Source organism: Anabrus simplex, chromosome 1 (assembly GCF_040414725.1).
Source record: "Anabrus simplex isolate iqAnaSimp1 chromosome 1, ASM4041472v1, whole genome shotgun sequence".
Taxonomy (NCBI): domain Eukaryota; kingdom Metazoa; phylum Arthropoda; class Insecta; order Orthoptera; family Tettigoniidae; genus Anabrus; species Anabrus simplex.
This window is the reverse complement of record NC_090265.1, coordinates 1,110,752,206-1,110,896,384: the sequence shown is the minus strand read 5'-3', so window position 1 is coordinate 1,110,896,384 and position 144,179 is coordinate 1,110,752,206.

The window sequence follows — 144,179 nt, the reverse complement described above, 5'->3', positions numbered from 1 at the left end:
ACAGACAGACAGACAGACAGACAGACAGACAGGTAGATAGATAGATAGATAGATAGATAGATAGATAGATAGATAGATAGATAGATAGATAGATAGATAGATAGATAGATAGATAGATAGATAGATAGACGTTGGATTTTATATATGTAGATATTGCATTGACTAATTTACTTCTGGAATAAAAGTATTTTATCGTTTTCCTAAACGTTTTCTCCTTCCGAGTTATGCCCTTTTAACCAATCACGATTCACTTGGTAAAATTAAGTGATTCCTGAAGATATGATATCTAAGAAGAGAAATTCCTTTGTGAAAGCACTGAAGTCATGAGGAACTAGAATTTCTGAATCCTTTAGCTAGAATATTTTGTTCTCTTTTCCACTACTACACATTCCTTATCTTAAACGTATTTCTTACTCACAAAGCAATGTTCACTATTTTCCTATCACACTTCACAATCTATCGATACTTATCTCGCTTTCCTGGCAGATGTTCATTTTCTCACCAAAGCTATTAACTGTCTGGATGTTTACTCCTCGATCTTCTGTCAACATGTTTTCATATCAGACCGAGGAATTGTTGAGTCTCACGGTTGAACTAGCTGTAAATGTGGGTAATTTATAAACAATAGGTTGCCCATTGAACTGGAGAATGGACTGAACTCAGGACGATATCCAGTCATTGTCGACAATCGCTGTAGAGAGGTTCAAATTTCCAACAATGGTTGTGGGAGTTTCGAAATGTAAAGTGGTGTCCCTGTGGTTTGGATTCCACGAAAACTGGACGAACCGTGGCTATGGTCACAACATCAACAATCATGTAATACCACAAAAGTGATTGTTCAACTATAACGAGGTAAAGGATATCACGACGTCAGAATTTACTCCCGCAAGCATTCCTTAATGTGTCGTAAATCACGACAAACACTTGTCCATTAACGTCATCAAATGTACCGACTCAACTGCGATCGAAAACGCTATCTTCGGAAAGGAACAGACTACATTACTGATTTCAACCTTTTAACAAGAAGACAGCGATAAGTTGTCATCCTATAAAATTCTGAAGTTCGAGGAAAAGAAAGTACAAAATGTAGGCATGAATACATGGAAGTACTAAAAATTAATTTGGTGTGCTTATAGAAGTCCTTTCCTGAGCAGACAATGAATGACATAGCCGAAATATAAAAACAAATTCGCTTCTAATGGATACATCCGTGTACCATTTACTTATCTTACTTAGAATCGAAAATGAATTAAATTCCCTGAAAGAGCGTAACTATCGTCCAGTAGCACTAGCAGACAGTTAATTTACTTTTGCTTAACTTCGAAGGTCTACTCCTTCTCCACGTTTGTTTCTTAGTCTGGCCATGTACAACTATGCCGTTCAAATCTACGTATTAATTACAACGAATGCTCTAGTTCTTCCATTCTGTATCCAAGGCTAGTGAGTCAGGCACGGCAGTACCGAACTTGTATTTTTTTAGAAACGACATACAAAGTACCTTATAACAAATTTCTGATTTCCGTTATCTTAGTAGGAGAAAAGTGGTGGCTTTCGACATTTTCTATTCACATCAAATAAGAACATTATTTTCTAGAAAAGTATTACGGTACAGTTAGAAAAATGAATCTGAACTTTATTGTTTTAAACTGAATTATAAGTACACTTGATGAGTTCCGTTCTTATTAAGACTAATCGTTTCGATAGCGTATACAATTCTGTGAGTCCGAGACGCACATTTTCCTCAGAATTGCTACTGATCTGCTGCACGTTATCTTTCTGAGTGGGTCTGAGTAGCTCAAATGACAGAGCGCTGGCCTTCTGAGCTCAAGTTGGTGGGTTCGACCACAGCTTAGTCCATAAAGTGCTCAAATACGTCAGTCTTGTGTCGTCGAATTTACTAACATGTTAAATTCCTGGGAGACAAAATTCCGGCATATTGGTGTCTACAAGAACCGTAAAAATAGCAGACTTCCACCAATAATTTTAAAATTATGACAACTACATGAAATATAATAACCGAGTTAGGTCCAAAGAGGCTACCCAAATATCTTTGATGATCAAATGTAACAGCAGTGAGCGGTACGTGTATCCACCATTTTGTGACGAAATCGGACCCCTGCGCGTACGGTAAATCATTATAACTTGTGACTGAGACATAATAACGCGTGAGAACACGTAACTACGTGTGGGAGAAATTGTGAAATAATTAAGAGTTTTGACTTATACCATTCATAAAGAAGATCCAAGCTTACTAACTATTTAAACGAGTAGAATGAATGAGTCAAAAAGAATTCAGCTAGTCCAATATACATGAGGAAGGGTGTAGGAATGTACAACGGAACAAAGACGAGGCACGCCGTAATGTATTTTTTGCTTTTCTCGTCCATGTCGATGAATCAGGTTATCCGTAGATAGCATGCAATATTCTACCAGCTTTTTCAGAAATCATTATTAGGAGATTTCAGATTCTTTTAAGTTTCAATTAATTTCAACGGCAAAAATGACCACCAACATACTGTAGTTCGTAGAATCGATAAATTGGTCCGTCATTGAGATCGATATAAGCCGATCGGTATATCACAGCAGTCAAATAATCCTGAATGAATTAATAGATATGTTAAAAACATTAATAAAACAGTAGTTAATTTTTGGAAGGGTGTTACTAATACTTTGTCCCTCTAGGTGATGAAATGTTATTTAAAATAATTTTATAACTGTGGGTAAATTATGTTTGAATTTCGTTAATTTTAATAAACATGACTATGTATATAATTTACAGGCTTTTTCAGAATCTAGGTACCTTCATGTGTCAGATTTAAAAATCATGAATCCTTACTGCAAAGTACAGCGAGTACGTTTCACAATTCGTGTCTCGTAGCTATGAACTTGGATTCAGGTGATGATGGGTGAATGTAATTTCCTGTAGTTCCCAATTTCCACATCATATAAATTTCAAGACTGTACAGACGATGTTTTCCCAGTTGAAGCCATTGTATATCCTGGTCTCAAGAGCCTATCTGTGTTAGTACAACGAAACAAAACTAGCAAACTAGCAATATCGAATTCTAATGTTTTGACGGAGACCTCATTATTTTCTTCTTTGTCGAAGTACTCTTGTCTACGTTTTCCAGTTTCAGATTTATAATCTCAAGGGGTCTTTGAATGTACTTTGATTTCTAGGGACCCGTTGAGAACCACTGCTGTAATCAGCCAAACAGAAATAACACAGCACTTTTAAAGTATCGATCAGTGAGATAAATAATCATGGATTTTAGAACGAATTAAATCGAATCCCATTGCCGTATTCCTTGAGTTGATTTTTCGAAGCTCTTTCGCTTCAGCCTGTGGGAGCAATCTAGATACCACCTTCCAAAATACCACGGTCGATCCGCTCCTAATTTTACCTGCCGTCAATCTCCAAACACCAGGACAAACATGTCGATGACACGGGTCATCAGATATAATGTACTGACACCTTATGTATTGTGAATCACCACGAAGCATTAAGCCCTCAAAATGAACAAACATAATTAACAATGTCCTTCTCGCCAGTTAAACAGTCTGCTCTCTCCTTCATTGCAGTAGAGGTAGCGCAGGCTGTTAGGGAATGATTTATGTTATGAGTTATGTGCCCTGTAACACGTAGTACTGCATTGCGTTCTACAGTCACCTGGGACCATTGATCTTATCACAGATTTCATGCTATGTGGCGTACAGAAAGCTGAAGGTTTAGAGAGTCATCCAAAGTTTTAGACATAAAAATTTATCTAAAATGTCATCAAACTGAAAATTCATTAGGTACTAAACCTTCTTCAGATTATTCCAGTTATTTTTAAGATTGTTGGTACGAATCTGCCTCATCCCTAGGTTTGTCCATGTATTTAGTAGATGCCCTTCTCGCCGTCAGATGACTTTTCAAGGAAAAATCTAAATCTACTTCTACCGGGATTCGAAACAAAGCCCTCCAGGTGGAAACCCAGCAGTTAGACCACTACGTTATTCACGTCCTCTGATTTCCACTGTGCAGTGGTGATAAAAGTTAACAATGAATTATGCAACTATAATGAACTCGGTACCAGTCTTTGTTTTCATCTTCCTGGTCTTTTACCAATTAATTAGAGTTGGAACTTTATATGGAATGTTCCCGGTTTTACGGCTGGATGCCCTTCTTGACGCTAATCCTGTGTAGAGGGATGTATTTACTATTACGTTCTTCTGTGAGCATTAATAGTGTGGGTAATCAAATTCCAGTAATACATTAGTAACAGGCCTAGGTAATTACTTACAAATTTTCAATTAAACCACAAACGTTCAGCAATGTTCTCAAATTTGATACGGCAATATCAAAGATATGTATATGGTCGCTGCCGGGACAAAACCTCCTATGTGAAATATTTTAGCTTAGAACTTTGGCTGGTAAGGTTCTGACATCTAAGGTGCAATATTGTGTGTATATTGTCAAGGTATTCTCGCTCTTCATAATGTATGTGCTGCGGGTCAGCATATCTCCAAAAATTTTATCACATACGAGGTTTTGTCCCGGCAACGACGATATACCAGGCGGCTTGGGATGCCTATTCACTTGTTTTCGAAGGAGTGCTACAATGTGCTGTTTTTTGGATGTTGTGAAACAAATAGCAGTCATTTTACTGCACACGTTCCATAACAGGGGTGCCAAAGGTGCAGAAAAAATATTCAATAAGTTCTTAATTTATATATACGTGTAAGCATTCCACTCTATAAAAGAGTTGTTTGTATGAAACAAAAACTAATACTCTTCGGCGAAATACGTGTGCAGAAGGCAGACGTCTGTTTAGAGCTTTGGCTGCATTCTCACCAGATTCTCCACAGATTAAAATGATGTCTGTGTATTCGTCGTTGATGAACACACTAGCCCCTCCCGTTATGCAGACAGCAAATGTAGTGGTGACGTACACTTGTACGTACAACAGCCTAGTAATATGCGGTCGTAAATGAGGTTTACTAACCCAGGGGGTTGTATCAGACGGGTAGTACCGAGGAACATGCTGCGAGTGACCATCCGGTTGTTATCTCTTCATATTCTGACCTAATCTGCCTACTGGTAGTAGTGCTCCTGTGAAAATCAGTTAGTATATATCCCATTCATCACTTGTGCACGGGACATTCATAAGTAGAAAGTACAGCAGTCACGAGCCGCCTTGTACAATTTATATAGCATATTGTATATTGTATGGTGGCGGAAATAACCACAACCCATCATGTTATTTATGTCGGCATGTAAAAGAACCTTAGCAAACATATTAATAGTACATTATGCTAAATTCTCTTGGCATTCATCTCAGCTTACATAGATTACTGTTTCGTCCAGCTGCCTTCAACTCAGAAGGTTTGCATTTCGGCTGACAAGGCTATTTTTGTTATTATTATACCTCCCGGTCCGTGTTTTCTATACGGGGTCAGCCCTCCTAATTATCTAAGAAGTTCTGTCCTGCGTCATGAGAGGGGTTAGACAGCTCGAGTTCATATCTTTCTTGATCATCCTCCTCCTCCACCTTGTTCGGGGGCACCTCCGTGTCCTCAGGATTTGTTTGAGGCTTCCTTTTCATAATGAGTCCGTACCACCAAAATCGATTTTCTCGGACTTTTCCATGGATTGGTCGTACTTTAAAACTACCGTGCACATGTTCATTCTTCATTCATATGTTTTCTCTCTTTTTTTTTTTTTTTTTTTTTTTTTGCTATTTGCTTAACGTCGCCCGACACAGATAGGTCATATGGCGATGACGGGATAGGGAAGAGCTAGGAATGGGAAGTAAGTGGCCGTGGCGTTAATTAAGGTGCAGACCCAGCATTTTCCTGGTATGCAAATGGGAAACCACGAAGAACCATCTTCAGGGCTGCCGGCAGTGAGATTCGAACCCACTATCTTCCGGATGCAAGCTCACAGCTGCGCAACTCTAACCTCACGGCCAATTCGCCCGATAATATGGTTTTACCTAATGAAACCTTCACTTCTTCAGTGGCCAGCATTCCAAGCCGTGTGTTATTGCTGGTCAAACTACATTTCTGTGTACTTCTCTTTAAATTTAATTTAATGGGTATTACTATTATTATTATTATTATTATTGTTATCATCATTAATACATGATAAATTAATTTCATAGAATATGTTACGGGGTTACCCGTGGAGCAGAAAGAGGTTAAAGAAGGTGCTGGGGTGAATGGGTCTAAGTACAGTGTCAAAGTTAATTAAAAACTTAAACTGAAGTTTATCTTTTCAGAACTCAAAATTTAACCATTTTTACAGGTAGAAGTAGCCAACATTAAACAAGATTGGGAAAAATCCAAGATTCAGAACCTTAACACCTTGGGCTTTAAGCACCTAGCTTTACATTTCCTGAGCTACAAGCTCAAATTTACAAAGAGCACCAATTTGCTCAAGGGCAGAAATCCCCTAATTCCTGGAGCACTTGCCCCCAAAATACAATGTCTAGCCTTTCAGAGGCAATCGTTGCAATCACAAAATTGAAGAAGGGCTAACAGTCTCTCAGTTTCTCCTAGCCTACTCAAGGGAATATCAGAAAATTACCATCACTCGCCATCAAGGCACAACTTACAAATTGAAAGGTAATGTTATACAGGGGTATCTAGTACCCAAAATACAGAGCCTTTGCGGAAAAGAACAGGTTAAGTAAATGGCCTGAAACACAAATTGAATGGAGGCGTACAGTGCCCCAAGATAGTGGAAACTTAAAAACCTTTAGGGCACTAGGCCGGTGAAACAGGGGTATTCCCAAACTACTGAGGTGACTCGTATAGGAAGTAATTTACCACATTACAGAATGAAAAACAGTTATAAACGTAGTCACCTCAAACCGAGATGAAGGGGAGCTCAAGAGGGTAATTCACTCTCTATCCCCGATTTACAGTTAAAGAGTTTACGAAGTTTTTACATTAGCCGAAAAAAGATTTACATTTTAGAAAATCTGGTTACATAGTTAAAGATACGGACCTTTCCCTCGGGTTAAACTGCGGAGGTAGCAAGGAAGAAAGATATTATGTGTATTACCTTGTAGATGTACTGCTGACCGTTGAAAGAGGTCGCTCGCCTCCTGCTTTGACACACACACTCAATAAGATGACGATCAAATCGCCAAGAGATGTGCAAAGCCGCAGTTTATAAACCCTTAGGGAAGGTTCGAAATCTTTCACGAATAAACCAGCCACACCATCAAAATTTTATTGGTCAATTTAAAAGTTACACTCAAAAGAAGAATAAGAATAAGAAGAAGACTGTGATAGGTTAAAAATAATTACAGAAATTTGGGATTAACTAGATTCAAACCTGGCGGAAAAAAAAAAGGGAATATTGCCAACCCAAAAATGAATGAACATCAATCAGAAAAAAACTCATGAACACAAAACTTCTTTGAATTATAACTTCTTATACCTCGCACCAGAGTACATGAGCATAGTTTTTAGTGGTGTCCTCTGTGGTAGATTGCCCAAACTTTTTGATGAATGTCCAACGAAACAAGTAGAAATTCACTCAGGTTGGGAAACAGTACAATAACAAAATAACTCAATATTTTAGTGGTGACCTCTTCTGATTAAAGTTCAAAGTTGGTGTAGTGTCAGTTTCACTGTTTTACCAATAGAGGAGTTCATTTAGGCGCTAGATTTGAATGCGCGGCGTTGAGGTGTACCTCCCGGTACGGAATATAATATCGATACTAAGGTTTCTAAATAGGACCAAAATATTCATTTTTGAAATGTAAGCGCCGTTTGCAATTATCATGGTGTCAGACTTTTCGCATGTCAGTCATCTTTACCGCGTCAATTCTGGGGAACGGAGGGGGGCATGAAAATCGTTAAGAACCAAATCTCACCCTAACGATTTTTGCTGCTACAACCTTGCAGCCCTGTATTGTAGTGATGGCAGTTATTCACCTTAGCAGAAGAAACCATGTTATATCCATCCTGTACTTTCTATTTATCTACAAATTGTTGGTTGGAGATAAGTGTGAACTACTTATGATAATCTTCACAAACACTTTCGAAAGTACTTGATATGGGAATAAAATAATATTCTTCTCAATTTTATATGATCTTCCTTTACTCTAGTGTTTACCACAGGAATGTATGTCAATGTGTTCTATGTAATGATTTATCCTGAATGATGCCTAGTTGAAGACTTAGAAGTTAGCTTTGGTTCGTTGGTAGAACGTAGCTTCGATTTTCAATCATCAGGATGTAAAGAAAATGTTAAAGAAACACGGTTTCTGGAGAAGTATGCAACCCCGGTGCTCTACCAATTTACACCGGAAATTAGTACCATATTAATATTTTAATCTTAGAACTAGCTGCATTAACAGGTTTCATTCCACCTTATCGATAGTGTGCCTAATATTCAAAGCTTCCTCTAGATAATACATTAATTTGCTGTAAGGTTTTTATATTATGCGGATGAATGGTGGAGTGTCGGCCTCTGGATTTTAGGATCATTGGTTTAAAATCTCGTAGAGGAAGATGGATTTTTGAAGGACGAAAAACAGGCTATTCATTATCTGTACGTCAGTGAGTAGAAGATTTCTAATGGATGCATTGGATGTTTACCCAACAATAAACACTGAGAATTTGATTGCCCAGTAGTTGAATGAAATTTCTGAATGTCGAAATTGGCACATGGGCAAACTAAATGAAGTCAAATGGAAATGCCTCCCCACAGTAGCTGACGTAATAAGATTATTTGTAAATATTAAGATTATTACTTTTTCCGGCTGTTGGAAACTGACACTCGTATAGTTTATTACCCAAGATATTTTAATCTCAACTCGAAACATGTAATGCTCTGTTCATAATTCGAATGGATTTACTTCGATGTTAAATTCTGAAGTACCAAGTGAAGCTATAGCTGGGTAAGGTAATGTTGTTACAGAAGTTTTAAAGTGCAATAATTTTCTGCACATGGCCGAAGTTTCCGCAGTTAAAGTTCTTTATCTGCAGCAGGCAGTAGCACAAGGCCTAACCTACCCGTGGCTTGTTGCAAGAGAACCTCTCAACAGTTTTACCAACTAATCCCAAAAGTTAAAAATAGAAGACTTGCACTAACTCACCCCTACATTTCTGTTGACTGTTGTGATATTTACATATCGCAATACAGATTGTTCTTTCGGTACATTCATTCGCAATTTGAAAGGTATATATACGAGGAAATAAATTTCTGCACATGTGAATAGTGGCCTCGTTTGAACACGTCATTTCTTATTTTCTCTTGTCAGTCCTATATGGTAGAAATGACCGTTTAAATGAACTTAATTAGGTGTTTTATTTACTACAACATTTATGTAGGATAACGTACTTAGAACATGTTCTTGAGAATTTTATTCACTTTGAAGATAATACAATTATATGGAAATCAAAATGTTTTAGAGTCGACCAATTAACAGTCGTTCAAGTATAATTTATTCAACAAAGGCAAGTTAAGACATAAGAAATCATAATATTTTAGAGTCAAGATTATCATGTTTTATCCAATACAATGAACATTTTCAGGTTTTACTGATTACATTACATTAATATCGTCCAAAATATATACTATAAAGGCAATTAATTAATATTGTAAAGGTGGAAAATAGTGACTGATGGAATTTATTTCAAGTGAGATTATTGATTTTCTGCTGCTGCTAGTTTCTTTACGTCGCACCGACACAGATTAGTCTTATGGCGACGATGGGATACGAAAGACCTAGGAATTGGAAGGAAGCGGCCGTGGCCTTACTTAAGGTACAGCCCCAGCATTTGCCTGATGTGAAAGTGGGAAACCACGGAAAACCATCTTCAGGGCTGCCGACGGTGGGATTCGAACCCACTATCTCCCGGATGCAAGCTCACAGCCGCGTGCCCTTGACCGTACGGCCGCCTCGCCCGGTGATTATCGATTTTAAAATGAAATACATTCTAAGGTCATTTAGGGGACACGAGCATTAATTCACCAATGTTAAAGTTGGCAGCTGCGACTGGAAGTACATAACGATAAAGTATCATCTTTACTCCTTCAGGTGTAACCTTATATCTTAGATTTAAATATTACAGCCTTGATGGGTCTTGGTTTACTAAGCGACCACTGCTCATCCCGAAGACCTACAAATTATGAGGGGATCTCTTCGATAAAAGAGAGTTAAATATGTCTCTCAGTCATGGCCATCCATCAATACTTCACATCACAGCCTGCACGGTTGCTATGTAACATCCCGTCACACGTTTTGTATCGTGACGCAAATTTTCGGATGGCCCCCAACATGAGGCTATTTATGTCAATCGAAGGGTATAGCTGCTAAAGGTACTTCCTCACTTGCACTTATCATGGCCCTTTTTCATTTCACTGGGTCCTCTATCTCCTTCAAATTGATGACTGTCTGGTTTCTGTTGGACATCCTCAGTATTTAGCCTGTCCTTTATCTCTGCATTTAAGAAGGCGCATATTTTATGTGTATTTCTCTTCAGTGAATAGTGATCGTTTTCAATTTAATTTAGGATAACATTTTTTTGTAAATCACTACCTGGTCAGAATGCTCATTCCTGTATACTCCGTACATGGCGGGGATATTAACGTGGTAGGGAAGGAATTGTATAGTTATTTGTGATCTGCACTAGTGCTATTTGTATTTCAGGGAATTATTTGATTCACTAATTTAAAAATTTTAGTCTCACTCAGCTTGCTTACAATTGTGTATTCTCCTCTGTTATCTTGTATTTTCCGTAACTTACTGGAATTATTTAGGTAGCCATCAGTCCTACGTCCTTAAATTCTGAGAATTTTTGTGTAAAACATTGTTTATACACCTAGACTTCCCTTATCGTGTATATTCATATACTGTGATATTTACCTTTCTTCTACCCTTCGTTCTCTTCCTCTTTATTTCAGTAACTTTCACTTCACTTGAAATAAACAGGTCTTTTGATTTATAGGATGGCAATTTCTAAAACCTTACAATTGGATACCCTGCCTAGATCAAATTATTAAGCAGCAATATCAACACGACCTCTCTAATAATTATTTAAACGTATTTCCCGGCAGAACGAGAATAGAGCACTTAGCCGGTTGATGCAAAATCAAGGCTGGTGTTTACAAAGAATTGTGCCCATCAAAATTTTACAGGCAACCTAAATGTCCAACGTAAGAGTCCGAACATCGAATCGTGTAGGATGTTCAATATTGCCAGTACGAGGGTAGGAATGATATCCAGTCAGTCAATTCACTGCCGAGGCAATGCAATGAAACTGAGAACATGGGAATGTGAGGTTGGAAATAAATAAATAAATAAATAAATAAATAAATAAATAAATAAATAAATAAATAAATAAATAAAGAATTGTTGGAGAAGTCTTCCTCGTGATAAGTCGAGATATTCTTCTGAAGAAGTGGAGCGGAGCAAAGTTCTCTGAGAAACGTAAAGGATTACTTGACCCGGCATAATCCCAAAGAGCCTATATCATGTCTACAACAAAGAATATAGATTGGACAAACCTATTTATTTTTGGTGGTTTTGGGGACTTGATATTTGTGCTTGTCTCATTACACCGCTCTTCATACACACACATCACACCTCACTGCCAACCGCTAGAGAAACATGCGATAGTGAATACGACCCTTAACACTGGGTTGGCGTCAGGAGTATAAAACCACGATAAATTTCTATGTGCGACAAAGTTCGGACCCGCGACCAAACCAAGATGTGGGGAAAATGTGGCCTTTGCAATGAAAACGAAAGTCTTACCCAAAGTGTTTTTATTTCAAATTTGATTTTATCATGTAGACTGATTCATGTATTAAAACTTTGTGGTGCAGTGCCATGGCGCCGAATGTAATGATATATGAGACAGATACAAATAACGTGAATTTATTATAGTGAGGCAGGATTTCTCTAAATGAAACTTACAGAACTTCTATCTTTTTTTAAAGCTTTCAGCATATGTGGCCATTTCTATTACTGATACCATCTTCACATGTGTAGGACATGGCAGTGCATTTGCAGTAATGAACCGCTTTCAGAATGTGAGCATTAATCACAGCACATTGGTAGGAAACATCGCACATGAAACCGTCATAATCTGTCCTAACTTGGGTTTCTGCTACCATCCGCTGTGGGCACAAATCATCAGAGAAACCTATTACATATAATCCTTTTTAGAGGCCAATACCATGCATTAAGGTAGAAAGACAGATATACAATCTTGGCCGGTACTCAGTCCTCTGCCTAACTACCCCGACAGGCAGGAATGTGTGAGAGTATAGTATTGCCCTAACAGACGATGAATAACTTTACAAAACTTCTGTTATGTAGCGTAATGTAATGTTTTTATAGTTTCTATTTTATAACCTGTTTCCACTTTTCGATAAGGATAATTTTAAAATAATAAGGAGATATATTTCATATCAACAAATTATGACATTTCTTTATACATATGTTGGTTGGAAATTAGAATTACGTACCTGGCATCCTTTTGTGTGTCTAGTATGATATTTAATACCACATATATTGAATTTTGTAACAGTTCTGGTGCTACGATTAAAATGTGCAATAACTTTCTTATTAAGAGCTCCCTTGAAGTACGGATATGAATTTTCCCCAAAATTAAAATTTTTGAAAAATAATATTACAAACCACTCCCACATTCATCACTTCGTTGTTGTGTTTATTAACAGTACTGTCCACAAAAAGGGTGTCTTCTTTCTTATTTCATGAAAAATTCCGAATAATAGCACAGTTCGAAAAACCTGGATGCAATTACAACCACAAACCTCTTCGCAGCGTTGATACGTAATCGGACACTCCCGACACTAAAAAAGAATAAAAAGTCAATGAATAATATCTTACAGCACGAGTATGTAATAAATGGTTGGAATTTGTGAACGTTTGATTTAGTGGAGTCATTTCAACTTCATCCTGAGTGCAAACTTAGAATCGAATGACGTAAGTCATGGACGTCGTGATGAAGCTGAGAGTCGTATTTATTGAACGATGTACAGAGTAACGTTTCTGGAAATAATGCCGTATACGTCTGCTCAGTCGTACGAGCATTGATAATAGAGTGATAAATAACAAAATAGATGTCTACATATAACATTAGTTGAATGTTAACTTCGTGTACAAAGTAACATATAAGGGGCAGTCAAATAAAGACCGAATACTACAACGAGACCATGGAATGGTTTTACTCAAAAGTGATTACCAAAAGCATTAATACATTTTCCCCACTGGGAGACGAGATGAGCAATTCCAGTTTTGTAGAAAGAGGTGGGTCACTGACGGATCAACAACCGCATTCACTCTTGCACTTCCTCGTCCGAATGAAACCGACCTCCGAGAAAGTTTTTCTTCCTCCGACATTCGTCGATTTTCCCGGATAGGCCATCTATTCGCCGTATCACATCAGGTGTAATGGCTCGATGGCCCTTTTCTGGGCGCGCATCCTTTTGCAGTGATGTGCACCCTTCTCGGAGTCTCCTATGCCACTCGTACACACTCGTCATGGACATTCAGTGTTCGCCATACACAGCAGACATGTGACGATGAGTTTCGCGTACTCCAGCCCACTCAGCCACCAGAAAACTAACCACACTTCTTCGCTTACCTATATTTCTACAGCTGGGCGAACACAGTAGACCAGTCTGCGCACCAACAAAGAAATAACCCAACAAGTCGTGAACCTGTGAGTTGTCACTATGCAGTTCTTCTACCACAGCGATGGGAGTATCGATGCAGTACGTAACAGAATCTTTCGCGCGAAATGTGTATTATGGCCGGTGTTCGGTTTTCATTTGACTGAACCTTCTATAACAATAAGAAAAATGGAAACAAACAGAACTGTTTTAGTGAAAGTTGTAAGCGCATAATATAATAATTAAATTCGATATATGTATGTAGACATTTTTTGTTTCTAAAATACTTTTGTTTATAATAATTGTATATACATACACACATACATTATCATTATAGACTGTTATGCCTTTCAGAGTTCAGTCTGCAAGCCTCTGAGAATTTACTAAACGTCGCCACAATCCTCGATTTGCAACTAGTGTTGTGGCCTCATTTAATTCTATACCTCTTATCTTTAAATCGTTAGAAACAGAGTCTAACCATCATCGTCTTGGTCTCCCTCTACTTCTCTTACCCTCCATAACAGAGTCCATTATTCTCCTAGGTAACCTATCTTCCTCCATTCGCCCCACATGACCCCACCACCGAAGCCGGTTTATGCGTACAGCTTCATCCATCGAGTTCATTCCTAAATTAGCCTTTATCTCCTCATTCCGAGTTCCCTCCTGCCATTTTCCCCACCTGTTTGTACCAGCAATCATTCTTGCTACATTCATGTCTGTTACTTCTGACTTATGAATAAGATATCCTGAGTCCACCCAGCTTTCGCTCCCGTAAAGCAAAGTTGGTCTGAAAACAGACCGATGTAAAGATAGTTTCCTCTGGGAGCTGACTTCCTTCTTACAGAATACTGCTGATCGCAACTGCGAGTTCACTGCATTAGCTTTACTACACCTTGATTCAATCTCACTTACTATATTACCATCCTGGGAAAACACACAACCTAAATACTTGAAATTATCGACCTGATCTAGCTTTGTATCACCAATCTGATATTCAATTCTGTTGAATTTCTTACCTACTGACATCAATTTAGTCTTCGAGAGGCTAATTTTCATACCATACTCATTGCACCTATTTTCAAGTTCCAAGATGTTAGACTGCAGGCTTTCGGCACAGTCTGTCATTAAGACCAAGTCGTCAGCATAGGCCAAACTGCTTACTACATTTCCACCTAACTGAATCCCTCCCTGCCATTTTATACCTTTCAGCAGATGATCCATGTAAACTACGAACAGCAAAGGTGAAATATTACAACCTTGTCTAACTCCTGTAAGTACCCTGAACCAAGAACTCATTCTACCATCAATTCTCACTGAAGCCCAATTGTCAACGTAAATGCCTTTGATTGATTTTAATAATCTACCTTTAATTCCATAGTCCCCCAGTATGGCGAACATCTTTTCCCTCGGTACCCTGTCATATGCTTTCTTTAGATCCACGAAACATAAACACAACTGCCTATTCCTCTCGTAGCATTTTTCAATTACCTGGCGCATACTGAAAATCTGATCCTGACAGCCTCTCTGTGGTCTGAAACCACACTGGTTTTCATCCAACTTCCTCTCAACGACTGATCGCACCCTCCCTTCCAAGATGCCAGTGAATACTTTGCCTGGTATACTAATCAATGAGATACCTCGATAGTTGTTGCAATCCTTCCTGTTCCCTTGCTTATAGATAGGTGCAATTACTGCTTTTGTCCAATCTGAAGGTACCTTACCAACACTCCACGCTAATTTTACTACTCTATGAAGCCATTTCATCCCTGCCTTCTCACTATACTTAACCATTTCAGGTCTAATTTCATCTATTCCCGCTGCCTTATGACAATGGAGTTTATTTACTATCCTTTCCACTTCCTCAAGCATAATTTCACCAACATCATTTTCCTCCTCCCCATGAGCTTGGCTGTTTGCAACACCACCAGGATGATTTCCTTTTACATTGAGAAGATGTTTAAAATATTCCCTCCACCTCTCCAGTGATTCCCTGGGATCTATTATGAGTTCACCTGAATTACTCAAAACACTGTTCATTTCCTTTTTCCCTCCCTTCCTAAGATTATTTATTATTGTCCAGACAGGTTTCCCTGCTGCTTGACCTAGCCTTTCCAGGTTATTACCAAAATCTTCCCATGACTTCTTTTTGGATTCAACAACTATTTGTTTTGCTCTGTTTCTTTCATCTACGTACCAATCCCTGTCTGCCTCGGCCCATGTTTGGAGCCATTTCTGATAAGCCTTCTTTTTACGTTTACAAGCTGCTCTCACTTCATCATTCCACCAAGATGTTCGCCTTTTCCCATCTTTACACACAGTTGTTCCTAGGCATTCCCTTGCTGTTTCTACTACAGCATCCCTGTATGCCACCCATTCACTTTCTATATCCTGAACCTGCTTACTGTCTACTGTTCGAAACTTCTCACTAATCATATCCATGTACTTCTGTCCAATTTCCTCGTCCTGGAGATTTTCTACTCTTATTCGTTTGCAGACAGATTTCACTTTCTCTACCCTAGGCCTAGAGATACTTAGTTCACTACAGATCAGGTAGTGGTCTGTATCATCGAAAACTCCGCGAAAAACTCGTACATTCCTAACAGATTTCCTGAATTCAAAGTCCGTTAAGATATAGTCTATTATGGATCTGGTGCCCCTAGCCTCCCATGTGTAGCGGTGAATAGCCTTATGCTTGAAGAATGTATTCGTAACAGCTAAACCCATACTAGCACAGAAGTCCAGCAAACGCTTCCCATTCCCATTAGGTTCCATATCTTCCCCACATTTACCAATCACCCTTTCGTATCCTTCAGTTCTATTCCCAACTCTCGCATTGAAATCGCCCATTAGCACTATTCTATCCTTGCTGTTGACCCTGACCACGATGTCACTCAATGCTTCATAAAACGTGTCAACTTCATCCTCATCTGCACCCTCACATGGTGAATACACGGACACAATTCTTGTCCTAATTCCTCCCACTGACAAATCTACCCACATCATTCGCTCATTTACGTGCCTAACCGAAACTATGTTGCGTGCAATGGTATTCCTGATAAAGAGCCCTACCCCAGACTCTGCCCTTCCCTTTCTAACACCCGTCAAGTACACTTTATAATCTCCTATCTCTTCCTCCTTATCTCCCCTTACCCGAATATCACTTACTCCTAGCACATCCAGATGCAGCCTCTTTGCTGACTCAGCCAGTTCTACTTTCTTTCTTCCATAAGCCCCATTAATATTGATAGCTCCCCATAGAATTCCATTTCGTTCGCCAAGTTGTTTCCAAGGAGTCCCTGGCCTGTCAAATGGGAGTGGGACTCCATTACTCCCATAGGTCCGAGGCTTGCTTAAAGTGTTCTGAGCTCGGTAAATTCATGAAGCAGGATGCTGCCCTACTTGCACATAGTCCAAGTGAGGATCTCTCCTCTAACGGGTTATGGACCACCGGTGAATTGTATAGTCCTAGCCGCCTAAGCACAAGGAGGGCCATGACTCAGAATATGTCCGAGATGCCCACTCCCATTCCATAGCAACTGGTATCCCGACTCTTAGGACCACTTACTAGGCCACTCAGCCGTTGCCAATGGTTCACGAACTAGGACGTGACTACACTAACCCACAAACATGAACCATTAATTGTATATATTTTATATAATTTAATGTCACATTTAGAAATTAACAGACCTTCTCTAACTCTTCAATCCAGCGAAATACTGTGAATAGTTGCAGTTATGTTTCAATAATTCCTTTACCATATTATTTACAATATTAAATGGCATTTTTCCAACATTCAAGGCAAGTAATCAAACACTTTTGTTTACTATTATCAGAATGTGCCCGACGTAGACGGGCCGATAATTGGTGATGTCACCAACTCCCGTTTGTATCATTCAGTGACGAGTAATTTTGAAGCAACAACCTTCCCGCACTCTGGTATTCAGCCTGAATGAGCAGGACACACCTACAACCGGCCATATACCCAGCCGAACAGCTCTGCGGACGAGTGCTCTGGAACTCATGCTTAATACATAGAAGGCAAACTTCCTCACGAACCATGAGAGCTACAAATACATTTTATGGCATCTGTATAAAAATGAAAGTAAATCCACAGGCTAGGCTTTATTGGGTGATAGAAATATTTCCTTTTCTCTTTGTTTTCAATGGATAAAACAGGTGCATGTTCAGTAAATATGTACATATTAATAGTCTTCACTTAGAAAAAAAAAATATTGCTGAAAAATTAGAATAAACTTGTATTTGAACTATATACGTGAGGTATATCCATATCGAGTTTCAGATCAATTGTTCCATTAGTTAAGGGCGTGATTGAACGAGAAATGAAGTGGCAATATCTCATTCTAAACTATCACGCGATGTTCCCAAATATGGTATTTTCAACAAATCGAAGGGTTTTTATTGGGTGAAATACATGTATGCTGCTGGTAGAGGTCGAATGAACCAGAAACGTAAATCAGTACAGGATATACATCCATAATGGGAAATCGCCCAGGGCTCTCTTTATTCTTGGCTAATGGATGTAACTTCATCCGACCCCGTGGTTTAGGGGTAGTGTGCATGCCTCTGCCTGGAGATCTCGGTTTCGATTCCCGGTCAGGTAAGAGATTTTTGCCTGGTTCTGAGGGCTGGTTCGAGATTCCACTGATTCTACGTGATTACAGTTGAGGAGCTCTATAGCGGTAAGGTAGCATCCTCAATTCAACAAATTTTACAAAATCGTTATTTTAAATGGAAATACAATTTATTCATGGTAAGGGAAAGGAGAAGTATCGCAACCCCTTGAGGAATGAGAGTATTGGTTAAGGCCATGAGAAATGTGAAAGCTAAATACTATTGGGATCGGAGAGAATAGGAGTTGGTTAAGAGAAAACGGAAGGGAAGATGAATTACAGGAACGTGCCACACTTAAGTGTAATCAGTCTCAGGCTCAGCCGGTCCCGCGTTGTTTACTTCAGGTATAACTAGTCTTGAGCACTTGGTATGAGTTATTTTTCCATCTGTTTCAGTAAAAAGGGAATAGGCTGAACACGCAACTTCCTTTCGGAAGGAGAGTCCTCTTTCTGCGAAGTCTGTCCTCCCGAAATTCATGAATACGCAGAACGTCCAAATGTCCTTATTTACAGTCTGTAAACGTTTAACGGTCGGCCTTTTCATAGATTGGCAAAAGAATGACAGCCTGTTCCGTAGATTCTCTTCTAGTCAGTACAAACGCTGCCCTCTAACAACTTTATGTAGACCTACGTGGTCTTTGGTCATAGAGACTAAGAATTTTAACTAACTCGGGTTGGCAACATGACCGCATATCTCGAATTCTTTGGTTTTGTTTCCGAAATTTATTAACATCTCAGTTAGCTTCCATGGCATGCTCATTACATGTAATCCGCAACAATTAACAGTAATAAAATGACTGCGCTAAACAACAAGGAACAAATTCTAAATGGAAAACGTACAAACGTGATTTGTAGGAAAAATATATTTTAATTAAAAATACAAATTCGGACAGTGACGTCTTGTGAGAAACATGTGGGGGAACTTTCGGTATTGCAAATGGTGGGGCTGACATCATAATAAAACATTCATCCCATGCACACCATAAATCTGCTGAAATAAATGCAAGTTCTTCGAATGTAACGACCAATTACTTTTAAAATATTGCTCCAAAATCCATAGATCATGATATAAAGTCTTTCATATCACACTATTAAATAAAACCAAAGTTTCCATGAAAATTACTGTTTGTTGAAATTCATTCAAGCGTGTTTTGTGAAAAACATTCATATGGCCGCACTGAATATAAGGCAAAATTTCCTATGCAGGCACTAAAGGAGCAATTGGGAGAGACATATTGCTCTTCCATGCTCATAGGCGCTTCAAACACATCATTTTCTAGTTTTGTTCGATTTCATTGGTTATACAGTGGCGTGGAAATGAAACTATTATACCTACAATCAGCTAGAAAAATCGTCAGACATGGTAGTTAAATTCTTAAGTGAAGTGCTGGTTGGAAACGATCTCTCAAATAAGGTTATTGCATTCTGTGCTGATAACACAAACAGCAATTTTGGTGGAGCTGATAGAAAGGGACCAAATAACACATTCAAAAAAATTAAACACATTTCTGTTGAGAGAACTGCTAGGCATAGGACGTTGTGTACATATTGCGGTATTATCTATTCATTACGCCAGCCAGTGACTGCTTGTCTATTAATTAGGAGAGTGAAGGTTTACTAGTTCATTCAGTTGGAGTATACACAGTGGTGAGAGTGGAGGAGCTAAACAAATTCTTTGCATTTGTGGATATTGAACATAAATGAAACCTAGGTTGTAGCATAACAAGGTGGTATTCTGTCATGCCTGCAGTACACAGAATCTTCGATATATATCCAGGCGTAAAATATTAATATTTCGGTTAAGAAAGAGCCTTTCCTTACTGAAAACTCTTAGGTTATCCTGTCTCTGAACGAAAGTTGAGTGTAATTTAATAACGTCAATTGAATGGATTGATGCAGCGAGTGACTTGAGAATAAATTTTCTTGAAAGAAAATCCCTATGGTGTATTGCAAGCAATCCTTCACTGGAAGGAGAAAGTTTTGTTAAGAAACAAAGTGTACAGGAAATTGCTGTAATATTTTATGAAAAATGTGTTGAACATTTAGAACTGTGGATTAGACACTTCACAAACATAGAATATTTCCACTTAGATTCGTTGAAACAAGATTCTGTGTGATCGGAGGTAAAAGTGTTTAATTCATACCTAGGCAAGGGTTCTGTGATATGAATAAACATAATTAACTATCTGATGAATTTAAATGCTTAACAAGGTTCGATACGTAACACCAGAAAAAAGCTGTGGAATAGCTCGGACGATCCTGTATGTGTAGATAGACGGTCGACTAAAATCTTTGTTCACGTTAAGGAACCTTTGTCAGACACCGTCATATTTCATCAGTTATTCAGTTTATCCTTTCCCTACCTGGTCAAGTGTATCTGTAGAAAGGTTGTTCTCCCAAGTAAACAGAATTTCAAAAATAGACAGATCGCATTTGCAAGTGGAAACTCTAAATGCTTGTATGATGACCAAGTATAATTTCCAGCAAATTTTTAACGAGTTCTTCAATTCTTTGAAGTATTCTCCCCATTTTAGTAAGAAAGATTGCATTGTCTAAAAAGTACAACACATTGTAACATGACTTTATCCTCAGTACAGAGTCCTAATAGCTTATGTAATACAATAAAACACCGCCATCTATTTTATAAGTAAAAATTATAACAACCAGTATAATGAATAAGCATAATTTCCAGCAAATTCGTAATTTATTTAATACCTTGAAGTATTCCCTCCCATTTCAGGAATATGAGTATGTGTCTTGCTTTGAGTGAAAATAAATCTAGTAAGCCTAAAATATTTTATGGCAGTTAATATTTAAGTATACACTGAAGAAACCAGGCGAGTTGGCGGTGTGGTTAGGGGTACGTAGCTGTGAGCTTGCATTCGGGAGATAATGGGTTCAAACACTACTGCCGGCAACCCGGAGGATAATTTTGCGTGGTTTCCCATTTATACACCAGGAAAGTGCTAGGACTGTAAATTAATTAAGGCCAAGGCAATTCATTCCCACTCCTAGCTCTTTCCTATCTCATCGTCACCACAAGACTTACCTGTGACGGTGCGACGTGAAGCCAATTTTACAAACAAATACACTGGAACGACGCAACAAATTGTTTCCTTGATGACATGGAGAATGAAGGCGTCGAACAAGTGTTAACTTGTATTTTGATAACTTTCCAACGAATAATTTAATTGATGAAGTGTACAAGAAATTAATTGCACACTATCTTTGATTTTATATTGACTTTAACTCTCTTCAGAGTTCCGAGGAAATGAACCAATGAATCTTCGGAGTGCGGAGAGAAGAAAGTGACCTAGTTCAGTCCCCAAGAAGACAATAGACGGGGAGCGATTATATGAGAGGGAGAGAGGAACTATTTTCTCTTCCTTTCACTTTCTTTGCTGAGTCATTCTCATCCCCGAGCTACTTCCGTTCACAATCCGGCAAGAACTGTCAGCGATATTGTCGCCGAGTAGCTGACCAGGCTTGTCTAGCTATTGACTGCTAACGTTACTGGAAAACGCGTTTCTAATATAATGCCCTCGTTCGCAAGTTCACAGCTGTATTGCATGATATATAGTACAATTTAAAATATCATTTCGATTTACATTCGTAAATTATCCAGCCCGGACGATACCTATAGCGTGTCCGGAAAGTGGAAATCATTGGTCCAAATCGTAAATTTTTGTTCAATATGATCTCCCAGTTTCAGCCATACACAGGCGGAATTTTATACTATTTACAACTCGGCACAGTATGCTAGCCTCAATGAAACTTTTTCCGGATCAGCCTTCGTTAATATCACGGTTACGACTATTCCTTTGATACATCTGAGACAAGCCTGTAATACCCTGCTAGACTTTATCTGTCACACAGGTTATTGAACCTGAAAATTTACTGCATGCTAAAGTCCTGACCTCTTCTCTTAAAATCACCTGTGAAAAAGTGGCTGCAGAATCTTATGCATTTCTAGGTGCAACCTTTCGAAATGGCTCTCTTAATTTCTACAGTGTTATTGTAATGTGTGGTTACTTTCCTCGGTATTACTTTCTTATTACAAACAAGGGAAAATATTAACCGTAAACAGATATCCTTTGTGGCGTCTTTCAACCCTGTTATTACAAAAATTAATATTCTCTGAAGCACTACCCATGAAGAATATGAAGAGTCAATGGCGTACACTGATGAACAACATGTTCAGAAAATAACTAAATCTAATGAACATTTATGTAATCTATACTTGATAGAGTGAAGAAGTATAAAATCTGTAAAGGGACTGATGTAAAATGTGTGATTTGTAAGAGAAACTGCCATTTAAAAATTCTAAAGTGTTCATTTGTTTGCTGTTAATAGTCTAATTAAATTATGCAAGAAACCTACGTCGATAACACAATTTTGTTTTACTTTCATATCCATTATGTACACCAAAACATATTTGAGGTACATGGATAGACCTATATAGGGATTGGTGAAGGGTTATCCTGTAGATTAATGCGGGAAGTGAAAAGGCAATGCGCTAAGTACTCCTGAAGATATAAAAAGTGATGAAAGAGAATATATGTTCAAATAAAATATCACATCACTTTAAGTAGGCTCAAAGGGTTGATGTTACCTGATTTTGTCCATAAAATGTTCCTGTTTTATAACAATAAACTGAAATTATTTTAGAATGTTTTTCATATGTGACTACTTTACGTACACAAATGAGAAGGTTCAAGACAGACTGTCGCATGTTGCAACCTAAGGACGTAATGCCGATATTCATGATATTTTTATCTCAGTGATTCTTTTGTAAACATACAATAATTAGCTTAAGCTAATTTTTCAACAATTTCTGATAAGTTATGGATGTTAATATTGAATACTTTTATTGTTTCTTGTCATATCTGTTGCCCTAAGTTACAAGTGTTAAGAGTGAAATGATTAAATCAGTGGAAAGCATAATATTTAATATACGACATTAAGTAATAGTTTTAAATAAAATTTAATTTTATAACATAATTAGTACAAATTTAAAATGGACATATATTACCTTAAAAAAACCAAACCCCTTTGCCTACCAAGCGACCGCTGCTCAGTCCGAAGGCCTGCAGATTACGAGGTGTCTTGTGGTCAGCACGACGAATCCTCTCGGCCGTTATTCTTGGCTTTCTAGACCGGGGCCGCCATCTCACCGTCAGATGGCTCCTCAATTCTAATCACGTAGGCTGAGTGGACCTCGAACCAGCCCTCAGGTCTAGGTAAAAATCCCTGACCTGGCCGGGAATCGAACCCGGGGCCTCCGGGTAAGAGGCAGGCACGCTACCCTTACACCACGGGGCCGGCATATATTACCTAAAGTGACATAAAATAGTAAAATATCGTTGGTGAAAATGTCCTAAAAAGGATATAAGGGAATGGCATTACTAATTCTTTTTTAACTTTACTGCATTTAAGAAACAACAGTACACCTACCTAATTGCATTCAATATGTCGTTGTGTTTAAAGGTTAGATTCCGCCTCTTTGAATGTGGATTATCCTTGTAGAAGAAAAACGACTGCTTAACATCAACAGAAACCGGAGGTGAATACTTGGTTCGAACTTTGAATTAGAAATCATTGCACTTTACTAATATATCGATAACTGGAGCTTTTGTTAAGCCTGGCCTAAGTTTAACTTCAAGAAATCCCCCAAGCATGCTATCAGATGTTTACAACACCTCAATACACTTACATCGATAAACTATCCTTCTGGAATAAACTTGAACGTAAACACTGCGTAGATATCTCCAAATTAGGGTCACTCAGCAAATCCTTTACTGACACTATATCTCCATTTTCATCGTATCCTTATTAAACACCATAGGAGATCCAAATTCCCCACCTAGTTATAATGGAATATAGATAATGGCAAGCTTGCCATTTACATGTAATGCCATTCTCTAATAGGAGTTTTAGTCAGCGTCTTCTTAAATTGGGAAATCAAGGTATTCAAATCGTATCGCTTCGTATACTCTATAAAAGCATGAGGAATACAGATTGTATGAAGTGAACTGACAAATATAGTCTACAGCTTTGCAAATAGCCCTATTGATGCCATATTTCTTGCCTAGTCAATAGGAACTTGCCGGATTTCACAATACTGTGTCCCGCATCATCAGAGTTTACAATATTAATTGAAACTATGTAAAAAAAGGTAGTTAGTTTGAATCTTTGGAATACATACTGTACACAACAAACAGTATCAATGTGGTTTGATCTCCCTTCAGTAATATCACTAGAATATTTAGAACAGCTTAATAATTTGTTTGACCTAAGATGAAACAAATTGGATGATCTCAAAATCTCTATCTCTCTTTATTTTTTTTAATATCTGAAGCAATCACTTTTCAATTTCGGTTCAGTTAATTTTTATCTGTTGGTTCTTGAGTCTGTTGAAACTAATTTTGAGTACTGCATTTATAAAGTACCTGAAAAGAAAACATTATTGTAACAATGATATACTTGAAAAAGATTCATTAATATAATCACCTTCTTTATTTTTCAGTATAATTTTTTATAATGTTATACTTGAAAAAGATTAATTAATTTATTTAAGTTCTTTCTTTTTCAAGTAAAATTCTGTTACCATAGATTTTATTTTTCAGGTACTTTATAAATTGATTACTCAAAATTAGTTTCGGCAAACTGAAGAAACTAAGTTTAAGGAACCACACAGTCTCCCTAACCTTATCTGTATTATCTTCATAAACCGGCTATAGGCAATTATTTGTCAGAATTCTCTCATCAGGGGTAAAGTGTCGTTCGTATTTCTCCATGATACTTTTCATTGGATAATGATTTACCCCGTTAAGTGGAGATCACTGAAAAATGCATTCTGTTCCTTCCGTTGAGGTTCCTGAATGAAAGACGGTTTCGTAGCCTTCCCACGAATCTAATTGTTTTTCTCATTATTAAAATGCTAGAGTAACTGAAATTTCATAACATTTATATATTTCCCATCTACTTCGATACTAATACCATGAATTAAACATCAGAAAACAATACTATTAGCTTCGATGACATGATACTTGTCCGCATCTGCTGTGCAGTGGTTAGTGTGATTAGCTGCCAACCTCGGAGGCCCGGGTTTGATTCTCTGCTCTGCAAGTAAATTTGGAAAGTGATACGAAGGCTGGAACGGGGTCCCCTCAGCCTCGGGAGGTCAACTGAGTAGAGGGGGATTCGATTCCTACCTCAGTCATTCTCGAAGTGGTTCTACGTGGTTTCCCACTTCTTCTCCAGGCAAATGGCGGGACGGTACCTAACTTAAGGCCACGGTCGATTACTTCCCCCTTCCTTGTCTATCCATTTCGATCGTCACTTCCCCCCAAAATTCTCCTGTTCAGCATGAAATGTAAGATCGCTTGTGTGATGTACTGGTCCTTGCTCCGGTTGTATCCCCCAACCCACAGAATCACGCTCCACGACACTGCCCTTGAGGCGGTAGAGGTGAGATCCCTCGCTGAGTCCGAGGAAAAGAACCAACCCTGGAGGGTAAACGGATTAAGAAAATAAAGAAAGAAGACATCGTCCTTGAAAATTCTAACCGCATTTCATAATCCGCTCCTGCTGATGATTGAATTTCCTATTTCATTACAGCTATAACATGCACGACAGGATGCAATGGGCGAGTTCGGTATTGAACGCGTTTTTATTCTTTCTTCCTCAGTCTGCACCATTATAAGCGTTCTTAATGCATTCTCTCGCAATATAAAATAAATGAGATTAAATCACCTAAAACTACCACCGAAAATATTTCTGACATGACATATGCAGCCGCCTCCGTGGTGTAGTGGTTAGCGTGATTAGCTGCCACCCCCGGAGGCCCGAGTTCGATTCCCGGCTCTGCCACGAAATTTGAAAAGTGGTACGAGGGCTGGAACGGGGTCCACTCAGCCTCGGGAGGTCAACTGAGTAGAGGTGGGTTCGATTCCCACCTCAGCCATCCTCGAAGTGGTTTTCCGTGGTTTCCCACTTCTCCTCCAGGCGAATGCCGGGATGGTACCTAACTTAAGGCCACGGCCGCTTCCTTCCCTCTTCCTTGCCTATCACTTCCAATCTTCCCATCCCTCCACAAGGCCCCTGTTCAGCATAGCAGGTGAGGCCGCCTGGGCGAGGTACTGGTCATCCTCCCCAGTTGTATCCCCCGACCCAGAGTCTGAAGCTCCAGGACACTGTCCTTGAGGCGGTAGAGGTGGGATCCCTTGCTAAGTCCGAGGGAAAAACCGAACCTGGAGGGTAAACAGATGATGATGATGATGATGACATATGCAAATGATGCACTGTTTCCACAGAATTGAAGTACGTTCAGCGATTCCTGCAATTCTGGGAAAGTGGTTTCAGAGCACTGAGGTGATTCCTTTCTTAAATGGAACAATGCCTATGAACACTTTCTTTCTTTCTTAATCTCTTTACCCTCCAGGGTTGGCTTTTCCCTCAGATTCAGCGATGAATCCCACCTCTACCGCCTCAAGGGCAGTGTCCTGGAGCGTGAGACATAGGGTCGGGGATACAACTGGGGAGGATGACCAGTACCTCGCCCAGGCGACCTCACCTGCTATGCTGAACAGGGGCCTCTGTGGGGGATGCGAAGATTAGAGGGGATGGGCAAGAAAGAGTAAAAGAAGCGGCCGTGGCCTTGAGTTAGGTACCATCCAGGCATTTGCCTGGAGGAGAAGTGGGAAACCACGGAAAACCACTTCCAGGATGGCTAAGGTGGGAATCGAACCCACCTCTACTCAGTTAACCTCCCGAGGCTGAGTGGACCCCGTTCCAGCTCTCATACAACTTTTCAAATTTCGTGGCAGAGCCGGGAAACGAACCAGGGCCTCCGAGGGTGGCAGCTAATCACACTAACCACTACACCACAGAGGCGGACCCTATGAACACTACGGAAGTATAATACAGACTATTGAAATCAAAATAGCTTTTGTTTCATGGTCCTTGTGGAAATATTGAATTGAATTAAAAGTCGTTATTTCCAACTGGGAGTGCTGTGTGTTCCAGTTGACCGGCCACTAACAGCTTTTGTGTCTTTAATACGGATTACATTGCGACTTCTTAGTCAGTAAGGTACTTTGCGATGTTGCAAACAAGGAAGTCGTACGAGATAGACTACAGACGGAAGTATTTACAGATGCGTAAAAAACTGATATCACCCTAGTATATAGTGAATGTGGAATGAATTTCCGTGCCTAGTTCAATGTGTAAGCTAAGAGATATCCTGATAGACTTAACTCACCTTGACCTCTATTTAGGAGTCTCCTGAATCAACTACGTGACACTGGAATTGTAACACCTCGAAAACAAATGAGTGACTGGAGAAAATGGTGAAAGTAATATTCCAGGAGATGCTGCAGTGGATTCTCCCCATTAGATTGCGGTCTCTACCGCGAGGGGAAGTGGCAAGTTTACTACGTATCCTGTACAGGTACGGGTTCAATTCTTGTCGTGTTTTACTTCATTAACAGCTACGCGGGAATTATTTTCAGAATCGTGTGGATTTTTTTATAAAATGCATTAAAACATGATACATCGGAGTTTTCATATTTCATGCTTTACGGAAGAACCAACATTTACAAATCATTTCCAAATAAAACTTAGAAACATGTACGATTGGTCACTGAAAATCCTCATTGGCTTCAGTAAGTGGAACTTCAACCTCCATGGAATGTAAACACGCTGATGTGCAATAGTGCACCATGATCTCATAGGACCATTTTTCATAGATGAATCACCGAATTGCAACAAGTACTTGATGTCGCCTTCCTAAGACGTCAACTTCCACCGATGTCAGAGAACCTTCCGTTGCAGGCGAGGAGTAACACGTGGTATCAGTATGATGGTGCTCAGCTCATAGTGCTAGGGGCTTTATGTCGCACCGATACAGATAGGTCTTATGGCGACGATGGGATAGGAAAGGCCTAGGAGTTGGAAGGAAGCGGCCGTAGCCTTAATTAACCACGGAAAACCATCTTCAGGGCTGCCGATAGTGGGATTCGAACCTACTATCTCCCGGATGCAAGCTCACAGCCGCGCGCCTCTACGCGCACGGCCAACTCGCCCGGTAGCTCAGTGCAAGAAGGAGCGCAGCCTGTCTTGAACAAAACTTTCCTGATCATTGGATTTTTTGAAGAGGACCTGTAAGCTTATCGTGGGAAAACATGAAGGAGTTGTCTACAAGAAGTTACCGACTACACGGGACAGCATGGAAAGCCATATTGGATCATCCATTGAACACATTTATTCTGAAATAATAATTGCCATAATTTCGAACACAGCAGGTAAACATTCACAAACGGGAGAAGTGGCCACATACTCCAGTGGTGACCACTGGAGCTGACAGCACTCCAAGGTCGAAATAACAATATCCCATGAATTATTTCGTCGCTGCCGGGACCAAACTTACTATGTAATAATATTTAAGGAGATATACTGTGTCGCAGCACATACATTATGAAGAGCGAGAATACCTTGACAATATTCACACAATATTGCACCTTAGATGATAAAACCTTACAGGTCAGAGTTCTAAGCTAAAATATTTCATATAGGAGGTTCCTTCGCGGCAGCAATGATTTGCACTACGACGATGCAATAATAAACCGTTGTAATTCAACAGTTTTCTTCGTGTAAATAGGAATTGCTCCGTCTAAAATAAACTCAGTGCTCGAAGATAATTTCTGAACATTGTTGGAATCACTGTATGAGCTACGTATGTGAGCCCCTGTATTTACTTCCATTCAATGAAATACCACGAATTTGTACACCTCGTTTCGGAAATATTCGCACTGGTAGTTTTTGTTGATTCACGCTGTATTTTCAAAAGAGGGACAATACGGAGAGATGTTGCTGAAAAAGGGAACGCAGACTAAGAAGAAGAAGACAGATGTTCAAACCATGCAATGTTAAGTGTTTACAACACTTATCAACGCAGTTACCAAGGCTTTTTGTGTTTCGTATTAAAATAAAACATTTTCCATTTAATATATGTTTCCCGGTAATCAATAACTTGTTAACATAACCCTAGAAAGTAAAGTAAAGAAGATTCTGAAGGTCCACTGCCTGGCTCATCTTCACCAATGCACCGATCTGAGAATCAATTCAATATTGTAAAGCACCGTAATACATACATCACTCTGGTATTTGACCCATCAGATCCAATTCAGTTTTATAACTGATCTCCCTATATCGAGATATATGTTTCTTAAGTTATATTTTTTGCGGAAGAATAATGAACCAATGATATCACCATTGAAGATTCCCCGGAATACTACGATTGGTTGTGCTCCTTATTTATATTTGTAAAGTATAATTGTAGATTAGTGGGTGTCCGGAACCGGAGATTCTTACTCTTTCACTTCTCGAATGAAAGAAAGTTTTCTGCGAGAAACTTCTGCAAGAAACTTCTCTACTTCATCATGGACCCACCGACTCATCTGGCAGTCATATTTTATTGACAGATGATGTAGGGCCTTCACCTTAAATGTTTGAAAGTTCTCTTACTAGAGGTAATCATTGGTAGTGTTATTTAGAACGCATGTAAGAACCATCTGCACCCTATTCGATTTACTTCTGTGGAATAGCGTAGAAGGTATTGTGACCGTACCGGCACAATTAGTATTTATTTCAAGTGATATGCTTGGTAAGGAGGCTGGCAGCAAGCTTTCTTTGTGTGGATGCTGGGGGTATCGTCAGGTTGTGCAATACGAAGCCCGCCAGAGAGGCGCCTTCACCCGCCCACTGGGTGGCTTAAGGAATCCCCGAGCTAGGCACACGTCATAGAAGAAGCAGGAGAAGAACACTATTTAGCGACTCCATATTGGAAAACATCTGCAAGCGTACAGCGATGCCAGAGCGATCGGGCTAAATTTAATGCATTTTTGGCGTAAATAAGGCTTGATTAACAAAACTGCACCTGTTAGAGGAGTGTGCTGAATTTTGGTGGAATTATAAAGTCAAGAGTTCTGATAGAAAATACTCTCCAAGCGAAAGGCGTTGGTAAACAAGTTATATAAGACCCGTAGCGTACGGACGCCATGGCTGAAACCAGATGCTTTTGGGGATTCCCTATTTCCCCTCCAAGATGATAAATTAATTACGGCAGATCCGCCGAACATATCAAATTCCGCATGGCATAGCGTACTTGTGCATATCCGAGTCACACAGTCTAGCGTATTGCTAATTTCGACAGGCTGGTTTATCCAGGAGCAGTCAAAATAAGAGTGGGGATGAAGTCACTAAACCGCCCCTACCACCGGGGCTAGTATAAGTTTTTTGCAGTTCCAGGGAACTGGAGTAGTCGTTGAGGAGCTTTCGACGAGAAACGACGGTCGCTTCGCTATCGGATTACCGCTCCTTGGTATACTCTGTGAACAAAGCGGCAGGGAAAATCTTTCAGTTTTTTTTTCTTTTTGTGATTATAATTTGTGATAGGCAACAGACGAGTACGGTAATGAGATATACTTAAGATATCGGTTGCAAAGTAGACTAAGACTTCGTGAAAGATGAAGTAGGATTTTGCATAACAACTACTTGATAGTACGTAGAATTTCTCGAGCAGAACAAAGAACTGTATAAAATCACGCTGTTTCTGAACAGAGCGTAGGTCAGATTATTAACTGATTAACAATCTAGTGAGGAGTGTTCCTTAACTATTAGACCATACAGAAGATAGGGATAGAAAATTCTGCATCATACGAATGCAGGGAACGCCCGGTTTAACAGTGTAATAGACTAGCTGAAAGTAGCCGATATATTCATCTCCTTGTAACTGGCAGTGGGTAGACAAAGAAGTAATAGGAGTGAACGGTAACACGTGTGCAAGAAATTGATAAATTGTGTGAATTACAATCTAGTTTCAGTGATCCGTGTGTTACTAAAACGGATTACGCAAGACAAGATATGGAACTTCTGAACTCCAGGACTACAGGATCCAGCGCCATGGAGTAATCCAACATGGGCAGGCCTCCGGATCCTCCGGGCAGGGCCGAAGACGTCAACTGTTGAGTACCAAGTTATGTTTCTTTCCAATGCTAGTATTTCCCTTTGTAAATAATAGTCATGAAGTATAGGGTTAAAATAACATATAAATAGGTTTAATCCGCCCAAGAATGGTCGGGAATCCTTTTATTCATTTTTGTTTCAATTAATTAATTAGATATGGGAAGGGAGTGATCCTGTGTTAGTGTATGGAATAGGGGACCCCTTTTAGTGGATATATTTGCATGTTATTATAATTTGTTTATTTAGTGCTGAGAAGGAATTGAGGGGGGAAAAGGAGTAGAATGATATGTAGATTAATAATGTAGATCTCATCTGAGCAAGTGCCTAAGTTACGTAGGGATTAGCGAGGTGACAGAGTCATCGACAAGTGCCCGTATGAAAGGAAAAACTTGGGCTAGAATCAGCACTATGTTCGTAAAGTCAGAAATAGCATGTAGTTGCATGGTAATATAAGTTTTGGCTGTAACTGGTGATGTTCAAGGAATGACGTGCCGAGGTTTGAACCCCTGTCCTCCACTACACTATTGAAGTTAGATGTAGAAGGTCTGTTAGTGGTTTGGAAGGATTTAATAATTTAAATTAATTTGAATTTTATTATTATTATTATTATTATTATTATTATTATTATTATTATTATTATTAGTATTGTTATTATTTTACCTAAGGTGCTTTGATTGATGATTTATACCGATAGATAGGGTAGTATCTGATAGGTACACACACTCGCCTCAGAGGCGGAGAAATAGGAGTATTGCTATGGTCAGGGGCTAACGGATGGTGCACTTTGGAAGGAGAGAAGATACGAGTCGAACTCCAGACCTCCAGAGATATGAGAGAATGAAATGTGAATTAACGGTCGAATTTGAGAAATGATTCTCGTGTACTGAATGTATGTGGGCTGGTCCGAGCATTGAATAAAATGTGCCAGTTTTCTAATGAATTAATTTGATGGACACAGAGAGAGAAAAAGGCCTAGCGGGAAGCAGGCTGAATGGTGTTTTTTTTGTCTCCGGACCGTGGGACAAGTGTCAGCTGAATTTATGGCTGAGAGGGGAGAATCTGGAACAGGGAGGAAGATATACAAGCAGAAAGGTTGGCCGAACCAACATTCTGGTTTCTTTGAGAATAAAGACAGCAAGTGCTTTAATTGCCACCCCGTAGACCATGACCTACAAAGCAATGTAGATGTTTATTTTTGTTATGACAGTTCGATACACGAGTAGATTAATTAGGGCTTGATTACAGTACCCTGGATGGAGACGACCAGAGTCTCAGGTTCGAACCTCATGTGGGCACAGCAGCGATCAACAGCTCGCTAAGACAGCGGGTTACAACGGTTAAATTACAGCCATCGTCTTTATTGATACATGTGTTTGATATATTTTCTTTTTCAGGATGAGTTTTTGTTGGTTACTTTTAATCGATGTCGATTTGAATCTAGACTTCGTGAAAGTCCACTGGTAGTGATTGCAAATGATAGTTCGTTGTTCAAGTCTGTGTTTATTTTATATGGAAGACTTGAGTCCTTTTCTTTCCTTCTCCGTGTTTTAGTGACGGATTTCTGATATGGTCGGAATGTTCGGATTATTATTTTTTTTTTTTTTAATCTTTACTTCATTGATTCCTAGCGTTAGCCGACCATTCAAAGGCGGACATTTTTCTTTTGTGTAAATAGAGTCTAATGTGTAATACGGGATTCAGTCCCATGGAATACTCGCATTGGGGGAACATGGCTTGTTTTGTTTGTTTTTGTGAATATGATAGGGTACTCAGTGGTTTATGCTAAACCGGGTGATGACGCGCACAAAACAATTGCGATAATACACAAAACAATTTGTGTAGCATACATCCAAACTAATGTAATAATTATGTAAGCAATATATGACACAGGCAATTCAAAGTGATAGTATGTGAAAAAGTGAAATCATATTACAACCTCTCGGTTATTCTCTGTTTTGGTAGAGAGGGATATGGATATCTACGTCTGTGTCAAAAAGGAAAATTTATTGGAGTAGAGAAAATAACAGCTAACGTTGCCTTTCACATAGATTTTGTCTGTGGAATGTGGAGGTAACAACCGATGTCAATGGCAGCCCGGATTTTTCCGCTGCTAAAATAAGTGATTTGCTCAGATTAGTTGTGTAACAAGTATCAAGAGTGTATGTAAATTTGTATATTTCACCGAGTGAGTAGTAAATTGTTCCAAACGATTTCATGCCTATCTATACCGAAAAACATGCATCCAGAATCCTCTTCCGTTCATTGTAGGCCTTTAAGGTAGTTTATGTTTTATAGCCTTCATTTGCCGCGAACGTTCTTCGGCCCTGAGGAGTCCGTGTTCAGACCTCAGGAACGGGAGAGTAGCTCTGATCTAGCTGAGTCGAATGGTCGATAACTCTTCATGTGAGTGGATTAAGTATACAATCCCAATGAGGAGAAATCGGCACAGACCAAAAAAGATCCCTTGACTATCGACTTCCATGGAGCATGGTCCCATGTGTTCGTGACCCGAAAGGGTTGGTGTGTTGTCACATGGTCCCATGAGTCATGGGGGACGGTGGGAAAGGTTCCATATGGCGCCCTCCGTGTTGGCATTTTCGGCACTTTCGGCATTTGCGTGTAGGCATTTTCGGCATTTTTCGGTAGGTATTTTCGGATTTGAATTTTTTTCTTTATTGGGCGCATGGCACATATGCCTAAGTTAAAATGGATAGGAATGGCCAATTATGACAAGGAACTGATTTAGTTCATACTTGGATGCACGTAATTGGACCAGTAGGTAAATCTGAATGACTAAGTAAATAATAAATGTTAATTTGAGGAATTTTTCGGTATGTCGTGGTTATTATTATTATTATTATCATGGCAATAACCATGACGGTCATTCAAAGCAATGGACGTACCCGGAAGGTAAATAAGGAGTCAATCGAGTCCAGGAAACAATGAAATGATTTTCCAGAATCTGGGGAAAAATGAATATCGATACCCTTCAGGTAATCGTATTCGCGGGTATGAGTCGGAAGGTACTGTTTGAGGTAGGCCTCATTGCTAGTAGTGAATGTTATTTACATATTAAGGTAGATTTCTCGTGATTTAGCAAGGGTAACCTCAGGCCCTTGAGCTGATTATGAAATGGCAATAAATTAGGTTTCAGACGGAAAGTCTTGGGACGGTATGACCTATTATATCGGGTGTATCTGCCTCAATGCTTGACGGATGACCTGTTTTATTGGCATATACCACCTGTGTTGGTAATTTAATGCGCGCGTGATTAATTTATTCAAAATTGATTATTGATGAAGAAGGCTAGGTTTTTAAAAGTTGTTTATGCACTCGGTGAAATAGGGGTGTACATGTTAGGCAACTTCGAGTTAGCCGTGTTTGAGGCGGTGTTTTGGAATTAATGTTTGGATTTTCAAAATTTTTCGAAGTTGAACGGGGGGAACGCATTCTTGAATGAACATTGTTTTGTGCGTCTATCAACCCGAGGTCCAAGGTCCGAAGGTGAAGGGGGTCTCATTTTAATGAAAACAGTTGTATTATCATGGATATGGAGGCGTTAAAGGAACTCTTACGGGAGATGAGTGAGGATATTCAGGCGAATTTAATGGAAAAACTGAATCAATCTAACGAGGACATGCAGGCAAAATTGATTCAAACGAGTGAAAGTATTCAGGATAATTTAGCGGGAAAACTAAATCAAAATAGTGAGGATATTCAGGAAATGATGACGGAAAAACTGAATCAGGCTATTGGAAACTTTCAGGAAAACATCAAAGAAATGATAGACCAGGTACAGACAGAGTGTAAGGTAGGAAGGGAGGAAATAAATAAGCGATTAGAGCGAATCGATGAGCGGCAGGACGAATTGGTCGAACAATTGAGAGTCGATCGGGAACGCTGCATTAAGATAACCGAACGTTTAGAAGAACGAGTAGGGAGCGTTGAGGCAAAGCAGGAGGAGATCAGTAAGACCATGGATACGGCAATTGAACGCATTGACTGTGTTGAGGCTCGAAGCACAAGTGTCGCGGAGCAGTTAGACGAGCATATGAAGGCGACAGTCGAATACCAAGAAAATCAGCGTAGGGAAACTGAGGCAATAACTCGAGAAATATCCCAAACCCAGATGAAGTTGAATGACGTACGCCATAAAGCCGAAGCGTTACGACAGGAGTTTACCGACAAGATCGAACTGCGTGTAGCAGAAGAAAGAGAGCTAACGTCCGTAAATATTACCACGATCCGGGAAGAAATCGACAAGAGGGACGATAAACTTTCAGACAGGATCGAGGATTGGTCACATAGGACTCAGAAGGTCAAGCTCAAAGTAGACACCCACGACGCCATAATTCAGGAATTAAAGGAAGAGTTTGGGAAAATTAAAGTAGGGAAGAATTTTCAGGAAGTTGGGAAGGAATTTAGCCCAATGAAACCAAGTCAATTTAATCCGTTCGACACAAAGCCCCAATCCGAAAGATCAGGACTCTTCCAGACAATGAATATGAGTCCAGACCAGATAGCGGGGACATTAGGGCATAACTCAACACTCCTTCCTGTCGAACCTATCCCCATCTATAACATGGTGAAGATGGCGGACGACAAACCAAAACGTTTCAAACCCGGCGGCAATATGACGCCAAAGAAATTTTTGATTGAGATGGACGGTTACATGAGCGATAACCGGATCTCGTCTGAACGAAAGTTACGGGTTGTCGAGAAATTTTTAGAGGACCAGGCCCTTGTGTGGTTCCAAGCATTTCGATACTGCTTCGATGGGTACGAAAGCTTTAAGAGGGCATTTCTAGACAAATATTGGGGAATGCAAACGCAGCAGGGTTTGCGCCTCGAATTGTACTCACGTCGGTATTCGATGACGGGACCGACGCGCTTCTGCGAGTACTTCACAGGACAGCTAGTGAAGATGAGGGAGTTGGACAACCCTCCGGCAGAAGGCGAACTATTGGCAGCGCTCACAAAACAATTTCCCGCTGACGTGCAGCGTATCTTGATAGCGGCAGATGTAAAAACAGCTGTTGAGATGGAGCAAGTGTTACGGCATCTGGACCAGACGTCGGGTGGCCAACACATGCGGACCAGGCAGACTGAAATGGTAAACATCGTGAACTGCCAAGGAAATGCTAATTTGGTCGGTCAAAAGGACCAAGGGACAAGTACGCGGGAATTGTACGCTACAAATAACCATTCAAGGGATAGTAGGTGGAATCCTCGTCCGTGGAAAGAGGATAGGCGTAGTTACGGTCGGCAAACCTATACGAGAGACAGTTACCGTAAGGACCGGCGACCCTATCCGAAATGGCAACCTAGAAACGATAGGAATCCGCAACCACGGGGAGATTATCGTCAGGGAGACCAGAACGACCGTAAGAAAGAATCTCAACGCTACGTTAAAGAACTGCGCGAGGCGCGAAGTAATGGAGACATATGGGAGCAGCCCATAAGGCAACTCTCCCAAACAAATGAGTGTCAAGGGGCAGAGAGTCTTGCGTTACAGCAGCATAACGCGAATCAAGGGAGGTTGAACCCCTGTGCGCCAGAGTATGAGGCCACAGAGGGGAATCGCCTTAAAAAAAAGCCCAACTACTAAGCGGGGAGATAGCCGGATTTTCGGAAGCTATCGATCCTCAGGAGACGTCATGGACGGTCATTACAATAGACACCTGGGTGGTGCAAGCTGATGATTTACTGGAGGAACAGTTGAAAACAGACATTAAGGTCATAAGAGAACTACCCGTTATTTACATCAGGGTTAACGGGGTTCGAGTTCGTTGTCTTGTGGACACGGGAGCCAGCGTGAGCGTTGTCTCTAGAATTCTATTACAAGAACTTCAATCCAAAAATGATATCCCGGTTATCCCAATATCAAATGTCAAGGTTCGTGGAGTAATTCCGGACAGGACCACCATCTGCAATAGCCAAGCGTATCTGGAACTGGAGATTGGGAAGGATATTATTTCCCATCCATTTATCGTTTTATCCAAAATTGAATATAATATCATCATCGGTTCAGATTTCCTAAGGGAATATAAAGCCCATATTAATATGGAAACAAACGAAATTTGTTTAAAATTTGATTCGGCCCAAACCGAGATGAAGTTAAATGATTTTGAAGACTTAGAAACCGAGGAAAGAATTTGGACGACACGGATCTGTTCAGGAAACCCGGAGGGAGAAGAAAGCGGGATAGGATTGGACGTAATCTGCCACAAAGTCTTTGAGGAATCTGGAATGACAATCGCAGCATTGGAGACAGAAGAGGAACCATCGTTGGATTCAACCATTCAAGGGAAAATTCATGAAGCCAAAATTGGGGAAAGTGAAAAGGACCAATTATTCAAAATTTTAGAACAATGTAAAGAAGTTTTCGGTTCACGACCGGGGAAGATCCCAAACTTTCAATATACCTTGGTAGTCAACAGTTGGGAACCATTTAGGCAACGACCGTATCCGGTACCAGAAAAGTATCATGACAAAGTCAGTAAAATCATTGGCGAGATGGAGGCTAGTGGTTTAATTATGAAGTCCCCAACGCCTTTCCTGAACCCTCTCGTAATTGTCGAAAAGGCGAATGGGTCTCTTCGCGTTTGCCTTGACGCGAGGGCTATTAATAAACGCTTAGTCCCCGAGTATGATCAAGCCCCTTGTATCAAGGACATCCTGAAGAAATTTCGGCATATGAAGTTGTTTTCTGGGGTCGACTTAACTTCCTCTTTTCATCATGTAGAGTTAGACCCGAAGACCAAAATTTTGACTGGGTTTATGTTTGACCAGACGACATACGTCTTCAATCGGCTTCCGTTCGGCATTATGAACGCGGGATCTGCTCTTATCCGAGCTCTCGATAGAAATCTTAGCGACGAGGTAAAGGCATTTACGGTAAGGTACATCGATGACATTTTGGTGGCATCTGAGACAGTCGAGGACCATCTCGAAAAGATCAAGAAGCTCTTGCTCGATCTGGATCGAAACAACTTTAAAGTCAACCTTCCAAAGTCACAGTTCTGTCAAAGGAGTATTTTATTTTTGGGACACGTGATTGACTCCGATGGCGTGATCCCAAACCACGTCAAAATTCAAGCAATTCAAAACTTTCCAAGACCAACTAGGGTCAAGCACGTTCGGCAATTTTTAGGGATCTGTAATTTCTTCTCTGATCACTGTCCTGGGTATACCGAAGTCGTAGCACCCCTCCAAAATTTGCTAAAGAAAAATAACCGTTGGAAGTGGGACGAGGAATGCGAAGCCGCTTTCAATAAGACGAAGGAACTCCTCGCCAACAGCATTAAATTAGGTTACCCAGATTATTCTAAGAAATTCATTGTGCAAACAGACGCATCGAAAATTGGGGTCGGTGCTGTATTGTACCAAGAAGACCCGGAGGCACAACCAAAAATCACGTATCTGGCATTTATGAGCCGCAAATTGAGATCTCACGAGCTCAAATACACAGTGACTGAACTCGAGATGTTGGCTATCGTCACAGCCCTAGGTCACTGGCGGAAGTATATCTATGGCTTCCCCATTGTCCTTCGGACAGACCATAAGGCATTAACTTTCATGCTCAAGTCGACTATGACGAGCGAAAGGGTCAATCGTTGGTGTCTTTTCGTCCAACAATTTGCCTTAACGGTTGAGCATTGCGCTGAAAAAAACAACATTATTGCAGATGCCCTAAGTCGAAACCCGGACTCCAGCGAAACTTCCATTTTTCACATCCAGCTGGAAGATGAGGACCATGCCACTCTAGAAAAGTTGAAAACTATAGGGGAGGAGCAGGAAAGATATCCGGAAACAGGGAAATTGATCGAGTTCTTCAAGCGGAAATTACAACCGGGTACCGCCGAGCACTCAGAAATAGAGAAGAAGGCAGAACGGTACAATTACTTCAACGGGATTCTCCATAAGTTTGTCGATGATAATCACACTCGATACAGGATTGTAGTGCCGCCCGTTTTACAAGAGGACTTAATCTGGTTGGCACACCGAGCCATTGGTCACGCCGGGATCGACAAGGTTGTATCAACGTTAAAGGAAACCTTCATTTGGCCAAATATGAGGAAGATTGTCCGCCGTGTACTGATGACATGCGATATATGCCAGCGGGTGAAGCACAACACCTTTTTGCTTAAACAACTGCCGCGACCTTTGTTGCCGAAGCAGCCCAAAGAGCTCTTCGCGCTAGATTTTTACGGTCCCTTACCCAAGGCACGACGCGGGATGCAGCATATTTTGGTTTGCGTAGATGTCTTTTCGAAGTTTATCCAACTTTGCCCCGTACAAAAAGCGAATACCAGAGCTGTCATCAATCAGATAAAGAATAAAATCATTCCGAGGATGGGTAAACCGGAGTGTATTTTGACAGATCACGGTTCTCAATTCACGTCCGGAGCTTTTAAAAGGGATATTGAACGATTAGGGGTGAAGCATCACCTGAGTTCGATTCGCCACCCCGAATCAAATCCAGCCGAGCGAATCATGCGGGAGATAGGCAAATTTTGCCGGATCTACTGTTCCCGTCAACATTGGCGATGGGTGGACGTCCTTCCTATTATTGAGGAATGTGTGAATGGGACGGTCCACGAGTCGACAGGGATGATCCCAAGCGTCGTTCACTTCGACGAAATTCCAAAAAGACCCTGGGTGAATGCAATCCAATGCCCTCAAAACCCCCGCTTATCCGTGGAACTCTGCATACAGACAACGGCGGAATATTTGAAAGGCCAGGCAGAGAAGCGATTACGGCGATTGCGAGGAAAAAGGTACCATCGTCCGCTGCGAGTTGGAGAACTTGTTCTTGTCAAACGACCAGCGATCTCCGATCCCGCAAATAAAATTTATCATAAGTTTGCGGAGTTATACATTGGGCCGTATCGGATCATCGAAAATTTGGATAATAATTCCTACAAGGTCCAGAGCATGGACGGCACGACTGAGACAGTGTACAATGCCGCCAATTTGAAATTGTACCATCCTCCAGGAAGCAGCAGAATAGACGCCAATCAGGTGGACGAGAATGCCGAAGAAGAGGAAGAGGATTTAGAGAGAGACGAAGATGAGGATCCAGGGGACGAAGAAGGAGATGGTGAAGAAGATCCAGCAGTCCATGTAATGACGGTGGAGGAACGAGATGATTTGAGTGACCAGAGTTGTGAGGAGTGCGTAGAGCTGTACCAGAGACGCGACATTATGGCACGAGTATGTTTCTTGCTCCAGAGAGAAAATGCCCAGTTGAGGTTGGAATCACAGAAACTTAGAGCAGCTACAGAAGATTGATCTTAGGACGGATTGAGTAGTAATTATTCAAGAAATTCGCAACTCCGTTTCAAATTTCTTGAAACCAACGGAGGGGCAGATGTGACCGTACCGGCACAATTAGTATTTATTTCAAGTGATATGCTTGGTAAGGAGGCTGGCAGCAAGCTTTCTTTGTGTGGATGCTGGGGGTATCGTCAGGTTGTGCAATACGAAGCCCGCCAGAGAGGCGCCTTCACCCGCCCACTGGGTGGCTTAAGGAATCCCCGAGCTAGGCACACGTCATAGAAGAAGCAGGAGAAGAACACTATTTAGCGACTCCATATTGGAAAACATCTGCAAGCGTACAGCGATGCCAGAGCGATCGGGCTAAATTTAATGCATTTTTGGCGTAAATAAGGCTTGATTAACAAAACTGCACCTGTTAGAGGAGTGTGCTGAATTTTGGTGGAATTATAAAGTCAAGAGTTCTGATAGAAAATACTCTCCAAGCGAAAGGCGTTGGTAAACAAGTTATATAAGACCCGTAGCGTACGGACGCCATGGCTGAAACCAGATGCTTTTGGGGATTCCCTATTTCCCCTCCAAGATGATAAATTAATTACGGCAGATCCGCCGAACATATCAAATTCCGCATGGCATAGCGTACTTGTGCATATCCGAGTCACACAGTCTAGCGTATTGCTAATTTCGACAGGCTGGTTTATCCAGGAGCAGTCAAAATAAGAGTGGGGATGAAGTCACTAAACCGCCCCTACCACCGGGGCTAGTATAAGTTTTTTGCAGTTCCAGGGAACTGGAGTAGTCGTTGAGGAGCTTTCGACGAGAAACGACGGTCGCTTCGCTATCGGATTACCGCTCCTTGGTATACTCTGTGAACAAAGCGGCAGGGAAAATCTTTCAGTTTTTTTTTCTTTTTGTGATTATAATTTGTGATAGGCAACAGACGAGTACGGTAATGAGATATACTTAAGATATCGGTTGCAAAGTAGACTAAGACTTCGTGAAAGATGAAGTAGGATTTTGCATAACAACTACTTGATAGTACGTAGAATTTCTCGAGCAGAACAAAGAACTGTATAAAATCACGCTGTTTCTGAACAGAGCGTAGGTCAGATTATTAACTGATTAACAATCTAGTGAGGAGTGTTCCTTAACTATTAGACCATACAGAAGATAGGGATAGAAAATTCTGCATCATACGAATGCAGGGAACGCCCGGTTTAACAGTGTAATAGACTAGCTGAAAGTAGCCGATATATTCATCTCCTTGTAACTGGCAGTGGGTAGACAAAGAAGTAATAGGAGTGAACGGTAACACGTGTGCAAGAAATTGATAAATTGTGTGAATTACAATCTAGTTTCAGTGATCCGTGTGTTACTAAAATGGATTACGCAAGACAAGATATGGAACTTCTGAACTCCAGGACTACAGGATCCAGCGCCATGGAGTAATCCAACATGGGCAGGCCTCCGGATCCTCCGGGCAGGGCCGAAGACGTCAACTGTTGAGTACCAAGTTATGTTTCTTTCCAATGCTAGTATTTCCCTTTGTAAATAATAGTCATGAAGTATAGGGTTAAAATAACATATAAATAGGTTTAATCCGCCCAAGAATGGTCGGGAATCCTTTTATTCATTTTTGTTTCAATTAATTAATTAGATATGGGAAGGGAGTGATCCTGTGTTAGTGTATGGAATAGGGGACCCCTTTTAGTGGATATATTTGCATGTTATTATAATTTGTTTATTTAGTGCTGAGAAGGAATTGAGGGGGGAAAAGGAGTAGAATGATATGTAGATTAATAATGTAGATCTCATCTGAGCAAGTGCCTAAGTTACGTAGGGATTAGCGAGGTGACAGAGTCATCGACAAGTGCCCGTATGAAAGGAAAAACTTGGGCTAGAATCAGCACTATGTTCGTAAAGTCAGAAATAGCATGTAGTTGCATGGTAATATAAGTTTTGGCTGTAACTGGTGATGTTCAAGGAATGACGTGCCGAGGTTTGAACCCCTGTCCTCCACTACACTATTGAAGTTAGATGTAGAAGGTCTGTTAGTGGTTTGGAAGGATTTAATAATTTAAATTAATTTGAATTTTATTATTATTATTATTATTATTATTATTATTATTATTATTATTATTATTAGTATTGTTATTATTTTACCTAAGGTGCTTTGATTGATGATTTATACCGATAGATAGGGTAGTATCTGATAGGTACACACACTCGCCTCAGAGGCGGAGAAATAGGAGTATTGCTATGGTCAGGGGCTAACGGATGGTGCACTTTGGAAGGAGAGAAGATACGAGTCGAACTCCAGACCTCCAGAGATATGAGAGAATGAAATGTGAATTAACGGTCGAATTTGAGAAATGATTCTCGTGTACTGAATGTATGTGGGCTGGTCCGAGCATTGAATAAAATGTGCCAGTTTTCTAATGAATTAATTTGATGGACACAGAGAGAGAAAAAGGCCTAGCGGGAAGCAGGCTGAATGGTGTTTTTTTTGTCTCCGGACCGTGGGACAAGTGTCAGCTGAATTTATGGCTGAGAGGGGAGAATCTGGAACAGGGAGGAAGATATACAAGCAGAAAGGTTGGCCGAACCAACATTCTGGTTTCTTTGAGAATAAAGACAGCAAGTGCTTTAATTGCCACCCCGTAGACCATGACCTACAAAGCAATGTAGATGTTTATTTTTGTTATGACAGTTCGATACACGAGTAGATTAATTAGGGCTTGATTACAGTACCCTGGATGGAGACGACCAGAGTCTCAGGTTCGAACCTCATGTGGGCACAGCAGCGATCAACAGCTCGCTAAGACAGCGGGTTACAACGGTTAAATTACAGCCATCGTCTTTATTGATACATGTGTTTGATATATTTTCTTTTTCAGGATGAGTTTTTGTTGGTTACTTTTAATCGATGTCGATTTGAATCTAGACTTCGTGAAAGTCCACTGGTAGTGATTGCAAATGATAGTTCGTTGTTCAAGTCTGTGTTTATTTTATATGGAAGACTTGAGTCCTTTTCTTTCCTTCTCCGTGTTTTAGTGACGGATTTCTGATATGGTCGGAATGTTCGGATTATTATTTTTTTTTTTTAATCTTTACTTCATTGATTCCTAGCGTTAGCCGACCATTCAAAGGCGGACATTTTTCTTTTGTGTAAATAGAGTCTAATGTGTAATACGGGATTCAGTCCCATGGAATACTCGCATTGGGGGAACATGGCTTGTTTTGTTTGTTTTTGTGAATATGATAGGGTACTCAGTGGTTTATGCTAAACCGGGTGATGACGCGCACAAAACAATTGCGATAATACACAAAACAATTTGTGTAGCATACATCCAAACTAATGTAATAATTATGTAAGCAATATATGACACAGGCAATTCAAAGTGATAGTATGTGAAAAAGTGAAATCATATTACAACCTCTCGGTTATTCTCTGTTTTGGTAGAGAGGGATATGGATATCTACGTCTGTGTCAAAAAGGAAAATTTATTGGAGTAGAGAAAATAACAGCTAACGTTGCCTTTCACATAGATTTTGTCTGTGGAATGTGGAGGTAACAACCGATGTCAATGGCAGCCCGGATTTTTCCGCTGCTAAAATAAGTGATTTGCTCAGATTAGTTGTGTAACAAGTATCAAGAGTGTATGTAAATTTGTATATTTCACCGAGTGAGTAGTAAATTGTTCCAAACGATTTCATGCCTATCTATACCGAAAAACATGCATCCAGAATCCTCTTCCGTTCATTGTAGGCCTTTAAGGTAGTTTATGTTTTATAGCCTTCATTTGCCGCGAACGTTCTTCGGCCCTGAGGAGTCCGTGTTCAGACCTCAGGAACGGGAGAGTAGCTCTGATCTAGCTGAGTCGAATGGTCGATAACTCTTCATGTGAGTGGATTAAGTATACAATCCCAATGAGGAGAAATCGGCACAGACCAAAAAAGATCCCTTGACTGTCGACTTCCATGGAGCATGGTCCCATGTGTTCGTGACCCGAAAGGGTTGGTGTGTTGTCACATGGTCCCATGAGTCATGGGGGACGGTGGGAAAGGTTCCAGTATCTATAACTGTTCATTTGAAGATGTTTTACTGTACCTATCAGAATGGTGTCCACAAATTATATATATCGTATGGTTGTACAAGCACACAAAAGTTTACAAATAATCAAATGGAAATGTCCAAATTTGACAACCATTGCAGAGCACATACGTCTGATGCTGCAGAATGAAGTAGATGTTATAGCAATACAGGAGACTCGCACCAAGAATGATGCAGATCTTTACAGAAGAGGAAGAATTTACGGATACGTTCTGGTTGAGTCTATAAATGTTGCACAGTATGGCACTGCAACATTATGTCAGGTCCCATCTTACTGACTACAAAGTAACTTACCAAGTTAGAACGGCAGATATTTTTGTTTTGGATGTAGAAGTTTCCGGCACCACGGTTGCAAATATTTACAAACTACCGCACGTTAGTTGGCCAAATCCACCTGTAAGATTCTTCAGTCATCCAGTTGTGTATGCTGGTAATTTCAACAGTCATAGTCATGTCTGAGGATACCAGAAAGAAGACCAAATTGAGCTATTCTAAATAAATGGATGGACATGCAAAATCTTCAGCTTGTGTATAATGCTAAATATCCTGGAGCGTCCACAAATTAATCGGCTTTCTTCATTTTCTACAACCCTTGTACCCGTACAGCAAAGTGATGCGATAAAAAACATAGAAATCATGTAATTTTATAGGATTTCATATCGTTATCATAGCCAACGGTCATCATATTTTACGTGTAAACACAGAGGCGTGACTTTACATCTCAAAATCCTGTATACATTCGCCGGGATTCCAACAACGGATACCTTGGTGAGAAGCCAGTGATGACATCGCTCTGCTACCGCCAAACTCTGCATTCGGGAAACGAGTGGCGTCGAACTCCACCCTCGGCAGTCTGAGAGTATTTTTCTGTGGTATTCCATTTTCACCTCCACGAAGATGCTCGGGCAGCTCCTATTTATAGACTACAGCCGACTCCTTCCACCTCCTTACTGAATTTAATTCGCTGTCATTCATTTCTTCTTCATTAGTTCCTCAACTGAGTATGGCGACAGGAAGGCCATTCGGCTGTAAAACATGCCGTAGAATTTCATCTCACTTCATCCCCGACCCGGTATTAAGAAAAGGTTCAAAGGGGTGGACATTAACTATTATTATTATTATTATTATTATTATTATTATTATTATTATTATTATTATTATTATTATTATTGGCCTCGAATATCATATAGAGCAATTTTAATTTGACATCTCTTACACTGCTTCCGAGACAATTTCGGTGTTCCCTTTCATCCGACCAAATGGCAGAAATGCCGAAGGAAGGCGTCCTATTATCGAGTTTTCTTTTGTGAATAACTTTCTGATTTGATGCATTTTACGCTGCCTGCGTGTCGATTTCGTCGTCCTGTTTTACTTTATCAGATGACAAAAGAATTGGAACTCCACTGGACTAATTATTGCTGAGTTTTGATTAATTTTATTGAGTAAACATCAAATATGTCACTATGGAGCTTTGAATGGATTTCTGCTTGTCCATTAAAACTCGGACTACATCTTTATATTTTAACTCGCTATTTTTGGAACCAGGCATCGATTATCTACCAATGCTCCATAAAGGGACCTTAATGTAATCGGTGATATCGTTGAAATAGCATCCCATCATTCCGCCTTTTCAGTTTGAGTTAAGTAGCTGTGAGCTTTCATTCGGGAGAAAGTGGTTTCGAATTCCACCGTCGTCAGCCCTGCGGATGATTTTCCGTGGATATTTTCACACCAAGCAAATACTGGGGCTGTACCTTAGGTAGGCAACGGCCACTACCTTCCCAATTCTAGCTCTCCCCCATACTTATTATTATTATTATTATTGCAGACTAATGTACATAGATGAAGTTAAAAGGAAAATTCGCACCTATATAGTTACTCTTGCCGGCCCCATGGTGTAGAGGTAGCGTGCCTGCCTCTTAACCGGAGGCCCCGGGATCAATTCCCAGCCAGGTCAGGGATTTTTACCTGGACCTGAGGGCTGGTTCGAGGTCCATTCAGCCTACGTGATTAGAATTGAGGAGCTATCTGACGGTGAGATAGCGGCCCCGGTCTAGAAAGCCAAGAATAACGACCGTGAGGATTCGTCGTGCTGACCACACGACACCTCGTAATCTGCAGGCCTTCGGGCTGAGCAGAGGTCGCTTGGTAGGCCAAGGCCCTTCAAGGGCTGTAGTACCATGGGGTTTAGTTTGGTTTGGTATAGTAACTCTTTGCTATAGTCCACGATCGATCTTTCTCGTTTAGGACACATGGTTATATGGTATCTGTCACAGTGGTTATTACACAATGTACATACACATTCATTGTTTGGTTCATGAAACTTTTTGTTTTTACAAATTTTATGGCGAAAACCATGAACTGCCAATCTTGTAATTACATTTCTAAGTTATTGATTTTCTTTTACTCATCTCCGGTCGATCATTGCATCTGTGCTATAGAAGTCCAGAGGGATTTCTTCGCGCTTCTTCTCTCTTGTCTGGATCAGTTTTGTCGCTTGCTCAGTAGATGGCAGGGATAGTTTGTAACGTAAGTCCTCGATGTAGAAGGTTTCTCTTGCCAATTCGTAAACAAGCTTGGAAGGTGTTGTTCTTGCCACTCCAAGTGCTCTTTTCAGATATCGGGCTTATACTTTCTCCACTGAGTTTAGGTCTGAAAAAGATAGGTTTTCCCATATCATTTCTAATCCGTAGGTCAGCATTATGCCTTTGCTGGCAGGACCTAGTGTGTACAGTGCACTATGTCTTCTCGTATGGGCTAGAGTAATTTTGTTACTTTCATTGATCTGTCTCTGTCTTATACTTGGCTTTGACAATATGAAAGTGACTGAGGTATGAGTGATGCTAGTAATGCCATTTCTTCTGCAGCCAGTCCCTGCTATGAATGGTGTGAAAATGTTGCTCATATGGTCGGTTGGTGCATGCATTTCAGTGGGCTTGGTAGACTGATATGTAATAGCAACTTCTGGCTCGGTGAGGAAAGCAACGGGAAAATACCTCACTCCTCATTTCCCTAGTACACCTCTTCAGTGATGCCTAGGCCATCTATGACAGCTAACGGCGGAGCTGTCGAGGATCCAACCGGCCTTAGGGCTGAAGACTGAACATACACAACATACAGGTTAGCATTGGCGATATTTTGGCATTAAATAAGATCATAGCCGTCTGGAGGGATAGACTGGCTATGTTCTTTATGTCATATATTTGCGTCGCCGAAAACCTTTGATGTGTTAGTGCGACTTTAAACCACTTAAAAAAAATCCCATTACTTAATAACAAATACTCTGGAACAGACACGTAAGAGAACATCTCTGCAGAGAGCATGAAGGCCTTTGAAGAAGTAGAAATGAAATGCTTCCATTATCCGTAATCCCACTACAAAGTTGTGTAGAGTGGTTAGTTTTAAGAACGGCCGTATTTACCCCCGGATATTAGCCATATACTAATTCGTCGTGTAGGCTGAATGAGTCCTACGAACATGTGTCACTGCATAAATGGAGTCCTATTATGGAGTTTTTGACTTCGTGGCGGGGAATCAAATACACGTTCTTACGAGAGAACTGAGCACGATCTTACCGCCTTGGTTGGGCAGCTTCTGGAGAAATACAGGTGACGTGACATATCTCAAGCACACATTCAAGTATGGCTTTTGAGTACAATGTCCTTAGTCTCCGATATGCAACAATAATAACAACAATTTCGAGAACTTGTGCCTTTAAGCTTATCATCCTCTGCTTGCGAGTACATACCGTATATTTTATGGAATTACTAGAGAAGACCATTCCTACGTAACTCATGTACAATGAATGTGTGAAGATGCTGTTCGCTACATGAAGGGCCCTTTGTTAGCTTTGTGTTTTAAGATAAGGGAGAAGCACAAACGAGGAACAATTTTATTATTCACAGCACAGCCGTCCATTTCCAGTGAGATAAGGCTTTTATGGCTCAAGACTGACTGAGAACACATATTATCTTACAATACAGGCTCTATTTTATTAAATATGAAGAGATAAATGGAATAGAGGATAAATGCAATCCTTTTAATCCAGGTTGAAATGTCCAGAATCTTCTCATCTCGATTCACGATACGGCAAAGCAGACTGACTTAATGGATGCTTAATTTCATAATAATAATAATAATAATAATAATAATAATAATAATAATAATAATAATAATAATAATAATAATAATAATAATAGTGTTCTTGGCTTTACGACCCACTAACTATTTTTACGATTTTCTTAGATGCCGTGGTGCCAGGATTTAGTACCGGAGGAGTTCATTTACGTGCCAGTAAATCTACGACATGAGGCTGACGTACGTGAGCACTTTAAAATATCACCGGGCTGATCCAAGATCTAACCTGCCAAGTTGGGGTCAAAAGGCCACCCCTCAACCGTCTGAGCCACTCAGCCTGGCGGAATTTTGTACTATCACATTCATTTTATATTCATACTAGCTGAAGACAACCCGCTTCGCTGTTTTTTTTATATGGAGCCGTTTTCTCTATATAATACGGAAGACGTGCGTAAGAAAGATCACTCTTTTTTCTATTTGTGGTTTTACTTTTGTTTTTGGAGTACATAAATATCTTACATTCTAAGTCCTTTCATATAAATACATTCTTATACATTACATTTGATGTATTGTTGTCTGGCGCACGCACAAACAGGTTTTCTGCTTGTCCTACATGGGAGAAAGCAACATAGAGCTGCCATGAGTGAAAAGGGATCCTTCAAATTAACTGCGCAATTGTGGAACGTCTGACCTGAGCCTTACTGGTATTCATACTATAAATCTCCATGGAAATTGTAATCGTTTGAAACAAAATGGCAAAAAATTTGAGATCAATGGAATTCCTGGTCTGAAAACCCTCTTCGAGTTTCTTTGCCGGTTAGGATTACTGTCTCAATGATATTGTTAAGGAGCTGTTTTCAGTAAGTATCTGATCTATATACAATAATTACAGAAAATACTCACAGATGTACTCAAGCAGCAAACTGTTATGGTGCTGAGATCACTATACTCCTGCGAAATGAATCAATGATGGTATATAAAACCAAGGAGTAAACATCACAGCCTTCTTGAGTACATTCTATCTCCCAACCTTCCAGTACATTCTCACTCATTTTAATACATTCACTGACAAAGTCAGCCACATTCCAGCCCCACATCAGCACATCTACAGACATGCAACCACTATAATAGTGTACGACGGGAGAATCGAGACTAATACCACACACAAACACCAGTAGTCTGCAGTGGATAGTCGTGGCTGCAGGGTGAAATATATGGAAACACACACACACACATGTCGATTTTTATGTACAGCTGGCCATTTAACCTCCCACACCATGACAGCTACAGACACGCAACCCCTATAGTGCGCGACGGGAGTCTCGAGGCTACTAACACACACAATCACCAGTAGTCTGCAGTGGATAGTTGTGGCTGCAAGGTTTAATATACGGACATAGACGTTAAATTTGGATATAGTCGGCCGCATTCAACCCCCCAACATCCCCCACATCTCCCACATCACCGCAGCTACCGACACACGACCAGTATAGTTTACAACGAGAGACTCAAGGCTACTACCACACAAAATCACCAGTGGTCTACGGTGGGTATTTATGTCTGAAGGGTGAAATATACAAACATACACGACTTTTATATTAGTCGGCCACTTTCAACCCCCAATATCTGCCACACCACCACAGCTACATACGTAAAACATCTACAGTGCACGATGGGAGACTACAGGCTACTACCATATACAAACACCAGTGGTCTGCGATGGATATTTGCGGCGACAATGTGAAATATACGGACACATGCGTTTATTTTTATATATAGTCGGTCATTTTCAGCCTCTACTCCTCCCGCATCACCATAGGTATCGATACAGAACCACTACAGTGCACAATGGGAGACTCCAGGCTACTACCACACATACGTAGTAAACACCAGTGGTTCTGTGGTGGGTAGTTGTGGTTGCAAGGTGAACTGTACGAACACACAAGTCTATTTTTACATGTAGTCAGCCAATTCCAACCCTCACATCTCCCATACCACTACAGATACCGACACACAATCACTATAGTGTATGATGGGTGACTCCAGGTTACTACTAAACACAAACACCAGTAGTTTACAATGGATAGTTGTGGCTGTAATGAGAAATGTATAACACACACGTATATTTTTGTATGTAGTTAGCTAATTTCAACCCTTACACCTATCACACCACCACAGCTACACAATGGAAAACTACAGGTTACAACCATACATAAAAATACCAATGGTCTGCGGTGGGTCTTTGTGACTCCAAGTTGAAATATACAGACACACGCGTCGATTTTTATACATATTCAGCAAATTTCAACCCCGTCATCCACCTCACCAGTACAACTACCGACACGCAACTACTATCGTTCAGTATGAGACACTCGAGGCTACTACCGTACACGAACACCAGTGGATAGTTATGGCTGCAAGGTGAAATATACGAACACACACGTCTATTTTATATGTAGTTGGTCATTTTCAACCCCCATATCTACCACAGCACCACAGCTAGCGACACGCAACCACCATATTGCACTATGGGAAACTCTAGACTGCTACCACACACAAGTACCAGTGGTCTGCGGTGTGTAGGTTGGCTGCAAGGTGAAATATACTGACACACACGTGTGTGTATATATATACCGTATATATATTCACCTATTAGGGTGGGTACACTACGTGAGGTGTACGGCATGTAAATATTTTTTACAGAGTTATGTTAACACTGTTCTGACAAAAGATTATCCAGTCAAAAACTATCGGAATCCATTTCGAAGGTGAAATTCTGAAGGTACAATAATTGACTAATCCGTTACTAATCAGTGCTGTATTTGCGAAGTTCCTTGCATGCAATTTAAGTTATCTTGCAAGGTATTCTTTTATTCTGATAGTGTCTAAAGTTTCAAATGGGAAGTTAATAACCGTTATTATTTATTTAAGAACAAGTATATATTATAATCATCCCCTCCTAAATCTAGTCATAGGAGAAAGAGGTCCAACAATTCGAATAAGAAAGGTATCAGCAAAAGAAGCAGAAGACCCACTAATTTCGGCTAAAGTGATGAGTAAGTAATGACGGAATTAAATAGGTCTAATGGTAATATCTGCTAGGGGCCCTGAGGTCATTCGAATGCTCCTTAAACGTTTCGATCCAATACAAAATAACAAACAACTTACTGCTAGTATTTGCCAATGTGCTCAGGTTTGGTACTCAAATAGGATACAGATTCCAAAAATCTCTATATGAATGGGAAAAATCAAGGAGCGAGAAGAATGTGACCGTAACCTTAATTAAGATATAGCCCCAGCATTTGTCTGGTGTGGAAATGGAAAACTACGGAAAACCATCTTCACAGCTGCCGACAGTGGGGTGAAACAAACTTATAATCGGCAGCAACATCATTCTTCAACACGAAATTTATCGGAAGGAAATCGGGGAGAAAAAGACTCGGTATTAATAGTAAAATGGAAGCCTTGGTTGCGATAAAGTCTGAAATTATTCAGTATGCTCCCTGTTCGAAATTGTCTACTAAAATAAATAGCATGTTCCATACACATTTTGAAACAAAAATTAATTGATTGTTAAGCTATCATAATAGATGTAAAGATAACTGTACACCATTTCATGAATCTATCGCATGTTAAGCTACCAAAGCGATGTTGACTGGTAAATCACTTCCACACAAAATATCTTCTCTCAAATAGAGTAATTGATGATATGTCACGGTTACTCAATAGCCCGTGCGGATTTTATCAACAAGTAATAGTATGTCTATGCATACTTCTTCAACTTGACGATGTTTTATGGAATTTATGTTATTATTAAAAGGCTGTTTATCCCAATAGTTTCAACTGTTCCAAAAGGATAACGTTTGCTGAAATAATAATTGTTGAAATTACTGCACTTTTGTTAGGAGAACATTATGGCAAGAGTCTGTGTTGGTTCTCTTAGTCAACAATGTTTATGAGAACTACCTGAATTTGAAGAACTATGAGGCTGCTTTTAAAGATTTCCTGAAAAACTGAGTTTGAGAAAATGATAAATTTGTGGTAAATAATCTAAATCATATATACACTGACTGACAGTGACAATGCAACACCAAGGAGAAGTGGTTCGAAAGGGATGAAAGTTGGGGAAAAAACAGAGACAGCACGGATGAATAATTGATGTTTATTTCAAACCGATATGCAGGTTACACAATGCGCACGGCATCGACTCAGTAGGATGTAGGACCACCGCGAGCGGCGATGCACGCAGAAACACGTCGAGGTACAGAGTCAATAAGAGTGCGGATGGTGTCCTGAAGGATGGTTCTCCATTCTCTGTCAACCATTTGCCACAGTTGGTCGTCCGTACGAGGCTGGGGCAGAGTTTGCAAACGGCGTCCAATGAGATCCCACACGTGTTCGATTGGTGAGAGATCCGGAGAGTACGCTGGCCACGGAAGCATCTGTACACCTCGTAGAGCCTGTTGGGAGATGCGAGCAGTGTGTGGGCGGGCATTATCCTGCTGAGACAGAGCATTGGGCAGCCCCTGACGGTACGGAAGTGTCACCGGCCGCAGCACATGCTGCACGTAGCGGTGGGCATTTAACGTGCCTTGAATACGCACTAGAGGTAGAGGTGACGTGGAATCATACGCAATAGCGCCCCAAACCATGATGCCGCGTTGTCTAGCGGTAGGGCGCTCCACAGTTACTGCCGGATTTCACCTTTCTCCACGCCGACGCCACACTCGTCTGCTGTGACTATCACTGACAGAACAGAAGCGTGACTCATCGGAGAAGACGACGTTCCGCCATTCCCTCATCCAAGTCGCTCTAGCCCGGCACCATGCCAGGCGTGCACGTCTATGCTGTGGAGTCAATGGTAGTGTTCTGAGCGAACGCCGGGAGTGCAGGCCTCCTTCAACCAATCGACGGGAAATTGTTCTGGTCGATATTGGAACAGCCAGGGTGTCTTGCACATGCTGAAGAATGGCGGTTGACGTGGCGTGCGGGGCTGCCACCGCTTGGCGGCGGATGCGCCGATCCTCGCGTGCTGACGTCACTCGGGCTGCGCCTGGTCCCCTCGCACGTGCCACATGTCCCTGCGCCAACCATCTTCGCCACAGGCGCTGCACCGTGGACACATCCCTATGGGTATCGGCTGCGATTTGACGAAGCGACCAACCTGCCCTTCTCAGCCCGATCACCATACCCCTCGTAAAGTCGTCTGTCTGCTGGAAATGCCTCCGTTGACGGCGGCCTGGCATTCTTAGCTATACACGTGTCCTGTGGCACACGACAACACGTTCTACAATGACTGTCGGCTGAGAAATCACGGTACGAAGTGGGCCATTCCCCAACGCCGTGTCCCATTTATCGTTCGCTACGTGCGCAGCACAGCGGCGCATTTCACATCATGAGCATACCTCAGTGACGTCAGTCTACCCTGCAATTGGCAGAAAGTTCTGACCACTCCTTCTTGGTGTTGCATTTGCTCTGTCAGTCAGTGTATATTAATATGAGAGTAACTGTATTTCTAACTTTAAGCTAACTGCGTTTATGTATATACTAGCGAATGTACCCGTGCTTCGCTACGGTATTCTACATTGTATTCGAATATCGAAGTAAATAGTGTACATGCAGTAAATAAGATAGTTTTAAAATTGCATGTCTCTTAGCGTTATCCGAGAAAGAGCATGGGGAGGTCCCCGTACGTTTCCAATGTAAAGTGTTTGTTACGGATTTGTGATATAACGGCAGGCTCACTTGCCTACTGGCATTCACAATCAGGTTGGGAAGTTTACATTATAATTGCAGGCCCCATTGCCTACTATGCGGACAGAATCGATTTGGGGAGTTTTCGTTAAAATGGCAGCCCCCCTTTCCTACCTCCAGACAGATTACAGTTTTTATTATAATGGCAGGCAATTACCCTACTATCACTCGAAATTGAGTTGTGCAGTTATCATTATAATGACAGGCCCCTTTTCCTACTGCCAGCCAGCGTACTGCCAGTCACACCAAGTTGGTGAGTTTCCATCAAAATAGCAGGCCACTATGCCTAATGCCAGTCACATTTTAGATGAGTACATTTCTTTATAATGGCGGGCACCCTTGCCTACTGCCAAACACAATCGGGTAGGGGAGTTTTAAACAAAACTGCATGCTCACTTACCTTCTGCAAGTCAAATCGAGAAGGGAACTATTCATTACAATTGTAGGCCTTCCTTACTAATGACAGTTACACAGGAGTTGGAGAAGGAACCCTTTCCTACTGCCAGTCAAAGTCGGTGTGGGGAGTACTGATTACAATAGCAGACCGACCCTTTCTCGATCGCTAAATCGACATCAGTGAATATATATAGATCGACATACGAAAGTATATGCGTGTTTACAATATTGAAGACCTTCATTTACAGATTAACTGCTACTAAATGTACGTCATATCGACAAAGGATTATACCATAAGACACGCCGGATTTAGTGGCCTAAATGGCTGGTCCAATGATATGTCATCTATTCTTGGGTCAGATTTAGAAACGTGGAACAGGGTAAAGGTTTTGTAAGATCATCTCACATTACATTACTTTTCGGATAATAATGTGACAGCTACATACGTAGCATTTGGCTCACATATGGCTACTGAGTGGGCCAATTTTCGTGAAGAGTTTGATGATTCTGTATTTCATATAAGTAATTGAAAGTATGAATAATGCATGTGAAAATTCCAAATTGACTTAACATCGATTAATAGAGAAAAATCAAACGTAAAAGGGATACAGATACGGCATAAAGTCATAAGACCAAGGTTGTAGATCATTCCAAATTGAACGGAGATTGTGCAATCCGTTACGTGATAGGAATTTCCGAAGGTCTGCACCATCATTAAAATTGCCTGCATATTTCGATATTCTTCGGGGATAAAAAATGAAAAATTTAATGATATAGGATTTTTCATTCGTTACGGGCTAAAACGTATAATTTTGTCAAATTTCAATTATCTTCTTATTCTTCTGGCAGATTATGCCACAATGTGGATTTTGGGCGAGGCGGGTAAAAATTAGGACTTTCAGGAAATCAAAAATTATGGAGATTGTTATTATTACCCCTTAAACGGAAAGCTGTACGAAAATTTCGCCAAAATAGTCAGTGTAGAGGTACACAGTCGTTACGATTTGATTTATATAGATAAGGAATCTGCTCCATGTAAAACACCTTTTGGGCTATGTCCGCTGGACTTAACCTGCAAAAGTGACCATTCATGATATCTCCCTTATTAATCCTCCTGACGAAAAAATGCACATGAAAAAAAAGGTTTAGAGGTGGAATTCCATCAGGTTTGGTCGATTTCCAGTCAGGTTGGTCTTGTTCTGTATATATTGTGGAAGAGTAAAATCACCATTTCGGTTCCTTATAAACCGCCAGTCCATTCCGGAACATGAAATGTTATTTACGTTTAAAACCTACCTTTGGACAGGTGGATGCTAAATATAAATTTTGTTTCGAATGTCTTCAGTAGTTTTCAAGTTGTAAGGAATACGCTTTACACGCACCCGCTCGTGAGTTAAGTCCGATGGGACTTGTACAGAAAAACGGTCCTTTAATGATATCTCCCTTATTGATCCCCGTATCGAAATGATGCACATGAGAAAAAAAGGTTTAGACATTAATTTCTACCAAGGTAGGTAGACTTCCATAAACTTTTGTTGTGTATATTTTTTGGAAGTGCAAAATCACTGTTTCGGTTTCGTATAAACCCCCAGTTAGTTCAGGGATTTAAAAACAATATTTGCCCTGAAACCTATCAAGGACAGGTGTATTCTAAATACGAATCTTGGTGGAAATGCATCCAGTAGTTTCTAGCATTCACGTACATACGGCGTAATTAAGGAAGAAAATAATACAGTTAAGAATGTTGAAACTAATAGAAAATGGATTATAACTGAGGACAGCCGGATAACGAAAAATAAATAAATGCCGTGAGTTATGGATATAATAAAGCGCTAACAGAGGAGAAATTTAGGTTCAGTGATTCTTAGGTAAACAAATATGAAGATGACTAATGGTGTTATTACTTAATCTATTCGAGGGCGGTTATAACCTCCAACGATATTCCGCCAATATCCCGCAGATGAGCCGATTGATGCCTCTCTTGCCATCTACCCAAGGAACAACCACGAATTTAAAAGCATGATGAGGAAAATGGCAATACGTTACTTCCCTACTGGCATGCAGTCAGAGACGTTGCCATGGTAACCTGTAGGTTCGTTGTCGGTCTGTCGGTCACTAAATGCAGAGCATGATACCAGCAGAAAATTGTAAATTTCTCCGTCATGTGAAGAGTAAGGTAAATTATGAACATAACGAAAGTTGTTTATAATGAAGAGACGTTTCACGTACGGTAAACGAAGTTTACAGAAAATCAATAGTATAAGAGAAAATAGAGGAAAACCACTGTGGTTTTCCTATAAACACCCCGTCTATTCAAAGATTTTAAAATTATATGCATATCGGAACCTTTCCTGGGATGAGTATACTCTAAATATGAAGTTTGGCTGAGATCTATCCAGCCGTTTCGACGTGATGGTGGGAAAACCACTCTGGTTTTCCTATAAACCCCCCGTCTATTCAAGGATTTTAAAATGATATGCATATCTAAACCTTCCCCGGGATTAGTATACTCTAAATACAATGTTTGGTTGAGATCCATCCAGCCGTTTCGACGTGATGGTGGAAAAACCATTCTGATTTTCCTATAAACCCCCCATATATTCAAATATTTTAAAATGATATGCATATGGAAAACTTCCCCGCGATGAGTATCCTCTAAATATGAAGTTTGGTTGAGATCTATCCAGCCGTTTCGACGTGATGGTGGAAAAACCATTCTGGTTTTCCTATAAACCCCCTGTCTATTCAAGGATTTTAAAATGATATGCATATCAAAACCTTCTCCGGGATGAGTATACCCTAAATATGAAGTTTGGTTGAGATCTATCCAGCCGTTTCGACGTGATGGTGGAACAGACAAACAGACAGACAAACAGAAACAATTTTATTTATATAGATTTTTACACTCGTTCTTCACCCCCTTTCCATCCCCGCCCAAAGGAGTCCTATGAGTCCCTTACACAACAGTATATTTTTTTCCCAGATATTAAGTCTTATTTGTACCTATTTTGGTTGACAGCTATGCCCAAACGTACATGCATAATCTCACTGCTCTAGAATCCTGGAGCTGACGTTGCCATGGTTACGGCAGTTCATTTCTTTATCCGATTCCTAGAGCAGGGGTAGTGTGGTGCCAATATCTCCGTAACGGTTGGTTTTAGGGCCTTAAAACATGGTTTTCGGGCCCGTAGGGCCCGTAGGGCTTACCGAGTTTTGTTCTTTGCGTCAAGAGGATTAAATTGAGCTTTGTCTCGTCCTTATACGACAAATTCGATATTTTGCCTATAATAGTATAAGAGAAAATGGAGGAAAACCGTTTTTCCTATAAAACCCCCGTCTTTTCAAAGATTTTAAAATGATATGCATATCGAAACCTTCCCCGGGGTCAGTATACTCTAAATATGAAGTTTGGTTGAGATCTATCCAGCCGTTTCGACGTGATGGTGGAACAGACAAACAGACAGACAAACAGACAAACAGAAACAATTTTATTTATATAGATAGACTAGCGAATGTACCCGTGCTTCGCTACGGTATTCTACATTGTATTCGAATATCGAAGTAAATAGTGTGCATGCAGTAAATAAGATTGTTTTAAAATTGCATGTCTCTTAGCGTTATCCGAGAAAGAGCATGGGGAGGTCCCCGTACGTTGTTTCCAATGTAAAGTGTTTGTTATGGATTTGTGATATAACGGCAGGCTCACTGCCTACTGCCATTCACAATCGAGTTGGGAAGTTTACGTTATAATTGCAGGCCCCATTGCCTACTATGCGGACAGAATCGATTTGGGGAGTTTTCGTTAAAATGGCAGCCCCCCTTTCCTACTTCCAGACAGATTAGAGTTTTTATTATAATGGCATGCAATTACCCTACTACCACTCGAAATTAAGTTGTGCAGTTATCATTATAATGTCAGGCCCATTTTCCTACTTTCAGCCAGCTTACTGCCAGTCACACCAAGTTGGTGAGTTTCCATCAAAATAGCAGGCCACTATGCCTAATGCCAGTCACATTTTAGATGAGGACATTTCTTTATAATGGCGGGCACCCTTGCCTACTGCCAAACACAATCGGGTAGGGGAGTTTTAAACAAAACTGCATGCTCACTTGCCTTCTGCAAGTCAAATCGAGAAGTGAACTATTCATTACAATTGTAGACCTTCCTTACTAATGACAGTTACACAGGAGTTGGAGAAGGAACCCTTTCATACTGCCAGTCAAAGTCGGTGTGGGGAGTACTGATTACAATAGCAGACCCACCCTTTCTCGATCGCTACAAATCGACATCAGTGAATATATATAGATCAACATACGAAACTATATGCGTGTTTACAATATTGAAGACCTTCATTTACAGATTAACTGCTACTAAACGTACGTCATATCGACAAAGGATTATACCATAAGACACGCCGGATTTAGTGGCCTAAATGGCTGGTCCTATGATATGTTATCTATTCTTGGGTCAGATTGAGTTAGAAACGTGGAACAGGGTAACGTTCTTGTAAGATTATCTCACATTACATTACTTTTCGGATAATTATGTGACAGCTATATACATAGCATTTGGCTCATATATGGCTACTGGGTGGGCCAATTTTCGTGAAGAGTTTGATGATTCTGTATTTCATATAAGTAATCGAAGGTGTAAATTATGCATGTGAAAATTCCAAATTGACTTAACATCCATTAATAGAGAAAAATCAAACGTAAAATTGATACAGATACGGCAAAGAGTAATAAGACCAAGGTTGTAGATCATTCCAAATTGAACGGAGATTGTGCAATCTGTTATGCGATAGGAATTTCAGAAGGTCTGCACCATTATTAAAATTGCCTGCATATTTCGATATTCTTCGGGGATAAAAAGTGAAGAATTTAATGATCTTGGATGTTTTCCGTTCGTTACAGGCTAAAACGTATAATTTTGTCAAATTTCAATTATCTTCTTTTTCTTCTGGCAGATTATGCCGCAATCTGGATTTTCGGCGAGGCGGGTAAAAATTAGGACTTTCAGAAACTAAACCAAAAATTATGCAGATGGTCATTATTACCCCTTAAACGGAAAGCTGTACGAAAATTTCGCCAAAATAGTCAGTGTAGAGGCACACAGTCGTTACGATTTGATTTATATAGATAAGGAATCTGCTCCATGTAAAACACCTTTTTGGTTATGGCCGCTGGACTTAACCTGCAAAACTGACCATTCATGATATCTCCCTTATTAATCCTCCTGACGAAAAAATGCACATGAAAAAAAGGTTTAGAGGTGGAATTCCATCACGTTTGGTCGATTTCCAGTCAGGTTGGTCTTGTTCTCTATATATTGTGCAAGAGTAAAATCACCATTTCGGTTCCCTATAAACCGCCAGTCCATTCCGGAATATGAAATGTTATTTACGTTTAAAACCTACCTTTGGACAGGTGGATGCTAAATATGAATTTTGGTTCGAATGTCTTCAGTAGTTTTCAAGTTGTAAGGAATACGCTTTACACGCACCCGCTCGTGAGTTAAGTCCGATGGGACTTGTACAAAAAAACGGTCCGTTAATGATATCTCCCTTATTAATCCTCGTATCGAAATGATGCACATGAGAAAAAAGGTTTAGAAATTAATTTCTACCAAGGCAGGTAGATTTAAATTAACGTTGGTTGTGTATATTTTGTGGAAGTGCAAAATCACTGTTTCGGTTTCGTATAAACCCCCCGTCAGTTCAGGGATTTAGAAACAATATTTGCCCTAAAATCTATCATGGACAGGTGTATTCTAAATATGAGTATTGGTGGAAATACATCCAGTAGTTTGTAGCACTCGCGTACATACGGCGTAATTAAGGAAGAGAATAATACAGTTAAGATAGTTGAAAGTAATAGAAAATGGATTATAACTGAGGACAGCCGGAAAACGACAAATATGTAAATGCCAAGTTAATATATTGGAAAAACAAATGCCCCTCCATAAATTATGCTAGTGTGAGTTATGGATATAATAAAACGGTAACAGAGGAGCAATTTAGGTCCATTGATTCCTAGGTAAACAAATAATAAGAAGATGGCTAATGGTGTTATTATTTAATCTATTCGAAGGCGGTTATAACATCCAACGATATTCCGCCAATATCCCGCAGATAGGCCGATTGACGCCTTTCTTGCATTCTACCCAAGGAACAACCAAGAATTTAAAAGCATAATGAGGAAAATGGCAATACGTTACTTCCCTGCTGGCATGCAGTCAGAGACGTTGCCATGGTAACCTGTAGGTTCGTTGTCGGTCTGTCGGTCACTCAATGCAGAGCATGGTACCAGCAGAAAATTGTAAATTTCTCCGTCATGTAAAGAGTAAGGTAAATTATAAACATAACGAAAGTTGTTTATAATGAAGAGACGTTTCACGTACGGTAAACGAAGTTTACAGAAAATCAATAGTATAAGAGAAAATGGAGGAAAACCATTCTGGTTTTCCAATAAACACCCCGTCTATTCAAAGATTTTAAAATGATATGCATATCGAAACCTTCCCCGGGAGGAGTATGCTCTAAATGTGAAGCTTGTTTGAGATCTATCCAGCCGTTTCGACGTGATAGTGGAAAAACCATTCTGGTTTTCTTATAAACCCCCGTGTATTCAAAGATTACAAAATGATATGCATATCGGAACCTTCCCCGGGATGAGTATACTCTAAATATGAAATTTGGTTGAGATCTATCCAGCCGTTTCGACGTGATGGTGGAAAAACCATTCTGGTTTTCTTATAAACCCCCCGTGTACTCAAAGGTTTTAAAATGATATGCATATCGAAACCTTCCCCGGGATGAGTATACTCTAAATATGAAATTTGGTTGAGATCTATCCAGCCGTTTCGACGTGATGGTGGAAAAACCATTCTGGTTTTCCTATAAACCCCCCGTGTATTCAAAGATTTTAAAATGATATGCATATCGAAACCTTCCCCGGGAGGAGTATACTCTAAATATGAAGATTGGTTGATATATATCCAGCCGTTTCGACGTGATGTTGGAAAAACCATTCTAGTTTTCCTATAAACACCCCGTGTATTCAAATTTTTTTAAATAATATGCATATCGAAACCTTCCCCGGGATGAGTATACTCTAAATATGAAATTTGGTTGAGATCCATCCAGCCGTTTCGACGTGATGGTGGAAAAACCATTCTGGTTTTCCTATAAACCCCCGTGTATTCAAGGATTTTAAAATGATATGCATATCGAAATCTTCCCCGGGAGGAGTATGCTCTAAATATTAAGTTTGGTTGAGATCTATCCAGCTGTTTCGACGTGATGGTAGAAAAACCATACTGGTTTTCTTATAAACCTCCGTGTAATCAAAGATTTTAAAATGATGTGCATATCGAAACCTTCCCCGGGATGAGTATACTCTAAATAAAATTTTGTTGAGATCCATCCAGCCGTTTCGACGTGATGGTGGAAAAACCATTCTGGTTTTCCTATAAACCCCCCCGTGTATTCAATGATTTTAAAATGATATGCGTATCGAAACCTTCCCCGGGAGGAGTATACTCTAAATATAAAGTTTGGTTGAGATCTACCCAGCCGCTTCGACGTGATGCTGGAAAAACCATTCTGGTTTTCCTATAAACCCCCCGTGTATTCAAAGATTTTAAAATAATATGCATATCGAAACCTTCCCCGGGATGAGTATACTCTAAATATGGAGTTTGGTTGAGATCTATCCAGTCGTTTCGACGTGATGGTGGAAAAACCGTTCTGATTTTCCTATAAACCCCCGTGTATTCAATGATTTTAAAATGATATGCATATCGAAACCTTCCCCGGGATGAGTATACTCTAAATATGAAATTTGGTTGAGATCTATCCAGCCGTTTCGACGTGATGGTGGAAAAACCATTCTGGTTTTCCTATAACCCCCCCCCCGTGTATTCAAAGATTTTGAAATGATATGCATATCTAATCCTTCCCCGGGAGGAGTATACTCTAAGTATGAAGTTTGGTTGAGATCTATCCAGCCGTTTCGACGTGATGGTGGAAAAACCATTCTGGTTTTCCTATAAACCCCCCGTGTATTCAAATATTTTAAAATGATATGCATATCGAAACCTTCCCCGGGAGGAGTATACTCTAAATATGAAGTTTGCTTGAGATCTATCCAGCCGTTTCGACGTGATGGTGGAAAAACCATTCTGGTTTTCTTATAAACCCCCCGTGTATTCAAAGATTTTAAAATGATATGCGTATCTAAACCTTCCCCGGGATGAGTATACTCTAAATATGAAGTTTGGTTGAGATCTATCCAGCCGTTTCGACGTGATGGTGGAACAGACAAACAGACAAACAGACAAACAGACAAACAGAAACGAACAACTTTATTTATAAGATTATTTTTATACCACTCCCCTCGCCCCCTGCCAAAAGGGTGCTAGGGGTGTCTTACCCTCACGCGGTTTGTCTCCTGATACTAATTGATAAGTGTACCACGTTTGGTGAAATTGCTCCAGTGGTTTAGGAGGAGATGTGTCATATACACACCCACACCCACACACCCACGCACACACATACATCAATTTTTATATATAGTAAGAAGAAGAAGATAATATTTTTATATGTAGTTTTTCGATTAATTTTATATCTCACCCCCTTCGCTCCCCACTTGGATTTGCAAAAAATCCGGAGTAATACTATTCATCTCAGAGACCCTGAAATCTATGGATTCGAAACTGTTTTTAATTATTTCTATATCTCACCCCACCCCCCCACCCTTTGCTCCCAACCTAAAAGGGGGCTGGATTTTAAAAAAATTCTAGAGTATCACTTTTCAACTCAGCGACCCCGAAAACTATGAATTCGACACTATTCTCGATTATTATTATTGTAACTACCACCCCCCTGACCTTCTCCCTTAAGGGCGCTAGGGATGGCTTACCCCCCACAGTGATCGTCTCCCGATAGTAAGTGATTCGTGTACCAAGTTTGGTTGAAATTGCTCCAGTGGTTTAGTTGGAGATGTGTCATTTACACACACACTTCCATTTCTATATATAGTAAGATTTTTACACTCGTTCTTCACCCCCTTTCCATCCCCGCCCAAAGGAGTCCTACGAGTGCCTTACACAACAGTATATTTTTTTCCCAGATATTAAGTCTTATTTGTACCTATTTTGGTTGACAGCTATGCCCAAACGTACATGCATAATCTCACTGCTCTAGAATCCTGGAGCTGACGTTGCCATGGTTACGGCAGTTCATTTCTTTATCCGATTCCTAGAGCAGGGGTAGTGTGGTGCCAATATCTCCGTAACGGTTGGTTTTAGGGCCTTAAAACATGGTTTTCGGGCCCGTAGGGCTTACCGAGTTTTGTTCTTTGCGTCAAGAGGATTAAATTGAGCTTTGTCTCGTCCTTATACGACAAATTCGATATTTTGCCTATAATAGTATAAGAGAAAATGGAGGAAAACCGTTTTTCCTATAAAACCCCCGTCTTTTCAAAGATTTTAAAATGATATGCATATCGAAACCTTCCCCGGGGTCAGTATACTCTAAATATGAAGTTTGGTTGAGATCTATCCAGCCGTTTCGACGTGATGGTGGAACAGACAAACAGACAGACAAACAGACAAACAGAAACAATTTTATTTATATAGATATCTATTTTCCTGACTTTGTAAAGGTATATTGTATTTAAGAATACATTTTCAATGTTCACCTTTTGGGACAGTATACGCAAGCAACACCAAACCTTTCTGCCTTATATTATCTCTGGCAGATTGATGACAGAAGAGATATTAGCTATAGTGAAAGAATAAGAATCATATTTATTAGACAGTGATACTGTGAAGAAAATTTCATCGGTCACCTAATTAGAAACCATTTGAGAGGTACTGCAGAAACTTCCCATTGTTATCGTCCAACTTATAGAGATAGATACGCCCACCGAAACTCAAAAATATGTAACCGACTCGATGGAGATTAGAAAAAATTCGGTTTCACAACATGTTCGGGAAGATAGCCTATCCGAAAGAAAGAACTCCCACCTACTGTATATTCTGGTATTTACTTCCTAAAGACCTATACTCGTGGATTCGACACAGCAGCGCCCATTTATTATTTAATAAATTCCACTGTTCTTAAGGCAGAACAATTACGTAGAATGATACCTCAAGGAAGGGATGACCCATTGTATTTCCTGGCATTCACTAGAAAGATTACTCTTTTATTCTTACAAATGTACGCTACTAGATTGTCTCTTGGCAGAATTCTAGCCATGATCCATAGGGCTGACAAAAGGATAAGTGAAGAAGTATGCTTTGTTAGTGGATATCACTGCATCGCATCCGTTGAGAAACAAAGACAACTTTGGTCGTGTAAAAAAACAAGAAAAACATCTCAAACAGTGTTCTAAGGTCAATATACCCGTGCGTACTCATTGTTTTATCCTTCTTAATTCTCACAACTGATCTCATTTGTGAATATATTATTGGGTAAAGTATTATAGAATGAAATAGATATTCTTGTGCTTTCTTACAATTAACTATGAATTTTGTATTTCATATTTGGTAATTCATTCTATGTGTTAGGCCTCAAATCTGAATCATGTGTGTATTCTTATCATTATATCACTGTTACATCATATACTGTATACTAGCACTACCAGTTGTGGCTTCGCACGCGAATGTTTTCACTGAAGCATTCGTTGTAATTCCTCAACTAACTCCTGTTTAATGCCGGGATAGTTAGAACACCTTAGACGCGCTTCTTTTTCATCTTCACCGACAAAATAAATTTGTAAAATCTGAGCTTTCTATTCTGAATCTAGCAGCAAGCCTGCGTGCACATGAAATAACTTGACCTTACACTGATAACGACCAAACTATATCATCTGGAAACAACCGTTGTAATGTCGAACGCGATCGATGTAGTGTCCACTTTATCATATCATATCATGTTACTCCTAGTGCCCTCTTATTGTTATCCAGACTAAGCCACCATAATAATTGCGTTCAAATCTCATTTCGTTATGATTCTTTGATAGATATCTTTGTTCAACGTTTTGCGTTCTTGGACGACGGATTTAAAAAAATGAACAAATTATATTTAACTTAATTATAATGAAGAATGTTTTAGTGAAAACAATAAGTTGTATTTTATTTCGTGGTCGAAATAATCAACATTTCAATTCAACATTTTTAAAAACCCTTTCTTAGTACTCACAAACTTTTAGGAACTGCGACCCCGTTAAGCAATCCTGCAGTTTCTTACAACGAACACGACATGTTGTTGTGTTAGACCAGCCCCATGTTATTTTTGTTTTCATTTTCCGTTATCTTTCTGCCCGTGTATGTGTTGTGCTTTCCGGCTATTTATTCCTCTGTGCTCATCGTACCCTGACCTGCCGTGGGCATGCGAGAAGTGGAAGCTCAAATAAACCAGAGGTAACGGGGCGATACATAAATATTTACTTATCATGTTCACGTGGACCGGGCACAAAACGACCAGAGACGAACTCATGAACTGACCTCGAGCATATTAAATCAAAAAGATAAAATTTAAAAGGCTACCCCACCCCACTACCCTTAAAATAAAAACGCCGATAAAACAAATGAGTTCATTAAATAATAATTTAATCAAAATAGTAAATGACCACACGAAAATCAGGAAGAGATAAAATAAGAAACTAGAGTATGATTCCAATGTATGGCACCCTCGCTATGATTACTTGATTTAAGAACTGAGAAAAAATAAGGAAAGTAAGCTCGATTTGTTCTGGGTGGTTTCAGACAAAAGAGTAGCATAACGAAAATGTTGCAAAGTTTAGGCTGGGAAAACTTGGGAGAAAGGAGACGAGCTGCTAGACTGAGTGCTATGTTCCGAGCTGTCAGTAGAGAGGTGGCCTGGAATGACATTCGTAGAAATGTAAGTTTGAGTGGTGTTTCTAAATTGGAAAAATCTCAATATGAAGAGGAAGTTGGAATTCAAGAGGAAAAAAAATTATGCAAATATTCGTTTATCGGAAGTGGAGTTCGGAATTGGAATAATATACCAAGGAAGATGTTCAATAAATTTCCAAATTCCATGTAATTATTTAAAAAAGAGCTAAGTAACGAACAGATGGGGAATCTGCCACTTGAGTGTCTGCCCTATATGCAGATCAGTGGTGACTGATTGATGAAAAGGTTAAGGTGTCATGGAGAAATGCATCAGACCAGTCCATGGACTGATGACCGAAACAACAATAACAACATATTGAACACAGAATTAAGTATTCTAATGGTTTCCTGCACTTGTTCGTAATATCACCCATTCATAAACTGTGACCACTTTGCGTAACGTTAACAATTCCATCAACACCATAAGACCAGTCTGTGTCAGTGCGACTTAAAAATTAACAAAAAAGAAATAAACAACGCCTTAAGATAAAACCGCACGGAGAGGGTCGGTTGCATAAAATTACTCTGAGTTCAACCACCTGAAATTGATCTTCAGTCAAGCTGAACTTATATCATGTCATCTTGATGTAAGTTCAAGTCTGACTGGTCAGTTTTCTCTGATTAACCTGGTTGAACTAAGTTCAGCAGAAGGAATATAATTATTATTTTCTTGAAAAATAAATATCTTTAGCTGTATATAACTTAATAATAAAGAATAATAATAAATAGGCCTACTGTTGCTTAGAGTAAAATAGTAACTAATGCTATTTGTCATTATTTGAATAATAATTCTACAATTAACAAGTTGTTTGTTGTCCAATGTGTTATGCTTAGAGCCTGTAGGTTATGTTAATTTCAGATTACTCTGATATTTCGTTCGAAAATGGAGAGTGTGAACTCCAAAGAGCTCCTCGCGTGTTTCAACATAGAAAGAATTCCTTCTTAGAACTTAGTGATTGACAATTTAAAATACGAGATCGATTAGGAAAACATGTAGTAGAAGAAGTAAAACGAAGATCACATCTACAATTAAGAGCGCAAACTAGAATAAATCATGCACTGAATCCAATGTTCATGATCCTTCTCGCATTATGATTTTATGCAACTGGAAGATTTCAACTAGTAATTGGAGATATATTCAATGTAAATAAAGAGACTGCAAGTAGGTCTATACACAAAGTCACAGGAGAGATCTAAAACCTCAATTCATCAAGATGCCTACTAAGGTGGGTGAAGCAAGAAGGGTAATGCGAGACTTCTATAACATCTGCAACTTTCCTGGAGTTTTAGATGCAATAGGCTGCATACATATACCCATCATATAACCTGGTGGCAATAATTCAGAAGTACATAAGAATCGCCAGGGTTGGCTTTCTTTAAATGTACAAGCTGTCTGCGATTCAAAACTTCGTCCAAAATATTTTTGCCAGGTGGCCAGGATCTGCACAGGACAAATGTTTTTTTTTAGGAATTCTAGAATTCATGCCCAATTTGAAACTGGAGAATTACCCAAGGTGTGCTCTTGGGAGACAGTGCGTACCGCTGTCGTCACTATTTACTTACACCTGCAATGCAAGAAGAAACACGTGCAGAACGAGCATATAACTGTGCACACAGAAAGACAAGATCAGTAACTGAACGTCACTCGGTGTTTTCAAAAGGCGATTTCCATGTTTACGAATGAAACTAACAGTAAAGTTACTTCGAAGTCCACCTATCATACTGGCAACATTTGTATTGTACCATTCTGTTTAATCGCGAGAATGGATATTTAACGCAGTAAAAATATTGCGCAATAGGACGCCGCTTGTGAGGGCGTGATGCTATATAGAGCGCGGGAATCGAGAAGGTAATTCCCGAGGCAGGGTGTGGCTGTGTACAAGTGAGAAAGAATATATGTGGAAGAGAGAAAGAGCCTCCGTGGCTCAGACGGCAGCGCGTCGGCCTCTCACCGCTGGATGCCGTGGTTCAAATCCCGCTCACTCCATGTGAGATTTGTGCTGGACAAAGCGGAGGCGGGGCAGGTTTTTCTCCGGGTAATCCGGTTTTCCCTGTCATCTTTCATTCCATCAACACTCTCCATTATCATTTCATAGCATTTATCACTCATTAATAAATCACCTTGGGAGTGGCGACCCCATTGTAATAACAGCCTATATATGTTTCATTCATCACATCCCTGACCCGGTCAATGACTGGAAAACAGGTTGTAGGTTTTTCAGAGAAAGAGAGATAAGATTTTGTTATGGGAAGTCCCAGCGCCAACCTAACAGAATTTTAAGCGGGAGCAAACAGGGTCACCACACTACGGGAATCGACCCATAATCCTTATAATTGAAGGTTTCTCAGGAAAATAAAAAGATGGGAACGATTGCCAGAACTTTACGAAGCCATAGGTACCTCGAGGTTTATTAACATAGAATTAGATCAATAAATACGTAGCAAGCAGAACCACCGTGGGAAGATCTGTAGTGGCCGCATTCCAGACTCAAGTTGTTTCTCGGTGGATTCCCGAGCGTCCCTTGGTATGTTGCCTCCTATAAGAACTGAGAGATATGGAAAGGGGCATTCAGTCGACGATCATATTGCTGCCAGTACGCGTCGCGCGTCTGCCGAGATTGCGCCGGAAACCCTTTTGTTCAGAACAAAGACAGTGAGTAATTAGTGCGGTGCGGTAACTTTGATCCAGTGGATCGGTGATCTACAGAGTTACAGGTGGTAGATTCATAGGTGTGACAATGTGCAGATACCTATCAGTGAGGTCCCATGTGGCTAATTTTATTGACAACAAAAGAACGCTGTACTTATAGACTCCGATAAGAAGCGATAAGGGCGAAGCTCGTGAGGTGCCGAGGAAGTGCGGACAATAGGCTAAGGAGGTCTATATCCATCCTCTGATAGACTTGTAGATCCGAATTAAGCGGGCATGAAAAACAATCACTGTGTAGATAGTTTCAAGGGCTGAAAATAGTTAGTGACATCGTACACGAGCTAGTGAGCATTCAGTTATACGAGAATTGAGGACAAGGAGTTGTAATGTTGCAAAGTGTTAGAGCGGTATGCTAGTTCAATCTAAATAAAAGTCCAGACTGATGCGTTGTGATTAAAGTAAACATTTCTTTGTAGTAAGAGGTCGAGACGTATCCCCAGGGAAGTGAGGTGCAAGAATTTCAGAACGTGGCTTCGAGAAGACGCTACTTTGAACGAGACATCCCTCAAGAAGAAGACAGCACCATGGACCTGCTGTACGTGGAATCCGGACTCCCGGAATCGAGCCTGAACGAGACTGCTACGATGATGGATTAGACCATTATAGCCGGCCCGGATGGAGAAAGGAGGAGGTCATCATAATGAGATAAGTAGACCATAAATTTCCTAAGGCATGCAGTAGAATTGGGAGGGGAAATTGCGCAGAAACAGGAAGATTAAACTTGTAAATATTAATATAGGTTTTGATTGTAGCCCATCAGGCTGCGTATTAAGGTTGTTTTGATGGCTTTATAGTGTAAGGGTAGATAGATTTTTCTCTTTATGTAAAGCAGAAAATGATGTAATTTTGTTAACGCGGCAAGTGGTAGTGTGCCTAGTTGATACGTGTTGTTTGAGTGCGATAGACCGGATACTTCCTTTGTGTCGGTCGTTGGATACATTTTCCTTGTAGAGTTAGGATTATTATGGGTCATTACCATTACATGCCAGGGGGAAGGGCAGACATACCTGCGTAATGTAAGGCATGCATGCTGATGGTATTTATTTATAGACATGGCTCTATTTACGTGCCTTAGATGGACGTAAACTAATGGAGGCGCAGGTTTTAATGCTATTCGACTCGGCGCTACTCTGCCAAACGTGGATTTGAACCTCTGACCCCCAAGGTTACTGTGTACTCGCCGCATAAATTGCCGGTAATGATTTGATGTGATAGTTTGGTAGAACACTTTATGTGATGAAACTGCGACCCGCGTGGGTTGTTAGTTGAAGTCAGATACGTAATGTGAGATGTGTTTTTTCCTCACTTATTTTGTGGCCAGTTGCTGCTATGTGTAGAAGCTTGAAAGTCCCTTTGTGAAGGAATGTAGGGTACGCGGTCTGTAGGTAGTCTGTTTACAAGTTTTTTTTTGGTGAAGGGGGGAGGCTCAAGGCGGGACAGTAGAGGTCAATGTTCAGCCAGCTCAGTGGAGGTGTAGGCTCGGCCATCTTTAAATCGCTCTGTGGGAAGGTCATTCTCCTTTTGGCAGAGAAGCATTCTGCGAACACTGTTGCGTCATTTATTTTAACCATTTTACCCCCTTTTTTTTCTTTTCTTGTTTGATTCGCATTCTTAGGGTTGCGTATTTTACGTATGTGATCTTGGCACTATGTAATTGTAATGATAGCCCTGTTGACTCAAAGTTTTTCTTGGTGGACACGGGTTCACGTCCATGTATATATGTAGATGTTGCGGTAGTGTAGGTTATTTGAGACGTCTTGTATACTCATTTGTGCTGCTATTTAGGGGTAGATAAATTTTCCCAATATGGGAGAGCAGAGAGCACATTCCCATAATAGCTCTAGTTTCTGTGGAATACTCCTAATTCTACCGTCATGTCATTTTATGTTGTAGACATGAATGGTGCTGTCCCCTGTTAAGGGCACATCCGTTCTTTCCTGGTTTACAAATCGACAAACTTCAGCATAACGTCATAACCCAGATTGTGTTTTCTTTGTTTCTTTTAAACTGTAAACGTGAGCCTTTGGGGCATTTATTTGGGCACTACAGGTGCAATTATTGTAAATAACTTGAGTTATGAATACAAACGTATGCTCAAAAATTCTGATCGCAGCGAAAGTGTTCCTCATTTCGTAGTTTAAGGTAATTATTGAGTTCCCCATGGTCCTCTCGTCATAAGAACCCCATTTTTGACCATTTCTGCCGACTGCAGCTGAGCTGGTGCCCGTATGTAAGAACAAATGAGCGGGTAAGTATGATCCTGCAGTGTTGTTGTGCCCTGTAGGGTACAGTATAACATACCTTAGCCACTTATGCAGACGACGACATTCCTGATGTTTTCAGAGGAAGGATGATATATCAAGAATTGCCTGTATATATTGTGAATCAAGGAAATGGAAGAGAAAACATATCACTTAGAAATGCAATGATTAACAACACTTTCCGGTATTTTCGAACTTTTAATTATACTAAAACCAGTTATTAACATTTCATTTTTCTGAAATTATTTTATTTAATTTCTAGTTCTAAGTTTAAGGACATCATTTTCATTGCGTGCTTTTTTTCCAGACGCTCAAGCCTCTTCTTATAAAAAGTCTCCCTTACACATTATTTATTCCTCTCTTTAGACAGTAAAGTTGCAAGATCCTGGATTAGAACTGCAGACGGCCTCCTCTACATTTCGCCCTTCTACTTCAAACTCCTCACCTTCAGCTATCATTAAAAAGTTGAAGGACATGCAGAATCAGGACTTACTACTTCTATGTCCTTCATTTCGGTGATGACTTCCCTGTAAAATCGAACTCGCTGACGATTTGATGGAACTGCGGTTTAAGAGCAGCAATAAGATTATTCCCACTATCGTCCAAGGAAGGTGGCACATACCTACCGCCCCCCGTTGTGTACAGCTGCACCTTACCTTCGGCATTTGCTTGGTTCGCCGTCTTCTTCATGTTTTCTATGCTAATATTATAAAGAGGAAAAATGTGTTTGTTTGTAACGGATAGACTCAAAAACTACTGAACCGATTTTAAAAATTTCTTCACCTATAGAAAGCTACATACCCAGTGAGTAACATGGGCTGTATTTTATTTTCAAAACAATTCGAGGTGGGGATACGGGGGGAGATATAAAAATAATAGGCCAATATAGGCAAAATATCGAATTTGTCGTATAAGGACGAGACAAAGCTCAATTTAATCCTCTTGACGCTAATAACAAAACTCGGTAAGCCCTATGGGCCAGAAAACCATGTTTTAAGGCCCTAAAACCAACCGTTATGGAGATATTAGCACCACACTACCCCTGCTCTAGGAATCGGGTACAAGAAATGAACTGCCGTAACCATGGCAACGTCAGCTCCAGGATTCTAGAGCAGCGACATTATGTATGTACTTTTGGGCATAGCTGCCAATCAAAATTGGTACAAATAAGATTTATTATCTAGAAAAATATAATGTTTTATAAGGCACTCAGAGGACTCCTTTGGGCAGGGATGGAAAGGGGGTGAAGTATAGTGTGTGTGTGTGTGTGTAAGTGTGTATGTGTGTGTGTGTGTGTGTGTGTGTGTGTGTGTGTGTGTGTGTGTGTGTGTGTGTGTGTAAATGACACATCTTCTTCTAAACCACTGGAGCAATTTCAACCAAACTTGGTGCAGGTATTACTTACTATCGGGAGACGTTCAATGTGGGGGTAAGCCATCCCTAACGCCCTTAAGGGAGACGGGTCAGGGAGAGGGGTGGTTCTAAAAATAATCGAGAATAGTGCCGAATTCATAGTTTTCGGGATCGCTGAGTTGAAAAGTAATATTCCAGAATTTTTTAAAGTTCAGCCCCCTTTTAGGTGGGGAGCGAAGGACAGGTGAGATATAGAAATAATTAAAAACAGTTTCGAATCCATAGATGTCAGGGTCTCTGAGATGAATAGTATTACTCCGGATTTTTTGCAAGTCCAAGTGAGGTGCGAAAGGGGTGAGATATAAAAATCATCGAAAAACTAAATACAGTATATAAACCTTTTCTTCTTATTATTACTATGTATAAAATGTATGTATGTGTGCTTGGGTGTGTGTGTGGGGGGGGGTGTAAATGACACATCTCCTCCTAAACCACTGGAGCAATTTCACCAAACTTGGTACAATTATCAATTCGTGTCAAGAGAAAAATCGCGTGGGGGTAAGAAACCCCTAGCACCCTTATGGGCAGGGGGCGTGGTATACAAATAATCTAGAATATTATCGAATTCATACTTTTCGTGGACGCTGAAATGAATAGCGACACTCCGAATTTTTTAAGGGGGGGTGAGGGTGAGGGGAAGTGAGATATAAAAAAAATCGAAAAGAGTGTGGAATCTACAGTTTTCTGGGTCACTGAGATGAATGGTTACAATCCAGATATTTTATTTCTTCGGGGTGGGGGGCCGAGAGGGGGACAGTCTCCTTCTTAGTTGAAATCTTGTACATCGTGTCAAACACATCTAAATAATTCTAAAACTGCATAATAGACCGAAACATATCAATCTTCAAGTCAAAAAGGAATTCTATAAAAATTCACATCAAATATAACTGACTGGTAACGCAAATCTTAAAGGTAAATATTCAGAAACTATCCGGGCAACGCCGCGTAGTACAGCTAGTCATAGCATAAATTGAGTGACTTCCATTCACGCTGTACCATATTCCTGGAATTGTGCCTACACTTCGTAGTGGAGCTGTCGGTATTTTTATTTTCTACGATGGACTTGTGTTCCAGAACAATGTCTGTCAACATATCTTACTCTTCCTTTTTAAAATTTGCTGTACAAGTCTTCTTATAACGCGCATTCCTCTTCATTTTACGTCTTTGTTTACGTATTGCAGACAATAGACAAGTGAAAGTTGAACAGCGTCGAGAATTGTCAATCGTTTCTGCATAAATCGCAAGTTCGATACAACTCGAGCCGGGCTGAGTGGCTCAGACGGTTAAGGCGCTGGCCTTCTAACCCCAACTTGGCAGGTTCGATACTGGCTCAGTCCGGTGGTATTTGCAGGTGCTCAAATACGACAGCCTCGTGTCAGTAGATTTACTGGCACGTAAAAGAACTCCTACGGGACTAAAGTCCGCACCTCGCCGTCTCCGAAGACCGTAAAAGTAGTTAGTGGGACGTAAAGCAGATGACATTATTATTATAGATACAACTCGATTCGATACAATCGCAATTATATATCTTATTTATAAACGTTGTCGACTCTGTTTCAATGTCCTTAGATCAACACTGAACGAGTCACACAGAGAAAAGTGCGAAGTTCACTTTTGACCCTCGATCAAAACTGAAGTACAGTTTGCGATGATTATGCAACCGGCCCCAGGCAATTAATTCATCAGCAATGTTACGCCGACTTCCTGCAGTTAAGTTGTGCTCTGTCCCTTCTGTTGCACTTATCTCTGATGAACAACAGTGCAATTAATGGGCCTGTAAAGATAAGTCTAGGATGACCTGTTGTAAAACTGAACCAGGTAAATTTTACAGTAAAAAAAGGGAGCGATTGAAGCCGAATGAAAATGTACGGTATACTCACACTGAAGCCAGAGACAACCATGAGGCATTTATACACTCAACGGAGAGAAGTGAATTACGGACGGGAGATGATGAGCACACACTATTATATTATAATACATAAATCAGTAACGCTTAGAACTGTTTCATTTTTGTTTTACTTGATCAGAAAACATCCATATTATTTGCACTGATGGAAGTACAATACCAGATCATAACTCTCAAAATAGCATAAAAGTGGAAATTTAAATGCACATTATCTTCTCAGAAGTGTTGTGCAAGTTATGTCACAATGCCGCATAATGAGGTATGAATGTAAAATATTGAAGTTCAATATAACTTCGATATAATTAATCTTAAAATGTGAACAGGTCTAGGAAACAGGAAGCCAATTCTCCATTCTTACTTTGACAGTAGAATGAAAGTAGTGAAAGATATCGATTTCTAGGTCTTCGCTCCATCAGTCAGATAAAACTTTAAACTATTCGTGGAAAATGCCATTTCTGTGGAAATAGTTGAAAGCTTTATTTTTTTTAAGCGATGAATGGTTCAGAAAAAGACAGTCATTTCTCAATAGAGATTCAACATTGCCGAGTTGACGTGGGAAATTTTGGAAATTTGTGTAACTGCTGCCAGACAGCTTAATATTCTCATTCCAGGACCTCTCGTTATGAAAATTGGAGCCACTGCCATCACAAGTATAATTCATTATTATCTTCAGAACTACGGCTAACAGAAACTTATATCTTCATGCTGAGATAGTACCAGCTCAAAGTGGTGGTGAAAAGAATGCAAATTATTATTATTATTATTATTATTATTATTATTATTATTATTATTATTATTATTATTATTTATATTATTATTACTATTATTATTATTATTACTATTATTATTATTACGTTCCACTAAAGTATTTTACAGTTTTCGGAGAGTTGTCATTAGTATTAATATTATTAAATTATTATTTGTGATAGTATTAAATGTGTTTTATATAAAATAGCACCAGTTGGATTTACTGAAAACTCCGATAAAAGACACCTAATATTTTTTAAAATAAAGTTAAGGTATATTAATTACCATATTCCGTTAAACTACCAGTTTTTCATATTTAATCGATGTAAATTTACTAATGTTCTACATAAAAAAACAAAATTTGTAAATGTTCAAAATTGAGTTTCGAATCAGAATCAAACAAAAACCGAAAACTAAGGGCTCATATTTTAGACAGGGCTACAGATAATTAAAATCAAACATTCTGTTTCTTATTATTATCAAGGCTTGCCACAAGTTATGGTGTGTGTAAAAGAAAAAACAATACAGCCATACAATGAGTTTATACTGTAAGTAAATGAGTTGTGGAAAATTGTGAATATTTTTCTCTTTTTCTCTATAAAGGTCACTTGGTTTTATTTGACCTTAAACCATCCGATTGTACAAAAGTACAAATGTATTAAAATTTCACTGACATTTTATGACATAACTTAGGAACAATTTTGATGTAAATCTGTCTTCAGAAATAAATCATCGGCTAACTACTGAGGGCATCGGTTGCACATGACATGCTGAATGGCGCCTGTCTGTAATTAAACACTTGTAATAAAGTATAAACAAGGAGAGATATAGTCAGTAACGGTCTTTCACAGTGATAGATGTGAAGAGAAAACAAATAGAGACTCCCAGTTGTCAATACGCGAAGACTATGGAGTGAAGAATCTCTTATATTTAGTATCTAAAGGGTGCTGATAAGTCTTTCCATTCCCCTTACACTTCCTCGCTTTGCTGGCCAACATCAAGTGCTATTAAGTGTCGCTATATAGATATTCCGACAACGATGTTAATTTCCGGTCGTGGCTGTCCGTTCTCCGCATGAGGAGCACGCTATACGGGGTGGAATGCGTATCAGAACGCTGACATGTAAAAGTTACTCGTTCCTAACATGATATAAAGAGAGAGAATATTCCGTTGATTTTTGTAACAAAACAGAAATCGATGACTAAGCCTCAGTGGTTTAATTAAGCAACTCCACAATCCTTTCGTTTCTTTACGGATAACTCTGTGGCCTCACTAAATTCCACATCTTATATTTAAGTCATTAAAAACTGAGTCTAACCATCGCGGTCTTAGTCTCTCTCTACTTTAGGGCCTAATTAACCTCCATGACCAAGCTCATGCTTTACCTTGATAACCTATCGTCTTCCTACTCACAGCTTCATCGATTGAGTTTATTTCTAACACATCCTTCATTTTCTCATTACCCTTGCCTCCCTGCCACTGTTCTCATGTTTTAGTGCTAGCTATCATTCTTGCTACTTTTATGTATGTCAATGTTAATAAGATGTTGTTATTGTGTTTAATATCTCATTCATTTCTGTTGATTTTAAAACACGCCAGTGGATGGAAACTTAAGCCAGACTTTTGATTGAAGCCAACGATACGGAGCAAAACAAAAATGTAGTGACTCATACAGTATCAAATCCGCTAATTTGGGAAAAGAAGGTCAACGGCGAACCGACTGCGTCACTGAGTTCCGTAACATTTCCATTAATTGTGAAAACACATCTCCCACGTACGTTTGATTGAGATTATATGGGTTGAATTATTTGAGGCTTATTTCCACATAAATTACTCATATCTGCAGTACAACATCGTTTTGTGAAGTGAAGAAGTTCTGTTTTTCATCACACGTGAAATGTAGGTGACGCTGCACTTGCGTCGTCCTAAGATGCATCAAACTTGCGAATGATGCGTATTGGTGCATACGAGTGCAACTCGTAACAACAGCTGTACGAGAAGTTTGAAAAGACCGCTGTGCGCGCAGGTGACAGATGTAGCAGCTATGCACGCAACCTGCTCGCTGATGGAAAGCCAGCACAGGACATATGATGTAGCCATCGAACATTCGATTCCTTCCATCTCATGATTTTCAGAACCGAATGTGATACAAAAATTCCAATTGCATCATCGTGTAGCCCAAAACAACAGAGAGTAGAATACCAAATTTCATTAAAATCGGCGGTGGGATAAGCGAGAAATTGAAGATAGAAGATTGACGAATCAGAAATCATGATGCCCGGACTACGGGTATAGAAGGAGCTAGCTGAGTTGGCTCAGATCAGTGTCTGTGTGTATTCCTAGATGCCACGGTGTGCGGGGAAGCTGTGGAAGATATCGGTCAGAGATTGTTACTCTGTTCGTCAGACTGCCGACGGTAATTGTGTTTACGGAAAGTACAAGTGTTCGCTTCTGTGGACGTACAAATTTCAAAGTGTCGAAGGTGGAAACTTTGAACTCTATTTTTTGTGCGAGATAGGAAGTGATATAAAATTTTGAGTCATCATCAGGTGATAGACTTGTGTATTACAACTTGAACAGTTCGAGTAATTATCATTCTTGTGAAAGAGATTAAATTCTCCGAGCGAATGACCATAAATTATTAACAAATATAAACTTGGTGGACTCGCCACATAATAGTTTATCGTCGTGTTATTGTCCATATTCAGGGAAGTTTTAGTTCAGTTACAAGCGAGACCATTTGACTCATGTCAGTTTTTCGCAACGAAGTGTATCATAATAATTTCTAAGGACTGTGTCGTTTATTTGCTGGACAGTGTTAATTTCTTTCCTTCGAACTATGCTGATCACGTTATAAACATGCCTTTTAGGTTCGTGAGACTTTGCCTTAGTGACAGAATAGACTCGAGGTTTTTGAACTGTGTTCGCTAAGTAGGCTTGGTGCACAAGAACAGTGCATTGAACGACAATCATTTCATTTATGTTTACCTGTGTTGATCTTCTTCTTTCGTTATGAACTGTGAAACTTGTAAATTCTATTAACTGTGTTGAGTAGTAATGTTCAGTGAAGCAATAATTCGCAAAATGTGCAGTGTAGTAAGGAAGTGTCGTACCAGATCTCATTGACATTCTGTGCGATGCCTATACACTTCTTTACTCCCTTAATAGGAGCGAAGTGGAATTAAATGCTAAATCAAGAATTTCTCATTGCACGTAATCGATCATCAGGCGTCAGACTCTCGGGTTCGATCCCGATCCTCATCGGACCTTTACGACCTGCCCACCGCCGTTGGATAACGTGGTGCCATGGTGCTGAAAGGAGATCCATGGTGATGGGGAAGGAGTCAGGCAACGCGGGATATCACCGACGCCGATGCCGACAGACAGCGTCACTTCCAACCACTGTTTGGACTTTCTCAAATCCATCCTTTACATCTTTGAAAGGTGATATCTTTCTTATCTAAATTGAATAAACAAAGACTTAAATTTCAGAAGAACTTATTCAAATAAACTACTCTATGTGGTTCCTAGTATGGACTGTACATGCCCTGGCGTTAACTCATACTCTCAAATAAAGCTCAAGTACGGGCGTTCCTGTTACAGTACCTATGAAGAGTCATATATGCTGTTTCAGTATTTGTCATAATATTGATAACTACTGTATGGTTGATTGCATTTGACGTCTATTGTTATCCTATGATATTTTTATGATTTGATTTGATAACTCACAATCACTTCACCAAATTTATCTTCAGTCACCGAACCACTTTTCATTATATCTTCTTCTCCCTAGCATCTCCCTGTTAGTTATAGGGTCCACTTTTATTCACTTCATACGAATTTTGGCATCATGGGAGTGATAACTATGGAGCACGTATCTTGCGTGGTACGTCGTGTCGTCGTTTACTCCGCTCTTGTGATCGGTAGCACTTACGGCTCAAATCATGCGTCGTTGTCACAACTGAAATGCTATTACTGAGCGATACGTGGTCATACCATCTTAAACGAGTCTCCAAATGCGGTTCCAAACGTCCTGGTCTCTGACGTAGTTTATTTACTGGTAGGTATAGTTCATACGTATTTACGATTGTCCACAACCTCGCTCAGCACACTGTCATTGAACGAACAATCATTCAATGTTAGCTATTTCAGATATTTAAATATTTCCAATAGTTAGAAATTATTTTTATCGTAATTTGGCCTCTTCAGAGGATACAAGGTGTGTTATCACCTTGAAGGAAAAGTGATTTTTTTTAAAATAACTTTAACAAGCTCAAGTATTCTCTTAGATTACGTCTTAATTTGCTATCTATGCTCACACTCAAGTTACCCTTACTAGTATCCTTGTCTATATGCATTGACTTACAACTGCGTGTTTCACGGAAGGTGAATTATATCGAAGCTGAGCACTTGTTATATAACATTAAAATAAATGTATCATCATCATCATCATCATCATCTGTTTACCCTCCAGGTTCGGTTTTTCCCTCGTACTGAGCGAGGGATCCCACCTCTACCGCCTCAAGGGCAGTGTCCTGGAGCTTCAGACTCTTGGTCGGGGGATACAACTGGGGAGTATGACCAGTACCTCACCCAGGCGGCCTCACCTGCTATGCTGAACAGGGGCCTTGTGGAGGGATGGGAAGACTGGAAGGGATAGACAAGGAAGAGGGAAGGAAGCAGCCGTGGCCTTAAGTTAGGTACCATCCCGGCATTTGCCTGGAGGAGAAGCGGGAAACCACGGAAAACCACTTCGAGGATGGCTGAGGTGGGAATCGAACCCACCTCTACTCAGTTGACCTCCCGAGGCTGAGTGGACCCCGTTCCAGCCCTCGTACCACTTTTCAAATTTCGTGGCAGAGCCGGGAATCGAACCCGGGCCTCAGGGGCTGGCAGCTAATCACGCTAACCACTACACCACAGAGGCGGACAAAATAAATGTATTTGCTCGTAAATGGAGTAGATTTGTTTTCCATTGTTTGATGCATTTTCAACTATATTTTCAAGAGTTTTTCATATCAACAGTGATGAAAAACACCTCTTCCTATCCACAATGGACTGAGAAGAGCATTTTTGCATACAAGATTCTGTTTCTTCAACGACGCTATATCCTTCACCGAGAGAATTGAAGTGCGGTTAGGGGCGCTCAGTTGTGATCTTGCATCCGGGAGATAGTGGGTTCGACCACAGTGTCAGCAGCCCTGGAGGTGGTTTTCCGTGGATTCCCATTTTCACACCAGGCAAATGTTAGGCTTGTACCTTAGTAAGGGCCACGGCCGCTTCCTACTCAATCCTAGGCCTTTCCTATCCCATCGTCGCCATAAGACCTATCTGTGTCGGTGCGACGTAAAACAAATTCTAAACAAACAAGAAAAGCTATATTCTTCTACTGCTAAGTCCTGATGGATGGCATACAATTCCAAAATTAGAAGCAGAAAGGTTACTATGAGCATGTACAAGCCCCACTTCAACCGTTGTAATCAGTAATGATGCATCAGAACATGAAATTCAAAAGTTATGTTCATTTTAATGGACATTAGGTCTGCATGGGTTAAATGCAGTGCCCTTCGATTATTAATCCTGTAACTTTTTCCAACATGCTTCATAGTCAACTGGATCGGTAAACTTGAGAGCACAGTATTACACTTAAGGACGTTGAACGGTCAGCTTGTGGAGTCCAGATAATATTTATAGTGGTTGTCATGACTACTTCAAGTACCTATTTTCTCTTAGATCGTAATTATAGGCAATAGGCTATACTGTTCTCCTACCGAGCAATTTGACTATGTGGTTCAGGTGACGTAGCTGTTGAGCCTGGACGCGGGAAATGGTGGGCTATAATCTCACTGTGGGCAGCCCTGAAGACGGTTTTCTATCGTTTCCCATTTTAACACATGGGACTGTACCATAATTAAGGCTGCAGCTGCTACGTTCCCAGTCCTAACTCGTTCCTATTCTTGCGTTGCCGCGAACCTTCGACTTGTTAGTGTGATATTAAAGCATTGGCAAATATCCTTCTCACAAATTACAAAATTGCACACATTAACAATTTTAAGGATATCGAATTCCTTTTCATTTTTGTGAGTGATAATCTGAATACCTCCACTGATAATGCAATGTATATCAAAATCAGAATATAAATATCCTCTAGAAGCAAGTTAAAATGTCCCCTAGCAGAGAAATTCCAACCATAAGTTTGGATTTAACTGTGAAATACTTCTTGTTCCTTGAAGAGACAAGTAACCGTCCTGTCATACATTTTATTAAAAGTCATAGTTGCTCTTCATTCGAGGAGACATTGAACTGGTAAGTCACACTTTAGAAAGATGAAATTCCCTGTCTTTTTCTTAGTCTCCTTTCTGTACCCTGCTACCTGTGCTCCAGGTGATTCCATATGATTCCATCCGTATTTCCTCTCGTATTCTCTATTATATAAACATTAGTTACCTGTCTGACCTAGAGAACATTGATGCAGCACTACTTTCACCAATGTCCGCACTAGCAGCACTCATGTTGAATATATATCTATGACCACACTTCTCATTAAAAGTGGAGGCATATTACGGAGCGTAGTTCATTAGCAAATTAAATGCAACAAGAAGATTTCTGTAACTTGAACTGTCTTATACGGGTTAATAACAAAAGTCCTTATTTTAAAATACAGTTATCTATCATGTGCCTCAAATAAAGATCAAATTTAAAGTACCACCACAGAAACAGTAAATAAGTTGTGAAAGCAAAATAGTAATAAATATTAATCTAAAATAAAGCACAATAACATCCTAAAATATACTCAAATTCTTAACAATCTAAATACGATTATGACTTTGAACTTCTTAAAATACGGATGTATAATATTATCGATATTACGTCACACTAACTATTTTTAGGGTTTTCATACGCGCTGAGGTGTCGAAATCTCGTTCCGCAGGAGTTACTTTAGGTGCCAGTAAATCTACTGACAAAAGGCTGGCATATTTTAGCACCTCTGCATGCCGTAGGTTAATAATCCAGAACCGATTATATGTTTGAATGAATTCAACAATTGTTTTATGTGCATGCTCAAGAACGACTTTATGAACAACAAAGGAAATTATAAATTCACGTTGGCAAACCAATCTTGCTTCTGAAATTACGCAGCAAGAAAGATTCCTGCGAGGCCATCATTTTTTGTAAATGTGACAAAGTCTATCATAATTCATTGGCACTGTCGGTGGCTCCAAGTAGCCTACGCAGTGGCCTCCAAAATATTCACTAGCCATACGTCTTGGTAGGTGTGCTAGTTACCAACTGATGAGCCGAAATTTTCACACTGTGGTTGAAACGGTGGCAACCAACAATGAGGTAGCTAGAAAATCTATAATTTCCAATAAATAAAATGGCGTATGGCTTTTAGTGCCGGGAGTATCCGAGGAAAAGTTTGGCTCGCCAGATGCAGGTTTTTGATTTGACTCCCTTAGGCGACCTGCGCGTCGTGATGAGGATGAAATGATAATGAAGACGACACATACACCCAGCCCCCGTGCCAGCGAAATTAACCAATTAAGGTTAAAATTCCACACCCTGTCAGGAATCAAACCCGGGACCACTGTGGCCAAAGGCCAGCACGCTAACCATTTAGCCATGGAGCCTAAATTATATAATTAATATAATTTCCAATAACGGACCATTTATATTCGAATTATGAATTTACTCATTCACGACAAATATTTCATGGTCCCTATGGGAATCAATATCTGTATCATTAGTCGGGAGAGCTCAGATCGAAAGTGGAATTGTTACTGGTCGCAATTTCATCAGTTTTCAAGTTGCCAAATTGGTGATTTTATTCTAAACTTTTATATCGGCGTGATAAAGCTCCACATCATGAATCTTTTTTTTTTTGCTTTACGTTGTAACCTGACAAACCCCGGTCAGATATTATTATTATTATTATTGTTATTATTATTATTATTATTATTATTATTATTATTATTTATTCATGTGTATATTTCATTTATGTGTGTATTTAGCCGTCGCGGCTTAGTAACTCTTTTTGGAACTCTCGTTATTATGGATACTCTCTATATTTTATTTGGGACTAGTGTGTTTCGATCACTCAGTTTATCTCCCGGTTGTGTACGTGACGAGTCTCCGAGCGGGGGTTTACGTGTTGACGGAGCTGAGGTGGAAAATTCCAGGAACTGGGCTATTTTAAGATGCTGTTGTGTTGGCTTGGGCTAGTGTGGTGCAAGCACGCGTCGGCAGTTGGAAGTTGCAGCTTGCAGTGTGCAGAGGTGATACTGGTGGTAATAGGAGAGGTGTTTTGTACGAGTTGTGGGAAGATGTCCCATGCCATGTTGGGAGTTCGAGATCTGCTGTTGAAGGAACCAGGGAGAAAGATGCTGGAGTGTAACAACATTCTATGGTTATGAATGTTAGCCATATATAATTCTACGGAGAGTCTACGTAAGGTAACGTGTTGGGCCTTTTCAAACTATACCAACGCCATCAGCAAAGTGGAGTCCATTCTTGAAAAATGAGTCATGACTGCGTGTGAATATTTTGCGTTGCGGAATAAACTGAGTACCAGTTATTGAGAGAGAGTTATTTCATAAATTAAGATATTTATTATTTATATCAATATTCTCTTTATTTTGTTATATATGTTCAAGGGTGTATCACGACGAGCTCTGCTCGGATTTCTAGGTAAATACAGGTATAATTGACTAAGTATATTGTATGAGATTAATATACATTCTGTTTAATTTCTATGGGTGGGGGAAATTACCAGATGGACTCCTTTTCCAATATTAATTTTTTAGGTATCAAGTGATTCAGATCTCCTTGTCACAAGGCAACGACCCTGAAGATGAGTTTCAACAGCCGGCAAAGTTTAAGAATTATTTATTTGTATATTTATGGCTCCCAAATTCCATTAGTCATTATTATTTATATTTATATTTAATAGAGAGATTTCAACGTCGCACCGACACAGATAGGTCTTGTGGCGACGATGGGGCAGGGAAGGGCTAGGCGTGGGAAGGAAGCGGCCGTGGCCTTAATTAAGGTACAGCCCCAGCATTTGCCTGGTGTGAAAATAGGAAACCACGGAAAATCATTTTCAAGGCTGCCGACAGTGGGATTCGAACCTACTATCTCCCGAATACTGGATACTGGCCACACTTAAGCGACTGCAGCTATCGAGCTCGGTACATCATGAATCAAAGTCTGTACGAAAATGGTTTAAGTTCCAGAAATGGAACGCAGCCATCTCCAAACGTCACAGGCCAGCATCATGATCTGTTCTTTCAACGGCTCTTCACGTAGAATGGACTTTCAGTCTTTCATACATCGGGGAGAAAGTTTTTCAGGTAACGCGTCATCTCCACAGCGAAATATCTCATAGCAGAGACTCACAGCACAACTGAATATTTCTGTCGGGTAACTGAAAGAGTCCATCATACCTCTTGCATAAAAGAATGACCTATATCACAGCCCATAAATTGTGAAAATGTACCTACTGTAGTTTACATGTATACAACTAAGGTACAGAGAAGCAACGTCGATATTGTAAAACGTTGCTCTGTAGCAGTCATTACTGGTTGATATGACAGCAGGAATACCGTGTTGTCAAATGCAAATCACACTTCCACTCTACTATTCCTCTAGCTAGAGAGCATGTCATCGAATGAATGAGACCGCTACACGGATCTGTTGGGCTACACAGGTTTTCAAGAATTTCCTAGCACTGTTTTGTAGACTATACATGTGTGAATGCATAATGATGTGTATTGTGTGTTCTGTCGGAGAAATGATGTATAAACCACATCGATAAGTCATCAGTGTTAAAAGCGTTGTAGAGCCGCGGTTAGATGGAAATACAGTAATGGTAAATAACAGCTGAGTGTGTGTGCGCGCACATACATGTTCATATCTGCTAGCTTATAAATCTATGAACAGCTTGGGTCCAAAATATAAAACACGAATACTTCATATAGATTAACTGTTAACGGTGAAGTACAGAATGAATATTGTGTTTACTTCTATATAAACTTTATAATGAAATGTGCATTGATTTTATCAACTGTCAACATTACTTAACGTGACGTCTTAAAATGTCAGAGGAGTGAAAAATTGACGTTAAGTGAATTACTATTTCAAACAATGGCAAAACAAGGGCAGTAATCATCACCTTATTTCCCTTCTATGCCTATCTTCCGTGACCTCGCAACCAGGAAATCGTCTTCATGTCACGGTTATGATGGAAGCGTTTGAATCTTGTAGTGATGCACGTGTAAATGAATAAGCTCGTTAGTCATAAAATTGTCAAAATAAGATAATGTAATATATAATTTAATTTAATAATGTTAATTTAATAATGTAATATTATGTTATCCCAAGGTGTGATTGATAGCTTGGTTTTAATGGTACCGGGCGAGTTGGCCGTGCGGTTAGAAGCGCGCAGCTGTGAGCTCGCATCCGGGAGACAGTGGGTTCCAACCCCACTGTCAGCAGCTGTGTAGATGGTTTTCCGTGGTTTACCATTTTCACATCAGGCAAATGCTGGGGCTGTACCTTAATTAAGGCCACGGCGACTTCCTTCCCATTCCTAGGCCTTTCCTATCCCATCGTCGCCATAAGACCTGTCTGTGTCGGTGCGACGTAAAGCAACTAACAAAAAAAGTTTTAAAGTTATAGGTCTACGTAAAAGTGTATTATATTTATTGTAAGACATTTTGGCATTTTAGTACAATTAATTGTAAAATTACGTTTGGTGGCAAAATGTCGAATTATATTATTATGAATGATCATACTGTAGTGATCTTCAGATTTCCCTTGGCTGTAACAGTACAAGCCAGTTTGAAGAATACTTGCATGTTGTATAACGAAACAAACGATTAGAATATTTAAATTGATTGATTGTATCTAACCCTATTGAAAAATCACAGAAGAGGACACCAGACCAAGGAAAAGGAACGTTGAAATTATTAACACACAAATTTCACTGTATACCAATGTTTAGAGATTTCCTGTACGTAAAGGCTGTTTCACGAAAACGTTTGATGACACTTGTTCATATCTCATTTACATATGAGCTAAAATTCAAATGTATCAGGTCAAGCAGATAACGACAAGAGAGACAATGCCCTGAATAAAACAAGCATAGTGAACAGTAAATTAAGAAACTTTACAATCAAATTAATTTCTTCCCTTTATATGAGTCCCACTGCACTGACTGACGAAGTAAAAGTAAAATACCACGTTATCTATACCTGTAGACAACGCACAGATTATCGTGCAGAACTGGCATCTCTAGTTTCATGGCCCATTTATCTCATTTAAAGAACTATACTAAAGAGAGAACTTGTTATAAATGTCAATTCATCAATTGTATTTCAGAAGAGGTAACTTTGGAGATTTAATTTGGCTATGTATAATATAGGTCGTGATGATATTAAGTGCTTCATATGGCATGGGGATGAAGGTGTGCGAGGAGATAGATTGGGACATGTGTCCATAATGAACTACACTTCAGTACCTCCAGAACTGATTGAAGTATTTCTTTACTCGGACACATGTTGAGAACACAAGAATTGATATGTGTAAGCTATGATTATTATAGCTGCGAAAAAATCCATATTTTGAAGTTATTTTTCTCATATTTGTGGCCAGTAGTCACAGATAAATTCAAAGTACGGTCTAATGGAGAATTAAAAGGAGCGGCTTGATATTCCAATGTCACGTCCACATAATTGGTACGCTAACAGTTTGTACGTAGAAATGGGAAGGAAAAGAAGAAATTTATGGTATTTGAACTTCTCCACGGGGATATCTTGGATTTCACTGACTTACTGAAGACTGATAAAACGAGACACCACAGGAAAAGGCATTCATGGTATGATATCAAGTGGTTTCGCTATTTTAAGGAAACGGAACTGAAGTAGTTGAATTTTACAAGAGATAACTTTAGATTTTTTATATGTTTATTCACGAGGCAGTGTGAGATTTTGGCCGAAGAAGTATAAATCATATCCTCTTCGTTTCCAGAGAATTTGTTGTGGACAATATTCATGGTAAAGAACATATGGTGGACCATTTGCGTTGTAATCAGGGGTCAGATAAAGGTTGACCTCCTTAAACGTTGTATCAGAATACCTTTCCCACCTCCGTAGAGAAGAAAAGTGATATTTTTGACCTTCTTCCATTGATAAATCCAGCACCGGTAGTTCATAACTTCAACAAAAGTTTGAAAACCAAAGTATCTCATCAGGATATTTTTTGTTCTGTTTAGCTGGCAACTTCTCTGTTACAGAAATAGCGTTTAATTCACTCTGAATCTTGTTAGAGTACAGGATATTTGCCACTCGTGAATCTTATTAAAATGTCTGTAGAGTAAAATTCAGTGTGATTTTGTGCCGGCAACAGAGATTTGGGCTCAAAGTATACAAATTTGATTTTATTCGCTTCCATGGTGTATATTTTAAAGTAACCATTTCTAGGTTATTGATATACCAAAATAAGTTTCATACAGAGTAATGTTAGCACAATGTTAGTATGTGAAACATTAAATTGCCTGTACTGAAAAGTTGATTAATTTGACTATTTTAAGAAAATTATTGTAGGTTCACTTAGAGTGCTAGTATTGAAATTAGCAGTGGCAGCTATATTTTTAGACATCGGATGCGGAAAACATTCATAGTATCATAAATAAGGTGGACAGTAGCTAAACAAGCACTTTCTATGTGGAAATGTAAGAAAATCTTTGACGCATTAATTCATCTGAAAATTGTTTCTAATATAATATTACCCTTAACACAATAAGTAATAGTAATAATAGCACATAGTGTACATTTATTTGATTATAATATTATTATACTCGCACAGATTATTTGGTCACACAGTCTCAATTTCTGTCTTTGTTCCAACGTTGCATAGAAGAATCGAAAATGACCAAAATTCACACCTGACGCCGGCACGCCACCGAATTCTAATGCCGCAAAGTATCATAGGTTTGTAGTTTCCTGCCTTCATTCTTCGTAGAGAGAAGTTGTTTCTACGGACTTACCATTAATCTTTTACTATCGACAATAGAGATTTGATCATTGTAAACAAAATAAATGTATCATATTTTGGGGAAAATGCCGCTAAATATATTGCTAGCTTCGAGAATCCTTAAAGGATATTGCATTATGTAAGACATAGGACATAGATCTAGAAGTGGTTTTCTCACTTGTGAAAATGGCAGTGGATGTCCCAAAATCGCGTGGCTGACCTTCATTATCACACTTATCATGTGAAAAATCCCCTCTTATAATTGGCTAATGCGAACACTACCCACATTTCTCTCGACCGAAAGCTCACCGATGCTCTTCTGAGTGTCTTAGCTGATTATGCGGTGAACTTCTCAGATATTTTCATCAGTTATAATTTTTTTCTTCGTGTATGTCCCTGCATTGCAAAAAAACACTCCCAACAGCCAGAATTCTGGACACAGCCACTTGTTGAAGCACACCATGGCTAATCCATCACCTTCCACCCATGAGCTTCTTGAATGTCCAAGGATTTTCAAGTCACAGTATGTCACGCTAGAGCTGTACAAAGGGTTATACTGAAAATTCCAAATAAAATTCTGTAGCAACAAATGAATGCAGGTGGCTGAGGGTAGCCTGACTTCATCGTGCTTTAATACGATATTTATTTCGAGCAACCCGAGTTGTTATGAACAAATTTCAGTTAATAATGTGTTCATTTGACATTCAAAACATTTCTCAGGACACCGTACACCTTTATATTCGAGCATGTTTCCGTCAGCCCCGCCAACTTAAAATATCAATAAATAAAGCACGGTCTGCTTAGAGTGAAATGGCCGATGATGTACATACTCAGGCCTGAGGGGAAGATTGGAATGCGAAATGGAACATAACACTTTCGAGAACTATTGTTGATATATTCATGGCAACTGTTGCCTGTGTGACAAGTTCACGGGGTTCACGAAACAGTAGCCAATCTCTCTCTCTCTGCATCAACGGTAGAGTGACGGCCAGAATATCACAAAGTCGCGTTCTTCAACCCGGAGGAGATGGTCAGGCTTTTTAATGACGGGAAGTATCCATTCGGCACTCATGTAGTTCAATATTAATATGTAAAAGATCTCTGGCATCGCATTCCTTGCTTAACCAACGCGGCAATAGGTCAGTCAATGTTGTTCCAGTTCCCCTCCCACCTTGTGGTATAAAGCGAAACGTCGAAAGTGACACTCAGGCGTCCTGGAAGGTGAATAATAAATATGCTTAGAGACAGTAGATGGACTAATCTATTATTATTATTATTATTATTATTATTATTATTATTATTATTATTATTATTATTATTATTATTATTATTATTATTATTGGCATCATACGATGCCAGAGGATAAAATGCCGCCGAAGGATGTGGAGTAATTTTGAAAGTGCTACATTATGACACTGTATTTCAGATTACTTATAAAACTGTGGATCATTAGATAATGACCATGATAACAAGCGAGTTTGCTTGCTCCGTCTACCTTTCTGAGCCATTAATATAAAAATGGACTTATGTAATAAATATGTCGTAATTAGTATATTATTGGTGTATTCTAACTTCCCGTTAAGAAATATGGTGAACTCTCATCAATATCTCGTTTGATCTTAGTTTCTTTACTCCCTCATCCCCTTTTCCTTCTGGGAACTCAAGCGTACTTCTTAACGTGTGCTTGGCGCTGTTTGACTTCTCAAGGCGGAATACATTAATCACAAAACAGACTTTGTTGTAACTTGGTTTTCTGAGGCATACACTTTTACCAGTTGGTGCAAAGCGTGCCTTTACCCGTTTCATTGATCTCAGTAGGAATAAAACAAGCATTACCAGTATATTTATGGGATAGGGTGATACAGGCCGTCTGAAAGACATTTACTTGTTTTTCTCATGTATGCAGCTTTATCTAATACGGTAAAAATTCCGTTAGAAAGAGCTGTCGTTGTAAATGGTTCATACGAATATGTTTTCTTCTCATCAGTTAACCACGAGTGAGAAACAATTCCATAGTGATTGGTCAAAATGTTTATTATTACGATTATTTCGAGCATAGGCGTAACCTGCATCTGCACCTTTGATAGACATACCCAAGTATTGTCAATGGAGATGCATTTGTCACATTGTAGATAACACACAGTCCTCCATAGGTGATAAGTTTTGTACAAAATGTCCCCCAGGTATGGTGTCAGATCGTGTGTATGGTATTTTTGCCATTTCTCGTTTACATCTAAATTATTATCCCAGACTTAATAGACAATGCCTTTTTTTTTTAGTTTTACGATATTAATCTCTGCTAATCAACGCCTTAGTATTTTACTGCATGCCACTTCCCTGCAATCAGTAGTAGGAAGAAATCTCATGCCTATTTTAGTTTCTGTTAACAGAAACTACCCATACCTAAAATAAACCTCTCATTTGTTTAGAAAATATGTAGATGCTGTCGAGATTTCAACGCTGTGATTATCAGGGGAAAGAGGTCAAACTATTCTCGTTTTCTCAAATGGGTGCTATAAACGATATTCCAGGAAGACAGGATCCGTGATGAATGATCGTAAGAAAATACGTATTTTTTATCTCCAAACAGAGAGGTGCCTAAAACTTGAGAATGAAGAGCAGTCAAATGTCCGAGAACATTTACGACTCGCCAGTTGCAGGTCTTTTGATGTGACTCCCGTAGGCGACCTGCGCGTCGTGATGAGGTTAAAATGATGATATAATATATAATTTCGTGTGGCTACTCCTAGCCGAGTGCAGCCCTCGTAAGGCAGACCCTCCAATGAGGGTGGGCGGCATCTGCCATGTGTAGGTGACTGCGTGTTATTGTGGTGGAGGATAGTGTTATGTGTGGTGTGTGAGTTGCAGGGATGTTGGGGACAGCACAAACACCCAGCCCCCGGGCCACTGGAATTTACCAATGAAGGTTAAAATCCCCGACCCGGCCGGGGATCGAACCCGGGACCCTCTGAACCGAAGGCTAGTACGCTGACCATTCAGCCAACGAGTCGGACAAAATGATGATGAAGACGACACATACACCCAGCCACTGTGCCAGCGAAATTAAACAACGATGGTTAAAATTTCCAACGCTGCCGGGAGTCGAACCCGAGACCCCTGTGGCCAAAGGCCAGCATGCTAACAATTTAGCCATGGAGCCGGACTTTTGATAAAATAACACATATTAAGTCAATAAAGAAAGAGTTGGCTCACTACATATCATCGTTTAATCATTATTCTGCATGCGAACCACTCTAGGATGGGCATTCCATCGTGCGTGAAACTTGCAGAGATGAAATGAAATGAAATGGCGTATGGCTTTTAGTGCCGGGATGTGTCCGAGGACAAGTTCGGCTCGCCAGGTACAAGTCTTTTTATTTGACTCCCGTAGGCGACCTGCGCGTCGTGGTGACGATGAAATGGGAATTAACCAATTATGGTTAAAATTCCCGACCCTGCCGGGAATCGAACCCGGGAGCCCTGTGACCAAAATCCAGCACGCTAACCATTTAGCCGTGGAGCCGGACCTTGTAGAGATGATTTATGTTCAACCTAAATAAATTTGTTCGTCTACGAATCAGATTATATTGAATACGAGACATAGAGGCATAGAGATAGTTGTATTTCACAATCATCGCCTTATTCACTCTTGCTCACGCTGTGTGACCTTCCTTACAATAGGTAGGAAATGTTGACAACTTATCAGGCTGACAGTTCGCCAGTATACTTTGATGACTGGTGGTTATTTTGCGATATTCAAGTATAGTATATGCATAGAGAGTAGAAAGTAAAAGTGTGATCTCTCCCCTAGTTCATCGGTTACTCCGCTAGGCCGCTCTTCCAGCAGTACGAAGGGAAACCCCAAAAAATCGGAAATATTTTTTTTAAAGCTATATATTTTCAATTGTTTTACGAAATGACCTTATCCCCTTCAAATTACTCTCCATTACAACTAATAAATTTGTCCCACCGGTGATTCCACTGTTCCAAACATTTCTTAAGAAATGGCCGACAGCTTCTCCCTATTTTTTTTCTTGACCTCTTCATTGTTGTCAAATCGCTGCCCTTCCACGCCCCTTTTCATGCGTGGGGCAGCAGAACCATGCCATTTTAGCCCAAAACTGTCTAACAGAGATGGCTTTGTGTGCAGGTGCGTTGTCGTGGTGGAAGAACCAGTCTCCTTCTGCCACAAATCGGGTCTTTTTACCCAGTAGAAAACAAAATTTCACAGCTGCACGTTGTTCACTTCAACTTGCCATCATAGAAAACGAAACAAGAACAAAACAGCGCTAGCAAAAACAATCACTGCACATGACCAGAACAAGCCAGATCCACGACACGGGCGGCACTGAACGGGCAACGTCAATGTTATTCCGGTTATTTTAGAGTACCCCTTCATAAGTGTGCTTAGGCTTACAAGTCAGTGTGCGAATAAAACACAATTACTGCATGCAAAATATTATGATTTTGCTTACCATTGCAGAAGTCAGTTGTCAGATGGTTTAGATAGCTTACGGGTAGACTTTGTGGTCCAAGAAGATTTCAGTTCCTTTCTGATCTGTCTTGTTACAAACGAAAATCGACGCTCCATATTACGTAACACAAGTTTAGGGGTAATGTCCGCACATGGTCATCCCAGCATCCCAATTCTATCGAATTAATAGCGATACTGTTCAAACTGTCCAAACACTCGTAAAGTATATTGCCCTAGAGTCTCCGTTCAGAGGATAGCTTTTTTCACTACACTTTCAACTTGCACGAACACATTATAACCTGCTCTTGAAGGATGAGTGAGGAAAGTGCTGTCAATGCTGTATTTATAGTTATAGTCCCTTATAAATGTAAGGCCTGCACTAAGTATTGTTTTCACTCTTTTCAACGCAGAAATAGTTCCCTGTAGCACTAATGGCATGGGTGTTCACCCCGTAAGGGCACATAAGACCTTTAATTAATTTTTGCAAATGAGCTTCCGAAGGAAAGGAAAGCATGTCATACCTTAAACCGATAGCCCTTAGATGATTTAATTTTAATTTAATTTTAAGAGACTATCTAAAAGGAATTCATTGTCATATCTTATCCCTTTCTTATTTCTTAGCTGACTTTTTTTTTAGTATGATGTCAATAATCATCTTTTGCTTTCTGCTTAATGTTTGCATATTAAATCATTTGACTGCAATTTGAAATGTCTTAGTTGTTTTTATATCAACAAAATCTTGGCATTAGCTACTCTTTTATTTATTACTGGTAGTTATTACATTACGTACATGTTCCTTTAGTTTGTTTGTAAGTGAAATTGTTCTCTTTTAGCTATGTCTGAAACTCTTTCATATCATTTAGCACTCTCAAGAAAAAGCATCGAAATTTAATTCGCGGTGTAGCTTTTGTGATTTGTTTCTTGACCTTCCGTCCGTCTTCAGAGGCTGTGTTATACGGGGTGATTTTAGTTTGTTTAATTGTTTCTGAGAGTTTGGGGAATACTGGGGAATATATGATTGACAGCGCCAGTTTTCAGTTTTCATTTCCATCTATAATAATTTCTACCTGTTCGACTTGTATTACAAATGAATATGATTCAATTATAAATTCATCAGAAAAATGCGAATTGCACACATAACATTTATCAGAAAGCTTCTCACCTTTCTAGGAATCGCCTTTTCCCATTTTGAAGATTCTGCTTCATTTTTAGGCGGTTTGAAGAAGTATTTACCTTTCGTACTTTTATAGCCAGACTTACAGCCTGGAACGAAGCAAGTAGGCATGCTTGTAAGTTTCATAAGCTCAGCACTAGGTTTGCACTAAATAAATGAATACCATCACCAAATCACACGCTCTTCACTTTCACTGAACAATAATGCACGGCACTTAAGTTTTTGCCTTCAAAGAACAACACTACCGAACATAAACATGTTACAACTACAGATACCAACCCTCAGATAGCAACGGTGCTGCCCCTAGCGGACGATTCATCACAGTCCATATACTAGCCAATAGGGAACAAATTAATAGTTCGCACTTTCTCTTCCACTCTTTATGGCAGGGGTTGCGAGCGTGCTTCTTACCAGGAGGCCTCGGGACCGATTACGGGGAAGATCAGTTTTTACGTGGATCTGATGGCTGGTTCACAGGAGATAACGACCCCGGTCTAGAAAGCCAAGAATAATATCCGAAAGGATTCGTCTTGCCGACCGCATGTTACCTCGTAACCTGCAAGCCTTCGGGATGAGCAGTGGTTGCTTGGTAGGCCAAGATTATTCGGGCCTGTTGTGCCATGGCGTTTGGTTTATGTATCGAAATTGTAGCAATCCATATAAAATGGAGGTCAATGGGTTCCAGCGGATTGGAAATAGTATTTTTCAATATATTCATTAAATATTTCTCAGTATAGGGCACTTTTATTGTTTGTGCCTGGTACTGATTGTTGTATCTTACCATTAATGGTAAATGAATAAAGAACAGACTTTCCCATTTGTAAAAAGAAGGCATTGGGTATAAAAGGGAAAAGCCTATTGTACGTGAAAAAATGAAAGACTTCACAGGCTTCACCATCGTCATGGTAATGGTTATAGGCCTCATCAATTTAATACAGTCTGATTATAAAGAACAAACCTCTGTAATGAGAGGAAAAACCAGAATAATAACAGAATGAACTTGTACAGGACGAAGCAATTCCAGTACTTCTCAGCAGCTATGGATCTGAGGAATATCGCAATACATGTCAGTCAAACCGTTTGAATATTTCGAGCCTGCTTGGCTGAGTGGCTCAGTCGGTTAAGGCGCTTGTTTTTTTTAAACCAAGTGTTTAGTGTACCCATACTATTACATAATTTGGTTTCACAAACAAATGTATAGATGGAATAGTTGGATGAGAACCTCCAGAACTCACTTACCAGGTTTGAAGTCTCGTCCTCCCTACTTTCATTTCGTCACCGGCTGAATTCATAGCATACGGGCAATGGAATGTTCGAAAAAGAAAAATAGGCACTAGATAAAATATAACGGAAGTAGGATTTTATCACGTGAGAGGAATACACTAAATTTATTAAATGAGAAGAGTCTTCGTTAAAATATTATATGCTAAACATTTTATTTATACTGATAAATCACACGAGATGGTGCTATAGTACAACATATGAACAAGAAACAGTCGAGAATAATGCAACAATTATATATAGTATGCTTTCGTGTCCTTGTAGTTTATGGATAGTTTATTCAAATTATTCGATCACATTCACTTCATGCTTTAAAATAAAAGTACGTTTTATTTAAAACACGAGATTGCATCGCCGTATATCAAACACATGGTCCATTTGACCACAACAATTATATATTTACACTGAACACATACGTGTATCCTGGGTTTACCTAACAAATTAAATTCAAAGGAAAATCAGCCAACGCTGGAATCGAACCCATCACCATAGAACACTTTGGGAAATAAACACATTACATAATACATATCAAAATTATATCACACAATAAATCTCGAAGATTATGGCTTAACCAAGCCATGGTATCTGGTTAAATTATTCGCTCCAACACGTGTCGAACACAGGTACTTCAGCTTCCAGGGTAAAAAAATTTTAAACTCCAATCACGAGTTTAATTCAATGCATAAGATGGGGAGGGATTTATCCTTCGCAAAATCAGAAAATTATCCGCATTACTTAAAACGTATCAATAGAATGGAATTGAGACTGCTCTGGTGAATGAAAAGGTTCTCGCCAGTAAACATTAGCCTGCTGGAAAACGACAAGCATTCCTCCGACCCTAAGTCCACTCAAATAAACCTGTCAATCATGACAACAGCTGTGTGACCAGCTGTCTGGCTACAAACACGAAATTGTCGTTCTTTCTTTCTTTCTTTCTTTCTTTCTTTCATTTCTTTTTCTTTCTTTTATATATCATCCCGGCTTATTCTCAAGTACGTATTCATTTGAGAGCCATTACTTCTTATTATTCATTATTAGGCTATATATTCAGTACAACTCAATAAATCACAACAGCCACAATTATTGTTATCTTTTATCATTCCAACAACACAACATGTTACAGCTTCACCCTTCCATATCATACCACCGCATCTCAAAATCCGATTTATTAATTCACAGAGAAGATTCCATTATTACAGGTTATTTAATTCTTCTCGCATATCTCTATAATTCGCAAAATACCTCGGTCTGGGACATCTTTAATGATCAACTATTATCATACAGGATTTATAATACCTGAACCACCCTGAAGCGAACATACAGTTTATATTCAAACTACTATAAAAATCATTACCAGATAATAAATTTACGAATAAATATAAGTTTAGCTAAATCGCTATTCTTCCCAAATACGTGCTTCATATACACTACGAATTTAAGGCGATCTATATAACAATTCGTGCAAATAGACCTGCTAAATATCAATGATTATTCTTAAATCATTTTAAATTCCTAACTAAAATAATAAATCTTTCCCAGTCACACACGTATGGTGTTTCCTACATTTTAATGATTAATTATACATTTTTAATATTTACAAAATAAAAACTGCTACTGGCATGCAAATCTCGTGGTTCATATATTCAAAATATGTACTTATCACATGATGGGTATGGTTTGCCGTCATCTCGAGGTACATCTTGGGTTTTTACTCCTTCATGATGAGCGGTCTTCTCTCTGATAGTCCTTGGTTCCTCTCCATACTACCACGATCCAAGTCACGAACTGTGGTCTTCTTAGTTAAGTCTCTTGACGTTGCCTGTAGAAATGACTGCAGGCACTTAGGCGCGACTCTTGTAGGCTCCAAATCTTGGGTTCGACGATCACTCACGAACAGAAGGCAAAAATGGGGAATTAGTTATTTAACACTGTTTATGTACTTTCAGAAGGGATCTACTGCTGGCACGATACACCGATAATTTTGAATAGATCAATGCAAATAGTGGCAAGTTTGTAGAAATCACTGTTCATTTCCCCATTAATCACACAGTCTATCACCACGAGTGTCCATGGAGTATGCAACGCTAAAATTTGTCAGGAACAGTTATTTAAATTTTATTGAATGTCACTCACTCGTAAAATGCTTTGGATTGGTTATTACTGAATATTGTATATAATTAACTGTCTCACTACCTCTAAACAATCTGATGTGTTTGCCCTTTCATTGATGATTGCACCATGAGCTGCAACTGACTGTTCTCAACCATTAGAACGTTACATATTAAAATAAGGCTTCTATTCACTAATAATGTATATTGTCTAGTACCACACGGCTTATTCCGCGATATCTTTCATCGCACTGATGTGTTTTTCTTCTATGACACAACTCTTCATAAACTGATATCCAGGTTCACTCCTAACGTGTTAGTGCCGCAGCTACACAAATGACAATGAGATACTGTATCTAGGTCCTGGCTCTACTTATAGCCTCCGGACAAATGATCAGGGGGGGAAGTAAATTATGCCCCTGCTGAATTTGAAGGTCCGGTAATCGGAATTTTTCAGCGACGTGAAAACACTCAAATTATAGCTTGTGACCTCTACTTTTTACTGGTCGCATATAAAACTAAAGAGATGAGTGGGTCATTCACAATCTCAAAAGCGTCCTGTTAGAAGATCACGCGTCGTGGTTCATCTCGCAAGATCTCCCACTTTTTTCCACACGTTGTCAGATTTCAGCAGTCATCTTTACTCTGCGTTCTGCTATATGACATTACCGATCCACTATTCAAGTATTGCATTTATATGCATCAACAATTAGCATTAAATACATCGGTTCGAGTGAGACCTGACACATAATTTTCCAAAAATTATTTCAGATGACGGTGTTTTTATTCTTCCTCTTTTTAGTAAATTATAGTGAAGTGGCACCAGTGAATGCGGTGTTGAATTAGTAGAGGACATTTATTTCTCAAGGGTTAACACACCTTAACTCAGCCCACTTTCCGACAACCTACATCTCCACGCGTAGCGTCATCTTCCCTTTTCGCTTCCTTGGAAAGAGAGCGCGATTTCAATTTTCAGCGGTACTGCGCTATCCTTTTCTCGTTACAGCGCAGAAAACTGCTCCTTTCGGGCTGGGGTATCGCAAATCACACCCCGGTTCGGCATGTAGACTGCTAATTACAACATTATATGTCACAGAATGTTGCGGAAAACGGCATATATAATTAACTAAACCTCCTAACATGCCTATGGCATGGTGATGAACGGTTAGAGTATGCTCCATCCTAAGTCAGTCCGGAGGTATTAGAAGGTGTTCAAATACGTCAGCTACGTGTCGGCAAATTTACTGGCACGTTAAATAACTCCCTGTGACAACATGATTGGCACATCGGCTTATCGAAAGCCGTAAAATTAGTTAATCGGGCGTAAAACATATTATTATTGTTGTTATTATTATTATTATTATTATTATTAGTAGTAGTAGTAGTAGTAGTAGTAGTAGTAGTACTCGGTCTAGAAAGCCAAGAATAACGGCCGCGAGGATTTGTCGTGCCGACAACACGACAACTCGTAACTTGCAGGCCTTCAGGCTTCGTTCGCTTGTAGGGCCATGGCACTTTGGGGCTGATGTGCCATGGGACATGGTTTTTATTATTATTATTATTATTATTATTATTATTATTATTATTATTATTATTATTATTATTATTATTATATTTTAAATCTGTATGTTTAATTCCCTCCGATATCATGTTAATACTTCTACATCCTTAAAATAACAACGCTGGCAAGACAAACCTGAGTGATATCTAAGTCTTTTGATAGGTGGTTGCCTTAATCAGGACAGAATGAGAATCGATACTGCCAATTTGATAATGAATCCAATTTCATTTTAGTGGCCAGGAACGATTCTTCAGTATCAGATTGCAACGACCCAATATTCCAAACCTGTTATTAATATGTATCATATGTATAAAATATCTAAGATTTACATGTATCATCTGCATTGTGAAGCAAATTGTAAATAATATTGTTTTAGTAATTATTGAGCTGCAGTTTGTCGTAGTAGCATATTGGTAAATTTTATCCAGTCAATAGTGCATTTTATTTATATGCTATTTGATTTACGTTGCACCGACACAGATAGGTCTTATGGCGACGATGGGATAGGAAAGGCCTAGGAATGGGAAGGAAGCGGCCGTGGCCTTAATTAATGTATAGCCCCAGCATTTGCCTGGTGTGAATATGGGAAACTACGGAGAACCATCTTCAGGGCTGCTGACATTGGGGTTCGAACCCACTATCTCCCGGATGCAAGCTTACAGCTGCGCGCCCCTAACCGCACAGCAAACTCGCCCCGTGCATTTAATTTATTGTAAAGTTTAGTATAAACTGTATATTAGTTATTACCCTTGTTTTCAGTTGCTCAGTAACAATCATCTTACCTATTCTTAAAAGAACGTTTTTAGTTTTAGGTAAAGTAAGTCCTTCCATTCGAATAATGTTATTGAAACATTGGACAAGGCCTGAAATCTAACTCAGTATTGACGTATCTTATTTTTATATTATTTCTAAATTTATTTTTCACTGAAATGATATATTCCTTGCGCGCGAAGTTCATTTCATATTTTATATTTTGTACTAGCGTTAACTTCGTCCCAAGGCACCGAGCCAAAGAGAACACTATACAAGTTATCGTACCCGTAATCACGCGATCATCAATCAACAACACAGACCATTGCACGAGAAACTCTTGTTCATACAATTATGTTTAGACATATCTCATTCACGAAAAACATTAGACCATGTACTTTTTAAACACAGAACCTTAAAGTAAGTATTTGAGGCCCTACGTTCTGGCAAGATCGAGTAAATATTGGGAATATTAAATTTTCTCCCTCTCTATGTTTACTGCAGTACTCCCCAGGGTCCTCGCCAAACCGTTGAATTGAAGTTATATAGGCTAAAGGAAGTTATCTTACCTCAATGAATGTTACAGCTCCTATACTCCAACTCAATAAGTATCTCCTGTTTTATACACGGGATACGCCAGCGGTACTGTGAACCAAATGTAGGTTATGTGCCTCTTAAAAAACTTCCCCCCTGAAAAGAACCTAACTCCCATCTGCCTACAGCGTTACTGCATCATGTATTATAATGTTATTCTCTCGACGTATATGTGTTCTTTTCACATTTAAATTAATCCCTTAAGTAGCTTTCAAATAATCTTAATGATCATTTTCCTGTTGAGTAACAGATTCTTAATTAGTGATGTCATTTATGTTAACTTTATAAGGCACATACAACTATTTGCTGATTTCACAATCTCAAGTTGAAATGAAAACTTTGTCACGTCTCCTGTGTGGCATGGCATTCTGTTCGCCAATCACCTAATATGGATGTAATTCTAAGAAGAAAGAAAGCTATGTTGTGAAAGAAATATATTAGACATTCAATACGGCATTGAAAATTCATCAAAGGGCCGAGAAGATACAGTAAAGATGAGCAATAGCATTTGCAGGATGCATCGTTCACAGATCCGATTTCCAAATCAAGATTGTAACAGTCATATATCGCGGATCTTCTTCAATGAGGCGTTAAATTGAGCTATTTATTAATTTAATTCAGTTCGTGCATTACTACTTGATTTGTTTTGCTTTCGCTAGTTTAACTCCTTGTATACCGTGCTTCCGTCACATTGAGATGGGCATGCGAACTTGGGAAGAGGGCGGATGAGGCAAATTGCCTACATAGTTTGTATTGTACAGTCAACTTCTCCATACAGTATACCAATATTGAACAGTCTCAATCATTCAAGATATCAGGCTGATACGTACGACTATTTTCCCTATTGAGAGCTGATGTCCCTATTTGCGAATGGTATTCCGAAATAGAGAGTGCTGCATTCGTCCGTTAGATTCGCTTTCGAAGGTAAACCAAAGTTTATGATCCGCTCAAGGTCAACCTACCACTGTTCCCTCCACTAGGCCTCCTGCTCGGCCACGCTGTGATGTGCTTCGTTATGTAACTGTTCTTTCCGGTGGAATGGTCTCTGTCTGTCCTATCTAAGCCGATGAATAAGAGAGACCGTGTCATGCAAGAAGGAAGTGGGAGGCCAATGACGAACGAGGCGGGGAACATGCCGTGCGGCCTTGAAGAGCACCAATACCACAGACTAATATATACAGTCGCAAAGCTCTGATGACATTTTTCACCCGATGCGACTACAGCGCTCCAAGTGGTGACGTAGAGGCAACTTGCTAGCAGACAACAGGGAACGAATTACCACTAAAGTCTAGAATGGCCATAACTTCTGAACCATTCATGCAAATAATGTCCTGATAAAGTTATTGTAATCCTTATGAAACAGTCGAGGAGGTCAAACAAGTTATTCCGATGAGGAGTTCGAGAATAATATCGAAATATTTATTTAATCTTAAGGAGTTATTTTTCTTCACCGCGGACTATAACATAAAATCGCTTCTACAGGGCAACCGGTTCGAAATAAGTATATACCATCGCGGACTTTTTTGTAAAGGTTTCTATGCTCTACAGTTCGTACACTTACACTTGGGGTCTATCGTTGACGGTTCACGCAGCGTAAGCCAAGAAAGCAAGTGACCGACCGACCAACAACGAACCTGCCAAATTGGGTTAAGAAGGCCAGCGCTCTAGCATGGTCGGTCACTTGCTTTCTTGGCTTACGCTGCCTGAACCGTCAACGATAGACCCCAAGTGTAAGCGTACGAATTGTAGAGCATAAAAACCTCTACAAAAAAGTCCGGGATGGTATATACCTATTTCTAACCGGCTGCCCTCTAGAAGCGATTGTATGTTATAGTCCACGGTAAGAAAACGTAACTCCTTATGATTAAATAAATATTTCGATATTATCCTTGAACTCCTCATTGAAATAACTTGTTTGACCTCCTCCACTATTTCGTAAGGATTACAATAATCTTGTCAGGACATTATTTGCATGAATGGTTCAGAAGTATGACCATTTTGGAGTGTAGTGGTAATACGTTCCCTGTTGTCTGCTAGCAAGTTGCCTCTATCTCGCCGCTAGAGGTGTTAGTGTCACTGCAGCTATCATGTGAATGAACCTTCCTCTTATTAGAGCTTCACGATTGTATATATTAGACTGTACCAATACTTAATTACTTTTATAGTAATGTGGTCACAAAAGAGCGAAAACAAATCACGTATTTTGAATATTACATATGGAGAAAGGCCAGAGGTACAGTTCACTTTTGTTAGTGAGCAAGGATGCTGAGGTGGACTTTGAACAGCATCTCTACCGTCACTGTTCACAGCAAAGAAGAGAGATACAGTCAAAGAAGTATCCGTCCATTCAGTAGCGTGGCCAGAAAAATCGGTCAGTAGTGGAAATGTAGCGAGAAAATCCATGTCGTAATACTGGGTTACCGTTTATTTGAGAACAAAAACATGATAAAGTACACCAATCAAATAATGACACATGTTTAAAAATAGTGGCTACTGCAGTTGTCTTTTCCGACAAGTAGTGTAGCAAAAGTATTCGTCCACTTGTACTTCTCACGCACTTGCCTTACAGAACAAATAAATTTCCAGTGTCCAGTCTAATTTCCTTCGACAGCAATGACAACTTGAAGCCTCTTGGACATGGACTGGTCTAGTTTTGCCGTGATTCCTGGGCCTATGTTCTGCCACTCTTAAATGTCGTCTTCAATCTTTCCTTACGCTACCCTCTTTTGTTGCAATCTCTGTTTTAGTTCCACTCATAAATGCTCTGTGGGGGTTTAATCTGGTGTATTGTAAAACGACCAGTCCTTAACCACCCAGACTGAAGTAGTAGTCACCTGAAATTCCTAATTGTTCGACACTAGAATAGACATGCTGTTTAGAAATGTCCAAATTCTCCATAATATCCATTGTTGGAGGTATTGTGTAGAATTTGCTTACACCAGCCTTCAACATACACGCTCATATAGTGATGGATCCACACACACGTTTGACTGTAGACTGAAAGTTTTTACTGTGTACGTATATATCCTCGCCCATCGTTTTCAACTAATGGCACTTTAGGGACGTATCAACCTAGTTGAATTTATATTCAACCGTAAATAATACTTGTTTCCAGAATGAAAGTGGCTTGCTAACATAGTGTTCTGCAAACACCAACCTCATCCAACGGTTTACTTTACTTACCCAGGTTTTCGTTTTCCTTATATGGCAATCAATCAATCAATCAATCAATCAATCAATCAATCAATCAATCAATCAATCAATCAATCAATCAATCAATCAATCAATCAATCAATCAATCAATCAATCAATCAACCAATCAATCAATCGATCAATCAATCAATCGATCGATCGATCGATCAATCAATCAATCGATCGATCGATCAACCAATCAATCAATCAATCAATCAATCGATCGATCGATCGATCAATCAATCAATCAATCAATTAATCAATCAATCAATCAATGCTGATCTGCATTTAGGGCAGTTGCCCATGTGGCAGACTTTCTATCTGTTGTTTGCTAGCCTTTTCTTAAATGATTTCAAAGAAATTGGAAATTTATTGAACATCTCCCTTGGAAGCTTATTCCAACCCCTAACTCCCCTTCCTATAAACGAATATTTTCCCCAAAATATCCTCTTTAATTTCAACTTTATCTTCATATTTTGCTCTTTCCTACTTTTAAATACACCACTCAAACATATTCGTCTACTAATGTCATCCCATGCCATCTCTCCACTGACAGCTCGGAACATACCACTTAGCCGAGCAGCTCACCTTCATTCTCAAGAGTCTTCTCAGCCCAATAAATTACAACATTTTTGTAATGCTACTCTTTCGTCGGAAATCACCCAGAACAAATCGAGCTGCTTTCCTTTGGATTTTTTCCAGTTCTTGAATCAAGTAATCCTGGTGAGGGTCCCATACACTGGAACCGTACTCTAGTTGGGGTCTTACCAGAGACTTATATGCCCTCTCCTATACATCCTTACTACAACCCCTAAACACCCTCGTAAGCATATACAGAAATCTGTATTTATTTACAATCCCATTTATGTGATTGCCCCAATGAAGATCCTTATATTAACACATCGATACCTACAAGGATCCCCAAAAGGAACTTTCACTCCATCAACGCAGTAATTAAAACAGAGAGGACTTTTCCTATTTGTGAAACACACAACCAGACGTTTAACCCTGTTCATCATCATACCGTTGCCTGTGTCCATCTTACAACATTATCCAGGTCATTTTGCATTTGCTCACAATCTTGTAACTTAATTATTACTCGATATAGAACAACATCATCCGCAAAAATCATCTCTGATTCAACATCTTTACTCATATCATTTACACGTATAAGAAAACATAAAGGTCCAATAATACCGCCTTGAGGAATTCATCTCCTAATTATTGCAGGGTCGGATAAAGTCTCACATACTGTAATTCTCTGAGATCTATTTTCTAGAAATGTAGCAACCCATTCCGTCACTCTTTTGTCTAGTCCAATTGCACTCATTTTTGCCAGTAGTCTTCCATGATCAACCCCATCAAATGCTTTAGGCAGGTCAATCGCGATACAGACCATTTGACCTCCTGAACTCAAGATAACTGCTATATCTTTCTGGAATCCTACAAGTTGAGCTTCAGTGGAATGACCTTTCCTAAACCCGAACTGCCCTCTATCGAACCACTTATTAATTTCGCAAATATGTCTAATATAATCGGAAAGAGTATCTTCCCAAAGCTTACATGAAACGCATGTCAAACTTACTAGCCTGTATTTTTCAGCTTTATGTCTATCACCGTTTCCTATATCAACTTTCCATTCATTTGGTATATTTCTTTCATGCAAATAATAATCAAAGAAATACATCAGATATGGTACTATATCCCAACCCATTGTCTTTAGTATATCCTCAGAATCTTATCAATTCCAGCCGATTTTCTAGTTTTCAACTCTTGTATCTTATTGTATATGTCATTGTTACCATGTGTAAATTTTAATACTTTAGCATTAGTCACCTCCTTTATCTGGACATTTTCCTTGTAACAAGCTATCATTACATATTTCTGACTGAATACTTCTGCCTTTTGAAGATCCTCACATAAACACTCCCCTTGTTCATTAATGATTCCTGGAATGTCCTTCTTCGAACCTGTTTCTGCCTTCAAGTACGTATACATATTCTCCCATTTTCCACTAAAATTTGTATGACTGCCAATTATGTTTTCCATCATGTCATCCTTACCTGACTTCTTTGCGAGATTCAATTTCCCAGTAAGTTCCTTCAATTTCTCCTTATTTCCGTAGCCAATTCTATTTCTTTCCAGTCTGCACCTCCTTCTTAGTCTCTTTATTTCTGTATTAAAATAATTTAGGTCTGTATGATTTCCTTACCACCTTTAAAGGTACAAACCTCAACAAATGCTTTAACACCATCCCAGAGACTGTTTACATTTTTTACCGTTTTCCACCGATCATAGATACTTTTTTAAACTCCCTCATGCCTGCTTTATCAGTCATATGGTACTGCCATATAGTCCCACTTTCAAGGCCTTACTTTCTGTCACAATTACTTTTCCTACGACAAAAACAGCTTCGTGATCACTAATACCATCTATTACTTCTATTTCTCTATAGAGCTTATCTGGTTTCATCAGCACCACGTCCAGGATATTTTTCCCTCTAGTTGGTTCCATCACTTTATGAATCAGCTGTCCTTCCCATATTAGCTTATTGGCCATTTGTTGGTCATGTTTACTGTCGTTCGCATTACCTTCCCAATTGACATTTGGTAAATTAAGATCTCCTGCTAGAATTACATTCCTTTGCATGTCGTTTCCCACACACCTGCTTATCATATCAAATCATTCTGAATCAGAGTCAGCGCTACCCTTTCCCGGTCTGTACACTCCTAAGACATCAAGTTGCCTAATATCTTTAGAAATTAGCCTTACACCTAGAATTTCATGTTTGTCATCTTTAACTTTTTATGAGTTTACCCATTCTTCTTTCACCAGAATTAATACTACCCCTCCCACCATTCCTATCCAATCTCTACGATACACACGCCAGTTTCGTGAGAAAATTTCTGCATCCATTATATCATTTCTCAGCCATGATTCAACTCCCATTACAATATCCGGTACGTATATACTGCAACCTATTGGTGGCCTCGTAGTCCTAATTCTTACCAAGGTCCAGGTTGGATTGATAAAAATATAGGTATCACCATCGCGCTGTACTTCCTCATACTTCACCTCAAGTTGTAGTACTAATTTAATATGGTGTTGCCCGTGCAATATTTCCACTTACATGTTGCTAATCAACTATGCGAAATCGGGGAAGGATATACCAATCAAACGCGGTGGTTGCATGTCCATATTAAGTCAATATCTCAGGGTAAAAACATCTATATATATTCAACAATACTATTTACCTTCGCAAGTTCCGTTGAAGAGGGTGTATAGTTCAATGTGTTACTCATTTACTCCGAAATCCTACCGTAGAATTAATATAAGCCCTTAAATATCATGACTCCGAAATATCAGCCTAAATGTATCCTTACAACTAATCTTCCTATCTCTACCTTTGAAAATAAACGCTAGAATAAACTTAAAACTAATTTATTAGCATGCCAATATTATAATTAACAAAATAATGATCATCTTTGGTAATAGAGGAAAGTAAATCAAAAAAAATCACATATTATTTTTCTTGACAACTAAAATTGACGAATTGACATAATTAAAATTGGGCAGGTATCTTTAATTCATCTGGGCAATTATTATTTTGTTGCGTGACCACACTTCATCACTTTATTTCAATATGGGGACAACTAGGATTTACTCTTTATTAAAGGAGGGAGTGGTCTTTCTTTCCTTTAGGTCTATTTGCACTACTCTTTGGAATTTGTTTGGGAATTTGCGTATTGACTTGTTTATGGCATGAGATAAGTAACTCTTTCCAATGATGGCTTCAAAATGCCATTTTAAGTATCTAAAAGAAATTAATCCTAACCATAAATATAAATTCCAACATCCTATATATATTAAAAATGTGTGCCAAAAATAAAATTAAATATCTTCATTTACGAATGCCATCGCCATGTTCTTCAACCGTCATGACCTGTCAGAATCGTACCGACCGATTAATTATTATGTGTATTTTCAATTAAAATTACTCCTTCTACTGCCTACTAATTTTACCATTTTCAGGTTAACGCGTGCTCCACTGCTATATATTCATTATATGAGACGAATAAATTACTAGGCGGCTATATCTCTTTTCTATATACACTTCAAATACATGTAAATTACGATCCATCTATCTCCATATTCCATATAAGTTCGACCAATAGACCATTTAATCTCACTGCTTCACTTAATATATTCACGTATCTAGGCCTTAATTTCACTGCTTGCATCATTTTCAATCGCAACATAACTGTAGCTAAGAATAAATTCGCACCTATTTCCATCAATCATTTACTTACACAATACCTATTCAACATCTCAAATCTCCAACAACATATTATCATTTATGCATTTAATTACTGCGATTCCTCCGCATACAACAATATCTCTACTCAGATTCCACGTAATGTCTACCACGTCGCAGTAAAAACATTCCTTTTACTTAAATATCTACTCAAAACACCGCAAGCTGCTACTGTTTATTTCAACTCATCGTAAATGTAGACGATATTGGCCTAGTTATTCAATCTGGTCATTGGGTAGCCTAGGTTTATTATTATTATACTGCACTTCACTTTCATATCTCAGCCTTGCCTAGTTTAATATATGACGTTCTCGTAAGCATATAGGTTCAAAAACATCAATTCTCTTCCCGATCCTGCTCACATTAACCTCAGATCAAACTTTTAAGCACGGCAGTATATTACTACACATAAATAATACGTATCTGTGGTTATTTTCTCCGGCATATGCCTTAGAATTCACACAATGGCACAAACAGGTCATATCTTTGGCATTTCAGCATTCCTACAATTATACTACACCAAATGAAATACTTTATAGTTAAATTTACTAGAACGTTACTTATCTCTGGCCATGTTATGTCCGACTCTGCTTTCTTCTTGCTCGTCACGGCTTCTCGGAACGCTTAGCCTTGCACTGGATCACGTCATGCTGGATCTCTAGGTCTTCAGGCTTGAGCTTACGATGATCTGGTCAGCCTCCCTCCATCGCTTTAGGCTAGCTCCATTTCGTGTCCAATTTCCATGCAACGAAAAGACAATATTAAATTGATAGAATACATCTTAATTTTCAGTATATAAAGCTTTTCCAAGTACATTCTCTAACTGTATATATAGTTCTTTTCCTCTAAAGATACTGCTCAGATTCAATTTTATTTTCATAAACTGGCTCTTCCTTGGTCTTTTTTATGTTGTCTGAATAATGTTCTTTAAATCTTATCAATGGGCAATACGTATAATTTGATGAAAATTTGGCCGTTTATTAAGTCAGTGTAGGCCTTATTTACGAATGCCGTATCCCAACACCTCTTCTTCCGTACAGTATTTGAAATCTTTTATGCGTGTTTCCCTGCCGTTTTTATGTATTTTCCAGTGGTTTGTTTCTGGATTCTTCCTTCGTATGGCTCCTATTATGGTTATATTGATTATGTCAGCTAATCTTCTGGTCAAGTAATCGCAATTCACAGTCCGTTTACGACGAAAACTCTTCTTGCCAAAGTAGATAATAATAGACCGTTTTTCAATTTTTTTTACGTATAATGGTTCATTTCTCATAGAGTTTCCTTTCCATCTCGCCAGGCACTGCCTCCTAATTGCGGTCAACTTGTCACAAAAAGTTATTCCGTGCATTCTTAACGCTTGAAGCTGATCTGCGCCATTTTTCTTCCGATGTATATTCATGTAAACTGACGTCAATCGTAACGTAATGGTACAATACCTATTGGTATTGAACCGTTCTGTTCATGGACCAATAGTATAGATTTTAGTATTGGATATTGGGATTACATGAGACCACCCACGAAGTCACTGTCTTATAGTTTATTTCATAAAAGAGTCCAGAAGAAGCGTTCTTGTGTGAAGAGAGCTAGAGCGTCATTATGAGAAATCTCCAGAACCTCATTAAAGGGAGTTATGTCCCAAGCCAAGCCTCTTAATGAAGATTGGGGACGCTTCCCGGATCCCGGCAAAACTTACCTTCGGAGGGAAGAAAGAATTAAATTAATATCTTTGATTACGGAAGAGTTGCATTGAATTTGATACAAGAATTGCAACCTGCATAATATCTGCTTAATTTTGATATGCATTGGGGCTGCAACCATAAATGAATTCGTTAAATAGGGTACTTGACGTGCGTTGTGCGGGAAAACTTCGAGTCGCGGGCGCGCGTATCCTGCACGCGATCAAGCGGCGTGGTTACGCTAACCTGGTTATAAAAGCGAGGCCGCCTGGCACATCAGATCATTCTTTGACCGTAAGGCTGCTTGAACGAAGTCGTCATGCTACCAGTCGGCACTGCGAACAACATTTTGTCTTCGAGCTGCACATACAACTAGTACTACTGTATCTGCGAGGAAGTAAGTAATCAACTTGCATATACAGCTAAATTCTTGATGTTACCTGTGTTGTTATGCTATGGTGAGATGAGGTACTGCCTATAATAGACTGATGAACTAGTAGCTTCATATTTCTGTGAGGTCAAGTTGTAACTGACGTAATGCTAGAATAAATATAGGCTCAGGGTAGTTCTTCCCGAACTACATGTTGTCCGAGTGAAAGGATGGAATAACAGTGTCACTAAGAGTGGTGAAGAAACTATAGTGTACCAGGTTTAAAATTCTGAACAAGACTTGGTCAGTGTAACGTGTGAGACACGATAGCAGTGGAAACAGGCATCGAGTCTGGACAGTCTGTAATCAATGAATTTGTTTTCAGTTACCCCTGCATCAAGCCAGAACGAGCTTTTACATCATCAGTGCGAGGAAGCCACAACCGGAGCTGAAGCCGACACGACAACGGGAATTGATCCAGGAACATTGGGCATACCTGATCAGCGCGACGTCGAAGGGGACATCTTCCAACCATCTACGGAGCTGTACGAAGGAGTCACACAAGAAAGAATGTCTCCAAGTGTTCACCAGTATCTGCTGCAAGCGTCGCAGTTTGTCATGATGTGGTAAATTCAGTGGTCCACAGGGAGGGCCGCTCCGTCATGTCATCAATCATATAAGGTCAGAGCTTTCCAATTCTGTTTCAAGCATGTCATTTAAATTTAGATAGGAATAGGGGGGCCGTCAGTCAACAGGTTAGTTATGGTAGGAAAATTTCTTGGTAAGAAAGAGCTAGGCCTCAAGCTCGAACCCCGTACATTAGGGTAGATGATAGTTTGTAGTTTCCTTGTTGGTGTGTTTATCTTTTATTTCGATAGTATTATATTAGCGTACGTGTTATCTTCATGGGTCAGGTCGAACTCCCTTGGTCATGGTAGGTTAGTCTAACAGGCAGGCACTATTTATTGTGTCGCGTTTAGGCATTTGTCACTGCAGACGTAGGCTGTATAGTTGAGACCAGGATTCAACCCGTAATTCACCTAGCTTCCCTGACAGGGCGAGCGAGTCCGAATGTTTGAGAGATGTGAGCATTATGCATGTAGCTGACTGTATGAATTGATATGAGAAAGCCCAGCACAGTTTGAGAGTGTATTGGATGTATGTGAGATGCCTTATTATGGCCATGTGACTATAGCTTAATGATTTGTGTCTTTGTATTATCAAGGTTGAGCCCATGGGAGGCGGAAATAAGATTTGTTTTATTGCTGGTGATATTGAGATGAGGGCGGATAGCCCAGGTGTATTTAAAAGAGTGCTTTTAGCAGCCAGATTACGTGAGGTGTTTTGAAAGGCGAGATTTCTTAGCCTGCAGCCAGCTGAGCTCGTAAATCATGTGGACTGCCGCTTGTCAAGCGTTCGAATGGTGAGGGTTGTTGTGTCTGACGTCACTGTCTTGAAACTCGGTTATATTGCTGTCTGCAGCTTGTCGAGTGTGTTTGGGGGGAGAAGACGACCTTGATGTTTTGAACGCAGGGAGAGATTTTTTTGCTCTGTTTGTTCTACTTTAATTTTAACACTGGCCCGTTTGATATTGGCCCCTTGGATATGTTGGTTGTGTTCTTTTAGATGGTTTGTATATGAATATTCTACGCCTTACTCTTCATGGGACTAGGGTTCGTGACCGAGTCAGGACATTGTCCATTCTGTGTTTATATTTGTTTGCACCGGGGTTCGATGGTACGAGGCATAGTAAATTTTATGGGAATTACTGTTAGATGTGTATTTCAGCAGATATCCGTTTTTTCTAGATTTCATTACTTACACTATTGTAACATGCTTGTTACAGCACAGCTGTTTCGTGAAGGCAGTGAACTGGTTGTCATCGGCTCAACATTATCTTTACCCAAGCATTTTGAAAGCTCTTACATTTGTAAATAGTTTTTGTTTATGTAATAAATCCCTGATTGTAAAACTTTGAATGCAGCGATGTTGTCTGTTAGATATTTTTTTAATTTAGCTAATTCTTACCTGATTAGTCACATATCCTGGTGTTTATCTTTATGTTGCCCATTCTTCACCCATGTTATCCCTGAGAAGTGCGCTATCGTCCGGCCGAACAAGGATGTGTGTTCAGGTAAGACTATGTGCACAAGCTCACGTTTGTGAGAGTTCTATCACTACTGTACTCTGGGTTCGAGACCGGCTTTCGCCTGGCCGGAACCATAAAGTCCTGTCGGGCACAGTATATATCTATTAAATTAATTCTATTCATTTCTCTACAATTCTTCTACAGTTCAACACTTTTTTTATTCATCCCTACATGACTTCCAGATCCCTGTAACCATATCACCGCTCCCTAGAACAATTCGTTTCCCTGAATGTACCTCCCTATTACCTTCCAAACAAATGTCCTAATTTTTATGTACCACTGCTGTTTAAAGGCCATCTGAGCGCAGATTTCTATCTCCTACCCACTCATTAAGATCTCGAAATCTCACTCCCAGTTTCCCACATACCCACTCCATAGCCTCATTTAAATCCCCAATCACCCTCCAGTCAGTATCCCTCCTACACAGTATTCCACTGATAACAATCTCCGCTTCCTTAAACTTTACCCGTGATGCATTTTCCAGATCCCACACATCCCCAACTATGTTGGTACTTATATCAGCTTGCCTTACGCTGGTGGTACCAACGTGAAACACTACCACCCTCTCTTTCCCCTCCTCCCTCTCTTCTACTTTCCTGAACATCTGCTTCAACCTAATTCCTGGATAACCCTCTACACTGGTTCCCTTTTCTCCACACACTTTCCCCACATGTCCAACAATGGAATCCCCCATTACCAGAACCTTTCATACAGGTTCTGTTTCACACTTGTCTTTCAGTATCTGTGTTGATGTTCGTCCCACTTCATGATTTTACATCTGCTCATAGTATAAAATCAGAAACAGCCTCATTTTGAGGTACGCTGCGCAGGCTGAGTCTCCCTTCACGTTATGTGAGCTTCCTGGGGCGTCCTATTCTAGGTTTATTCATCACAGTCGATATGATTTTAAACCTATGAATAATACCTTCTTCTCCTGATTGTAGTATTCTTGTCTTCTCATTAATCTGGCGTTTCGAATGCCTTTCTTTATAGAGTTCATCAGCTCGTTCACGTTCAAAGAGTGTTTTCGCTTGTATTACCAGTTCTAGCTCTGAACATGATGTTTATGTACTGTATCGCCAGCATGTACTCCACGCAAGAACACTGACTCATGCATTTCCCCATGTTATGATGTTAGACATCACAGAGAGCACAGTGAACGAATATTTTTGCGTTACTGTTTATTGCTGTATGCTGCGTTTTTATATTAATTAATTAATTAATTAATTAATTAACGGAAACGGAGGTACGCCAAATATAGAATATTATAAGGATACCATTATATTCCGCCTTAATGTTACTTTGCTAGATACTTTTTTCGGGGCTTCTTGAAGGCATTTGGATGCCCATGAAAATTTGTTTAGTATTACACCTATATTTATTTCATCTGTAGTCATTTAACGGTCTATTTCAATCATTGCAACACATCAGAATACTTTAAAAATTAGAGGTTACCTCAAAAGTACCCACTGCCAATAAATTCAAACTTACCTGTAATTAAGTCACGACATTCATGACATCGAACAGTGATGTTGAGACCCATTAATATTTTAGGGTACAGTTAAAATTTTGTCTTCCAGTTATGACTAAAGAAAATATTTTTCTTCCCATTCCGCCCTGAATACACGCGTTAGAGGATGTTTATGAGTGTTTCAAACTGAGATTTCAGATGACAGTGCAATCTTTACACAGCAAACACAATCTCCGAGCAACGTTGAGTAACAGAACGAGTCTACTACTGACATTTCTTCTAAGCTGAGTGAAGTGTACGTGGTTGAGTGTAGAGGGGTATGTTCTGATGTCTGTTTACTGGAGAATTTCATGCAAGACCATTTTCTGCGACCACTATTCTAGTACCTTCTCCATCGGCTGTGATTTGAACTAATATTTCTGCTCTATTATCGTGGAAAATTCTACTCAAACCCCGCTTATCACAATCACAAGTAACAGTGGTAAGCCTCTGCGATCTCAACTATGGACAAACTTCTTCAGTTATGACCTATTTCTGGAACAAAAGCAAACCCGGTATAAGAATGTGGATATTCCCCTTACTTTAGGAATTCAATGCTCCACATATCTAGCGCCTCGTTCGAACTCGTATATCTCACGTCATTCATTTTGTTATGAAGAGTTCCCTTTCATCCTGAATGACACCGTCACCTCCCCACAACTGAAATATATTGTACACTCCGAAGCTGTCTTAGGTGCAGATGCCAATTAAATTCTTAATTAATACGCCCGTACCGGCACGTTCACTACTGAATTTCCACATGGTCTATGTACGTACCGGTACTGGTAATTTTAGGAGATTTTATTTCATATATGTGCTCGTACGTTTACGATCCCTTCAACAATACACCTGTATTTCTGCTTTCTAATTATGCCCCATGTTGATGTTATTTATTGATATAGAATGAACAATATATTTGTGAATAATCTGGAGTATCGTATTTTGTAAACAATAATGGAGGAGTCCAGTCACCCGGCTACTTAGGTGAATGGTCTACGTTGAAGCTTTATGTTCAGAGGCTCCCGGGTTTAATTCTCGTCGGCGTTGGGAATTTTAATCGCGTCTGATTAATTCTTCTGGCTCAAGGACATGGTGCTTGTGTTTGTCCCAACACTCTCCTCTTCATATCCAGACAACACACCAGGCTACCATCCAACAGAGGAACTCGCAATATTGATTATTTTCCTCCACATAGGGTTGTCATTAAAAAGGGTATTCGTCAGTAAAACAGGCTCAAATTCACATGTTTGACGCAACCCCACAGGTGTGGGAAAAGTGGCAGAAGTAGAGATATGACGAGTCATTATTGGTGCCGAGTCGGATGTAAATTAAAATGACTTCAATAGCCTATATTAGAGAAGGACTCTTTGTTAGCAAATGGCAGTGAAATTCGCACGGAGGCACTGGAAATCTATATTTTTTATCTTTTGAAGAATACAAATATTGCGACCATATGTATTGCAGGATTTTTAATCGCACAGAAATTAGTTTCACAAAATATGTCAGGATAGGGGCAAATTCCAGACATTTGAAAAGTAGCCCTTAAATGTACAATGGTGGACTTGAATTTCCGTCTCCAAGTGATCGAAGGTTTTACAGTATATTTGAATGGACGGATACATGTTTTTTCTATTATTGTTGTTGTTACTGTTGTAATTTGTAATCCTTTCCCGCATCCCGTTGTATTAAATACACACATATATATATATATATATCTCCTATCCCACCCTAAATACACGTTTCAGTGGTCCTTCGTATGGGATTTGAAACTTTTACAGTATGTATGTATGTACGTGTGTTTGTATGTGTGAAGTCTATCTGGCAATGTATGTTCTTGTGGGGTCTCTTCGTATATTGCCTATAGTGTTCGTAGGAAAGTCAGAGTGACAGACTTCAAGGTTGGTAACTTCCTAGCATTAACATGAGATTCAAGTGACAAGCCACCGAAAATTATTTCTGGGAATCCCGATAGTTCTAATTGAATCATTCAGGTCTTCACAGTCATGTTACACAACGCTGGTTTCAACCAGTGTATAACTCCAGGGATCAGTTTTAATTTTCGTGATAGAATAAGAACTTGAACCAAAGTTTATCATGCGGAACCCACAAAGCAAAATTCCAGATCACTGTGGAAGTCATTTCTTCTCTTCTGTATTTCCTGTCGAACGTCGTCTCATGATAGAAACTGTCCTCTGCTTCACTGGTTGTATACACACAAGGGGTCTGTATAGATGCACTGTGGAAATCAATTGACGAGGTTGGTTCTGTGCTTTGTGAGAGAGAGGGCTTGCCTGGCGGGTTGCTCACCCATCACATCTATCCCTTCCCTTCCTTTCGGTCGCTACAAAATTCCACACAATGTCGATGGTAGAATGAGATCCTGACCACAGACTTTGCTCTCTTTTATTGTCACGCAGAAAAAAGAACGCCGCTTTTGTAGGTTGTCATTCTACTTTGTGCTCATTGTGTGTGTTGCTTATCAGCGTGGGCTACAATACGTGCAATAGGTGAGTTGTGCATCATACAGGGACTAACAATCATTGAAAGTTATCAGGAATTTTAGCCAAATGTCTATTATAGGCTCTACGAAGCAATATCCGACCCTTATAAAGTTCTAGTGTCCGGTGGAAAATGGTTCATGATTAGAGAATATCGATAAGATACGTCAATCAATCAATCAATCAATCAATCAATCAATCAATCAATCAATCAATCAATCAATCAATCAATCAATCAATCAATCAATCAATCAATCAATCAATCAATCAATCAATCAATCAATCAATCAATCAATCAACCAATCAGACAATCAATCAATCAATCAATCAATTAATCAATCGATCAATCAATCAATCAATCACTACTGATCTGCATTTAGGGCAGTCGCCCAGGTGGCAGATCCCCTATCTCTTATTTTCCTAGCATTTCTTAAATGATTTCAAAGAAATTGGAAATGTATTGAACATCTCCCTTGGTAAGTTATTCCAATCCCCAACTCCCCTTCCTATCCACGAATGTTTGCCCCAATTTGTCCTCTTGAATTCCAGCTTTATCTTCATATTGTGATCTTTCCTACTTTTAAAGACACCACTCAAACTTATTCGTCTACTAATGTCATTCACCTTTAATGGAGACATTGGACAGACTCCCTGAATCTGCCGATTGACCTATTTTCAAGTTTTAATTACATCTCCTTGTATCATAATGATAGGCCTACATGATCTGACTCTTCAAATACATCTCTCAGTCACTCCAGCTCTTAAAACCGCTCCTTTGTAGTTACTGCTGCTAGGCTGTGAAATACTAGTAGCAAATCTAGGATGGATTGTCGAAATCACTTGCTGACTGCTTCCAGCTGACTGGCATGGTATGAGTGCGTGAACGAACATATTTTGTTAACATTTAGACATGCATATGCTAGTTATACGTTTATATTCTACTTTCATTGTTACAACTGTTATTTTTATAATGGTAGTTATCCTAATTTATAATGTCATGTTGTATATTTTATCAGTATAATTATTTCTATTATTACAACCAGTTATGACGTCAAGTCTATATCTTCTGTCACCGTGGTCAGCCGGTTCGAGTCGCGCTGGCCGGCAGGGAAACAAAAATGGTGGTATAAGATTTCTAATCACTAGATGGCGTGCAAAAGCATGGATTCAATTCCAAACCTCTACCCATTGTTCATGTAAAGTGAAGGCATATGATGCTGTTGATGGCTATTCGTCCGTCGGATGGAGGTTTTAAGCCTTTAGGAACCCGTTGGTGGTAATCGACAGGACTAGTCTATTTGCCAACACAGGGTGTCACCCTCTCCAATCCTATTGTCATATATCACCTTATTAATTTCAACTCAGTAACACATCTTATGAAGTTGACGTCAGGAACGGAATCTAATAGTGAAAACTCTCTACGAAGATTCTCCTCACTTCATACCAGATACCTCATAGAAACGGAACAGGGGTAGGATATAAACTATCTCTGTGTTTGTTATTAATACTGGTCCCTCAGTGGAGGAAATGCCACTGGAATCCACTGAAAACCTGATATTGGGCAGCAGCGCCATCAGTATCGACTTGATGCACAGAGCAATTCATGCTCGAGATGGGTCAAGAGCGGGGAGTCTCAAGCGTCACCAGAATGACTGGTTTTTCGGTTGTGGTACTGCGGTGTGGAAGAGAGAGGGACCTCACCACACTATTATTCCCATGAACACTATCATGATAGCTGCTTTAAATGGATCTAATTCGTCATGCGACCCGGCTGACAACCGGCGCTTTTGCAGTTCCAGCCTGCAAAGTGTGAAATGTGCTACTGGGCATGTGCATGTAGGCAACCGGGCTGCATATACGAAATTTGCGACTGGAAGAACAAAGCAGAATGTGGCTGCTTGGGATGTGAGAGGACTTTTAGCTTCAGGAAAACTTCTCCTGATAATACATGAGATGGAAATGTATAATATCGGAGTGGCTGGGCTAAGTGAAACTCACTGGAAAGACAATGGCCATAATAGAAGTGGTAATCATTGGGTCTACTTTTCTGGAAATGAAGAAAAAGCACTAACGGGGTCGCAATTGTGATCAGTGAAAACCTGAATGGCCTACTGAAATGATATAAACCTGTTAATGATCGCATTATAACACTAAGTCTCAAATGCAAGCCCCTTTCAATCAACATCATTCAGGTTTTTGCCCCAACAGCGGATGCGTCTGATGAAATAATCGACCGCTTCTATTAAAATCTTGATGATACTATTTCAGGTTTTCCAAGCAGATAAATAACTATTGTTATGGGAGACTTCAATGCCAGAATTGGTTCAACACAATATGATGAGCATGTCGGAACATGGATACGGAATAGGAGAAAGAAATGAACGGGGGAACAGGCTTCTTGAGTTTGCAATTCAAAACAGGTTCACTATAACTAATACAGTCTTCAAATAACACATACTGCACATGTACACATTGCCTTCGCCTGATGGTCAATATAGAAATTAGATTGACTATATCTTGAACAGTTCAAGATGGAGGTCTTCTGTAATGGACACCAAAACCTGTGCAGGTGTAGCATGTGGCAGTTATCATCAGCTTACTAGAACAGAAATAAGAATAAAACTTCAAACACTAGTTAAAAGATCACACAGGATAACACAAGTTAGTAAATATGACGTCATTTAAGGAATAATTGGCGCGAAAAGCCTCCATATTACACGATCCAGTAACAACTGCAGAAGGGCTGTGGAATGTGACTAAAAACTGGATAGAGTCATCTTTGAATGAATCTCGAGTACCAAATATTAGAAACCAACAGTGCATCTCTGACTTGACCCTTCAGCTTGTAGAAGAAAGAAGGTGCCTTAAAAAATCTGGCATTAACACTAAAGAAACAATAGAGCAAATGGCTGATCTTGATAGAAGGATTCAGTCTTCTTGTAGAAGAGATAAGAATAATTTCCTTAGTAACATTTGTTTTGAGATTGAAGACCATGCATATCAAAACCACAGCAAGGATCTTTTTGAGAAAATTAGAATAATCACTCGAGAATTCAAGCCATATTCCTGGAATATACATAACTCACAGGGTGATGATATTGTGGATATAGAGAATGTTCTGGAAACATGGAGATTGTACTGCCAGGATCTGTCCAGTGAACAATGTAATGCACAAGATCAAGTGAAGATAGACAAACAGTCAGATCCTGAACCTGACATCCTCCGCAATGAAGTAGAAATGGCTTTGAAAATGCTGAGAACTGGAAAAGCGTGTGGACCTGATGGAATAAGTGCAAAAGTCCTGAAAGCTACAGACGATGCTGGAATTGAAATGCTGTTGAAAATCTGCCAAGCAATATGGAATTCTAGAAGATGGCCCGAGGAATGGGTACAGTCAATCTTTGTCCCAATTCACAAGAAAGGATCGAGGAAAAATGTGGAAATTATCGCTTAATTGCTTTGATTTCACATGCCAGTAAAGTTTTGCTTCATATCCTGCACATGAGACTCCGGGCATTCCTAGAGTATCAAATTCCTGAAGTCCAGACTGGATTCATGAATGGAAAAGGCACTCGAGAACAGATCTTAAACCTAAGACAAATCATAGAAAAGACTAGGGAATTCAATGTTCCGGTATACCTGTGCTTTATTGACTACCAAAAGGCCTCGATACTGTCAAATGGAACCATCAGTGGAAAATCTTGGATGACATGGGTTTACCACTCCATTTGATTGATCTCCTCAAGTACTTGTATAAGGAAAATACAGCCACTGTGAAGATTCAAAACAAACAGTCTCAGCAGTTTCGTACAAGGGCTGGAGTTCGCCAGGGATGTATCCTGTCACCGTTACTTTTCAATCTCTAGGGTGAATATGCAATAAGAACTGCATTAGTTGGCTGGGACAAAGGTTTTTCCATTGGGGAATGGAAGATCAACAATTTGAGATTTGCTGATGACACCACCTTGATAGCGTCATCTGAAGAGTAGTTGACAGAGCTGATCAAGAGAGTAGAGGAAGCAAGCCTAGAAATTGGATTACGCCTAAATCGACAGAAAACCAAAGTCATGATTGTTGATCGTAAGAACAACAGTCCACATATCAAACAGATTGGAGGGTGTGAAGTTGTACATCAGTATGTATATCTAGGCTCCTTACTCTCCAATTCTGGTGGTTCCAAAGATGAAATAAAGCGAGGAATTGAAATACCAAAGGTAGCAATGATCCGTCTGCAGAAGATCTGGAAAGATAATAACATCACCATCAATACAAAAAAGAAGCTCGTTGAATCTCTAGTCTTCTCAGTCTTCTTGTATGGCGCAGAGACGTGGACCATCCTCAAACGTGATCGTGAACGGATAGAAAGCTTTGACATGTGGTGCTGGAGGAAAATGTTAAGGATTCCTTGGACAGCTCATAGCACGAACACATCAATCCTGAACCAACTTCAGATAAAAGTTCGTCTATCGTGCAAGGTCTCTCAGCGGATTGTACGCTACTTTTGACATATAATGTGCCGAGATGGTAGTCTTCAAAAGCTGATTGTTGAGGGCAAAGTCCAGGGGACGAGACAACGAGGAAGGGTACCAACGCGATGGATTGAGATGGTGAACGGCCCCCTACAGAGTTCTCCCAGAGCAACCGCATTGGAAGCTTTAGATAGGGAAGAATGGCGGAGTATGTTTCATCGGCAAGAGGGATGAATATTATGATAGTCACGACGCCTCAGCCATGAGGCAAAACGAAGAAGAAGAATATATTAGAAGAGTTTGCTAAAAACAGCTTTGACAAATCCGACCGTCTGTTCTACTGGGCCGATTTGCTTCATATCTCTTTTATTCTCTCCGAAATTACCTGCCGATGGTTCAGGAGACATTTATAGGTCTCTAAGTTCAGCCAACTTTGAGTAATTATAAAATCAAATCATTAAATGATCACTCCATTAATTTCAGGTACCGAGCTCGATAGCTGCAGTCGCTTAAGTGCGGCCAGTATCCAGTATTCGGGAGATAGTAGGTTCGAACCCCACTGTCGGCAGCCCTGAAAATGGTTTTCCGTGGTTTCCCATTTTCACACCAGGCAAATGCTGGGGCTGTACCTTAATTAAGGCCACGGCCGCTTCCTTCCCACTCCTAGCCCTTCCCTGTCCCATCGTCGCCACAAGACCTATCTGTGTCGGTGCGACGTAAAGCAAGTAGCAAAAAAAAATTAATTTCAGGTGGAGGCTTACACTAACCCGCACTACATTCTGTACTTACTAGATTGCGAAGCGATTAACACTCATTAATATTCTGAACTATTGTGTGATTTTCATCCTTAGAGATGTCATTGTATGCAGTCATGTTTGATTAATACCTGTCAAGCCAAAGAGTATACACTTCCTCTGATCACGGAAGAATACTATTCCCTGCCAGATACTCTTTGATTCTTCAACCTTTCCCAGTTTCCAAATATATTCAACACATGGCAGAGCGTTCCTAATAACTTACATGATGCTAAGAGAAAACATCGACGTACACACAGACGGGAAGTTATCTAATCTATATGAGCATTATCTATATAAATAAAATTGTAGGGGGTCCGCTGTCTGTAATTTCTTTTGTTTTGCCAATTGTTCAGATATTTATCCGTTTTAGGTCAACTCAAGACCGAATCGGTGGTTTTTACGTTTCGTGTCTGTTTGTCTGTTTGTCTGTTTGTCTGTTTGTCTGTCTGTCTGTTTGTCTGTTTGTCTGTTCCAACATCACATCGAAACGGCTGGATAGATCTCAACCAAACTTCATATTTAGAGTATACTCATCCCGGGGAAGGTTTCGATATGCATATCATTTTAAAATCTTTGAATACACGGGGGGTTCATAGGAAAACCAGAATGGTTTTTCCACCATCACGTCGAAACGGCTGGATAGATCTCAACCAAACTTCATATTTAGAGTATACTCATCCAGGGGAAGGTTTCGATATACATATCATTTTAAAATCTTTGAATACACGGGGGTTTATAGGAAAACCAGAATGGTTTTTCCACCATCACGTCGAAACGGCTGGATAGATCTCAACCAAACTTCATATTTAGAGTATACTCATCCCGGGGAAGGTTTTGATATGCATATCATTTTAAAATCTTTGAACAGACGGGGGGTTTATAGGAAAACCAGAATGGTTCTTCCACAATCACGTCGAAACGGCTGAATAGATCTCAACCAAACTTCATATTTAGAATATACTCATACCGGGGAAGGTTTCAATATGCATATCATTTTAAAATCCTTGAATAGACGGAGGGTTTATAGGAAAGCCAGAATGGTTTTCCCCCATTTTCTCTTATACTATTGATTTTCTGTAAACTTCGTTTACCGTACGTGAAATGTCTCTTCATTATAAACAACTTTCGTTACGTTCACAATTTACCTTACTCTTCACATGACGGAGAAATTTACAATTTTCCGCTGGTATCATGCACTGCATTGAGTGACCGACAGACCGACAACGAACCTACAGGTTACCATGGCAACGTCTCTGACTGCATGCCGGCAGGGAAGTAACGTATTGCCATTTTCCTCATCATGCTTTTAAATTCGTGGTTGTTCCTTGGGTAGAAGCCAAGAGAGGCGTCAATCGGCCTATCTGCGGGATATTGGCGGAATATCGTTGGATATTATAACCGCCCTCGAATAGATTAAGTAATAACACCATTAGTCATCTTCTTATTATTTGTTTACCTAGGAATCACTGGACCTAAATTTCTCCTCTGTTACCGCTTTATTATATCCATAAATCACACTAGCATAATTTATTGAGGGGCATTTGATTTTCCAATACATTAACTTGGCATTTACATATATGTCGTTATCCGACTGTCCTCAGTTATAATCCATTTTCTATTACTTTCAACTTTCTTAACTGTATTATTTTCTTCCTTAATTACGCCGTATGTACGCGAGTGCTACAAACTACTGGATGTATTTCCACCAAGACTCATATTTAGAATACACCTGTCCTTGATACGTTTTAGGGCAAATATTGTTTCTAAATCCCTGAACTGAGTGGGGGTTTATACGAAACCGAAACAGTGATTTTGCACTTCCACAAAATATACACAACCAACGTTAATTTAAATCTACCTGCCTTGGTAGAAATTAATTTCTAAACCTTTTTTCTCATGTGCATCATTTCGATACGAGGACTAATAAGGGAGACATCATTAACGGACCGTTTTTCTGTACAAGTCCCATCGGACTTAACTCACGAGCGGGTGCGTGTAAAGCGTATTCCTTACAACTTGAAAACTACTGAAGACATTCGAACCAAAATTTATATTTAGCATCCACCTGTCCAAAGGTAGGTTTTAAACGTAAATAATATTTCATGTTCCGGAATGGACTGGCGGTTTATAGGGAACCGATATGGTGATTTTACTCTTCCACAATGTATACAGAACAAGACCAACCTGACTGGAAATCGACCAAAGTGATGGAATTCCACCTCTAAAACTTTTTCTTCATGTGCATTTTTTCGTAAGAAGGATTAATAAGGGAGATATCATGAATGGTCAGTTTTGCAGGTTAAGTCCAGCGGACATAGCCCAAAAGGTGTTTTACATGGAGCAGATTCCTTATCTATATAAATCAAATCGTAACGACTGTGTGCCTCTACACTGACTATTTTGGCGAAATTTTCGTACAGCTTTCCGTTTAAGGGGTAATAATGACCATCTCCATAATTTTTGGTTTAGTTTCCTGAAAGTCCTAATTTTTACCCGCCTCGCCCAAAATCCAGATTGCGGCATAATCTGCCAGAAGAAAAAGAAGATAATTGAAATTTGACAAAATTATACGTTTTAGCCTGTAACGAACGGAAAACATCCTAGATCATTAAATTTTTCACTTTTTATCCGCGAAGAATATAGAAATATGCAGGCAATTTTAATGATGGTGCAGACCTTCGGAAATTCCTCACATGACTTTTTGCCGTATCTGTATCCCTTTTACGTTTGATTTTTCTCTATTAATCGATGTTAAGTCAATTTAGAATTTTCACATGCCTAATTCATACTTTCAGTTACTTATATGAAATACAGAATCATCAAACTCTTCACGAAAATTGGCCCACCCAGTAGCCATATGTGAGCCAAATGCTATGTATGTAGCTGTCACATAATTATCCGAAAAGTAATGTAATGTGAGATAATCTTACAAAATCTTTATCCTGTTCCACGTTTCTAACTCAATCTTACCCAAGAATAGATGACATATCATAGGACCAGGCATTTAGGCCACTAAATCCGGCGTGTCTTATGGTATAATCCTTTGTCGATATGACGTACGTTTAGTAGCAGTTAATCTGTAAATGAAGGTCTTCAATATTTTTAACACGCATATACTTTCGTATGTCGATCTATATATATTCACTGATGTCGATTTGTAGCGATCGAGAAAGGGTGGGTCTGCTATTGTAATCAGTACTCCCCACACCGACTTTGACTGGCAGTATGAAAGGGTTCCTTCTCCAACTCCTGTGTAACTGTCATTAGTAAGGAAGGCCTGCAATTGTAATGAATAGTTCACTTCTCGATTTGACTCGTAGAAGGCAAGTGAGCATGCAGTTTTGTTTAAAACTCCCCTACCCGATTGTGTTTGGCATTAGGCAAGGGTGCCCGCCATTATAAAGAAATGTCCTCATCTAAAATGTGACTGGCATTAGGCATAGTGGCCTGCTATTTTGATGGAAACTCACCAAATTGGTGTGACTGGCAGTAAGCTGGCTGGAAGTAGGAAAATGGGCCTGGCATTATAATGATAACTGCACAACTCAATTTTGAGTAATAGTAGGGTAATTGCCTGCTATTATAATAAAAACTCCTCAACTGTAATCTGTCTGGAAGTAGGAAAGGGGGCTGCCATTTTAACGAAAACTCTCCAAATCGATTCTGTCCGCGTAGTAGGCAATGGGGCCTGCAATTATAATGTAAACTTCCCAACTCGATTGTGAATGGCAGTAGGCAAGTGAGCCTGCCGTTATATCACAAATCCGTAACAAACACTTTACATTGGAAACAACGTACGGGGACCTCCCCATGCTCTTTCTCGGATAACGCTAAGAGACATGCAATTTTAAAACAATCTTATTTACTGCATGTACACTATTTACTTCGATATTCGAATACAATGTAGAATACCGTAGCGAAGCACGGGTACATTCGCTAGTCAGTAATAAAGCTCAGGGAGAACCTCTTCATAAAGTGGATTTCTACTTACCCGAACCACTATTCAGTCACGGCCAATTGTATGTTGCACTATCTCGGGCAAGATAGTTTGAAAAATGTTAAGATCCATATATGCCCGAATGTTCGGAGCATGGAAAGAAGACTTATAAACTACATTACGAATGAATCAGTTATTATGCACCGGTATTAAATGTTAATGATACTATTGATAAGGGCACGAAAACGATACGACTGCGACAGGCATATCCAGACGAGTTATCTGACGTGTTTATAATGAATGGTGCGGAGCAGCGCGGGTCCACTAGTATATTATTAAACTAGCAAATGTACCCGTGCTTCGCTACGGTATTCTACATTGCATACGGATATCGACGTAAATACTGTGCGTGCAGCAAATGAGATTGTTTTAAAATTGCATGTCTCTTAGCCTTATCCGGGAAATAGCATGGGGAGGTCCACATACGTTGTTTCCAATGTAAAGTGAGGGTTGCGGAGTTGTGATGATAACGCCAGGCTCACTCGCCTACTGCCATTCACAATCGAGTTGGCAAGTTTACATTATAATTGCAGGCCCCAATGCCTACTGCGCGGTCACAATCGATTTGGGGAGTTTTAGTTACAATGGCAGACCCATTTCCTACTTTCAGACAGGTTACAGTTGAGGAGTTTTTATTATAATAGCAGGCAACTTCCCTACCACCAGTCAAAATTGAGTTGTGCAGTTATCATTATAATGACAGTCCCTTTTTACTGCTGCTAGCCAGCTTACTGCCAGTCACACAGAATTAGTGAGTTTCCATGAAAATAGCAGGCCACTATGCCTAATGCTAGTCAAATTTTAGATTGGAACATTTGTTTATAATGGCGGGCACCTTGGCCTAGAGCCAAACACAATAGAGTAGGGGACTTTCGAACAAAACTGCATGATCCCTTGCCTTCTGCAAGACAAATCGAAAAGTGAATTATTCGTTAAAATGGTAGGCCCTCCTTACTAATGCCAGTTACACAGGAGTTGGAGAAGGACCCCATTCCTACTGCCAGCAGTCAAAGTCGGTGTAGGGAGTACTGATTACAATAGCAGACACATCCTTTCTCGATCGCTACAAATCGACATCAATGAATATATAGAGATGGACATACGAAAGTATATGAATGTTTACAATATTGCAGACCTTCATTTACCGATAAACTGCTGCTAAACGGTACGTCATATCGACAAATGATTGTACTGTAAGGCGCAGTATTTAGCGATCTAAATGACTGGTCCTATGATATTTTCTCGCATCTAATCTATTCATGGGTCAGATTGAATCAGAAACGTTGAATAGGTTGAAATTTGTGTAAGAATATCTTACATTGCATTACTTTTCGGATAATTATGTGACATAGCATTTGGCTCACATATGGGTACTGGGTGGGCCAATGTTCGTGTAGAGTTTGATCATACTATCTTTCCTGTAAGTGATTGAAGTGATGCACATGAGAAGAAAAGGTTTAGAAATTAATTTCCATTAAGGCAGGTAGATTTCCATTAAGTTTGGTTGTGTGTATTTTAAGGGAGTGCAAAATCACTGTTTCGGGTTCGTATAAAACCCCAATTAGTTCAGGGATTTAGAAACAATATTTGCCCTAAAACCTCCCCAAAGGATAGGTGGATTCTAAATATGAAGTTTGGTGGAAATATATCCAGTAGTTTTCAAGTTAGAGAAAGACAAACAGACCAAACAAACAAACAAACAAAGAAACAAACAAACAAACTAACTAACTAACAGACACCAAGGAAACCTACCCTTGGACAGATGGATGCTATATAAAAAATTTGGTTCAAATATCTTGTTAGTTTTCAAGGTGTAAGAAGTACACATTAAAAGCACCCGCTCTTGCGTTAAGTCCGCTGGGATTTGTACCGAAAAACGGTCCGTTAATGATATCTCCTTTACTAAATCCTGTTATCGAAATAATGCACATGAGAAAAAAAGGTTTAGAAATTAATTTTCATTAAGGCAGGTTGATTTCCATTAAGTTCGGTTGTGTATACTTTGAGGGAGTGCAAAATCACCGTTTCGGTTTCGTAAAAATCCCCACTCAGTTCAGGGATTTAGAAACGATATTTGCGCTAAAACCTACCCAAGGAGAGGTGGATTCTAAATATGAAGTTTGGTGGAAATATATATTTAGTAGTTTTCAAGTTATAGAAGGACAGACAAACAGACAAACAGACAAAGAGACTAACAGACAAACAAACAGACAAACAGACACCAAAGCTAAAAATGATGCAGATGGTCATTATTAAACGAGAAACGGATAACTGTACGGAAATTTCGCCAAAATAATCAATGTACAGACACACAGTCGTTACGATTTTATTTTTTGCGCTAAAACCTACCCAAGGACAGGTGGATTCTAAATATGAAGTTTGGTGGAAATATATCCAGTAGTTTTCAAGTTATAGAAGGACAGACAAACAGACAAACAGACAAAAAACAGACAGACACCGAAAATAAAAATGATGCAGATGGTCATTATTACACCTGAAACGGATAACTATACGGAAATTTCGCCAAAATAATCAATGTACAGACACACGGTCGTTACGATTTTATTTATATAGATGACGGATAAGCATGAGCACGTTGAAAAGTGCAGACTTCCACTTCGAGATTCATATCTCCTAAACGGTTTATGATATTAAGAAACGGTTTTCGCCATCAGACGCCCCATTTATTGCTCTACATGTAAGTTTCTAAACCATTTCCCCGTATCTCCTATATTAAGGGGGTAAATTGAGTTCAAATTTTGAATAGGGTGAAATTTGGGTGCATTTTTAATATTTTACATTACATTTCGCCTACTTATGTATAAGCTAGAATCATGAAATTTGGTACACATATGTCCCTTAATCGTGCCAATGTGCGCACACAACGTGATGATCCTATCATTGTTATAAGTGTGTCAAACAATAAAATATACTTGTAAAAATCACCAAATTTACGAACAATCCAGAAATACGGCCGAATTGAACGTATAAGGGAGAGAGATACGACAAAATGTCACAGGACCAAAGTTGTAGATCACTCCGAATTGAAGCGACATTGTGCCATCCGTTTTGTGATACGACTTACCGTTTAGCCAAAAAATAGCTCAAAAGGAATGTCTGTACAGTCATTAAAATTGCCTCCGTATTTCGATATCTTTGGGGGTAAAAAGTGAAAAATTTGAACATCTTGGAACTTTCCCGTCGGTTAGGGACCAAAAGCTATAATTTCACCAAATTTCAATTGTCTACCTCGTTTCGCAGGTTGTGCCGCCATCCTGATTTGGGGGGATGGGGGATAAAAATGAGGAAATTCCCGAAAATTTTTAAGCCCACGAAACCTATAGGTTATCGTTTTGGATATACTATACGACTGTGTTCTTATGCTGAGCCCAAAATTTGAGCCCCCCCAGCGTGCCCCCTTCAGGGAATTTTGAGAATTTCCGATTTTTCTAGGGATCCTGGGGTCATCAGTTTCCCTCGTACCAAGTTTCAAATTTCTGAGATTTCTGGAAGTGCCTCATTAATTCACGTCTTTTTTCATTTTTAAATATTTATATATACATCGCTCCAGCCCGACTTGCTTTTATATATATAGATGACGGATAAGCATGAGCACGTTGAAAAGTGCAGACTTCCACTTCGAGATTCATATCTCCTAAACGGTTTATGATATTAAGATACGGTTTTCGCCATCAGACGCCTCATTTATCGCTCTACATGTTTGTTTCTAAACCATTTCCTCGTATCTCCTATATTAAGGGGGTAAATTGAGTTCAAATTTTGAATAGGGTGAAATTTGGGTGCATTTTTAATATTTTACATTACATTTCGCCTACTTATGTATAAGCTAGAATCATGAAATTTGGTACACATATGTCCCTTAATCGTGCCAATGTGCGCACACAACGTGATGATCCTATCATTGTTATAAGTGTGTCAAACAATAAAATATACTTGTAAAAATCACCAAATTTACGAACAATCCAGAAATACGGCCGAATTGAACGTATAAGGGAGAGAGATACGACAAAATGTCACAGGACCAAAGTTGTAGATCACTCCGAATTGAAGAGGCATTGTGCCATCCGTTTTGTGATACGACTTACCGTTTAGCCAAAAAATAGCTCAAAAGGAATGTCTGCACAGTCATTAAAATTGCCTCCGTATTTCGATATCTTTAGGGGTAAAAAGTGAAAAATTTGAACATCTTGGAATTTTCCCGTCGGTTAGGGACCAAAAGCTATAATTTCACCAATTTTTAATTGTCTACCTCGTTTCGCAGGTTGTGCCGCCATCTTGATTTGGGGGGATGGGGGATAAAAATGAGGAAATTCCCGAAAATTGTTAAGCCCACGAAACCTATAGGTTATCGTTTTCGATATACTATACGACTGTGTTCTTATGCTGAGCCCAAAATTTGAGCCCCCCCAGCGTGCCCCCTTCAGGGAATTTTGAGAATTTCCGATTTTTCTAGGGATCCTGGGGTCATCAGTTTCCCTCGTACCAAGTTTCAAATTTCTGAGATTTCTGGAAGTGCCTCATTAATTCACGTCTTTTTTCATTTTTAAATATTTATATATACATCGCTCCAGCCCGACTTGCTTTTATATATATAGATGACAGATAAGCATGAGCACGTTGAAAAGTGCAGACTTCCACTTCGAGATTCATATCTCCTAAACAGTTTATGATATTAAGAAACGGCTTGCGCCATCAGACGCCTCATTTATCGCTCTATATGTTTATTTCTAAACCATTTCCTCGTATCTCCCATATTAAGGGGGTAAATTGAGTTCAAATTTTGAATAGGGTGAAATTTGGGTGCATTTTTAACATTTTACATTACATTTTGCCTAATTATGTATAAGCTAGAATCATGAAATTTGGTACACATATGTCCCTTAATCGTGCCAATGTGCGCACACAACGTGATGATCCTATCATTGTTATAAGTGTGTCAAACAATAAAATATACTTGTAAAAATCACCAAATTTACGAACAATCCAGAAATACGGCCGAATTTAACGTATAAGAGAGAGAGATACGACAAAATGTCACAGGACCAAAGTTGTAGATCACTCCGAATTGAAGAGACATTGTGCCATCCGTTTTGTGATACGACTTTCCGTTTAGCCAAAAAATAGCTCAAAAGAATGTCTGCACAGTCATTAAAATTGCCTCCGTATTTCGATATCTTTGGGGGTTAAAAGTGAAAAATTTGAACATCTTGGAATTTTCCCGTCGGTTAGGGACCAAAAGCTATAATTTCACCAAATTTCAATTGTCTACCTCGTATCGCAGGTTGTGCCGCCATCTTGATTTGGGGGGATGGGGGATAAAAATGAGGAAATTCCCGAAAATGTTTAAGCCCACGAAACCTATAGGTTATCGTTTTGGATATACTATACGACTGTGTTCTTATGCTGAGCCCAAAATTTGAGCCCCCCCAGCGTGCCCCCTTCAGGGAATTTTGAGAATTTCCGATTTTTCTAGGGATCCTGGGGTCATCAGTTTCCCTCGTACCAAGTTTCAAATTTCTGAGATTTCTGGAAGTGCCTCATTAATTCACGTCTTTTTTCATTTTTAAATATTTATATATACATCGCTCCAGCCCGACTTGCTTTTATATATATAGATGACGGATAAGCATGAGCACGTTGAAAAGTGCAGACTTCCACTTCGAGATTCATATCTCCTAAACGGTTTATGATATTAAGATACGGTTTTCGCCATCAGACGCCTCATTTATCGCTCTACATGTTTGTTTCTAAACCATTTCCTCGTATCTCCTATATTAAGGGGGTAAATTGAGTTCAAATTTTGAATAGGGTGAAATTTGGGTGCATTTTTAATATTTTACATTACATTTCGCCTACTTATGTATAAGCTAGAATCATGAAATTTGGTACACATATGTCCCTTAATCGTGCCAATGTGCGCACACAACGTGATGATCCTATCATTGTTATAAGTGTGTCAAACAATAAAATATACTTGTAAAAATCACCAAATTTACGAACAATCCAGAAATACGGCCGAATTGAACGTATAAGGGAGAGAGATACGACAAAATGTCACAGGACCAAAGTTGTAGATCACTCCGAATTGAAGAGGCATTGTGCCATCCGTTTTGTGATACGACTTACCGTTTAGCCAAAAAATAGCTCAAAAGGAATGTCTGCACAGTCATTAAAATTGCCTCCGTATTTCGATATCTTTAGGGGTAAAAAGTGAAAAATTTGAACATCTTGGAATTTTCCCGTCGGTTAGGGACCAAAAGCTATAATTTCACCAATTTTTAATTGTCTACCTCGTTTCGCAGGTTGTGCCGCCATCTTGATTTGGGGGGATGGGGGATAAAAATGAGGAAATTCCCGAAAATTGTTAAGCCCACGAAACCTATAGGTTATCGTTTTCGATATACTATACGACTGTGTTCTTATGCTGAGCCCAAAATTTGAGCCCCCCCAGCGTGCCCCCTTCAGGGAATTTTGAGAATTTCCGATTTTTCTAGGGATCCTGGGGTCATCAGTTTCCCTCGTACCAAGTTTCAAATTTCTGAGATTTCTGGAAGTGCCTCATTAATTCACGTCTTTTTTCATTTTTAAATATTTATATATACATCGCTCCAGCCCGACTTGCTTTTATATATATAGATGACAGATAAGCATGAGCACGTTGAAAAGTGCAGACTTCCACTTCGAGATTCATATCTCCTAAACAGTTTATGATATTAAGAAACGGCTTGCGCCATCAGACGCCTCATTTATCGCTCTATATGTTTATTTCTAAACCATTTCCTCGTATCTCCCATATTAAGGGGGTAAATTGAGTTCAAATTTTGAATAGGGTGAAATTTGGGTGCATTTTTAACATTTTACATTACATTTTGCCTAATTATGTATAAGCTAGAATCATGAAATTTGGTACACATATGTCCCTTAATCGTGCCAATGTGCGCACACAACGTGATGATCCTATCATTGTTATAAGTGTGTCAAACAATAAAATATACTTGTAAAAATCACCAAATTTACGAACAATCCAGAAATACGGCCGAATTTAACGTATAAGAGAGAGAGATACGACAAAATGTCACAGGACCAAAGTTGTAGATCACTCCGAATTGAAGAGACGTTGTGCCATCCGTTTTGTGATACGACTTTCCGTTTAGCCAAAAAATAGCTCAAAAGGAATGTCTGCACAGTCATTAAAATTGCCTCCGTATTTCGATATCTTTGGGGGTAAAAAGTGAAAAATTTGAACATCTTGGAATTTTCCCGTCGGTTAGGGACCAAAAGCTATAATTTCACCAAATTTCAATTGTCTACCTCGTATCGCAGGTTGTGCCGCCATCTTGATTTGGGGGGATGGGGGATAAAAATGAGGAAATTCCCGAAAATGTTTAAGCCCACGAAACCTATAGGTTATCGTTTTGGATATACTATACGACTGTGTTCTTATGCTGAGCCCAAAATTTGAGCCCCCCCAGCGTGCCCCCTTCAGGGAATTTTGAGAATTTCCGATTTTTCTAGGGATCCTGGGGTCATCAGTTTCCCTCGTACCAAGTTTCAAATTTCTGAGATTTCTGGAAGTGCCTCATTAATTCACGTCTTTTTTCATTTTTAAATATTTATATATACATCGCTCCAGCCCGACTTGCTTTTATATATATAGATGACGGATAAGCATGAGCACGTTGAAAAGTGCAGACTTCCACTTCGAGATTCATATCTCCTAAACGGTTTATGATATTAAGATACGGTTTTCGCCATCAGACGCCTCATTTATCGCTCTACATGTTTGTTTCTAAACCATTTCCTCGTATCTCCTATATTAAGGGGGTAAATTGAGTTCAAATTTTGAATAGGGTGAAATTTGGGTGCATTTTTAATATTTTACATTACATTTCGCCTACTTATGTATAAGCTAGAATCATGAAATTTGGTACACATATGTCCCTTAATCGTGCCAATGTGCGCACACAACGTGATGATCCTATCATTGTTATAAGTGTGTCAAACAATAAAATATACTTGTAAAAATCACCAAATTTACGAACAATCCAGAAATACGGCCGAATTGAACGTATAAGGGAGAGAGATACGACAAAATGTCACAGGACCAAAGTTGTAGATCACTCCGAATTGAAGAGGCATTGTGCCATCCGTTTTGTGATACGACTTACCGTTTAGCCAAAAAATAGCTCAAAAGGAATGTCTGCACAGTCATTAAAATTGCCTCCGTATTTCGATATCTTTAGGGGTAAAAAGTGAAAAATTTGAACATCTTGGAATTTTCCCGTCGGTTAGGGACCAAAAGCTATAATTTCACCAATTTTTAATTGTCTACCTCGTTTCGCAGGTTGTGCCGCCATCTTGATTTGGGGGGATGGGGGATAAAAATGAGGAAATTCCCGAAAATTGTTAAGCCCACGAAACCTATAGGTTATCGTTTTCGATATACTATACGACTGTGTTCTTATGCTGAGCCCAAAATTTGAGCCCCCCCAGCGTGCCCCCTTCAGGGAATTTTGAGAATTTCCGATTTTTCTAGGGATCCTGGGGTCATCAGTTTCCCTCGTACCAAGTTTCAAATTTCTGAGATTTCTGGAAGTGCCTCATTAATTCACGTCTTTTTTCATTTTTAAATATTTATATATACATCGCTCCAGCCCGACTTGCTTTTATATATATAGATGACAGATAAGCATGAGCACGTTGAAAAGTGCAGACTTCCACTTCGAGATTCATATCTCCTAAACAGTTTATGATATTAAGAAACGGCTTGCGCCATCAGACGCCTCATTTATCGCTCTATATGTTTATTTCTAAACCATTTCCTCGTATCTCCCATATTAAGGGGGTAAATTGAGTTCAAATTTTGAATAGGGTGAAATTTGGGTGCATTTTTAACATTTTACATTACATTTTGCCTAATTATGTATAAGCTAGAATCATGAAATTTGGTACACATATGTCCCTTAATCGTGCCAATGTGCGCACACAACGTGATGATCCTATCATTGTTATAAGTGTGTCAAACAATAAAATATACTTGTAAAAATCACCAAATTTACGAACAATCCAGAAATACGGCCGAATTTAACGTATAAGAGAGAGAGATACGACAAAATGTCACAGGACCAAAGTTGTAGATCACTCCGAATTGAAGAGACGTTGTGCCATCCGTTTTGTGATACGACTTTCCGTTTAGCCAAAAAATAGCTCAAAAGGAATGTCTGCACAGTCATTAAAATTGCCTCCGTATTTCGATATCTTTGGGGGTAAAAAGTGAAAAATTTGAACATCTTGGAATTTTCCCGTCGGTTAGGGACCAAAAGCTATAATTTCACCAAATTTCAATTGTCTACCTCGTATCGCAGGTTGTGCCGCCATCTTGATTTGGGGGGATGGGGGATAAAAATGAGGAAATTCCCGAAAATGTTTAAGCCCACGAAACCTATAGGTTATCGTTTTGGATATACTATACGACTGTGTTCTTATGCTGAGCCCAAAATTTGAGCCCCCCCAGCGTGCCCCCTTCAGGGAATTTTGAGAATTTCCGATTTTTCTAGGGATCCTGGGGTCATCAGTTTCCCTCGTACCAAGTTTCAAATTTCTGAGATTTCTGGAAGTGCCTCATTAATTCACGTCTTTTTTCATTTTTAAATATTTATATATACATCGCTCCAGCCCGACTTGCTTTTATATATATAGATGACGGATAAGCATGAGCACGTTGAAAAGTGCAGACTTCCACTTCGAGATTCATATCTCCTAAACGGTTTATGATATTAAGATACGGTTTTCGCCATCAGACGCCTCATTTATCGCTCTACATGTTTGTTTCTAAACCATTTCCTCGTATCTCCTATATTAAGGGGGTAAATTGAGTTCAAATTTTGAATAGGGTGAAATTTGGGTGCATTTTTAATATTTTACATTACATTTCGCCTACTTATGTATAAGCTAGAATCATGAAATTTGGTACACATATGTCCCTTAATCGTGCCAATGTGCGCACACAACGTGATGATCCTATCATTGTTATAAGTGTGTCAAACAATAAAATATACTTGTAAAAATCACCAAATTTACGAACAATCCAGAAATACGGCCGAATTGAACGTATAAGGGAGAGAGATACGACAAAATGTCACAGGACCAAAGTTGTAGATCACTCCGAATTGAAGAGGCATTGTGCCATCCGTTTTGTGATACGACTTACCGTTTAGCCAAAAAATAGCTCAAAAGGAATGTCTGCACAGTCATTAAAATTGCCTCCGTATTTCGATATCTTTAGGGGTAAAAAGTGAAAAATTTGAACATCTTGGAATTTTCCCGTCGGTTAGGGACCAAAAGCTATAATTTCACCAATTTTTAATTGTCTACCTCGTTTCGCAGGTTGTGCCGCCATCTTGATTTGGGGGGATGGGGGATAAAAATGAGGAAATTCCCGAAAATTGTTAAGCCCACGAAACCTATAGGTTATCGTTTTCGATATACTATACGACTGTGTTCTTATGCTGAGCCCAAAATTTGAGCCCCCCCAGCGTGCCCCCTTCAGGGAATTTTGAGAATTTCCGATTTTTCTAGGGATCCTGGGGTCATCAGTTTCCCTCGTACCAAGTTTCAAATTTCTGAGATTTCTGGAAGTGCCTCATTAATTCACGTCTTTTTTCATTTTTAAATATTTATATATACATCGCTCCAGCCCGACTTGCTTTTATATATATAGATGACAGATAAGCATGAGCACGTTGAAAAGTGCAGACTTCCACTTCGAGATTCATATCTCCTAAACAGTTTATGATATTAAGAAACGGCTTGCGCCATCAGACGCCTCATTTATCGCTCTATATGTTTATTTCTAAACCATTTCCTCGTATCTCCCATATTAAGGGGGTAAATTGAGTTCAAATTTTGAATAGGGTGAAATTTGGGTGCATTTTTAACATTTTACATTACATTTTGCCTAATTATGTATAAGCTAGAATCATGAAATTTGGTACACATATGTCCCTTAATCGTGCCAATGTGCGCACACAACGTGATGATCCTATCATTGTTATAAGTGTGTCAAACAATAAAATATACTTGTAAAAATCACCAAATTTACGAACAATCCAGAAATACGGCCGAATTTAACGTATAAGAGAGAGAGATACGACAAAATGTCACAGGACCAAAGTTGTAGATCACTCCGAATTGAAGAGACATTGTGCCATCCGTTTTGTGATACGACTTTCCGTTTAGCCAAAAAATAGCTCAAAAGGAATGTCTGCACAGTCATTAAAATTGCCTCCGTATTTCGATATCTTTGGGGGTAAAAAGTGAAAAATTTGAACATCTTGGAATTTTCCCGTCGGTTAGGGACCAAAAGCTATAATTTCACCAAATTTCAATTGTCTACCTCGTATCGCAGGTTGTGCCGCCATCTTGATTTGGGGGGATGGGGGATAAAAATGAGGAAATTCCCGAAAATGTTTAAGCCCACGAAACCTATAGGTTATCGTTTTGGATATACTATACGACTGTGTTCTTATGCTGAGCCCAAAATTTGAGCCCCCCCAGCGTGCCCCCTTCAGGGAATTTTGAGAATTTCCGATTTTTCTAGGGATCCTGGGGTCATCAGTTTCCCTCGTACCAAGTTTCAAATTTCTGAGATTTCTGGAAGTGCCTCATTAATTCACGTCTTTTTTCATTTTTAAATATTTATATATACATCGCTCCAGCCCGACTTGCTTTTATATATATAGATGACAGATAAGCATGAGCACGTTGAAAAGTGCAGACTTCCACTTCGAGATTCATATCTCCTAAACAGTTTATGATATTAAGAAACGGCTTGCGCCATCAGACGCCTCATTTATCGCTCTATATGTTTATTTCTAAACCATTTCCTCGTATCTCCCATATTAAGGGGGTAAATTGAGTTCAAATTTTGAATAGGGTGAAATTTGGGTGCATTTTTAACATTTTACATTACATTTTGCCTAATTATGTATAAGCTAGAATCATGAAATTTGGTACACATATGTCCCTTAATCGTGCCAATGTGCGCACACAACGTGATGATCCTATCATTGTTATAAGTGTGTCAAACAATAAAATATACTTGTAAAAATCACCAAATTTACGAACAATCCAGAAATACGGCCGAATTTAACGTATAAGAGAGAGAGATACGACAAAATGTCACAGGACCAAAGTTGTAGATCACTCCGAATTGAAGAGACATTGTGCCATCCGTTTTGTGATACGACTTTCCGTTTAGCCAAAAAATAGCTCAAAAGGAATGTCTGCACAGTCATTAAAATTGCCTCCGTATTTCGATATCTTTGGGGGTTAAAAGTGAAAAATTTGAACATCTTGGAATTTTCCCGTCGGTTAGGGACCAAAAGCTATAATTTCACCAAATTTCAATTGTCTACCTCGTATCGCAGGTTGTGCCGCCATCTTGATTTGGGGGGATGGGGGATAAAAATGAGGAAATTCCCGAAAATGTTTAAGCCCACGAAACCTATAGGTTATCGTTTTGGATATACTATACGACTGTGTTCTTATGCTGAGCCCAAAATTTGAGCCCCCCCAGCGTGCCCCCTTCAGGGAATTTTGAGAATTTCCGATTTTTCTAGGGATCCTGGGGTCATCAGTTTCCCTCGTACCAAGTTTCAAATTTCTGAGATTTCTGGAAGTGCCTCATTAATTCACGTCTTTTTTCATTTTTAAATATTTATATATACATCGCTCCAGCCCGACTTGCTTTTATATATATAGATGACGGATAAGCATGAGCACGTTGAAAAGTGCAGACTTCCACTTCGAGATTCATATCTCCTAAACGGTTTATGATATTAAGATACGGTTTTCGCCATCAGACGCCTCATTTATCGCTCTACATGTTTGTTTCTAAACCATTTCCTCGTATCTCCTATATTAAGGGGGTAAATTGAGTTCAAATTTTGAATAGGGTGAAATTTGGGTGCATTTTTAATATTTTACATTACATTTCGCCTACTTATGTATAAGCTAGAATCATGAAATTTGGTACACATATGTCCCTTAATCGTGCCAATGTGCGCACACAACGTGATGATCCTATCATTGTTATAAGTGTGTCAAACAATAAAATATACTTGTAAAAATCACCAAATTTACGAACAATCCAGAAATACGGCCGAATTGAACGTATAAGGGAGAGAGATACGACAAAATGTCACAGGACCAAAGTTGTAGATCACTCCGAATTGAAGAGGCATTGTGCCATCCGTTTTGTGATACGACTTACCGTTTAGCCAAAAAATAGCTCAAAAGGAATGTCTGCACAGTCATTAAAATTGCCTCCGTATTTCGATATCTTTAGGGGTAAAAAGTGAAAAATTTGAACATCTTGGAATTTTCCCGTCGGTTAGGGACCAAAAGCTATAATTTCACCAATTTTTAATTGTCTACCTCGTTTCGCAGGTTGTGCCGCCATCTTGATTTGGGGGGATGGGGGATAAAAATGAGGAAATTCCCGAAAATTGTTAAGCCCACGAAACCTATAGGTTATCGTTTTCGATATACTATACGACTGTGTTCTTATGCTGAGCCCAAAATTTGAGCCCCCCCAGCGTGCCCCCTTCAGGGAATTTTGAGAATTTCCGATTTTTCTAGGGATCCTGGGGTCATCAGTTTCCCTCGTACCAAGTTTCAAATTTCTGAGATTTCTGGAAGTGCCTCATTAATTCACGTCTTTTTTCATTTTTAAATATTTATATATACATCGCTCCAGCCCGACTTGCTTTTATATATATAGATGTCTTAATGTTTTGATGTATTTTTTCCTGTTTCCGTCACATCATTTTACAATATTAATGTTTGGTTAATTGTAAGAGAGGTCTTCGAGGCCTAACTTCACCACAAATAAAGGACTTTATCTATCGATCGATCGATCTGTCTATTTATTCCTACGGTTCCAAGGTTAATATTATAAACACATAAACAACAGTTTAACGCAAAATGTATAATTACGAAGTGAGGCAATTTGAAGCTATCCATGTGACCATTTAAACAGCTGATATGGTTAGGAAATAACAACCATTCTGCCAAGCTGAGTAGCTCAGACGGTACAGCATTGGCTTTCTGAGCCAATTTAATGGTTTAAATTCCAATTCAGTCCGGTGTTAAAATAAGTCAGCCTCGCCTGGTTGCCTCATCGGCATGAAAATATATTCCGTAGAACAATTGTTTGACACTTCAGTCTCTCCGAAAACCGCGATAAGTAGCTGAGGGATGTAAAACCAATCGTACTATTATTATTATTATTATTATTATTATTATTATTATTATTATTATTATTATTATTATTATTATTCCTGATGTCTTCAAGGTAACAAAAAAAACGAAAAAGAAGTTTTTAGGAGTGTTTAAGTGAGAGAGATTAATATCATGTAATGTAATAATATGTTGAACACGCCATCCTCAACGTAAAATTGAGGTGTTCATATGGATCTCAAAATGCTAGTTCTTAAGAGAGTGACAAACATGTAGCATTTGGTATCATTTTTATTTTCGGCATCATTATCATCCTTATTTTCTACTATCTGAACCACCCGTCGCTGAGAGGTACATCTCAAAATCATACAAATAGCACGAGAGTTTCTGAAAATTATAATTATATCGAATATCTTTGTTATTGTTCCTCGTATGATAAAAGCACATGATACATAAGAGATCAGTAATTGAATTTTTCTCAACTTTTATTATGTACATTTTTAGGATGCAGCAAATCACAAGGTAGAAATTTAAAATTTCCAATTTTGGCCCCATTAATATTACAATGCCACTGTCCACTAATCAATCAATATATATCCTAGTGTAGAGCTCAATTATCCCTGAACTTACAGTAATGAGCTGTAAAGAATTATCTGAGTTGGAGTAGGATTTTGGTCATCATGTGTCCGTATTTTCTTCGTCCTGTGGATGAACCTAGGACTCATTTTCTGAAGTGCCATTGATCGGATGTGTACAGGATCTATGACACATGACTTCATCATAAATTAATGTTTTAACTTAGTTATCGTGTATGATACTGGCTAAAGTGAAGGCAGGTCACTAGAGTCATCTGCTACTGCAAGAATACCCACCCTTCTGAAGGCCAAGAGTGTTGTGCGCCCAGTCACGGTTTATGATCTAAATGTTGGCTGGCCACCGTCAAACGTAAGCAAGCTCTGCATGCCATGGAAATGCGTAAGATCCTATAGGTTTTGAGCCTTCCGAGGCTAGACTACATCAAGAATCAAGATGTCCGGACTGCTTTTAGAGTGGCTCTCTTACCAGAGGAAATGCAAGAGGCCCGTGTGCGTTGGTACGGCTGTTGTACGTAGTAATGAACAGTCAGAAGAGGTTTCAACCTTCACTCCAGAAGGATAACAACTGAAGAAACGCTTGCTTCATGAACTGAAAGTATACATGAAAATAGTGAGTGCCGTACCCAATGATGCCTTTGAACGGCAGAAGTGGCGATTAGCATGTGAGAAAACGGATCCCACGCCAAGGTGGGTCAAACGCTAGGAATAAGAAGATTATGTATGGTACTTTAAGACTTATACAAGCCAATAAAAATGATTTCGTGTAGAATTATCTCTGCAATATGTGTTTGGACAGGTTCGAAGCACACGATATCTCATGCAACGTAGAAATAGTTGAAAGGTGTAAGGTATCATGTTTTATAGCGATGGACTGCTAGCATATAGAACCAGCATTCTTGTTTTATTTGTCACTCAGTCATGGCTTCATTTATCCTTCAGATTGATCTAAATAGATTCTGTACAATCGATCAATGAGAAAATTGGGTCAAGGAGGTTCATTACGTCCCATTTCGAGTCATGAAATTGTACTGAGCCTGTCTTCAGTGATGTTACAGTCTTTTCATTGCTATTTTAGCCAGGTTGCATCTTGATTTTTTCTGATACCCCAGAATTCGTTACCAGAGATCCATTCAAAACGATTCATCCGCTTTACTTCTGGACGGTTATTATTCTGCCTGTCAACTATCATTATTTTCGTTTGCAAGGTGTTCAGTTCTAAACCGAATTTTGGGTTGCTCTCTGCATTTAACTAAATGAGTTCCAATAACTCATTTTGACGGTTTGATAAAAAATATGAAAAGCTCAAATTGTCAATTTTTCACCTATTAAGTAGAATATCCCCTTCCCTTTCGTCCAGAGCTTTCCATATGACGCACTCTCCATATATGTTGAAGCGTTGAAGTGATAGTATACAACGATGTCTAACTCCACGTTCTGGTTGGAACTCGTTTGATGAGTATGAAGCACTCTCACTGATACTGTAGTTTGTTCATATAATTGATCAGTGATGTGAGGGCATTTGGCAGACCCATTATCATTGACTTTTGCCATGCGCGGCGCCACTTTACTTTCCGAGAGTTGATAAAACATAAGTATATTTGATAACAACATTCTCCCGAATTCTCTATGAACTGTTGTAGGTTCAGCAGGTGTTCTCGGGTGCCTCTTCCTATTGCTCAGGTGATCTGAATAGTATTCCAGTCTATTAATAACAAGGGCTATGTAATTATTATTTTTGATTGTAGAGTAGTATTAAAAATCAGCTTCATTATGCATTAATCGTTCAAAAGTTGACAAGAATATGCATCACCAACTATATCAGGTAAATGAGTTTTATATAGATTTATTTGTCTATGATTTAAAACTATCAGAATGCTCGAGGCTGCCCTACGATACCATATTATTTTACTTGATCAGTCGCATAATCATTATGGAAAGTCCTCATATTCTCACATACATTAATCGATTCAACAAATATTTATACTACAGCATTTCAGGATATGAATTTATTAGCAAACAAAATGATATCCATGTTCTTCTTTCAAAATAACCAAATGTAAATACACTTTTATTTCATAGAGATCAAATAAAAAACATGGTAGTGGAGACAATTGTAGGAACGATCTCTTTGAGAGATATAATTAAATTTTATCCGCAATGTTCGCATAGCTCTTGTCTTTAATTTTGTTTCATTCTTAGCACTCTGGTTGCAGTTCCAAGAGAAATGCATTTCGTTGGTTTTTATTTACGAAAGAAGCTTCAGTACAATGATTTAATTCCTCACAATGGCTCCATGCTTTGAGAATGGAAGGAGCATTCGTATTCCGAGTTAGAAGCTGCGCATCCTGTTTGTTAGGGCACAAATGGGAAGAATGAGCATAATGAGAACGAAAAATATATCATATACCATTCTCGTTCGCTTGCTGACGTGCATTGGGTTTGAGTAATCTCGATTTGAAAGCAGGGAGGGTCAAAGCCAAAGCAGCTATTTCTCCTGAATCTGTTTACTTTTCTCGTCCTTTGATCTACGTTGCAAATCGTTTTGAAATTCCTATTTGAGTGGACCCTTTTTTCTGCTTTGCAGAGAAGCAGGATATCTACGATTTCACATGAGTGGATCGAGCCTTCTTCCTTGGTAAACTCTATATTTGTTCACTCCTACCTCTCGAGCAACTTCTTTTGAAGGCACAAGAGATGTCTAGCCTGGGATACCAGGTGTCTTTCTCCAAGAGATCTCTTAATACTATTAGTGTGCGTCTTTTCCCATGTTTCGTTATCTGTAATGTCAGTCTGGTAATGTTACGTACGCTCGTTGATACGAACAGAGATTGCCTGCTGGTAGTTTGAGCTATGAATACATCATCCCCTGTCATCAGGAATGAGATTAAATCACTTACAGCTTCTATCATCTCAGTATTTGAGATATGGTTGTCATAGATAATTTCTTATTAAAATTATTTCAAATAATTTAGAACCGTGAATGACGAGATATTATGAAGATAGTTCATAGACTACCTTGTATATGTTATTGTTGTTGTTGTTTCTGTTGTTGTTAGGTCATCAGTCCATAGACTTCGTTTCTAAGTAACTGCTACATTCTGCATCTACTCTAATCTACTTGTCATATTCATACCTGGTCTACCTCTACCGCTTTTACCGCTTACACTTCCCTAAAAAACCAACTGAACAAGTCTCGTGTGCCTTAAGATGTGTCCTATCATTCTATTTCATCTTAATGTCAAATTTCACCAGATCATTCTCCTCTCATCAATTCGATTTAGTATCTCTCCGTTCATAATTCGAGCTAAAAATTTCACCTTCAGCATTCTTCTGAAACACCGCTTTACATAAGCTTCTATTCCCTTTCTTTCTGAACTTGTTATCGCCATGTTTCACTTCCAAACATTGCTACGTTCCAGACAAAAGTCAGAGTTTCAGAAACCTTCCCAGGAGCAGACGAGGATCTTGTATATAATGTATATATAT